General features: G+C 37.4%; 2 long non-coding RNA genes, 1 other non-coding gene and 1 pseudogene across 3 annotated transcripts; 1 reads left to right on the top strand and 3 right to left on the bottom strand.

Annotated features, from left to right (window-relative positions):
* The first annotated feature begins 2,548 nt into the window (after positions 1 to 2,548).
* LOC125964242 (mitochondrial nicotinamide adenine dinucleotide transporter SLC25A51-like) lies at positions 2,549 to 3,919 on the top strand (annotated as a pseudogene).
* Positions 3,920 to 9,416: 5,497 nt separating this feature from the next.
* LOC125964246 (uncharacterized) lies at positions 9,417 to 106,199 on the bottom strand. The gene is made up of 3 exons (XR_007477045.1): positions 105,835 to 106,199; positions 76,513 to 76,639; positions 9,417 to 10,559 (listed from the first exon to the last, which is right to left on the bottom strand). It is a non-coding gene; the product is annotated as an uncharacterized LOC125964246 (long non-coding RNA).
* Positions 25,862 to 25,968, bottom strand: LOC117195566 (U6 spliceosomal RNA). The gene has a single exon (XR_004475297.1). It is a non-coding gene; the product is annotated as a U6 spliceosomal RNA (small nuclear RNA).
* Positions 31,025 to 54,956, bottom strand: LOC125964252 (uncharacterized). Its single transcript, XR_007477055.1, has 2 exons — positions 54,917 to 54,956; positions 31,025 to 31,077 (listed from the first exon to the last, which is right to left on the bottom strand). It is a non-coding gene; the product is annotated as an uncharacterized LOC125964252 (long non-coding RNA).
* Positions 106,200 to 122,812: the final 16,613 nt, after the last annotated feature.

The raw sequence follows: 122,812 nt of genomic DNA, 5'->3' as shown, positions 1-122,812 counted from the left end.
CCCAGCTGTGCCCGGCTCCCTTGGAACGCGGCCTGAGCAAGGTCGCCACGGTGAGAAAATAAAAGTCCGCTGAGTCGGTGCGGCCCCGCAGGGTCCGCCGGCTGGAGTTTCCTCGGTACGCGGAGCCGCCGCCCGCTCCCGACATCCCCCTAACTGCGGGGAAAACCTGAGCCGCGCGCTCCCTTTTGAGGGCGCCCTCCCAACTGGGCATGCGCGCGGGGCGAAGGCTGGTCTTGGGTTCTCTACCCTGGGGGAGGAGGCTGGGGAAAACCTTCCATTTCTCCGCATCCTGGTCGTGGCCTGAACCCTCTCTGGCGGCTGGGGTGAGGGATCAGGTCGCTCTCCCGAGGCAGCAGCAACTGCAGTCCTGCAGGGGAAGGGGCGCCGTCAGCAGCACAACCTGTGAGAGGGAGATGCTGAATAGCTCAACGGAAATTCCTTTCCCTTTTCAACTTTTGCTCTTTCGACTCAAGTGTTGAGAAAAAGGTACCCCCCGCCCTTCATCCGTGGCCCCTTTTAACAGTCATATCACAAGCACACAAGTCAGAATAGGCCTTGTAATGCGTTGAGCAGACAGCCGATTTTCTAAAACAAAAAGGAAACATGATAATAAAAAGGTTTGATAAAATAAGAAAATACAACAGAACTACAGAAGTGAAAACTGTTAGACTTTTGTGATGCCCAAGACAATCAGGCTCTTCACTCCTACTATACTGCTTTCCTTTCTGTGATATAAGAATGCTCTTGCTTTTTGCCTCAAAATAGTCTTACAGAACAGAATTAGTTTCCTAGGGCTGCTAAGTACCACAAACTGGGTGGCTTAGGACAACAGAAATGTATTTTCTTACAGTTCTAGAGGCCAGAAGTCTGAAATCGAAGTGTGGGCAGGCCCATGCTCACCCTGAAGGCGCTAAGGAAAGATTTCTTCCGGGCCTCCCCTAGCTTCTGGTAGGTCCTTGGCCTATGGTAGCATAACGACAGACTTCACATGGCATGTCTGTTGAAATTTTTCTTTTTTATGAGCACACCAGTCATTTTCGATTAGGGGCCCAACTACTCTAGTATGACCTCATCTTTAATTATATCCGCAGTGACCCTATTTCCAAATAAGGTCACATTCTGAGGTACTGGAGGTTAGGACTTCAACGTATATATTTTATAGGGAACGTGAGTCAATCCATAACACATACCGATGCAAGCTACACACATACACCCCCGCACACACCCCACCACGTTCCACTTTCATTTTGGACCTCGCCAGAAGACTAGACCAGCCTTGGGCCTTTGTATTGCTGCTCTTCATTTTTTGTCCCTCTCTCTTTCTTTAACCTTACATTAATCTCTTCCAGATTCTCAAGTTCATTTGCTTCGTCTTTCCTGCTACCTTCCTTTTGTAGTTATATATTACAATAATTTCTAAGAGCATCTTTTATATTTTGTTTGGATGCATAAATTGAAACTAGCAAAAGCAGCTGAAGACGTTTTGTGACCTCCCACCTGACACTAGTTTAGGTGCCTTCTTTGCTCTGCTCGAATCCACAAGCCATCCTCTCAGCACCCCTACCAGTTAAAACCACAGGGCTGTCCAGGCAAACTGCATAGTGAATCCCAATGCACTGCTGTGTAACCATAGTGAGACCCAATACTGACTGCAAGATGCAGATGTGGGCTGGTATAATGCCTACCCCTTTCACACTAGTTCGCCTCCCCTTCCTTGTCTTCTCCTGTCATAGGAATGTCACAGGAATATCTTTTTATTCAAATCTGATCTATGTGAGGCCTTCCCTAGCCATTTTATCTAAAATTTCAACACTAGCCCCACTTCCATACTTCATTTTTTCCTTACTACTTATCACTAAAATAATATATATTTTGCTTATCGGTTATCACCCCATTTAAATTTAAGTTCTGGGCTTCCCTGGTGGTGCAGTGGTTGAGAGTCCGCCTGCCGATGCAGGGGATGCGGGTTGGTGCCCCGGTCCGGGAAGATCCCATATGCCGCGGAGCGGCTGGGCCCATGAGCCATGGCTGCTGGGCCTGTGTGTCCAGAGCCTGTGCTCTGCAACGGGAGAGGCCACAACAGTGAGAGGCCCGCGTACCGCAAAAAAAAAAAAAAAAAAAATTAAGCTCTCCAACGGCAGGAATTTTTGTCTGCCTTATTTGCCATTATGTCCTCAGTGCCAGAACAAATGCTCACAGAGCAAATGCTCAGTAAAAATCTGTTGTATGAATGAAAGTCTTTTCATTCAGAGTTTTTGTCTTTAAAAAGCAAGAATGGTGTTAATATTCTTTTTATAAACTCTAGCACCTTACCAAGTAAAATTAGATATGCAATAAATATTGATGATGATGATGATGACAGCTGCTGTGTTGTTTCTGTCTTAAACTATGAATCTTCTAAAGAATTTTCTAAAGGGACTCGTTTTTGTACTAATCTATTCACTCATTCAGTTAATAGAGATTTATTGAGTGCCTACTACGTATCAGGCACTATAGTAGGCATTAGGGATAAAGAATAAACTATGGAGGTGCCTCCCGGCGCGCATCGAGAGCGGGGCGGGGAGGGGCCGGGCTTTGCCTGCAGCCCGGGAGAGCAGCGTTGGGACCGCGGAAGGGCGCCTGCCCCCTCGGGGTCTGGGATACCGGGACCCCTGGCTCCGTTGAATGTCCGGGACGGAAGGGGCCTGGTCGACCCCGTCCGCCACCCTCCCCTCCCCCTCACTACAGACAGGGGAAATGGACGCCTGGAGAGCGGAAATCCAGTTATTAGAGTTGACTCCAGAAGAGAGAACCTAACAGACCTAACAATGGAAGAAATTGAGGAAGTTATCAAAAAGCTACCATCCCCCAAAACACCAGTCCCAGATGGTGTTTCAGGTTAAAAAAAATCCTTCCCGAAGAAGATCTTAAGCAACACGATGGATTCAGAAGCTCATGAAAAGAGGCCACCAATCCTAACATCTTCAAAGCAAGATATAGCACCTCATATTGCAAATGTTAGTGAAATGAAGCATTACTTGTGTGGCTGCTGTGCGGCTTTCAACAATATAGCCATCACATTTCCCATTCAGAAGGTCCTCTTTCGGCAACAGCTGTATGGAATCAAAACCCGGGATGCAGTACTTCAATTGAGGAGGGATGGGTTTCGAAATTTGTATCGCGGAATCCTTCCCCCTTTAATGCAGAAGACGACTACACTGGCACTTATGTTTGGTCTGTATGAGGATTTATCTTGCCTTCTCCGTAAGCATGTCAGTACCCCAGAGTTTGCAACCTGTAGCCTGGCCGCAGTACTTGCAGGAACGACAGAAGCAATTTTCACTCCATTGGAAAGAGTTCAAACATTGCTTCAAGACCACAAGCATCATGACAAATTTACAAACACTTATCAGGCTTTCAAAGCACTGAAATGCCATGGAATTAGAGAGTATTATCGAGGCTGTTCTTTTCCGTAACGGATTCAGCAATGTCCTTTTTTTTAGCCTTCGAGGTCCCATCAAGGAGTACCTGCCTACAGCAACAACCCACGGTGCTCATTTGGTCAATGATTTTATCTGCGGGGGCCTGTTGGGTGCCATGTTGGGGATCTTGTTTTTTCCAGTTAATGTTGTAAAAACTCGCATGCAATCTCAGATTGGTGGGGAATTTCAGTCTTTCCCTAAGGTTTTCCAAAAAATCTGGCTAGAACGGGACAGGAAACTGACAAATCTTTTCAGAGGTGCCCATCTGAATTACCATCGATCCCTCATCTCTTGGGGCATAATTAATGCGACTTATGAGTTCTTGTTAAAGATTATATGAAAGAAATCAGTTAAGTGCCATTAATCAACTGAATAGACCTAAGAAGAATGCAGTTTGGCCTTGTTTCTAATTGGCCAAATACAAGTTGGTGTCCTAAGTCCAGGGCACAGTGAATTACGGGCAAAGCTGTTTTTCTTAAGCACCAACAAATTCAGAATAAAAGGTTTCAGTAGGAAAAAAAAAAAAAAAAAAAAGAATAAACTATGGTCCCTGCTCTCAAAAAACTTATATATTAGAAAAATTGCTTTGATGAAACTTCCAGTCATTGATCACAAAGATAGCTAGAAAATATACTCCTGATGTCAAAAGAGTTTTCCAGAATAAATCTACTAGTTCTCATGCTCCAGATTAAGCAATGCTCAGGATTTGATTAGGCCTGCTACAAAGTGAAGGAGGAAATTCTATCCAGAAATACCTATATATTCATGAAGTATCACAGATTTATTTGTGTATCAAATTATTGTGGTAGGGGGCAGGTGAAGAGAAGTATCAAGGAAAATGTTTATTAGAAAGGGTCATAAGCACTATATTTTGACAAGGTTTATAACAAAACTTACCTCATTTTTGCATGTAAACTTCAAAAGGTTAGAAGGTGCTTTAAATTCTGTAAAGGAAATGCACTGGGAGGGGCAGAGCAAGAGGAAGTAGAAAGAGAAGAGAAAGAATGTTCTTTAAAAGAAAAATAGGGAACTGATTGCCTCTTCTTCCCCATGATGTTCCGAACAGCATTTAAGGGAATCTCACTGGAGTAGTTAACTAGACTTTGCAGTGATAAAAAATGATTTGTCAGTGAACAGTCTTCTGCCTAAATTCTATAGTTTTAAAAGGCCTCAATGAGGTTAGGCTAGGTTGAACAACTGAAATATCTTAAACCCTAGCTCACTGTAATCCTATCCCACCCCCTCCTCTCATTTACTTCCTATATTAACCATTTTCTACATCTTATGAAATCTAAATTTTCTTTTTTCATAGTTTGTCACCTCAAATTACCAATGTCTACATATTGCAAACAATTATAGGCCTAGATTATATACATTTTTTATTTGTTTGCTTTGTTTTGTCCACAACACAGGGCATGTGGGATCTCAGTTCCCCAACCAGGGGTGGATCCTGCGTCCCCTGCATTGGAAGCGCAGAGTCTTAACCACTGGACCACCAGGGAAGTCCTATATACATTTTTCAGATGGGACGAAGCACTTTGCAATCAGTCAAGTAGTTGCTGAGCATCTCTTCTGAGCTCAGCACTGTGCTAGGTGCTCTAAGAGATAGGTATAGGTATGCATCATGCAAAACGAGAGTAGGAACAGTCTATTTTTAAAGTTTCTTCCTATTAGAAAATCGCCTAAATCTGTGAGTACTAACATATAAAGAACACTAGTCAAAAAAGTCAAAGATGGCTTCATAAGATGTGTATGGATAGAATTTTTCTGAAGATATTATGAGAAGAAAGGAATCTATTCCAAGAAAGAGTATGAGCTAAGGCACAGAGATGTCATATTCATAAGACCATAGAAAGGTACATGTTGAGGCATATTGGGAAATAAGATTGAAAAATGTAGTAAGAGGGACAGATTGTGAGGGCCTAAAATAGCCAAGCAAAGGAATTTGAACTTGATAAGGTAGGAAATAGGTAGGAACCATTGAAAGTTTCTGAGAAATGGAATGTGGTGAAAACAATATAAGGGGCAGGAGAAGGAGTAGTAGATTTAAAAAAGCAATACTTACTGAGAGCATGTGACATTCTGTCTAGGAGTTAGGTACACAAGGGTGAATAAGAGGGTTTTGGCCCTCGAGGAGTACAGTGGCAGAGACACAAGTGAACAGAGTACATGCTGTAAGTAATAGGACAGAGTAGTGCGGAAGAATATAGGTAGGACATTTAACCCTGTCATGGAGAGCCTCCTGGAGAAGATGCCATTCAGCAGAGACCTGAAGGAGGAATAGAAGTCAACCAATCAAAAGGCTTTATGTACATGGGCCTGGAAACAAGAGTTTGAATCTTTAAGGAACCTGCAAGCAGTTGGTGGCTACAGTGAGATGTGCACAGATATGGGGAAAGGGAGAAGGTCATGGAACAAAGTGGACAAGTAAGAGGGATCAAATCTTGTAGGGTCTTGATGGTTCAGGTAAGATATTGGACAGTATCCTGAGGGCAGCAGGAATCTACTGGAGGGTTTAAAGTTTGAAAATGACATAGTTAAATTTATATTTGAGTAGTTGCAAAGTGGAAAGTGCCTAAGAATGAGGTCTAGACTAGAAGCTGGGAGACTGTTGCAATATTCCAAATGTGAGCTGAACTGAAATAGAAGCAGTAGGGATAGAGAGTAATGGACAGTCCTGAGAAATACTAAGGGAGTGGTATTGGCTTGGTGATTGATCAGATGTTGTTTAGGATTGTTTATTTTAAATATATAGCAGCACTAAGGGTGAGGTATTATTATCTCAGCTTTACAAATGATGAAACATGTTAAGAGAGGTTAAGTAATTTAACTTAGGATCTACAACTAATACATAAAGGAAGCAGAGGTCAAATCTAAGCCTCTCTGACTCAGATCCTCACTGCAATAATGTGTTAGATAAATGTGTTGAGGGAAAATACCTTATATTTTGTGTGACCTCAACAGATTAAAAATACTATGTCGTAAAATATTTTTATTTGAAGTGAGTTTCATTGTCTTTAAAATACTCTTTGTGTGCTTCTACTTCTCTGAACTTTACAAGTTTAAAAGACAGAATCTCTGTGTTACTATACTATTTGTGAATATTGAATAAAGCTACTTTTGATTAAGATAGGCTCAGTTATTCTTGAAATAATATTTGGCCTATTTTAATTTCAGTTGGCTTTGCCATTCTGTTGCATTAAAAGGGGGGTTAGAAGTTTGCTATGCATCTAGGATTCTAAATCATGACATGCAGGGATTCGTTACATTTGTATGTTTTTAGACCATTTGATAAGCATGGATAAACCTTGTTTCCTTTTCTTCCTGTAAACTTCAAATTTAACTCAATCCTTAAAAGGTTGTTAGTGAGATATCAGCTCAGAAAGTGTCATCTCAGTCTACAGACTCCTTACTGAGTTTTGTCACCTCATTTTTTCTTTCATGTTTCATAATAATGAGAAAGTCGTGCCAAAGTAAAATGAATAGGTGGCGTGAGAACATTGAGACCTGATGGCTGAGTACATTACCATGGAGGCAAAGGGAGCTCAAGACACAAGAATGCTGAGTCCTATTCTACCTCTAACCACCTCTGTGGCAGTTAATTTTGTCTTTTGGGATAGTTCACTGTGTCTCCGAGTCTCACATTTCGTCTTTGTAAATACTGTAAATTATAATAGGTCAGTCAAGGGGAGAAAACATGAACTGTCTTGCACATTTAAGGGATATTTTCCTCATGGTGCATGGTTCTGATAGAGGCATTCAGTTCTACTACCTAAAATTATCTCCACGCTCCAGCCCACCCACCCACGTGTACATATCCTCACAAACTTGCTAGAGAAATCCTCCAAGTCTTAAAACATTTCATTCCTCCTACCCTGGACTGGCCTGAGGCAAAACTGGGAAGTAATTGAAATGAGTGTGATGCTCTTGGGATTATTTATGTGTCAAAAACTCTCATGTATCAATAACACTAACATCTAATACTAACCACATGAGTTAGATATTTTACAGGTAAGGAAATGGAGAAACAAGATATTTTAATTAATTTGCCTAGTGTCACATGACCAATAAAAGGTAGAGCTGGAATTTGAACCAAGTCTGTTTGATTTCAAAGTCCACGCTCCTTCCATTTCATCGCATTGCCTCATGTAAACTTGTTTCCTCACCTCTAACCTCACCTCCACTGTAACACTTCATGGAAAAGAAACACCTGTATTTTATCTTACCTACTTCTCCACTCTGGCAAGGTTAACTATCTGGCTCATGAATGATTTTCGTTTCAGAGTTAACGGAAGCTAATCTAGTAATCCATGCCAATAGGCTTATAACCATCCATTCCTCTGTGAAACATATGTAAGCATTTTAAGAGTGGTGTTTTAGATAAAAATAAAGCAATTCAAAAGAGGAGTTCTGATTAGATTATCTTGCTTCCTTCATATACTCTCTTTTTTCTTCATATACTTTTGTGTAGCGCAAATCACCAGCAATTGCCCATTTTCCCTACTTAGGATTTTTCCAGATCCTTTTGAAGTCTCCACCATTTCCTTTTCAGGGGTCCTCTTTTATCTACTTTAAAATTCACCTAAAGACTTCCTTAAGGAGACATATTCTAACTTAATCTCATCCAACCCTGATTAAGAAGTTCTTAGTGCTTATAAAGCTCCTATAACAAAAACTGGCTTATTGAGACTTCTGAACAGAAAAGCCTCATTAACCGGCATGTCTCTTTACCTGCAGTTCACTGATAATTGATTCTCATAATGATGATCCTGAAGATTCTAAAGTATTAAAGACTGAATAAAGTTTGCTTAATGTACTTGTATTTGTTTCCCATGGCTGCTGTAACAAATAACCACAAAATTATTGGCTTAAAACATCATAGATTTATTAGCTTACAGTTCTGGAGGTCAGAAGTCCAAAATGGAGTTCACTGGGCTAAAATCAGGGTGTTAGAAGGGCTTTATCCCTTTTTGGAGGCTCTCAAGGAGCATCTGTTTCCTTGCCTTTTCTAGCTTCTCGAGGCTGCCCACATTCCTTAGCTTGTGTGCTCCTTCCAGCCTGCAATCACATTCCTTCCTCTCACTCTCCTGCCCATTTCTTTCCCTTTTAAGGGCCCTCATGATTATATTGGGCCCAGTAAAATAATCCAGGATCATCTTCCCATCTCATGCTCCGTAATTTAATCACATCAGCAAAGTCCCTTCTGCCATGGAAGGTAATATATTTTTTATTTTTTTCTTTTTCTTTTTATTGAAGTACAGTTGATTTACAAGGTTGTTAGTTTCAGGTGTATAGCAGAGTGATTCAATTCTCTCTATATGTATATCTATTCTTTTTCAGGTTCTTTTCCATTGTAAGTTATTACAAGATATTGAATATAGTTCCCTGTGCTATACAGTAGGTCCTTGTTGTTTATCTGTTTTACATATAGTAGTGTATATCTGTTCATCCCAAACCCCTAACTTATCCCTCATCTCCTTTCCCCTTTGGTAACAATAAGTTTATTTTCTGTCTTTGAATCTGTTTCTGTTTTGTAACTAAGTTCACTTGTATCATTTTTTTAATATTCCATATAGAAGTGATATCATGTTATTTGTCTTTCTCTGTCTGACTTATGTCACTTAGTATGATAATCTCTGGGTCCAAAGGTAACATATTGACAGGTTCCAGGGACTTGAACGTGGATATCTTGCGGGTGGAGAGGCATTATTCTACCTACCTTGGTAGTTAATATTAAATTTATTTTGTTTCATTAAATGTATGACAATTAGCAAAAACCTATATGCATAGATGATACATATGTGATATGTATATGTGAGTGTACATGATAAATTTGTTAACTAGTTCTTTAATCATGCTGGAAAATAGACTTGTAATTTTTATCTTATATATGTGTTTTAATCATTTCATGGATATACATATATTTGTCTTTCTAGATCCATTATCCAGATCCACATTTTTATGTCCTTTTTCCCTTCCTAGAATCTAGTAATAGTTCTATTGGCTTGGCCAAAAAATTTCTTCAGTTTTTAACTAAGAATAAAAGACACATTTTTCATTTTCACCAAGAACTTTATTGAACAACGTATTCACTGTTTTGATCCACTACCTTCTGCCATTTTCCAGGCAACTTCATAATTCCATCTTCCCAAAACCTTTTTATCTTTTTGAGCAAAGAACTGTTCCAGGTGCCTTTTACAGTCTTCCAGGGAATTGAAATTTTTTTCCAACAGGAGAATTTTGTAAAGATGGAAATAAATGGAAATATGAAGGTGCGATGTCTGGTGAATATGGCGGATGAATCAGAACTTCCCGGCCACGCTGTAACAGTTTTTGCCTGGTCATCAAAGAAACATGCAGTCTTGCGTTATCCTGATGGAAGATCATGCGTTTTCTGTTGACTAACTCTGGACGCTTTTTGTCAAGTGCTGCTTTCATTTGGTCTAACTGGGAGCAGCACTTGTTGGAATTAATCGTTTGGTTTTCCAGAAGGAGCTCATAATAGAGGACTCCCTTCCAATCCCACCATATACATACATCACCTTCTCTGGATGAAGACCGGCCTTTGGTGTGGTTGGTGGTGGTTCACTTCACTTGCCCCACGATCTCTCCCGTTCCACATTATTGTACAGAATCCACTTTTCATCGCCCGTCACCATTTGTTTTAAAAACAGAATGTTTTCGTTAATGTTTAAGAATCACACGCGGAAGGTTTTTGTCAAGAAGGTTTTTGAATCACACGCGGATTCACACTCTTGACAAGGTTTTTGTCAAGAAGGTTTTTGTCACTTAACTTATGTGGAACCCAAACATCTAAGAGATGTACATAACCAAGCTGGTGCAAATGGTCTTCAACGCTCGATTTGGATATTTTGAGTAGGTCAGCTATCTCCCACGTGGTATAACGTTGATTGTTCTCAATTAATATCTCGATTTGATCGCTATCAACTTCAACTGGTCTACCCGACTGTGGAGCATCGTCCAGCAAGAAATCTCCAGCACGAAACTTCTCAAGCCACTTTTGACATGTTCGATCAGTCACAGCACCTTCTCCATACACTGCACAAATCTTTTTTTGCGTTTCAGTTGCGTTTTCACCTTTTTCAAAATAACAAAGCATAATATGCTGAAAATGTTGCTTTTTTCCTTCAATCTTAAAATGGCTACACAAAATTTCACCAATTTTGATAAGTTTTTTTTTAAATGCGCTCTGATATGACATCTGTCACATACAATCTAACAAAATTGTTTCTAATGAAGTTAAAGACAACTACTAGAGCCATCTTATGGAAAAAAACCGAACGAACTTTTCGGCTAACACAAAATGTACATTTTCAACAAACATCATTGATTAAGTTGACTCATATTCCTGAAGTAATCAGACTTGAACCAGGTTTTTATGGTAAATAAACCAGTTCATGGTTTTCTGGGAGCAAAACAATTAAAGGAATATGAAAAATTCATATGGAAATTAATTAGAATTTACACTTTGTAATTATCAAGTCAGCAAGTCAGGCTGTTAATTCTGCATTGCTATTTCCATGTAATCATTCATTTATTCAATAAATATTTAATACTACCCTACTGTGAGCTAAGACTTGAGGATACAACAGTGAACAATAAAGACTTGTTCCTTTATTGAGCAGATTTGAATGAGAAGGACAAACAAGCAAACAAAACATAAAGATGGGATAAGTACTATAAGGGAAGCAGATAAGGAGCTGGGACAGACAAAAATGACAGTGGGGAAGTAATTTATAACATTACATTGTGTGGGAAGGCCACTCTTAGAACATGATAACTAATCTGAGACCTGAAGATAAGAAGCTGATCACACAAAAAGCCACAGGGAGAACTCTTCAGGCAGAGGGAGCTGCAAGTGCAAAGGTCCAGAGGCAGGAAAATTGTGGCTACGTTTTAGGAAATGAAAGGCGGCCAGAGTATTGAAGCCTAGTAGGTAGAGGAGAGTGGCAAAAAATGAAGTTGCAGAGGTAGTGAAAAGTCCATTAATGCTGAATTTGGGGCTTTAATGGATGCAAAAAAAAAAAAAAGCCCTCTGTGGTATTCCAGAATTTAAAAACAAGTGGGATATAGGTCTCAGGGGTCAGATTGGATAGAGGTCAAAATAGCATCTGTGTTACTGATTCTGCTGATTGGAGAATTTAGCCAAATGGGCTTCCTAATACTCCTCCCACTGCTATCACCTCCCGTTTTCCCCAGCAGAGCTGAACTGCAGGCTTTCCCTCTAGGGGCAAGCTAGTTACTGAAGGGCAGAGGAGAAATAAGCCGTTCTGAAAGAAAGAACCCAAGAAGTCTCTGAGCAACGCATTCTCAATTCCCATTGCCATCTCACCAGTGAGATAATTCCCTCTTCCTACTCCGGGGAAGGAGTACTAACGGATGAGAGTGGAGGGGGCAGTTGCTGAGAGAGAATGGGACTATTTCCATGATTTTCTCCCTGCTGAGAGAAAGTTCTCTCCTTTCTATGGAATGTGTGGAGGGGAGGGGAAAAATAAATATTACCCTTACAGTTCCATCAGATGGGTCTTACAGGCCATGATGCAGAGTTTGAATTTCACTAAGTACAAACAACAAGCAGTGAAGGGTTTTCAATAGTGGAGTTACATAGACTGATATACAATTTGGAAAGATCACCTGGGCTGCTGTGGAGACCAGTCGAAATAAGAAGAGCATCTAGCAGGAAGAGTTACTGCCTCCTAGATGATTTGAGAGATGGTATGGCTCACATCAGGGCAGTGGAGGAGGAAAGTAAGAGGATTAGAGGTCTAGAGGTAGAAAGGCTGTACTCGCTGATGAATTAGATTTAGGGCAGACAGTCAAGGAGGAATTAAGGCTAAGTAATTAAGGCTGAGATTTCTGGTTTAAATGACTGGGTGGATGGTGGAGCCATGTATTCAATTGGGAAAACTGGGAAAGAAATAAGACGGCCACAGAATTACATTCCTTGGATTTGGCAAAGAAAAGATTGTTGGTGATTCTGCAAGAGTAATTTTTGTGAACACCAGGAAGTGAAACCAGATTTAGAATTTGAAAGACTGATAGATAGGTGATTGCCTGTGTACGTTTTTAAAAGAAATTTTACTATGGAGGTGAGCAGAGAAATGGCATAATAAGGGAGATAAGGGATGTTTGAAGATTTTTTGTTTTTACACTGAAGTGAATGGAGTGATGAAGTGATGCAAAGTAGAATAACTAGAGGTACAAAACCTTTAGAAAGGCAAAGGGGAATGGGACCCAGAGCTCTAACTGGGTAATGGGCCCGAGAGACGGACACCTGAAGTGAATCTCTGTAACAGGAGTGAAGATAACAGATACAGGTGGCCTGGTAGGTTTGATGGCAGGAGGATGGAGAGCCCCCACTGAATAACTTCTATTTTATTTATGAAGCGTGAGGGGACATCATTAATGGAGGGTAACGGGAGATAAGTTATTTGAGGAGAGAAGAGACAACATGAAGGAGTTGTGTCCAAAATTATGAATTCAAAGCTAATGCAGAAATTAAGTACTATTACTGGGCAGTGTTTAATGCCCATGTGAGGTTTGTAATTATCAACGAAAAGTATATCAGTTTGGTTATTTTCTTCAAAGTTTCATTGTCTATCAGATTCTGATATGGTCAAAGAATGGTTGTAGTGCAGTTAATAGTGCATGTGAGCTAAAAAGATATTTGAAATTTGTATTTCAGAGGTAGTTCAGTTTATTCTAGGCATGACCATGGGAACAGGTGGCTGAAGAGGGGAAGAGGAAAAGTTAAGAAGTCAAGGAGCTAAGAGGAAAGTTATAGGCTAGGTCATCCACATGCACAGTGAAATCACAGAGCATGCTGACAAAAATAGGAGTGGAGCGTGAGCCAGGGGCTAGGTTATCTATGAGTAAAGAGGAATGGCCAAGAGATCAGCAGATGGCAGCAACATGATTTAGAGAGGGATATAGCCAGATGGCATGAGCTTCAAGAGAGCAGAGGTCTCTGCAGGAGGACAGTGGGGAGAGAGGAGAACACCTACTCTATTGGCTCTGTAGTAGGTGGAGTGTGAGGGGGGAAAGCAGAGGTCATTCGAGAGGCCTGTAGTGTAAAGTGTCCTCAACTGGAAAGTCAAAAGATGGAAGGGAAAATTTCCAGAAGATTGAGAATGTAACAGATGGTTTTGTTTTCAGTTGCTGCTTACTAAACCACACCAAACTCAGTGGCTTAAAAGAGCAATTTTATTCTCTCTCAAGATACTTCAGATTGACAGTGCTCAGCTGGGTGATTCTTCTGATTCACATGATGTCATATGGGGCTGAAGCCACTGGGAGCTTTGACTGGGCTGGAAAATCCAATTAGCTCATTCACATATTTGGTGTGTTAGTGGAGATGACTGGAAAGCTGGGCTCACTTGGGATACCAGTGCATCTCTCTCTCTCTCTCTCTCATCTCAGGGTTTTTCCTTCTCCACACGACTACTAACATGGAAGCTTAGGCTTCCCAAAAGCGCAAAAGTGGAATCTGCCAGACCTTGAGGCTTATACCCAGAGCTGGCACATCATCATCACATTCTATTAATCAAAGTGAGTCATGGGACCAGTCCAGATTCAAGGGAGGGGTCTCACAATAATGTCAATACCAGGAATTGTGATCCATTGGTAGCCATCTGTGGTGATTAGCTTACCATAAGAAATTTGTTGATTCAGACTCAAACTTTTTAGAGGGCAGAGAGGAAAGGCTGAGATGGGATTCAGTCAGATTAGGAGATAGAGCAGTACAGGAATGGAAGAGCAGGTTATAATGGATGATGAAGGGACTTGTACTTCCAAAGATTACTGAAATAAAGAGCAATTTGAGGCATGATGCAACTAGTTCTACTAAAGCAGTGATCTCCAAATTTCTTTTTGATTATGCACCCCTAAGTAAAAATTTTTGAACAACTTAATACATTATAATTACATAATTATTAATTATATATATTTAATAATGTTCTACTGTAATGTGTACTTTGTATAACTTAAAATAGAAATTAAGAATGATTAGATAAAAAAGATTAGATAATACTTTTCATATTATTTTATTCTATTTATCAATGGTTCAACAGCCTCCTTGCCCTTTCTGGTGAGAGCAATTTGGTTGACAATTCCTCATCAATTAAAAAAATTTTGTTTTAATACCTTGTGATATAGTGGCTCAGTAGTCTGGTTCTAAGTTCAGTTTATTCCCATGTTGGTTTTAATGGCTATTTTAGCTGAAAGAGCTTTCTCACAAAAATAAGTACAGCCAGATGGAAGAAGTGCACCATTAGCTGTGCCTGCTAAATCATGATACTTATTTTTCAAACCCATCCCCAATTATGCAAAGGGTTTTGTTGAAATTCAGCTAGCCAACATATATCATACCCAATATCAGTCAGTCATTCTTACAAACTAATCAGAAGTTATTGCATTTTTATATTTTTAAGAAATGGGCTCAAAACCCACTGAAACTACTCATTTTTTAAAGTGAGATTAAAGGAAGATCTTTAAGGAAGATTTGTTAAAAAGTCTTAAAAACTCAATTTCCAAGTTTTTATGTGCAGATATTAAGAGTTTTACATTTAAATTGTTTTCAACAACAAAATTACATAACAATGGAACATTTCCAAGTATCTATTTTAAAAATGCTCTCTCCTTAGCCCAAATGTCTTTTGAGCAGCAGTTACTTTCTCCTTCATTATTAAAAATGTCACCTTTACCTTGAAGAAACTGATTAAGAGTATTATTTTTTCAAAAATATCTGACTGTCACTTGCGTTCATAGAAAAAGTTAGCAAATTGGGCACACTTGTCAAGTTTACTTGACAAGATGTTATTCAGCTTTTAGTTGGACAGTCCTTTCTCGAAGAAAACCAGTATACTGGTTACTGTGTGGTAAAAAGATTTTCATGGTCAGCCCTTGCTTATTACAAGGCTCCACTATTATTTTAAAGATCTTATTTTATTAAAAAGTTAATCGCATTGACAACATTCTGTGTAGCACACGAACCATGGTACAGTATCATACATAGAAAGGAAATCAATTCATAGCATCTTGATGCTATGTATTTGCCTTGTGGAGCAAGTGAGGACAGGAGTGTCAGTCAGTACATTGAGTATTAGAAAAGCATAAGTCCCTTCATATTTTTTAGATACAAAATAAAGGTGTCAAGTCTAATATTTTACTCTTGCTCCCCATTGTTTCGTTTTGCACATTTCATTTTGGAAACCATACTCTTTGAGTAGGATGAAGAGGAGAGACATTTGGTTTGGCAGCATGGTCCTAAGCAAAACAGTAAAACTGTGACTTTGGGGTGACTGCTCCTTCTGACAACACTCAGTATAGTAAAGACTTCATGCTAAAACATCCCACTGCAGTACAATTATTAAGTACCAACTACATGCAGACAATGGTTATAACAATGACTTTTACATTGGAAGACAGGTGATCCAACTTTTGGTCTTCAGGTACGTATTATATACATTTATAAATTCACTCATTCACTTAATATATTTTCCATAACTTTTGGCACATATTTTAGAAGTGAGGTAATATTGATATGAGTTTCAAGGATTTACCAAAGATTACACTTACTGTGGGTGGTGAAGATTAAGCTATATGCTTAAGGTATTTTCTATCTAAAATACTTCCTTTAAGAAGCTCTTCAGTTACTAAGATGGAATTTAATCAGGCATAAAATGCTAAAAACAAAAACAAAATACAAAAGTTCCCCCCAAACAAAAAGCACAACAGGACTTGTACTATCAGGGAAAAGCACGAACATTCAGATGCCAGAGTTGGGTAGCAGAGTATGCTGAGTTCAGAAATGACTTGGGGTCGGGGGGCAGGTGGTTTGCAGCAGCAGAGGAATCAGTCAAAGGAAGGAAGTCATTGGAAACACTTGTCTTCTTAGAACAAATAAGCATACTGGGTGAGTGCCTCACAGGCAAATCCTAGAATTTCTTCCAATAGCAACATAGGAAAAGGATATCTTATTGGTTGTTTGGGAATGATTATAGTGTAGACATTGGATGTAGGAGTCTGGAACACAGTGGAGGAGAGGTCATGCTCTGCTTTTCCTCTTAGCTCAGACCTCCTTCTCCTCTGCCCACCTCTCAGCGTGAGGTGGGCCCTCTTCTCTTCCCTTCTTTCTCTTCCTTTCTCTCCTTTACACACTATCCCCGCTTGACACTGAGTTCCAGATCTGTATATCCAGCTACCTACCATACGTCTTCTTGCTTGTCTTATAAACATTTCAAATTTGATATAGCCAAAAAAGAAATTTCAATCATCCTTTCTTCTCCAATCTGCTTCTTTCCTAATCTTTACCATCTCATTTTGTTTAAACCAAAAACCTAGAACTCATCATTTACTCTTCCCTTGCACTCTGTGTTCCTTACCACCTGCCCCCACCTCCCCACCCCAATCCATCTGATTCTTCTTCTTTCAAAACATAGATTTCACATCTGTCCACTTCTATCTCTGTTACACAACCCTGGTCCAAACCACCATCTTCTCATGCCTAGATTTCTCTAAGCGTCTCTGACTTTTTCTCTTGCCCCCTTACAATCTAATTTCTACACAGCAGCTGGAGTCATCATTATATAAAATGTAAATCAGATCCATCACTCCCCTGCTAAAACCCCCCAAACTTCCTACCCCACTTAGAAGAAAGCCCAAACTCCTTACCCTGGCTTACAAGGCCTCATGTAATCTATCCTGCTTGCATCTTTGTCATCATTTTAAACCCTTTTCCCCCTTACACTGCCTTTCTTTCTGTTTCCTAAAAATGCCAAGTTCATTCCTGCCTCAGAGCCATTGAACCAGATATTCCCACAGCCAGGAATGCTTTCTCTGTAACTGCTTCCTTCTTGTCATTCAGGTCACAGCTCAATTATTATAGAGGAACTCAGTTGCCTCACCTCTATAATGTACGGAAACCGACAAATCTAAAGTAATCAGTTACTCCATCATATCACTGTTTTATTTTCTTTATAGCCTCATTGTTATCTGATATTTTCTTGTTTTATTTGTTTGTTTTCTCCCTGTATTAGAATGTAACAATAGTAACAATAAGGATTTTTATCTTTTTTGTGAACTGTCACTGTTAGAACAATGTCTAGAATGATTTTCTTTTAAACATCAATTGCATGCTCCAATTTAGTGCCCTGGAAGACAGCTTTAAAGATAGAATATCACAAGCCTCATTAAAAGTGTCTCATATCTAATGCTGTTTAATGGGAGATGGGTCATATCCAGCAACAGTTGTTTGGTAGCGGGGAAGGATGTCTAATGGAACAGCTGTTTTCAAAAGAATCTTAAGAGCTTTAGACTTCTAATTCAGGGAGATGAATGAATAGACTCAAGGAGCTCTTCTGAGCATGTGCTATGCTGGTGACAGTGATAGGATTATACAGGAGATAAGACTGTGGAAGAGAGCCAACTCATTTGTCCAGCTGATTGTACTATGAGCGGTTGGGGGAATAGAACACAGAGATAATATTAAAATAGAAATCACAGGAGAAATACAAGTTACAGATGGATAGAATCCAAATCAATTGCACAAACAGAGATCAGTTACTATAAAACATGATTCAGGCCTTCAAGGAAATTTACAATATAAAAGTGGAAGTGAATATATACATAGTTAAATGGAATCCAAAATTCAGCTTGGACTAGCCTCAGGCACACCTTCAAACCAGGCCACTCAGTTTTAGCCTTTAAATAAATCCAACTGTGAGAGAATTGCGTAGAAATATAGCCTTACTAAAGATTTAATGAGAAAACAGAAGGAGTCATATAGCAAAGTAGCCTAAAACTCTGCTCTTTCTCTTTCTTACAACTGCCTTATTCCTTCCTCAGAATCTCCTCAGCAGCCTTTCTAATCACTTAGTCCTCTTTTTCCCCTTCCCCCTTCTCTAGCCAGCTTGCATCGTATCCTCAGCAAACCAAAATCTAATTGTCAGCCAAACTCTGACCACCTATTGTTTCTCAAACGAACTTAGGATGGTCGGCATAGGGGTGTGGGTGGGGAAAATGACTCAACTCTTATGCCACCGATATGTCTGGAAAATGGAAAATAATTCAATATTATTAGAGTTTAAGTTTCACAATGGGGTTTAGTTGGAAATAAATTTGAAAAGGTAACTCAGAGCATGATTAGCCTTGAATGTCACCCCAAACATTTTTATTTTGGAGGTCAATAGGGAATTTTGAAGATTTTTAAACAGAGACGTTTCATGACCAGATTTGTATTATAATAAGATAAGCCTGGGAACAATATGAGGGATGAATTAGAAAAATAGTCCACCAAAGATAGGAATAATTTGCAACGATTTTAAAGTTATTCAATGACGAAGTTATAAAATACAGTAATGGAAATGACATGGAGAAGATGATTTCTAAATACATTTAAAATTCAAGAATCTTCAGAATTTTAAGTTTGATTAGATGTAGAAGGTGGAGAGGGTTCTCTTGTTTCTAGCTTTGGCAACCAGTAGGCGAATGATGCAATTAACTGAGTTAGGGAGTACAGACAATGAATAGCTGCTCTATCTTTGTGTGTATTTTATGATTTGTTTTTGTGGGCAGAGATAATGATTTAGATGTCAAACCAGACAAGTGTGAGCAGGAAAGCAACACACCCACATGAAGATGTACAGCATTTAGAAATGCATGTGTGAGGTTTAAAGGAAAGGTCAAAGTAAGATGAAATTAGCTGTACAGAATGATGATGAAAGCTATGGAAGCAGATAAGTGATGCATGAGCAAGTGTGAAGCTAGGAGAAAATAGTGCTAAGAACATGTACATAAGGAAGTATTACATTTAAGATATTTGTGGGAAAATAGGAACAGATAAACAGATTGACCAAGAGTTGTCAGAAGGAGAAGGACTGTTGATAAAAAGAAGACCATTATTTTTGAAAAAGTGAGAACTTAGGACAAAGAATTAGGATATATGATGTACAAGTAGTTGTGGAATTCTGATATAGCATAGGTTTTAAAACATATTTTTTCATACCTTTATTTTAAAAAAATAAGTGTATTTATTTATTTTTGGCTGTGTTGGGCCTTCGTTGCTGCACGCAGGCTTTCTCTAGTTGTGGCAAGTGGGGGCTACTCTTTGTTGTGGTGCATGGGCTTCTCATTGCGGTGGCTTCTCTTGTTATGGAGCACAGGCTCTAGGCACGCGGGCTTCAGCAGTTGTGGCACGTGGGCTCAGTAGTTGTGGTGCACGGGCTCTAGAGCGCAGGCTCAGTAGTTGTGGTGCACGGGCTTAGTTGCTCCGTGCCATGTGGAATCTTCCCAGACCAGGGCTCGAACCCGTGTTCCCTCCATTGGCAGGCGGATTCTTAACCACTGCGCCACCAGGGAACTCCTACCATAGGTTTTGAATCACAAAGTTTTTAAACTGTTAAAACATGATAAACTGTTCACAGTTATAAGCTTGATTATAAGGAAGTAGGGGCAGGGGTGATAAAGGGGGATGAGGGAGAAGCTTCAGCCATGATGTTGAAATAGAAAGAATTCCCATTTTCAGGGCCTTCTTGTGTAAGTCTAGAAAACTAAAGTAGACCTCTCTGCTTTCTCCATATATTCTTTTTTTTAAAAAAAAATTTGTATTAAAGTATAGTTGATTTACAATATTGTGTAAGTTTCAGGTATACAGCACACGTACATATTCTTTTTCAGATTCCTTTCCCCTATTGGTTATTTATACATATATGTGTGTGTGTGTGTGTGTGTGTGTGTGTGTATATAAAAAACATCTTCTTTATCCATTCATCTGTCAATGGACATTATTTAGGTTGCTTCTATGTTTTGGCTATTGTAAATAGTGCTACAATGAACACTGGGGTGCATGTTTTTTTAATAAATTTATTTATTTATTTATTTATTTATTTATGGCTGTATTGGGTCTTCGTTGCTGCGTGCAGGCTTTCTCTAGTTGTGGCGAGTGGGGGTTACTCTTCGTTGCAGTGCATGGGCTTCTCATTGCGGTGGCTTCTCTTGTTGCGGAGCATGGGCTCTAGGGGCGCCGGCTTCAGTAGTTGTGGTGCGCGGGCTCAGTAGATGTGGCTTTTGGGCTCTAGAGCGCAGTCTCAGTAGTTGTGGAGCATGGGCTTAATTGCTACGCAGCACATGGGATCTTCCAAGACCAGGGCTCGAACCCATGTCCCCTACATTGGCAAGCAGATTCTTAACCACTGTGCCACCAGGGAAGTTCCTGCATGTATATTTTTGAATTATGGTTTTCTTCAGATACATGCCTAGAAGTGAGATTGCAGGATCATATGGTAGCTCTATTTTTAGTTTTTTAAGGAACATCCATACTGTTCTCCCTAGTGGCTGCACCAATTTACATTCCCATCAACAGTGTAGGAGGGTTCCCTTTTCTCTACACCCTCTGCAGCTTTTATTATTTGTAGACTTTTTGATGATGGCCATTCTGACCAGTGTAAGGTGATACCTCATTGTAGTTTTGATTTGCATTTCTCTAATAATGAGTGATGTAGAGCATCTTTTCATGTGCCTGTTGGCCATCTGTATGTCTTCTTTGAAGAAATGTCTATTTAGGTCTTTTGCCCATTTTTTGATTGGGTTGTTTTTGGTTTTTTGATATTTTGAGGTATATGAGCTGTTTGTATATTTTGGAAATTAATCCCTTGCTGGTAGCATCATTTTCAAATATTTTCTCCCATTCTGTAGGTTGTCTTTTCATTTTGTTGATGGTTTCCTTTGCTGTGCAAAAGCTTTTAAGCCTAATTGGGTCCATTTGTTTATTTTTGCATTTACTTCGTTTGCTTTAGGAGACAGACCCAAAGAAATGTTGCTATGATTTATTTCAAAAAGTCTTCTGCCTATGTTTTCCTTTAGGAGTTTTATGGTTTCCAGTCTTACATTTAGGTCTTTAATCCATTTTGAGTTTATTTTTGTATATGGTGTTAGCGAGTGTTCTAATTTCATTGTTTTACATGTAGCTGTCCAGTTTTCTCAGTACCACTTATTAAAGAGACTGTCTTTTCTCCATTGTATATCCTTGCCTCCTTTGTCATAGATTAGTTTACCATAGGTGCCTGGGTTTATCTCTGGGCTTTCTATCCTGTTCCACTGATCTATATTTCTGTTTTTGTGCCAGTACCAGATTGTCTTGATTACTGTAGCTTTGTAGTATAGTCTGAAGTAAGGGTGTCTGATTCCTCCAGCTCCATTTTTCTTTTTCAAGATTGCTTTGGCTATTCACGGTCTTTTGTGTTTCCAGCAAATTAAAATATATTTTTGTTCTAGTTCTGTGAAAAATGCCATTGGTAATTTGATAGGGATTGCACTGAATTTGTAGACTGCCTTGGGTAGTATCATCATCTTGACAATATTGATTCTTCCAATCCAAGGACATGATCTATCTTTCCATCTGTTTGTGTCTTCTTTGATTTCTTTCATTAGCACCTTATAGTTTTTGTAGTACAGAATCTTTTGCCTCTTTAGGTAGGTTTATTCCTAGGTATTTTATTCTCTTTGATGCAGTGGTAAATGGGATTGTTTTCTTAATTTCCCTTTCTGATCTTTCATTGTTAGTGTATAGAAATGCAACAGATTTCTGTGTATTACTTTTGTATCCTGCAACTTTACCAAATTCATTGATGAGTTTGAGTAGTTTTCTAGTAGTTTTTTTCTGATAGCATCTTTAGGATTTTCTATGTATAGCATCATGTCATCTGCAAACCATTACAGGTTTACTTCTTTTCCAATTTGGATCCCTTTTATTTCTTTTTCTTCTCTGATTGCCATGGCTAGGACTTCCAAGACTATGTTGAATAAAACTGGTGAGAGTGGACATCCTTGTCTTGTTCCTGATCTTAGAGGAAATGCTTTCAGTTTTTCACCATTGAGTATGATATTAGCTGTGGGTTTGTCATATACGGCCTTTATTATGATTAGGTATGTTCCCTTTTTTTTTGAAGTGAAAATTAAATTTTATTTATTTAATTATGGAGGGGGAAGTTGACAATAGTAATCTGGTTAAAAAGCTTATATTCTTGATCAGGGGTTAGCAAACTTTTTCTGTAAAGGGCCAGATTGTAAATATTTTAAGCTCTTTGTGGGCCACACTATTTCTGTCCCAACTACTCAACTTCACCATTGTAGAATAAAAGCAGCCATAGACAATACATGAAAAGAATGGGCATGAGTGTGATCCAATAAAATTTTATTTACAAAACTGATGAGGGGCTGGATTTGGTCTATAGGCTATAGTTCTTTTACCCCAGTTTCTGATCAGTCATGCAAGTGAGATTGATACCTGGTTAGGGTGGGCATGTTTGATCTTGGTGAACTATAAATCTCCCACAGAGCTAGTCCAGTTTTGTCCAGGTGAAAATCACTTTTATCTTCATATCTTGATCTAGGTGTGGTAAACATCAACCTGGTGATCTTTGAAGATCCAAAAAATGAGGGGGTATTGTGAAACCAGCAAGGGCACTTTTGGTTTTGTTGAGGTAGAGACCTTCATGATTAACTGAATACCCACAGGACTTTTGATGTTCCTTGGAATCTTGACAACTGCATGCAGTTTTTGCACCTCCTTCATTATCTTTTTACTCTCCAGTTTAATTGATCAATATATGTTAACAAATAGACCAATACCATGATATGTTTTAGTTAGAAGAAAATTACCTGTCTTATTTGTTTGTATTAATCCACAATTTGCTTACATGCCATTATTAATCACTACAATTAAAATGGGCTGAAAACACTCAAGATGAGTTACTATTACTTTCTCGCTATTTAATCAACATTTTCCTGTGTGCTTTATTCAATTAGGCTCTCTCCTTTAGTCATAGTTAAAAATACAATATGTGTTCATTCATTCATTCATTGAAATCTCATTGAGTGCCATGTGTGAAGCACAATGCAATGTGCTGTAAATACAAAGATAATCCTGTTTAATCTTTGCCCTTGAAATGCTCTCTGGCAAGCCATAATAGAGCTTCCAGAGGGAGGGAGTGGTCAACAGTACCAAATATGGCACAAAGGTCAATCATGAGAAGAGAACATAGGCCACTGTATTTAGCGGTAAAGAAACACAGAGAGAGACATTTCTATAGAGTGTCAGTTTAAGTGCACATACTCTTGGATCCTTCAAACTCTTCCTATGCTACAATGCTCAGATTCCTAACAATACAGCCCAAGGGCACAGTCTTTGTTCCTCCCCAGAGGCTATATGATAAACTCTAATTTCCAGATGGATTGTACCTCAGAGCTATATTAGTTAGGATACCAGCTTTGCTAGGCATCAGCAGAAAAGGATTTTAGTAAAGGATATTGGATACCTCTCAAAATTTCTGGAAAGAAAGGAGAATCAATCATGGAAGCTACACAAATAGGAACTAAGTCGGGGAGTCTTGTAAAGACACATTGTCTAGACACTGCATTTTTTAAGACTATTTTTTAGAGGAGTTTTAGGTTTACAACAAAATTGAGAGGAAGATACAGAGGTTTCTTACATACCTTTTTCCCCACACATGCATAGCCCCCTCCATTGTCAACATCACTCACCAGAATGGATCATTCTTATTTTTTTACCAAGGATGAACCTACATTGTCACATCATAATCACCCAAAGTCCACAGTGTAACTTAAGGTTCATTCTTGGTGTTGTACATTCTATGGGTTTGGACAAATGTATAATGTATGTATAATGTATAATGACAAACAGTCATCATTATAAAATCATAGAGTATTTTCATTACTCTAAAAATCCTCTGTGCTTTGCATATTCATCTCTGCCCTCTCTGACTTCTGGCAATCCCTGAACTTTTATTGTCTCCATATTTCTGCCTTTTCAAAAAGGTCATATAATTGGAACTATACAGTATGTATCCTTTTCAGATTGTTTTCTTTCACTTAGTAATACGCATTTAATGGCCCTATGTGTCTTTTCATAGCTTAATAGCTCATTTCTTTTTAGTGCTTAATAATATTCCATTGTCTGGATGTACCATAGTTTGTTCATTTGCCTAATGAAATACATCTTTGTTGCTTCCAAGATTTGGCAACTATGAATAAAGCTGCTATAAACACCTATGTGTAGGTTGTTGTGTGTATATAAGTTTTCAACTCCTTTGGATGAATACCAAGGATCACAATGACTGGATTATTGGTATGAATATGTGTAGCTTTGTAAGAAATTGCCAAAATCCCAAAAGTCTTCCAAAATGGCTGTAACATTTTGCATTCCTAGCAGTGATATATGAGAGTTCCTGTTGCTCCACATCGTTTCCGGCATTTGGTATAATCAGTGTTTTGGGTTTTGGCCATTCTAATAGGTATATAATGGTATCTCATTATAGTTTTAACTTGCAATTCTCTAGTGGCATATGATGTGGAGCATCCTTTCATAGGAATTTGTCATCTATATATCTTTTTTTTTTTTCTTTTTTTTTGGTGGTACATGGGCCTCTCACTGTTGTGGCCTCTCTCGTTGCGGAGCACAGGCTCCGGACGTGCAGGCTCAGCGGCCATGGCTCACGGACCCAGCCGCTCCACGGCATGTGGGATCTTCCCATACTGGGGCACAAACCCATGTCCCCTGCATCGGCAGGCGGACTCTCAACCACTGTGCCACCAGGGAAGCCCTATATATCTTCTTTGATTAGTGTCTGTTCAGATCTTTGGCCCATGTTTTAATCAGGTTATTACTAAGTTTTAAGAGTCCTTTGTGTATTTTGGATAATAGTCTGTTATCACGTGTCTTTTGCAAATATTTTCTCCAAGCCTGCGTTTTTTTCTTCTCATTCTCTTGAATTGTTCTTTTTTTGTGTGTTTTGAAATTTGACTTTTTCCAAATCTTATATCACTAAAATAACTTTCTTTGGCTAGTATTTACATAAGATATCTTTATCTTTTATTTTCAGTTTTTGTGTGTGGTCTTTTAGTTTAGTGCATTGCTAGCAACATAGAGCAAGATTTGTTGCTTTATCCAACCTAATAATCTCACTATTACTATTACAATTTCTGGTATATCTGCAATGACTTTAACAGTCTTATTTTATATTTTATGCCTACCATTCTTTTTCTATTGCTTAATTTTTTTTTCTGCCTTCTCTTGGTCCAAAAGTTTTCTATTCTCCACTTTTTGTCTGCTGAGTCATTTATTACTGATTATATATTTTGTCTATTAGTTATAATCCTTATTTTTTCAGCATTATATTTAACTATAAATATTTCTTACAGATTTTAAGTTATCTGGTGTTTTTATTTTTCAAACGTAAAATGATCTTAGTATGCTTCAGTTATCCATTATTGTACTCTCCAATCTCATGACTGTTTGACTTTTTTAATACAAAAGTAGTTTTTTTTTTATAGTCAGTACTAACTTTAGTTTCACTAATTTAAAAAAAAATATGGAATGCTTCATGAATTTGTGTGTCATCCTTGTGCAGGAGCCATGCTAATCTTCTCTGTATTGTTCCAATTTTAGTATATGTGTTGCTGAAGTGAGCACTTCATTAATATTTTTAATTGTAGTTGATTTACAATATTGTATTAGTTTCAGGTGTACAGCAAAGTGATTCACTTTTATATACATATATCTATTTCAGATTATTTTCCATTATGGGTTATTACAAGATATTGAATATTGTTCCCTGTGTTATATACTAAATCCTTGTTGCTTACCTATTTTATTTATAGTAGTGTGTATCTGTTCATCCCATATTCCTAACTTATCCCTTCCTCTCCCCCTTTCCCCTTTGGCAACCATCAGTTTGTTAATTTCTAATACATCATTTTAAAAAGTTTCATGCATCTTCTGGTTTATTTTACTTATTGCTGAAAGACATCCTTCACTATTTTTTTCACTGACAGTCCATAAGTAGTATTCTCTGTCAGTCTTTGTGTATCTGAAAATGTAATTATTTTGTTTTATTCTTGAATGATAGTTTGACTGTATATAAAATTTTAGATTAACAATTATTCTTTTCCTCAGTGCTTTAAAGCTATCATTTCATTGCCTCCGTTGCCTATTATTATTGATAAGAGGCCTGCTATAGGTTAAAATGTGTTCCTCTTCTCTCTCTGGTAGCTTTTAATATATTTTCTTTTTTCTTTTTTTAAAAATTCAGGTTCATTGAGGTATATTTTACACACAATGAAATCTTTTTATGTGTACAGCTCAGTAATATAGAACATTTTCATTAAACACAAAAGTTCTTTCACGCCCCTTGTTATGCAACCCCTCCCCCATCTCCAATCTCTGACAATGATCTGATTACTGTCTCTATGAATTTGCCTTTCAGAATGTTACATAAATGGAATTCTACAGAATTTTTATTTGATTTCTATCACTTAGTATGATGGATTTTGGAGGTTCATTTATATTATTTCATGTACTAGTACTTTGTGTCTTTTTATTGCTGAGTTGTATTCCACTGTATGGATGTTTTGCAATTTGTTTATTCATTCACCATTCACCAGTTGATGAATATTTGAGTTGTTTCCAGTTTGGGGGCTATTATAAATAGATCTTCTATAAACATTCTCCTATAAAAAATTTGTATCAACATATGCTTTTATTTCTCTTAGGTTAATATTTAGGAATGTGATTGCTGGTTCATACAAGAAGTGTTTGTTTTACTTTATAAAAAATTGCAAAGGTATTTTCCAAAGTGGTTGTCCAATTTTACATTCCTACTAACAATGTAGGAGAGTTCTATTTGCTTCTTTTTTTCAGTTGCTTTTTGTACCTAATTATATTTTCATTTTTATTATTTATTTATCTTTATTTGTTTATTGGCCACACTGCAGCATGTGGGGTCTTAGTTCCCAGACCAGGGATCAAACCCACGCCCCCTGCAGTGGAAGCATGGAGTCTTAAGCACTGGACCACCAGGGAAGTCCCTTTTATTTTTATAAATTTATTTTTATTTATATCTCTTTCTTTTAAATAAATCTTTTTGTCCCAAAGTTCTATTTTGGGGTGAATATCTCAATATTATCTTTAAGTTTGCTAATTCTCTCTTTGTATCTATTAATACTATCTAGAGTTTTATTTCATTTATTGAGTTTTTAAAATCTCAATAGCTTTATTTTTAATTTCTATAAATTCTACAATTCTCATATTTATCTTTTTTCTTCTTTTATTTTTCTGTTTCAAATTTCTTTTTATTTTTTAAAAGCAAATTATGTCTTCATTTATATCAATGAACTTGCTAAATATTTATTTTAATATCTTCGTTAGACTATACTTTAATTTCATCTGGGATGGATTCCTCTGTTGAGTTTATTGCTGTTGTTCTTGGAAATATATATATTTTGAACTTTTACTTTGAATTTCTCTCTTACTTTCTCTACTTCTGTGCTCACCCCTGCTTCTCTTGTGGTTGTATTGTTGCTTCTGCCCAGATCCTCAGGCCAAAATCAGGTTTTATAATATTAGTCCTCGCTACCTGTTGATTTGGCAATATTGCGGATTTGTTCATCAAGCCAGCTAATGACTTGCTTTTCTTCACATTCGAGGAGCTGTGCCTACTGTTTTCTTTGCCTAGGCCTGAAGCTCCGTATATACTATACAAAGCAGCAGATACAACAGTGGTTTTCCATTTGCCTTTTTGGAGGTGAGCTCCACCCCAAGTCTAGCTTGGATCAGTGGATGTGGTTGCAGTCCTCCACCTTGCACTGCATATTTTTTGTCCCTGTTAGCCTTCAGAAAGCAAATTCCAGCCACCAATTCTTATTTTTGGATTTAGAGTCCAGCAGAGCTTGTGACGTTTCTCTTCTGCTTCTTATCCATGGAGATTTATCTTACATTTGAGTCTGACAGGTCTTTTTTGGCTTTCTCTCTTAAATTATACAATTTCTCTCTTAAATTATACAATAATTTATACACTATATGTTACTGATTGTTTTTGTGTGCTGGGTGGGCACATGAAAACCTGAACTTACAGTGTCATCTTGACTGTAAATCTCTCAACACTCTTTTTTTTTTTTTTGCGGTACGCAGGCATCTCACTGTTGTGGCCTCTCCCGTTGCGGAGCACAGGCTCCGGACGCACAGGCTCAGCGGCCATGGCTCACGCGCCCAGCCGCTCCGCGGCATGTGGGATCTTCCAGAACCGGGGCACGAACCCGTGTCCCCTGCATCGGCAGGCGGACTCTCAACCACTGCGCCACCAGGGAAGCCCTCTCAACACTCTTTTAAAGCCTAATACTTCATACCCGCTCTACACCAGAAAAAGATATGATGAGAAAAACAACACATTAGATTCTCTCTGCTTAAACTCTGCTTTTCACTGATATGAGAAGTTGTTCTGTCCAACCTTTGTGTGGAAAGGAAATTATACACTGGGTTGCATAACCTTCTCATAAGTTTCATAGCTTCTCGTAAGTAAAAGCTTTATTTTATGGTATCATTATTGTGATCACTCATTTGTGTGGCTCTAGAAATTCCAAAAATATCAGGTACATCCATAAAAAATTATACTCTGAAGTTAAAAGAACTGATTATCCAGTTCTTAGGGTAATCTGCCGTAACTCTCCACAGTACTGTTGGACTGCATGATAGTTACCTACTATCTTTTATTCATTTTATTTATAGTAGTACAGCCCTTCAATTGTTTGTGCTATATTTTTGTTTTAATTTTTCCTTATTCCTGTATTAATTTTCATTATTTGTAAATATAAGTGGCTTAGTCCTTAGGCCTAAAAATAAGAAGACCTTTATATTAACCAAGATTTTCCATTAATTAGAAAATTAGTGTCACTTTAACTCTTTATTTCCTTGTTTGTAAAATCAGGCATATTAATTTTTTATTGCTGCTATAACAAATTACCACAAACATATTGGTTTACAACAACACAAAGTTATTTTCTTACAGTACTGGAGGTCTGAAGTCCAAAATGGGTCTTACTGGGCTGAAGTCAAGCTGCTAGCAGGACTGCATTCCTTCCGGAGGCTCTAGGGGAGAATCCATTTCCTTGCCTTTTCCTTCTTCTGGAAGCTGCCTGCATTGTTTGTGGCCCCTTCCTCCATCTTCAAAGCCAGCAGCATAGCATCTTCAAATCTCTCTCTGATTCTAACTCTTCTGCTTCCCTCTTCTACTCCTAAGTACCTTGTGATTACACTGGGCCCACCTAGATAATGCAGGATAACCACCACACTACAAATCCATCTGATTAGCAACTTTAATTCTATCTGCAACCTTATTCCTTAATTCCCTTTCGCCATGTAACCTAATTTATTCACAGGTTTTGGGAATTAGGACATGGACAGCTTTGGTGGATCGTTATTTTGTCTACCTTAATATTAGGTAACATATAAGAGTTCTTCCTGTTCTATCGAGGATTCTAAACTTTTTAAGTACTCTGTGAGACATATTAGTGCAAAAAATAGTATATAAGTACTGAATAATGCATAAGAATATATATTTTTTATTCTTTTTTTTTTTTGGCTGCGTTGGGTCTTTGTTGCTGCATGCAGGCTTTTTCTAGTTGCGGCGAGTGGGGGCTACTCTTCGTTGCTGTGTGCAGGCTTCTCATTGCGGTGGCTTCTCTTGTTGCAAAGTGCAGACTCTAGGTGCGCAGGCTTCAGTGGTTGTGACATGTGGGCTCAGCAGTTGTGGCTCACGGGCTCTAGGGCACAGGCTCAGTAGTTGTGGCATAAGGGCTAAGTTGCTCCGCGGCATGTGGGATCTTCCCAGACCAGGGATCAAACCCATGTCCTGCATTGGCAGGTGGATTCTTAACCACTGCACCACCAGGGAAGTCCATGCAGAAGAATTTTACCTATGGAACAAGTTTTTATGTCTTGCTAAATTCACAGAACTATTTTTTCCATTGGATACATTAAAATATAAAAAAAATTAACAGTGATTACTTTCTACAAGTAATTCAGAAGATATCCTAATTATCATATATTATCATTTTAAACTATAAACTGAGATTAGGGTGAGGATCATTTATACTTTCAAAAATCTACTTAAAATTAAAAATTAAAAAGTTTTTTTCCATGTTAACTAGTCAATAAGAATATTATCACAATGGTTTGGTAGGTACTCAAGAATTAAAATTTGGTAAAATGATTTTAATTAAGTTCTCTCTACCTCATTTGCAACTTGCTTTTTTTTTTATGCAGTGGCAAAATGCAAATGTTTCTCATAGAAACTTTCATATTCATATTCATAAAAATATTCTCAATCCCATGGGATTTATCATGAACCTTAAGCTTGCCTTATTATTTTTCAGGTCAGTGTAACCAAAGAGGGAGCTTTTTAAATAATACCATGCTTTTGGTATGGGGGGGGGGTTAGTTTCATTTCTTTTAAGTCCAATGCTATTATAAAAGCAATACTTTTATTAAAAACCAAGACAAGGGGCTTCCCTGGTGGCGCAGTGGTTGGGAGTCCGCCTGCCGATGCGGGGTACACGGGTTCGTGCCCCGGTCTGGGGGGATCCCGCATGCCGCGGAGCGGCTGGGCCCGTGAGCCATGGCCGCTGGGCCTGCGCGTCCGGAGCCTGTGCTCCGCGGCGGGAGAGGCCACAGCAGTGAGAGGCCCGCGTACAGCAAAAAAAAAAAAAAAAAAAAAAAAAAATTAAAAAAAAAACCAAGACAAAATAACTATAACTTTCAATTTTCCTGTAATGAATATATTCTTGAAAGTAATTACTGAAGTCCCCAGAGAGAATGGTTTAAAGTGATAATGTGAAATAATTTTACTTTCATGATCCTATATTGCTCTTTTAGCATTAACATTTTGGTTTAAAGTCTTGAACACAATTCATTTGCTATGCTTGTTGTGTAGATGTCTTTTTCCCTGGAGGATTTTTTAGAATATTGCATCAGCTTGTGTTTTCCAGGTTCTCATTTCTGAATTTGCAAAGAGGCTCCCAAAGAGATTATAGCTAAGTGAGACTTCATTATTTATATATATTTTGTTTGAATATATACCCAAGGATTTGAATCTATCATCAGCTCTTTTCTGACCCCAATTATTAAGATAGTTCAATATTTCCACAGTCATCATTGTAACTGAAATAGAAATAATATTGTTTTAAAAGGCACACCTAACATCAGAAATGCAACTGATTTAGTCTTCATTGGAACTGTAATTAAAACATAATAATAATGTGTGCATATACATTATATTATTTCTATTTGTTTAAAATAGTTGGTGTATTTTGGTACTTAATTTTTTACAGTGTTCTAGTTAGACATCAGCACAAATGAATTACTCTCCTATAGATATTCCGTACACACTATCTTCTTTTCTTTTCTGTCTTAGTTTGCGCCACGCAGCATGTGGGGTCTTAGTTCCCTGACCAGGGGTCAAACCCGTGCCCCCTGCAGTGGAAGCGTGGAGTCTTAACCACTGGACTGCCAGGGAAGCCCCCATAGACACTATCTTCTACATAGAGATGCCTGTGTCTACAGTGTTCAAATTGTCAATGATGACAGTAACATGGTATATTACAGAGGCAAAACTGCCTCTTCATCTCTGGAAGCACCTCTATTTAATTAATTAAGATTTCATATACTTTCTAATTACCTAGGTTTTCTTAACAGAGCTACCATGTGTTTGGAGAATGATAGGGCTTTATGAATTCATGATCTTTTAGAACTGAGAAGATGTCTTTAAAAGATAGATGTTAAAATTTTTATTTGCACTGTATTATAATATTCTAGCTTTGTTCTATTAAAGGAAAGTAGGGGGCTTCCCTCGTGGCGCAGTGGTTGAGAGTCCGCCTGCCGATGCAGGGGACACGGGTTCGTGCCCCGGTCCAGGAAGATCCCACATGGTATGGAGCGGCTGGGCCCGTGAGCCATGGCCGCTGAGCCTGCACGTCCGGAGCCGGTGCTCCGCAGCGGGAGAGGCCACAACAGTGAGAAGCCCGCGTACCGCAAAAAAAAAAAAAAAAAAAAAAGAAAGTAGGATGTGTGTGTGTGTGTCGTTTGGGTCTGGAGCAACTTTCAGAAGTTCACGTAAACACTGATTTTTCAAATTGTGAGTTAGAAAGTGTAGTGACTTACATTAAAATTACATTTAAAACAGTTTTGCAGCGAAAATTGTAAAACATGGAAAATCTTCCACATTTTCCCTGTATTGATGCCATGACTCTGGCCAAGTCAATACTGACTGAAGAGAAATGTTATGAACATCAGATGGCCAGATTTTAAGTAGAAACTTATTTCATCCACAGAGTCTTATAACTCATCAAAGTTTATGTTACACCTCCCCTTTCTATTCTGATTATAACAGAAACTTTGTCTCACTTGAGAGACTGCTGCAACAGCATTTCTTCACAGGTGTGGGGATTCCCTTGGGATTGATTCCCTTTGGGGGTCTAGGGAGTGTCAGGTGATCTTCTCACTGTTCCTGTGTGCTGCCACAAACACTCACAAGGATTCTGGCTGAGGACCGGTTTGATTTTTCTGAACCAGCTTCCATGTGCGCTGCCCATATGAATCGGGAAAGTGAAGGTGGAGTTTTCTGAGGATGGTGGGAGAGGTGATTTTGAGAGGCAGGTAGACATCCCCAAGTGTACCTGACAATTATCTGCCAGAGGGACAAAGGTGTGAGAAGCCAGCTCCACATATGACTATGAGACTTCAAAAAGTTGCTCTCACAGCTCCAACCCAAAGTTAAGAGGTGTTTGGCAAGAAAAAGTCAGATTTGGATCAGGAAAAGTGAGTTATTTTATTTTTCCCCAATGAGTTTAGTTGTGGGTATTCTCACATGAAAGCCATGATGGGTAATAAAGGTTGCAAGGCTGGCTCAGAGACCGCAAGAAGACAATAGCTAAGGAAATAGTACAATAGGTCATCTCAATAATTCTCAACCAGTGTCACACTCTGGCAATGCAGAGTGATGTAAAGCATGGTTAAGAAGCTGGAGGGCATAAAGATTGCTAGAGCCTCTCTGGCAGGAATGGCGAGCATCTCCCTACTGCCCAGACTAATTAGGTCAACTCTTCACTGGATGCCAAACCCTTTGGTATATTTATCACAACTGCACTAACTATAATTATATGATTATGTGTGTAATTATTAGTTGAAAAGTCTTTTTCTCTCATTAGATAGTAAATTTCTTGAGGGCAGAGAGCACGACTGTCTTACTGCTACAAATCCAGTGACGGGCACATAGTTGGTAGTCAATACATATTTGTTGAATGAACTAATGGTAGTAAATTGGGTGAAAGCAAAAAATGTCTTGCAGCTTCTTCAGGCTGTATATTCATGAAATGAAATTTAATTTAGCTTCTACCCTTTGTGCTTCCAATCTGGTTCTCTTCCTGTATTCATTAACATGGCTAATGGCATTATCACTTACCTGATCTCCCAAATTAGAAAGCTCAGAGCCATTCTGTATTTCTCTCTCTTGCCCAATCTATGTATAATTGACCTTCAAATTTTTTCATTTTGCTTTGGACTGTCTCCAGATTATGATTCTTCTTCTATCTTCATAATGCTATGATCTTAATCTAGGCTTTTATCATCTATTATCCAAAATATTGCCAACAGCTACCTAAAGGAACTCTTAACCACTAACTTCTACCTATTTCAATCTGTACTATGCCATCGGGGGCTGTCTTCCAAAACACTGGTGTGTGAACACCTTGCTATTTACAATTTTTCATTGGCTCTCTATTAACTAAAAAGTAGTCTTATATCACTTAAAAAGTGGTCCTCAAGGGGAGTAATACTGCTCCCTAGGGATATTTGCAAATTTGTGAGTATATTTTTGATTGTCACAAGGATTAGGAGTACTACTGGCTCTCACTGGGCAGGGCCAGGGAGGCTAGATGTTCTACAACGCATGGACAGTCTTGCTTAATAAAAGTTTGTTTCATGTTCGGCACATCTTTTTTTTTTTTTTGCGGTACGCGGGCCTCTCACTGTTGTGGCCTCTCCTGTTGCGGAGCACAGGCTCCAGACGCGCAGGCTCAGCAGCCATGGCTCATGGGCCCAGCCGCTCCGCGGCATGTGGGATCCTCCCGGACCGGGGCACGAACCCATGTCCCCTGCATCGGCAGGCGGACTCTCAACCACTGAGCCACCAGGGAAGCCCTCGGCACATCTTTTAAATATTCCCCAAGAAATTCATGTAAGTGGAAAACTTGTATAAGCATTTAAGCAGACATTTTACGGGAGGGGAAGTGTTGTGTAAATTCAGGGAAGTATGTACTTAGTTTTGTTCAGAACTTTACAAAAGTTGTTTGCCATTTTTGAGAATCCTAACACTGATGGTGGATGATGCTTGGGGTATCTGAGTTGCCCAAAACACATCTTCATTTGTGGCTATCACATTTATGGTGAGTCTCTATACAGATGTAAGCATCTGACTACTTCTTGTTTTCTAGTGTAGTTGTGCCCAAGCATTGATATATTGAAATACATGTTATTATAAGTTACTTTCATTTCTCTTATATATGACGTTAAATATTATCTTGATTTTTTGAAACCATGTGTAGGTCAGTTTTATCATCCATGAATTTCATTTTAGAAGAGTAACAAGAACAAGTATTTGTTTATCATAAGAACTGCTGGGCTTAAAATTATATATGAAGATTATATATCTCAGGTTTATTCACACTATACTCAGGTGATCAAAGAAAATGAAATTTATTTTTCTCTAGGGCTGATCTGTTAAGCCCTCACTTACTGTGTCGTAAGTAAAAGAAAATCGAAATTTTTTTTTTTTTTTTTTTTTTTGCGGTACGTGGGCCTCTCACTGTTGTGGCCTCTCCAGTTGCGGAGCACAAGCTCCGGACGCGCACGCTCAGCGGCCATGGCTCACGGGCCCAGCCACTCCATGGCATGTGGGATCCTCCCAGACCGGGACATGAACCCGTGTCCCCTGCATCGGCAGGAGGACTCTCAACCACTGCGCCACCAGGAAAGCCCCAGAATTGTCTTTCTAATGGGTAAATCAGATCATGTCACTCCCCTTCATGACTGCCTTCAGAATAAAATCCAAACTCTCTACCAAGGCCTACAAGGCCCTACCTATGTCTTCCCTTTCTGCCTCCCTCTCTGACTTCATCTCTTGCCACTGTCCTTCTCATTCACAGTGCTCTAGCCCACTTCAGACCTTCCCCAAGATCTGCATGTACTGCCTGCTTCTCACCATTCAAGGCTCAAGTCAAAATCACTTCATCAGAAAGTTCTGCCTGTCTCGTTCATCTCTGTATCCTCACATTAAAGCATCTAGCTACTCAAAAAATACATGTTAGTTGGATAATTGGTGAATTTCTGCCGTGAAAGTCTGGATGAGTATTCTCCTTGGACTAGTGAGCGTTGAGGTGCAACTTTGGGGGGTGATGTAGTGGCAGGAACTACTGAAGCCTGGTCGTTTGCCCTGGGCCGTTAAGTTTTCTCACAGTGTTCTTTCTATGATTCCAGGCTATGCTGGTGTACTGGCTCTCTCAGCACTTTCAGGTTCCCTCTCTAAAGCATTCAGGAATTTCTGGGGTCACTGGAGGACACGTATAGGCCATGAGCAGCCAGGAGATGTGCCTCTGATTATGTGGCCATGATATATCCCCACCTCCACACCACGGTTCCCATGCCATGTTGGACACTGTGTAGGGTGGGGTTCTCCCAGGCCAGTAGCCTCCCAATGCTGCTCCTAGAAGTCCCTAGGTCCAATGTCCTTGGTCTTTGTAATTGCTGTCAATGTTTCTAAATGCCCTTCCCTCACATACAGAAGGCCGTGAAAAGATGCTCAACATCGCTAATTATTAGAGAAATGCAAATCAAAACCACAGTGAGGTATCGCCTCGCACCAGTCAGAATGGCTATCAACAAAATGTCTATAAATAATAAATGCGGGAGAGGATATGGAGAAAAGAGAACCCTCCTACACTGTTGGTGGGAATGTAAATTGGAGAACAGTATGGAGATTCCTTAAAAAACTAAAAATAGAGCTATCATATGATCCAGCAATCCTACTCCTGGGCATGTATCTGGAGAAAAACATGGTTTGAAAGGATACATGCATCCCAACGTGCATGGCAGCACTATTTACAATAGCCAAGACATGGAAGCAACCTAAATGTCCATCCAAAGATGAATGAATAAAGAAGATGTGGTACAGATATACAATGGAATATTACTCAGCCATTAAAAAGCATGAAATAATGCCATCTGCAGAAACATGGATGGATCTGGAGATTATCGTACTAAGTGAAGTAAGACAGAGAAAGACAAATATCATATGCTATTACTTATACGTGGAATCTAAAAAAACAATACATATAAACTTATTTACAAAACAGAAACAGACTCACAGACTTCGACAAATTTATGGTTACCAAAGGGGAAAGGTGGTGTAAATTAGGAGTTTGGGATTAACATTTATACACTACTATATATAAAATAGATAATCAACAAGGACCTACTATATAGCACAGGGAACTCTACTCAGTATTCTGTAATAATCTATATGGGAAAAGAATCTGAAAAAGGATGGATATATGTATATGTATAACTGAATCACTTTGCTGTACACCTGAAACTAATACAACATTGTCAATCAACTATACTTCACTATAAAATAAAAATTAAAAAAAGAAAATAATTATAAACAAACAAACAAATAAATGCCCTTCTCTCTCATGCCACACCTTTTACCTGCAGTCCCTCTGCTCTCTCAAAGCAGAAACCAGGAGGAAAGAGGAGAGAGACATCCTTCAGGTGTCACTCTTTCTATTTCTTGTCTTTCTGTATAATGTACAAGACTGAAAGGGGCAGATGCTTCCAATTTAACCTTCCTGCCTGTATTGGCTCTCCTTACACAAACTGTATAGGCTGGCTTTTGAAATATTAAGGGAGAGATTAAGGAATTTAGTAAGTCCTTTTCTCTCTCTTATAAAACCTGGCTCTCAATTACTATCTTCCTAAAAAAGTCAAGAAAGTCTGCTTTGATACCTAAAGCAAATGAAAGACTCTTTTATTTTACAGTATTTCCCCTACCATGGCATGATAAACTTCATGGCTTGACACTGGAAGTGCAAGAGTGCAAAGGAACATGCTTTAATGGGGATATTACAATGCACTGATTTAGTATTTCTAAAATATTATTCCTACTACACATAACATGATCCCAATCTGCTTTATCATCTTATCCTCATTTCCTGCTATTTTCCATCTGCTACACAAACCCAATTCTTTAGACACCATAAATTTCTTAAAATTTTCTGAACACAATATACTCCATGAATTAGCACAGCTGTTTATTTTGCCTAGAACATTCTTCTCCAATGTACTCTGCCTGGCAAAGTCTTTTTTATCCTTCCAGATTTAGCTCAAATCTTCAACCACCTTGTCCTTCATAATGTCGTAGCAATATGTAAACATCACTACTGTAGCATGCATCACATTACATTATAATTTTTTTTTTACCACTAGTTTTTTCAGCACTTCAATGGTAGGGGCAGAGTTTTACACATCTCTTTACCAACAGACCCTATTATTCTGGATAAACATATTTCTTCCATTCTTATTTAAGTTAGACAGGAGAACAAACTTAGTATTACATAGGAAAAGGATATGGAATTCCTACACTAATGTAGTTTTTCCTTTAATTTGCTACATGAAAATGTGAAAGCAACAAAGAGTAAGAACAAAGATAGTTTTATAAATCTAAAATTCTTTCTTACTTAAACCCTTTTCTACATTTTTATGCACAGCATAAATAATTCATATTAGGAAAAAAACTGTGGTGGATTTTTTAAAGTCCAAAACTTTATACAAACTTCAAAAAGAATTATAAACTAATATTTTAAAAATCCCACACATTCTATTCTACATTAATAAAGAATCAGAGTGTTTTAGATAAAATATTCCAATCAGGCTTCAGTGAATGAATATGCTGAACGAGAGAAAGAAAGATCAAGATAGCAACTAACTGTACAATTTAAACATCAATTAACAACAAAATAAAAGGTTTTTGTTTTATGAAAAGAAAGTCAGATAACAAGCTTGTGGAATTATGTCCTATCTTCTTTCCTTTATTTCCTTCTTTCATGGTGAATTAAAAGCAGGACTTGTCTATCACAGGTAGGGAAAGGTATGCAAGTAAAAGTCACCACGCAGGGGAAGGCTTTGTTCTCAAGAGGCTAAAGCAGGAGCCTGGAGACCTTGCCTTTTCTTTAGTGCCCTGTGTGGTTTTGTTCGATCAAAACATGTTTGCTTTAACCCACTCCCAATGTAGCCTTGCAGCTATTATTTTCCTATTTGAGCTTCAGAATAGGAACATATTGCTTCTTTACCTTTGCAAAACACAGCAACTGTAAAAATGTAACATTTTCTTTAAAAGACTTGAGAGCATGCCTGTGAAATATTTAGGTTTTTAGTTATAGACGTGTGATGGGTTCAATCGTGTACTCCTCAAATTCAAGTCCACCCAGAGCCTCAGAATGTAACTTTATTTGGAAATAGGGTCTTTGCAGATGTAATTAGTTAAGGATCTTGAGATAAGGTCATATTGGGTCAGGGTGGGCCCTAAATCCAATGTTAGGTGTCCTTAGAAGAAGTGAACAGGCATAGAGATACACAGAGAAGGCTGTATGAAGACAGAGGCAGAGATTAGAACTATGTGGATAAAAGCCAAGGAATGTCAAGGATTGCTGGGAATTACCAGAAGCTGGAAGAGGCAAGAAAGGATTTTCCCCTAGAGCCTTCAGAGGGAGCAGGACCCTACAGACACCTTGATTTTTGGGCTTCTGGCCTCTAAAACTGTGGGAGAAAAAATGTCTGTTTTAAGACACCAAGTTTGTTATAATTATTTCACAGCAGCCCTAGGAAACTAATATATAGGAGGTAATTCTTAGCTCAAACTTTATCTTAGAAAGCAGAGAGTCTAGGGATTTGGTGGGGAGAAGAGTCCTTCCTTCTATGAACTTTCCCATCACTGTTTGCATCAATATAATCCTCCTGTTTCTCTTCCTTTTATTGGTAGCCAATCTATGGATGACTGTCCCCTGGGGAATTAAGGAGTCCTTGCAAAGCATCCCTGAAGCCATTTTGAATTAGATAGTAACTGAGAACTGAATAAATGGGTTTCCTCCAGTTTTGCTCAACTGTTTCCAAAGATGTGTAGATGCTGTCATCACGGACACTGTGTACAGTAGGGTAGACTGTGCACTGCACAACTCCGAGGGTAGCATTCATATCAATGTCAATATGCAGAAGGGTCAAATTGTGTACAATGTAAACAGACATAAAGGCTGTTGTGATTCATAAAACACAATTTCATCTAAAAGCATTATTGAGTTAATGGCAGTTGTCTGTTACTATGTATTTCTCCCCATGATTGGATTTTTAAGTTACAACTACTGTCCTGTAGGTGGCTATGACTTTCTTAAAAAGATGTCCTTACATAAAAATATACATATATATTTGTTAGCTTTGCTGCCCTAATAAGTGAGCCCATTGCCTGAGAGTCTCTTTTACCTTTCCTTCTTATTTGTCACCCATAACAATCATTCCTAAAGCTCTGCCCATTTCTTCTTTATAATATTTGTTAAATGCTATCTGCCTTTACATAATAACTACTTTACTTTGGGCAGTCAGGTCCCCTGGCTAGGACAACTGTAACCAGATTCCTATATCCTTTTGTTTTCCATCTCTTTTCACTCCTATTAATTTGTGACAGAATTGCACATTAATCTTTGAAAAGATAATTTTTTACTATGTCAATTCCCTCATCAGGAAATTTCACTGACTTCCTTTTACTTGTAGAATTAAATCCAAGTTTCTTAGCCTTTCATTCAAACCGCTGTTAACTTATTATATCTGATCTCTTTTCTCACTACGTCCTATCACTGTTTTTTTAAAGTTGGTGAATTGACTTTACAATAATATTAAACAGCTGCAGTGAAATTTTGATTTCTTTCTATTGCTTTCCTCTTCCATCTTTTGGACTGTCACAGCTTCAAAGGAAGTTCCAGAAGGAGAACATACATGAGGCATATAAAGGAAAAAGATGTGCTCACAATTGTTTTTGCTTTTATTTTTAGCTTTAGAGACCCTGTATTATAAAGGTATTTGGAAGGAAAAAACTAAATGTAATGTAATAATTATAAACAATTATTCTTTGATGGAGCTAATAATAAAACTAATAAATAAGCAAAAAAATTGATGAGTCACCTATTAGTAATCATCAATAATTATATTTCATCACAAAATATACAGGTTACAAGGCAGGTAGTTAAAATTAGATCTCAAGAAACTTTCCATCCATATTGCAAATGCATGTATCTTAAATTTAAGAACCTATTTTTTTAAATGTTAAAAACATTTAAATTTCTTATGTAATAATATTTTTGCAAAACTTACATAGCATTATTATCACTTCCCAAGAATTATTATGCTAGCAAGTAAAATTTCAGTCTTTTCCCTTTACATCATAGATAATGTAGATTTTCACATAAAAATAGGAGCAGTCTTTCTAAGGCTGGTTGAATATTAATTAAAGTTCTGTTGCTAATATCTCATACTTTATACATTAATAGTGAGGTTTATTATGTGTGAAATATTATTATTTATAGTAGATAGTAGACATTATTATTCAATATATGAAACTTCAAACTTAAAAAATTGGTAAAACAGGGAACTAACACATTATTTGAAGGAACACAAATAAAAATCTTGAGGAATACGCCATGTGTTAGTCACATATCTGGGCAGGTCCATAAACACATTTTAGAAGCATAGGACGTAGGAGAGTTATACGTAGAACCTGGACATACTCTGGCAAAAGAGAAATTCTTAAGATTGTGTAATGGAAGGAAATAATGAAAGGGTAGATCATAAAGTAGAGAAGGCACTGCTAAAATCCATCCAAATCGTCAAAACCTGAAGGCAAAGAGTCGATCACTAGGTGCAATGATAATCTGGAATGTCATTATCTGACAGGGCCCAGCAAACCACAGTAATGATCACCATAGCAATCTCTTCTTTCCAGAAAGCTTTTGACTCAGGTCACTGAAGAATTTGCTTTCCATGGTAATATCTCCAGTTCTGTAATTAAAATATCAAGTAGGATTTCAAGTAGCTTTCCAGACAGTTTTATAGAATCTCATTTGTCCTTAAGGAGTAGGGTACCTGAATAATCATTTTAATACTGTCTTAATATAATTACTGAAAAAAATAATAAGTGTGTTTTGGCTGCACCAAACCACATTTATTAATTGGAACTGCAATACCACTACTGACTTTGGCAGAGCAGGAAAAAATTGCTATTTAAGCTAGTTCTGAATATCGGGTTTTTTTCCCCTTTAGTGTTCATGTACACCTACATACACTGTTTTATTCCTTGTGAAAATGTCAGGAATGCCATCATTTATTATTGGCTGTGTGTTAACAACTCAGGGTAAATGATCACAGTAACAGAGATGAAAAGTATTCATCCCAGACCTGACAGGTGGGAGTAAATGGCGAAGAAAGTGCTATTTAAAAATGGTGAGAGGAGGGCTTCCCTGGTGACGCAGTGGTTGAGGGTCCGCCTGCCGGTGCAGGGGACACGGGTTTGTGCCCCGGTCCGGGAGGATCCCACGTGCCGCGGAGCGGCTGGGCCCGTGAGCCATGGCCGCTGAGCGTGCGCGTCCGGAGCCTGTGCTCCGCAACGGGAGAGGCCGCGGCAGTGAGAAGCCCGTGTACCGCAAGAAAAAAAAAAATGGTGAGAGGAAACCAATCATGGGGTTGAGGGGTCGGGAATAGACGGATAAAAAATTCTCCCTTGCCAACTATCAATACCCATGGCCCGAGTCAATCTGAAACAATATTCCCATATATTCTCTAGACTGTGTGGCAACGAAAGTGGGCCCATTGAAGGCCAGAATGGAAACAATTACCAATTTCCTCTGCTATTTTGTAACTGGTATGGTCGTTCCGCGGTGTGAGTGAATCTGAGCAAGGTATGCATCTGTTCACGCAGCCCTAAACCACATAAGATCCATAGTCATCTTACAATTTCATCATAAAAGCATGAAAACAACAGCAACCAGTTTTTATCTTCAACCCTAAATTAGATATTGAGCATCTTAATGAAGTCAATTTTATCAAATGTTCATTTTTGTTGTTACAATAGCTTTTCCTAAGTGATAATGTTACTTGTTATTGAACTTTATGAAACTTCGGTCTGACCTTCTTTCAGGTTTGGGTGCCAGTTAAGCAAGCAGATGAACCACATGTTAAACCACATGAGGTGGTTACCTGGAGAGCTAGGGAAACAGGAGCCAGACCAAATGTGAACAGAGTCAGAGAACTGAGAATAAAAACCAGGAAAACCAAATTTGTTATTTCCTACACTAGGAATGTAGGGAGACAGGCTTGGAAGATAGGAGTTCAAAGCTGGTATTCTAGAAGATTGTATTCTTTTGTTTCAATTTAAATTATTATGAACATTATAGAAAATAGGCACATGATAAAAAAACTTAAATGAATACACAGAAGTATGAAATGAAATATAAAATCTCCTACCCCACTCACTTCCACTTCCACTGTCCAGAGATAACCGTTGTTAACAGTTTCTTATGTATCCCTCCAGAATTTTCTATCCATATACTAGTACATTATTATGAAATTATATTAAAATATGAATTCAAGGAATGTAATACCTGAAAAGAGCAGAGCTCCCCCAATGTATATCTAAAAATCACGCATGCAAGTAAAAGGAATCATTCATTAGTAATCATCTTGTATTACGTTCAGTGAAAAGTATAGGGAACAAATCAGTTAATTGGAACCAGATACATAGAAAATGAATATCCTTAAAAGCAAACACACATAAACCTTTTTAATGCTTTTAAATAACAAGGAATTATACTATTAGGTGCTTTTGTTTTTAACTTTAACTGGGAAGGGAATGAGTTCTCACCAATCAGATTGGGCACAAGTTGTAAGCAACTAGCACAGCCCTACAAGGGTTTACCAGCTGAGAATCAGGCATACCTACTAGAATTAAGACTCATTAAGGAGACTTTGTTTTGTGCTTGTATCATTTCTTCGTTAAATAAAATATTTTAAATAGATTTGTAAGTCTATATGTCAATTTTTGTCTTTGTGGTTGCTTTTCTTCTCATTGAATAGCAAGTGCTTTTGTATATTAAAGAAATTAGAATTTTACTGATATGTATTACAAGTAATTTTTTCTCGAGTTAGTTGGTTGTATTTTATCTTTATTTGTAGTATTTGTTTTGTCTTGCATGACCCCTTAGTTTTTATGTAGGCAAACATATTAATCTATTCCTTAATGACGTCTAGATTTTCAATCTTCCCATAAAAAGCCTCCTACTCTAAAATTATTATTTTTTAGCATCTTTATTGGAGTATAATTGCTTTACAATGTTGTGCTAGTTTCTGCTGTACAACAAAGTGAATCAGCTATATGTAAAAATATATCCCCATATCCCCTCCCTCTTGCATCTCCCTCCCACCCTCCCTAACCCACCTCTCTATGTGGTCACAAAGCACCAAGCTGATCTCCCTGTGCTATGTGGCTGCTTCCCACTAGCTATCTGTTTTACATTTGGTAGTGCATACACGTCCATGCCACTCCCTCATTTCGTCCCAGCTTACCCATCCCCCTCCCCGTGTCCTCAAGTTCATTCTGTACGTCTGCGTCTTTATTCCTGTTCTGCCCCTAGGTTCTTCAGAACCATTTTTTTTTAACATTCCATATATATGTGTTAGCATACAGTATTTGCTTTTCTCTTTCTGACTTACTTCACTCTGTTTGACAAACTCTAGGTCCATCCACCTCACTAAAAAGAACTCAATTTCGTTTCTTTTCATGGTGGAGTAATATTCCATTGTACACAGGTGTCACATGTTCTTTATCCATTCATCTGTGGATGGACACTTAGATTGCTTCCATGTCCTGGCTAGGGTATATAGTGCTGCAATGAACACTGTGGTACACGATTCTTTTTGAATTATGATTTTCTAAGGGTTTATGCCCAGTAGTGGGATTACTGGGTCATATGGTAGTTCTATTTTTAGTTTATTAAAGAACCTCTATACTGTTCTCCATAGTGGCTGTATCAATTTACATTCCCACCAACAGTGCAAGAGGGTTCCCTTTTCTCCACACCCTCTCCAGCATTTATTGTTTGTAGATTTTTTGATGATGGCCATTGTGACTGGTGTGAGGTGATACTTCATTGTAGTTTTGATTTGCATTTCTCTAATGATTAGTGATGTTGAGCATCCTTTCATGTGTTTGTTGGCAATCTGTGTATCTTCTTGGGAGAAATGTCTGTTCAGGTCTTCTGCCCATTTTTGGATTGCGTTGCTTGTTTTTTGATATTGAGCTGCATGAGCTGCTTGTATATTTTGGAGGTAATCCTTTGTCAGTTGCTTCATTTGCAAATATTTCCCCCCATTTTAAGGGTTGGTTTTTGTCTTGTTTACGGTTTCCTTTGCTGTGCAAAAGCTTTTAAGTTTCATTAGGTAACATTTGTTTATTTTTCTTTTTCTTTCCATTTCTCTAGGAGGTGGGTCAAAAAGGATCTTGCTGTGATTTATGTCATAAATGTGTTCTGCCTATGTTTTCCTCTAAGAGTTTTATAGTGTCTAACCTTACGTTTAGGTCTTTAATCCAGTTTGAGTTTATGTTTGTGTATGGTGTTAGGGAGTGTTCTAATTTCATTCTTTTATATGTAGCTATCCAGTTTTCCCAGCACTTACTGAAGGGGCTGTCTTTTATCCATTGTATATTCTTGCCTCCTTTATCAAAGATAAGTTGACCATATGCGTGTGGGTTTATCTCTGGGCTTTCTATCCTGTTCCATTGATCTATATTTCTGTTTCTGTGCCAGTACCATACTGTCTTAATTACTGTTGCTTTGTAGTATCGTCTGAAGTCAGGGAGCCTGATTCCTCCAGCTCCATTTTTCTTTCTCAAGATTGCTTTGGCTATTCAGGATCTTTTGTGTTTCCATACAAACTGTGAAATCTTTTGTTCTAGTTCTGTGAAAAATGTTGTTGGTAGTTTGATAAGGATTGCATTGAATCTGTAGACGGCTTTGGGTAGTATAGTCATTTTCACAATGTTGATTCTTCCATTCCAAGACATGGTATATCTCTCCATCTGTTGGTATCATCTTTAATTTCTTTCATCAGTGTCTTATAGTTTTCTGCATACAGGACTTTTGTGTCCTTAGGTAGGTTTATTCCTAGGTTTTTTTTTTTTTTTTGCAGTACACGGGCCTCTCATCGTTGTGGCCTCTCCCGTTGCGGAGCAACAGGCTCCGGACGCGCAGGCTCAGCGGCCATGGCTCACGGGCACAGCCGCTCCGTGGCATGTGGGATCTTCCCGGACTGGGGCACAAACCCGTGTCCCCTGCATCAGCAGGCAGACTCTCAACCACTGCGCCACCAGGGAAGCCCTATTCCTAGGTATTTTACTCTTTTCGTTGCAACGGTAAATGTGAGTGTTTCCTTAATTTCTTTTAGATATTTTGTTGTTAATGTATAGGAATGCAAGAGTTTTCTGTGCATTAATTTTGTATCTTGCTACTTTACCAAATTCATTGATTAGCTCTAGTAGTTTTCTGGTAACATCTTTAGGATTCTCTATGTATAGTATCATGTCATCTGCTAACAGTGACAGTTTTACTTCTTCTTTTCCGAGTTGGATTCCTTTTCTTTCTTTTTCTTCTCTGATTGCTGTAGCTAAAACTTCCAAACCAATGTTGAATGACAGTGGTGAGAGTGGGCAACCTTGTCTTTTTCTGGATCTTAGAGGAAATGGTTTTAGTTTTTCACCATTGAGAACGATGTTGGCTGTGGGTTTGTCATATATGGCCTTTATTATGTTGAGGTAGGTTCCCTCTATGCCTACTTTCTGGAGAGTTTGTATCATAAATCGGTGTTGAATTTTGTCAAAAGCTTTTTCTGCATCTACTGAGATGATCATAAAGTTTTTCTCCTTCAATTTGTTATTATGGTGTATCACACCAATTAATTTGCATATATTGAAGAATCCTTGCATTCCTGGGATAAACCCCACTTGATCACGGTGTATGACCCTTTTAATATGCTGTTGGATTCTGTTTGCTAGTATTTTGTTGAGGAATTTTGCATCTACGTTAAACAGTGATATTGGCCTGTAGTTTTCTTTCTTTGTGACATCTTGTCTGCTTTTGGTATCAGGGTGATGGTGGCCTCGTAGAATGAGTTTGGGAGTGTTCCTCCCTCTGTTATATTTTGGAAGAGTTTGAGAAGGATAGGTGTTAGCTCTTCTCTAAATGTTTGATAGAATTTACCTGTGAAGCCATCTGGTCCTGGGCTTTTGTTTGTTGGAGGATTTTTAACCACAGTTTCAATTTCAGTGCTTGTGATTGGTCTGTTTATATTTTCTATCTCTTCTTGGTTCAGTCTTGGAAGGTTGTGTTTTGCAAAGAATTTGTCCAGTTCTTCCAGGTTGTCCATTTTATTGGCATAGAGTTGCTTGTAGTAATCTCTCATGATCCTTTGTATTTTTGCAGTGTCAGTTGTTACTTCTCTTCTTTCATTTCTAATTCTGTTGATTTGAGTCTTCTCCCTTTTTTTCTTGATGAGTCTTGTTAATGGCTTATCAATTTTGTTTATCTTCTCAAAGAACCAGATTTTAGTTTTATTGATCTTTGCTATTGTTTCCTTCATTTCTTTTTCATTTATTTCTGATCTGATCTTTATGATTTCTTTCCTTCTGCTAACATTGGGTTTCTTTTGTTCTTCCTTCTCTAATTGATTTAGGTGTAAGGTTATGTTGTTTATTTGAGATTTTTCTTGTTTCTTGAAGTAGGATTGTATTGTTATAAACTTCTCTGTTAGAACTGCTTTTGCTGCATCCCATAGGTTTTGGGTCGTCATGTTTTCATTGTCATTTGTTTCTAGGTATTTTTTGATTCCCTCTTTGATTATTTCAGTGATCTCTTGGTTATTTAGTAGTGTATTGTTTAGTCTCCATGTGTTCGCATTTTTTAGTTTTTTTCCTGTAAGTGATATCTACTTTCATAGTGTTGTGGTCGGAAAAGATACCTGACATGATTTCAATTTTCTTAAATTTAACAAGGCTTGATTTGTGATCCATGATATGATCTATACTGGAGAATGTTCCATGGGCACTTGAGAAGAAAGTGTAATCTGCTGTTTTTGGATGGAATGTCCTATAAATATCAATTAAGTCCATCTTGTTTAATGTGTCATTTAAAGCCTGTGTTTCCTTATTTATTTTCATTTAGGATGATCTGTCCATTGGTGAAACTGGGGTGTTAAAGTCCCCTACTATGATTGTGTTACTGTCAATTTCCCCTTTTATGGCTGTTAGCATTTGCCTTATGTATTGAGGTGCTTCTGTATTGGGTGCATAAATATTTACAATTGTTATATCTTCTTCTTGGATTGATCCCTTGATCATTATGTAGGGTCCTTCTTTGTCTCTTGTAATAGTCTTTAAAGTCTCTTTTGTCTGATATGAGTATTGCTGCTCCAGCTTTCTTTTGATTTCCATTTGCATGGAATATCTTTTTCCATCCTCTCACTTTCAGTCTGTATGTGTCCCTAGGCCTGAAGTGGGTCTCTTCTAGACAGCAAATATACAGGTCTTGTTTTTGTACCCATTCAGCCAATCTATGTCTTTTGGTTGGAGCATTTAAGTCATTTACATTTAAGGTAATTATCGATATGTATGTTCCTATTACCATTTTCTTAATTGTTTTGGGTTTGTTTTTGTAGGTCTTTTCCTTCTGTTGTGTTTCCTGCCTACAGAAGTTCCTTTAACATTTGTTGTAAAGGTGGTTTTGTGGTGCTGAATTCTCTTAGCTTTTGCTTGTCTGTAAAGGTTTTAATTTCTCCATGGAATCTGAATGAGATCCTTGCTGGGTAATCTTGGTTGTAGGTTTTTTCCTTTCATTACTTTATTTATTTATTTATTTATTTTTAAAATTTATTTTATTTATTTATTTTTGGGTTTTTTTGGCTGCGTTGGGTCTTTGTTGCTGTGCGCGGGCTTTCTCTAGTTGCGGCGAGCGGGGGCTACTCTTCACTGTGGTGCGCAGGCTTCTCATTGCGGTGGCTTCTCCTGTTGCGGAGCACGGGCTCTAGGTGCGCAGGCTCCAGTAGTTGTGGCTCGCGGGCTCAGTAGTTGTGGCTCGCAGGCTCTAGAGCACAGGCTCAGTAGTTGTGGCGCATAGGCTCAGCTGCTCTGTGGCATGTGGGATCTTCCTGGACCAGGGCTTGAACCCACATCCTCTGCACTGGCAGGTGGATTCTTAACCACTGTGCCACTAGGGAAGCCCCCTCCTTTCATTACTTTAAATATGTCCTGCCACTCTCTTCTGGCTTGCAGAGTTTCTGATGAAAGCTCAGCTGTTAACCTTATCGGGATTCCCTTGTATGTTATTTGTTGCTTTTCCCTTGCTGCTTTTAATATTTTTTCTATGTTTTTAATTTTTGATAGTCTGATTAGTATGTGTCTTGGTGTGTTTCTCCTAGGGTTTATCCTGTGTGGGACTCTCTGTCCTTCCTGGACTTGATTGACTATTTCTTTTCCTATGTTAGGGAAGTTTTCAACTATAATCTCTTCAAACATTTTCCCAGACCCTTTCTTTTTCTCTTCTTCTTCTGGGACCCCTATAATTTGAATGTTGGTGCATTTAATGTTGTCTCAGAGATCTCTGAGACTGTCCTCAATTCTTTTCATTCTTTTTTCTTTAATCTGCTGTGCAGTAGTTACTTCCACTATTTTATCTTCCTCGTCACTTATCCGTTCTTCTGCCTCAGTTATTCTATTGATTCCTCCTAGAGAATTTTAAATTCCATTTTTTGTGTTGTTCATCATGTTTTTTTGCTGTTTAGTTCTTCTAGGTCCTTGTTAAACGTTTCTTGTAATTTTCCATTCTATTTCCAAAATTTGGATAATCTTTACTAACGTTACTCTGAATTCTTTCAGGTAGCCTGCCTATTTCCTCTTCATTTGTTTGGTCTGGTGGGTTTTTACCTTGCTCCTTCATCTGTTGCATATTTCTCTGTCTTCTCATTTTGTTTAACTTACTGAGTTTGGGGTCTCCTTTTCGCAGGTTGCAGGTTTGTAGTTCTCGTTGTATTTGGTGTCTTCCCCCAGTGGGTGAGGTTGGTTCAGTGGGTTGTGTAGACTTCCTGGTGGAGAGGACTGGTGTCCGTATTCTGGTGGTGCTGGATCTTGTCTTTCTGGTGGGCATGTCTGCATGTAGTAGTGTGTTTTGGGGTGTTTGTGACCTTATTATGATTTTAGGCAGCCTCTCTGCTAATGGGTGCGGTTTTGTTCCTGTCTTGCTCATTGTTTGGCATGGGGTGTCTAGCACTGTAGCTTGCTGGCCATTGGGTGGAGCTGGGTCTTAGCGTTAAAGTGGAGATCTCTGGGAGAGCTCTCACTGATTGATATTATGCGGGACTGGGAGGTCTCTGGTAGTCCAACGTCCTGAACTTGGCTTTCCCACCTCAAACGTTCAGGTCTGACACCTGCCCCGAGCAACAAGACCCTATCAGCCACACAGCCAGGTACGTGGGGATTTTCTTGCCTTTTGGGAAGTCTGAGGTCTTCTGCCAGTGTTCAGTCGGTGTTCTGTAGGAGTTGTTCCACTTGTAGAAGTATTTTTTTTGTTGTTGTTTTTTTTTTTTGTTTGTTTGTTTTGTTTGTGGTACGCGGGCCTCTCACTGTTGTGGCCTCTCCCATTGCGGAGCAACAGGCTCCGGACGCGCAGGCTCAGCGGCCATGGCCCACGGGCCCAGCCGCTCCGCAGCATGTGGGATCTTCCTGGACCGGGGCACGAACCCATGTCCCCTGCATCGGCAGGCGGACTCTCAACCACTGCGCCACCAGGGAAGCCCTAGAAGTATTTTTGATGCATTTGTGGGGAGGAAGGTGAGCTCCACCTCTTACTCCTCTGCCATCCTGAAGGTCCCCCTAAAATTATTATTTTTAAAGTATTTTTTAAATTAATTAATTATTTTTGGCTGCACTGGATCTTCATTGCTGCATGTGGGCTTTCTCTAGTTGCAGCAAGCAGGGGCTACTCTTCGTTGCAGTGCACAGGCTTCTCATTTTGGTGGCTTCTCTTGTTGCAGAGCACGGGCTCTAGAACTGCAGGCTTCAGCAGTTGTGGCACGTGCACTCAGTAATTTGTGGCTCATGGGCTATAGAGTGTAGGCTCAGTAGTTGTGGCACATAGGCTTAGTTGCTCTGCGGCCTGTGCTATCTTCCTGGACCAGGGCTTGAACCCCTGTCCCTTGCATTGGCAGAAGATTCTTAACTACTGTGCCACCAGGGAAGTCCCTAAAATTATTTTTTTTAATTCAACTTTTTTGCTTTTTATGATTTCACTTTTACAGTGCAATATTTACATGTTTGGAATTCATTTTGAGATCCTTCTAAATTAGTAGCCCAGCTGTTCCAACATCATTTATTGAATAATCCATTTTTCCCTCAATAATTTGAAAAGATTTATAAATTACGTACTAAATTCCTATTTGTTTGGAGGTTTATTTCTGAATTCTCTTTTGTTTCACAGAGCTGTCTATTCTTTGGCTAATAATAACATTCCTTAATATTGAAGTTTTACTGGTAGGTATATTACCTCTGTATTAATTTTCTTTTTCAGAGATTTTCTGCCTCTACTCAGACATTTATTTTTATAGGTGAACTCTACTATTATTTTTGCAAGTTGAAAAGAAGAAACCTCTGGAATTCTGTTTGGGATGATAATGAATTAACCTATTAAACTTTGGGAGATTTTCATGTTTGTATAATTATTTTTTTAAATTTAATTTTTATGTTATATTGGGGTATAGTTGATTTACAACGTTGTGTTAGTTTCAGGTGTACAGCAAAGTGGTGCAGTTAACATACACATATATCAATTCTTTTTCAGATTCTCTTCCCATATAGGTTATTATAGAATACTGAGTAGAGTTCCCTGTGCTATATAGTATGACTTTGATGTTTGTATTATTTAGTCTTTCTACACTGGATGAAAGTACAGTTGACCTTTGAACAATGTAGGGGTTGGGGTGCTGACTCTGTGAGCACTGGAAAATCCAACTATAACTTATAGTCCATTCTCTGCATCTGTGGTTCCACATACTCAGATTCAAACAACTGCAGAGAATGTAGTACTGTAGGATTTATTATTGAAAAAAAATCATCATATAAGTGGACTTGTGCAGTTTGTACCCCTGTTGTTCGAGTCAACTATATATCTATATATATTTAATTTTTTATATTCCATAATTTTTTTCCCAAGTAGATCTTATATTTTTCTTTTTAATTTTACCACTAAGTATTTTGTTTTAAAAATCTGATTTTGTAAAATGGGATGCTTTCTTTCATTTTGTTTTCTAACCTATTTTTGTCCAAAGGTTTGTTTTCTCATTGGGTGCCAGCCACATCAAGAGTGGAAGTGTGGGCTTCCCTGGTGGCACAGTGGTTGAGAGTCCGCCTGTAGATGCAGGGGACACGGGTTCGTGCCCTGGTCCGGGAAGATCCCACGTGCCACGGAGCAGCTGGGCCCGTGAGCCATGGCCGCTGAGCCTGCGCGTCCGGAGCCTGTGTTCCGCAACGGGAGAGGCCACAACAGTGAGAGGCCCGTGTACCGCAAAAAAAAAAAAAAAAAGAGTATAAGTGTGAATCCGGTTTGAGCAGAGTTAAGACAAACAACTTCAAGTTCTGGGCTATATTTGGTCTTGTTTTTATCTAGGTCTTCTCCTACTTGCCCCCTATCCATTCTAAAACTGAGAATGGCCCTTTTATTATTCAATGCCTTGTATCTCAGCATCTTTCTCAGTTAGCCAACTCCCTACTGTTCATCCAAGCACACTGAGAGTTGTAAAAAATGCTATTATACATATATATATTATTTTCTTTGTTTTAAAATTATTCCTAACATTTTGAGTTATGTGGATATTTAAAAAATAAATTTATCAATTATATATTTTTTTGCTTAATTGTTATTTTCCATAGGGGGAAAAAATGTAAGTTTCACAATAAAAGTAGCTTATACTCAGGGACACAGGAGTAGAGGGAGGCTGCCAAAACTCTAGGAGTCAACAGAGCTGGAAACCACAACTTAATTCATCAGTTTGGCATACCTCATTCTTATATTTGCAGAAACACTGATGTCTACCTCCTGTGGCCTCCCCACAAACAACTGCCCACAATGGTCAGTTCAGCTTCCAAAAAGATGTGAGGAGAGAGAACCAAAAAGTCTGTTGATGCCTTTAGCACCAGAAGTGTTTTGCTATCGCACAAGCTGTCTCTACTGAGTATCTGTTCTGCACAATCTGAGGAGTACGTATCTATTGCCACAGTGATATCTTTTCTTGCCCAGACCTCTTCATCCCTGTACAGTTATACCATAGTTAGACTTCAGGTTTATACTTACACGTATCCAGCCATGGATCCCCAAAGGTGATAACATGCTAGGGCATCACTGGAAGCTCCTGAAGTAATTACCTATTTCTCATGTGTGCCTTGACCAAAACTGCTTACTTTGGATATTGAGGTTCCTGGGTTGGCTGGGTCTTAAGCACAAATCACTGAAGGAGAGTTCTACTTCAAAGCCCTTGGTGCTTTTTTCCAGTGAAAAATCTTGCACTGAACCCCCTCAATCTGTCAGAAAACTTCTAACAATGTTAAACCTCAAAAAGGAAGTTGTTCAAATTCTAGTTCATATTTTTTTCCCCAAGTGGCTCCTTCACCAGTACGCAAAATTTCCCATGCCTTACCCTGGAGGCAGGCTCTGTACACCATGAAGTCTTGAGGAAAAACATCAGGTTATGAGACTTACCCCCAAGATAACAGGTGCCTGAACATCTTACATAACTAAAAGCAAAACAAAGATCTCCAAAGGGACTGGCTACAGGTACCTAAACCAAGAAATGCTGCCAGCTTGTCATTCAAGGTTCTAAATTCAGCTCACCTGAAACTCTGTTACACATGCAGGCTATCAAAAAAACCAAAGCAGGTTTGGAGGAGGTATGAGTTTTGGGAAAGAGAAATGGGGGAGGCAATTGCCTAAAACTTTCCTTGGTGCTTTCAGTTTGTCTTTAGGGTGTGTGGGTGAATTCGCCAGGTGTAAAAGACTGGAGACAGAAGGGACACTATATAAATATAATGAGTCTAGTATGGAAGTTGTTAAAACAGTCCACATAAGCTCTGTTATGATTAGCATACAAATGCCACCTCTTTTCAACATTAACAGAATTATATTCTATCCCTACATGTTGCTTTAGGCACCTCATTTACCAACACATTTGGACATCAGATAGGCATAAAGTATATAATTTATAGTGCATAAAAATCACAGAAATGCTTATGGATCCCTAAATTAGGATAATATATTTTAGCTGGTGCAGTCTTTTATCAATAAATCTTAATTGAATTTTCAAGTTAGAGCCTGCAGGGAAAATGTGCTCTAGTTTTGTTTTATTTTCTTAGGTTTCCAGAAACATTGAACCCAAACACTGTGAATGTTCCCTGCCTAAATGTAACTGGATTGCTTTGCAGCAAATATGAATCAATTCCCTTAATTTGTTCAAATGAAGATCATTCACATATTCTAGGTCTAAGGTTTTCAACTACTCTGTAAAAGTAATTAGTTTTTCTTGTAAACTACATTTCAACCAGTAGAATATTATAAACTATTAATCTTCTTTTAAATGAATTCTCAAATTTCAGCACCATTTTCAGTGCAAACACATGTTAAACTTTTACCTCTGGGATAAACAAAATGATGATGCATTAAAAAGACTATTCCTTTTAGGGAATTTTGCCAACATTTTTTGCAAAATAAATAATGTATGCCAGAATCATTAACAGCATAGAAAGCCATGGGAATGATCCCAAATTTTAAAAAATGATATTCAGTATTTTCGCAGCTTGATTTGAAGAAAATGAAAGTGGAGGCATCACTGTGGAATTTTAGTTTTGAATGCCTCTTTTTATCTGATATGTTCAAAGTCAAACATAATATTTTCCTTCCATTGGTATGAATCTGTCTTCATTGTGTTCCCTCAAAAGCCAACCCTGAAACAAGAGCTTGGGTGCAGAGGGTGTGTTTGGGGGATTATCTGCAAGCAAACTGAGGAAGGCAACTCGTGTGACAATCTATCGATTTTATTTTGTTTAATTACAACACCAACTCTCTGAGGTAGATAAATCAATCATCACCCTTAATTTCAAGCACCTGAAGTTAACTCTCTTTAGCTGATTAAGCATTAAAAGGAGTTTATTAAAAGGATACTGGCTGGGGGCTTCGCTGGTGGCGCAGTGGTTGGGAGTCCGCCTGCCGATGCAGGGGATACGGGTTCGTGCCCTGGTCTGGGAGGATACCACGTGCCGCGGAGTGGCTGGGCCCATGGGCCCGCTGAGCCTGCGCGTCCGGGGCCTGTGCTCCGCAACGGGAGAGGCCACAACAGTGAGAGGCCCGCGTACCGCAAAAAAAAAAAAAAAAAAAAAAAAAAAAAAAAAAAAGGATACTGGCTGGCTCAGGGAACTGCTGGGAGGCCCAGAGAATTGAACTTGAAGTTAACTGCCTGGGAACGATTCTGAACATCACACAGCTCAGTTGGCCCAAAGAAGAAACTGCTGCTTCTGTTGTCCTACAGAGCATTAGGGAAGGTGCTGCCACCTCCCAACTCCCCTCTAGGCCACTTTTGTGCTGGGAACTGGACCCTGAAACCACAGAGAAACTGCATACACTGGTGCTGCTACCATCGAAAGAAGCAGCATAGTGCACACACCTTGATTTTAGCCTTGCAAGACTTATTTTGGACTTCTGACTTCCAGAGTTTTATGAGAATAAATTTGTGTTGTTTTAAGCTATTAAGGTTGTGGTAATTTATTAAAGCAGCGACAGAAAACCCAAGACACCCTTTTTACCAGAGAGATAAGAGAGAGGAGAGAAATAGGGAGAGACACAGAGAGATCAGTCAAGACGATGATGATGACTGCAGTGATGCAGTTTGAAACCCTTGATTTATTTGTGTCTAAGCCAGTACCACCCCTGCAAACTGCAGTTACTCGGCAGACACATTTGTTTTGAACACCAAATAATTTGTATGTATTTCTACCACCTACAACGGAAAGTCTTAAAAATACAGGGTAGCAATCTCATTTTCAAAATTTCCAACTTGTAAAGTGTAAGGAAAATGAAAGTATAGAACAAGCAAGTTTCTTCTTTGCCATGCACACAGGTAAAGTGTATTTCTTAAAGAAAGAAGAATGCTTTCTGAATTCTGTGCACATTAACCAAGCACACTCCGATGGAGACAGTATTACAGGTAAAAAATGTTCAAAAAATCTCTGAAGACATAAGAAAGTCAATGCCTCCATTACTCACTGTTGAATATAAACTTATTTATTGGGTGGTGGTGTGACGAATTGGGAGATTGGGATTGACATGTATACACTGATGTGTATCAAATGGATGACTAATAAGAACCTGCTGTATAAAAAAATAAAATTAAATTTAAAAAAACACCTTACTTATTATCTTGGGATAAAATAGCAAGCATTTAGCTTCTGAATTATTAAAGTTCACTGGTTTCAAGAGTGAAGTTGTCATTTTGGCCAAATACAAATTTTGTTCTTGTTTTAGGAGAGTTAATTCCCCTGAAATAGTCTGGTCATGCAGAATTTAAAAAGAAGCAGTACCTAGATCTTTTGGGAGTATGATTAACTGTAGCTCAACACCTGATAAATCTAGTGTACACTTTTACATTAGTCATTTTAGATAATATAACTTTCCTCTAGTTTGGAAGGCACACATCGGTTACAAATGCAAAGGCAGTTCAAACAAGGATCATAGTCACTCATATACTTTGACAAAAAGATGGTCAATCTATGTGGAAAATGCATCTTTATTTTTATTTTGGGAGAGACATATAGAAAAAGGAAACATTCAAAGTTGAATCAATTTTGGTAATTAAAGGGGTGAAAAATATTACAACTGGATTTCTGCTGGCATTTAGACATAGGTAAAAGGTGTTCTAAGCTTGAATCCAACAGTGGTTTGAATGACCTACTAATTTTACCTTCATGTAATTGGTCTGAAGTTATATACCTTTTCACATTTATGTATAGTTTATTATATGCCTGACACTGTGCTAAACACTTTACCCACATCATTTCATTTCATTGTCATAGCAACCCAATGGACTAGGTACTGCTTTTATTTTCATTTTACCAGTAAGAAAACTGAGGGCTGGAGAGATTAAGCATCTTTCCCGATATTATAAAACTAATAAGTGGAAAAGACAGGATACACATTTGACAGTTAGATTCAGATACTTCAGAGCCTACTTTCTTTTTTTTTTTTTTTTGCGGTACGCGGGCCTCTCACTATTGTGGCCTCTCCTGTTGCGGAGCACAGGCTCCGGACGTGCAGGCTCAGCGGCCATGGCTCACGGGCCCAGCCGCTCCATGGTATGTGGGATCTTCCCGGACCGGGACACGAACCCATGTCCCCTGCATCGGCAGGCGGACTCTCAACCACTGCGCCACCAGGGAAGCCCAGAGCCTACTTTCTAAACCAATAACAACAGATCAATTCCAGCTTGAACTTACATATGCTACCTTTGTTTCATTATATTCTTCTGGTGTTTATGCTATGTTCTAGAAACATAAAACTTTATGGAAATACATGACTAACAGCTTCCCTATGGATCTACTAACATGCTAGTTTTGTTAATTTAGAACTATACGAGGAAAGAGTATAAACTAACATTTGGAAGAAATAATTTTTCACGGAATAATTAAAAAGACAGGATTGACAGTTCTTTTCTTGGACTACTGAACTATTTTGGTAGTTAATTAATTGAGACTGATTCTAAACAGATATTTATTATCTCATCTTAAATATCTGAGTTTTCCAGAGTTATATCTTAAGCCTGGTTCACTTACTCTACATATAGAACTCTACCTTCATGATTGCATCTGATCTCATAATTTTAAGCATCACTTATATTCAGATAACTTACACATTTGTATCAATAGCCCAAACCTCTTTCCCTAAATCCAGTTGCTTAGTGGTTATCTTTGTTTAGAAGAGCCACAAACACTTTAAACATTATCAAAGCAGAATTTATTGTCTCTTCCTCTTGACCACATCCCTTTCCGTTATGACCCCCTCAATCATTTTTTATCTTGTATGCCCTGTTCAGTTAGTGGCACCACTATCCATCATCTGAGCATCATTGATTTCTTTCTTGGTCTTGAAGCATCAAAGAGCTAGGTATCTAGGAACTAGTAACCCATGGACCAAGATCTTGGAGAGAAGGTACATAAATTGGTACCTGATGATCCCAACACGCTGTGCTGCTTATCCTCTCCAGGCATGTGCTTACTGTGCATGGTGTAGAACGAGGGGATTAGAAATCAAACAGAAATCATTGGCCAAGAGGTTGAGCAGGAATTTCATCAGTCTTACAATGGTGGGGAGACAAAATTTGGAGTTTAAGGACCTAAAGAAAAGAGGCTATGGTAAACCCTCCAGACTTTCAGTTGAGACCCATGAAGGGAAACATCCTAGAAAGAGTACAAAGTGAAAATATGGAGCTATCACAAAACTGAAATTCAGGGCCTCCCTGGTGGCGCAGTGGTTGAGAGTCCGCCTGCTGATGCAGGGGACACGGGTTCATGCCCCAGTCCGGGAAGATCCCACATGCCGCGGAGCAGCTGGGCCCGTGAGCCATGGCCGCTGAGCCTGCGCGTCCGGAGCCTGTGCTCCGCAACGGGAGAGGCCACCACAGTGAGAGGCCTGCGTACCGCAAAAAAAACCACAAAAACCCAAAAAACTGAAATTCAACTGTGAATTGGTACAACCCAAGAGTATATTCAAGGTGATATATCCCTATTCTAACTACCTACAGGGGAAAAAAAAACCCCAAAACTGAAATCCTTTATTGGAGAAAGAAAGCATGATCCAGAGTTTCAAGTTATCACTACAAATTTTCACACACAACACCCAGTATTTTGTGGAAAATTATAGGTATGCCAGGACATGACCACAACCTAAGAGAGAGAGAAAAAAAACAACAGATAAAAGAAACACAAAGAGATCCATATATTGTATTTATTACATATGAACTTTAAAATAACCATTAATTAATACATTTAAGTAAAAGATGAAAAGATAAGGAATTTCAACAGAAAACTGGAATTATCAAATTATCTTTGAAAATTCTAGAACTAAAAATTATAGTAACTCAAGAACTTAGCTAATGAGCACAATAGATATTAGACATGGCTGAAGAGAGGGTTGATGAAATATAAGAAAGATCAGAAAACATTATCCAGATTGAGTTATGGTGAGAAAAAGAGATAGGAAATGCAAAAAAGAGCTTAAGAATTCTGGGGCATGATGACATTTTCTGATGTACACGTAATCTGAATCCTAGAAAGGAGAGGACAGAGAATGAGCAGAAGCAATATCTGAAAACATGATGACATAAATTTTTAAAAATTTATGAAAGACAAAATAATAGAATCTAGAAGGGTTATGAACTTCAAGCAGGATAATTAAAACACCATCTAGACTAATAATAAACAAATTATTAGTCAAACTGCTGAAAGTGAAATATAAAGAGAAAATCTTGGAAGCAGCCAGAAGAAAAACAGTAAGACGCCTCAACAGAAATGATGAAAATAACAACAACAACAAAAAAAACTAGAAGTTTCTGTAATCAAGTGAAAACAAATACCTTAGAATTCCAAACAGGCAAAATTATCCTTATTAAAATAATTTAAGATGGATCATAGAACTAAGTGTAAAAGGTAAATGATAAAACTTCTGGACTAAATAATAAGAAACTATCTTCCTGGCCTTGGGGTAAGCAATTATTTCCTAAACAAAACATACTAACCACAATAAAGAACACTGGAAATTTGGACTTCACTGAAATTAAGAACTTACGTACATGAAAAGACAACGTTAACAAGTGATAAGGGAAGCCAAAGATCAGAAGACTACAATCACAAGGCATATCTACCCAAAGACTGTTACCCAACAGGAAGGCTGACTATACCACAGGGTTAGTGAGGATGTGGAGAAAGGAACTCTCATAGTTTGCTAATGGGAGTGTTAATTGGTACAGCCACTTTGGAAATCTGTTTGGTGGTATCTATTAAATGGTCTACTCTTAAATGATCAGCAATTTCATTCCTAGTATAATGAGTGCTTATGTTCACCATGTAAATGTACAAGAATGATCATAGAGCTTTATTCATAATCTGAGTCATCTGAAAACAACCTGAATATGTATCAATATGATATGGGATAAACCAACTGTGGTAATTCATACAATGGAATATTATTCAGAAAACTGCTACATGCCACAGAATGAATGGATCTCATAGATACAATGTTGTGCAAAAGAAAGCAGGCACAAAAAAGCATATACTGTATAAGTCCATTTATATGAAGGTTAAAAGCAGGCAAAACTAATTTGTGGTTATAAAGGTCGGGATAGTGTTAGCTCTGGGGAAATCTTGATTAGGAGGATACAACAGAGCCTTCTAGCCTGCTGGAAATTCTTCTAGAGTGCTTGAGCTAGGTCATGGTAACATAAGTGTTTACATATGTAAAAATTCATTTACCTGTAATGAAAGACATTTTCAGAAAAAGAAAAAAAATGAGAGACTTAATCAATAGTAGGTGTGCATTAAAAGAAATAAAAAAGGCAGTGCTTCAATTAGAAAGAAATGATCCTTGATGAAAGCATGGAAATGCAGGCAGCAGTAAATAGCAACAGAAAGGGTCAAATGTGGGTTAACATTAACTGTATAAAACAATAATAGTAATGCCAAATGACATTTGTAATATCTAGAACTAAAATACCTGACAGCAATAGCACAAAGGGAGGCAAGGAGCAGTTAACAGAGTGGAAGTGTTCCAAAATCCTTGCATTGTCTGGTACTTGTAAAAGTACTAGTTTATAATAGACCTGAGTAAGTGAAGGATGTATGTCATAATCTCTAGAGAAGTAATACAAGCCACAAATGAGAATCACATAAGCAGATCTTCAATTTCTAGCAGTTATATTTAAAACTAGTAGGAAAAAAACAGGTGAAATTAATTTTAATAATATTTTTCTAACCTAATATATCTAAGATATAAATCAATATAAAATTATTAATGAGGGTCTTTAAAATAATAAGTCTTCAAAATCTGTTGTCTTACTTTTATAGCACATCTCAAAGTGGACTACCCACATTTCAAGTCCTCACATGTGGCTACTAGCTAACATACTGGACAGCCCAGCTCTAGAGCAGTGATTCTCAAGAAGAGGGATTGTGACCCACAGGGGATATGTGACAATGTCCGAAGACATTTTTGATTGTCATGATTGTAGCAGCATGGGTGGTACTATTGGTATCTAGTGGGTGGAAACCATGGATGCTGCTAAACATCCTATAATATACACAGAACAGCCTCCTCCCAGCCCATGAAGAATTCTTCAGTCCAAGATATCAATCATAACATGGTTGAGAAACCCTGCCCTAGAGTAACCTGTAAAATAAAAGTTAAAAGTTATATAACTAATAAGCTAATTGTGGGAAGGAGGAGAATGAACGGTAAAAACTACTTGACTAATTCAAGAGAGTAAAAGAATGGAGAGAAAAAAGGACTATAGAACAGATGGGACAAATAGAAAACAAGTAGTTATATTAGTTAATTTATGCTAAATAAATACATGGATTAATATTCTAATTAAAGATTAAGATTGTCGGATGGGGAGAAAAGTCCCTACCTATATGTTGCAAAATTTTTTTTACATATTAGGGTGCATAAAAGTTGAAGGTAAAATGGTTACAAAGGCTATACCTTGTAAACTCCAACCAAAATAAAACTGGTAGAGCAATGCTAAGATCAAAATAGGCTTTAATGCAAGATGTATTACTAGAAGCAAAGAAAGATATTTCATAATGATACAAAGGTCTTCCATCAAAGTGATGGAAGTGACTGATTTAAAATTCCAGATGACCACATTACTTCACTGATATAAATGTTTCAATGTCTCCCCATTGACCTTGAATAAAGCTCAAACTACAATTATAGTAGATAAGTTCCTCCAATAATCACCTGCTTTACCATTAACATCTCATGACATTTCTTCTCACAAAATTCACGTTCAGCAGTGTTGAAGAGCATGCAGTTACTCAAAATTATCCTATCATTTTATTTTTTTTATTTTTTAACATCTTTATTGGGGTATAATTGCTTTACAATGGTGTGTTAGTTTCTGCTTTATAACAAAATGAATCAGTCATACATAAACATATGTTCCCATGCTCTCTGTGTTTTTGCTCGTTATTAGTCCCACTCCCTGTAATGCTTTTCTTCATGGAAATCATCTGAAAAAGTTCTATTTATCTTTCAAAGCTGTATTCTGTTATATCCTAGCTAAATCTTTTCTGACTGACCACCATATATAATTCTTCCCTCTTCTGTGTACCTCTGTACCTCATGGATACTTAAAAAATAATTTCTTGTACAATTCTGCTGTTTCTGGCAGCCAGCAGGAAGATATTAGGCACTCAGTAATATACTTTTTTTAGAAGTTACAGAATTTTATTTACTAAAGCAAAAATTTAGCTACAGACCTCTGCGACAACATTAAGTGCAACAACATTCGAATTATAGGGGTCCCAGAAGAAGAAGAGAAAAAGAAAGGGACTGAGAAAAAATTGAAGAGATTATAGTTGAAAACTTCCCTAATATGGGAAAGGAAATAGTTCATCAAGTCCAGGAAGCACGGAGAGTCCATTACAGGATGAATCCAAGGAGAAACATGCCAAGACACATACTAATCAAACTATCAAAAATTAAATAAAAATAAAAAATATTAAAAGCAGCAAGGGAAAAACAACAAATAACATAAAAGGGAACCCTCATAAGGTTAACAACTGATCTTTCAGCAGAAACTCTGCAAGCCAGAAGGGAGTGGCAGGACATATTTAAAGTGATGAAAGGGAAAAACGTACAACCAAGATTACTCTACCCAGCAAGGACCTCATTCAGATTTGACAGAGAAATTAAAACGTTTACAGAAAAGCAAAAGCTAAGAGAATTCAGCACCACCAAACCAGCTTTACAGCAAACGCTAAAGGAACTTCTCTAGGCAGGAAACACAACAGAAGGAAAGACCTACAAAAACAAACCCAAAACAATTAAAAAAATGATAATAGGAACATACATATAGAAAATTACCTTAAATGTAAATGGATTAAATGCTCACACCAAGCGACATGGACTGGTTGAATGGCTACGAAAATAAGACCGGTATATATGCTGTCTAGAAGAGACCACTTCAGACCTAGGGACACATACAGACTGAAAGTGAGAGGATGGAAAAAGATATTCCATGCAAATGGAAATCAAAAGAAAGCTGGAGTAGCAATACTCATATCAGACAAAATAGACTTTAAAATAAAGACTATTACAAGAGACAAAGAAGGACACTACATAATGATCAAGGGATCAATCCAAGAAGAAGTTATAACAACTGTAAATATTTATGCACCCAACATAGGAGCACCTCAATACGTAAGGCAAATGCTAACAGCCATAAAAGGGGAAATCGACAGTAACACAATCATAGTAGGGGACTTTAACACCCCACTTTCACCAATGGACAGATATCCTAAATGAAAATAAATAAGGAAATACAGTTTTAAATGATATATTAAACAAGATGGACTTAATTGATACTTATTGGACATTACATCCAAAAACAACAGAATACACTTACTTCTCAAGTGCTCATGGAACATTCTCCAGCATAGATCATATCTTGGGTCACAAATTAAGTCTTGGTAAATTTAAGAAAATTGAAATCATATCATGTATCTTTTCTGACCACTACGCTATGAGACTAGATATCAATTACAAGAAAAAAATCTGCATGAAATACAAACACATGAAGGCTAAACAGTACACTACTTAATAACAAAGAGATCACTGAAGAAATCAAAGAGGAAATCAAAAAATACCTAGAAACAAATGCCAATGAAAACACGATGACCCGAAACCTACGGGATGCAGCAAAAGCAGTTCTAAGAGGGAAGTTTATAAGTACAATCCTACCTCAAGAAACAAGAAACATATCAAATAAACAACCTAACCTTACACCTAAAGCAATTAGAGAAAGAAGAACAAAAATACCCCAAAATTAGCAGAAGGAAAGAGATCATAAAGATGAGACCAGAAATAAATGAAAATGAAATGAAGGAAATGATAGCAAAGATCAATAAAATTACAAGCCAGTTCTTTGAGAAGATAAACAAAATTGATAAACCATTAGCCAGACTCATCCAGAAAAAAAGGGGAGAAGACTCAGATTAGTAGAATTAGAAATGAATAAGGAGAAGTAACAACTGACACTGCAGAAATACAAAGGATCATGAGAGAGTACTACAAGCATCTCTATGCCAATAAAATGGATAACCTAGAAGAAATGGACAAACTCTTAGAAAAGCACAACATTCCAAGACTGAACCAGGAAGAAATAGAAAATATAAACAGACCAAGGACAAGCACTGAAATTGAGACTGTGATTAAAAATCTTCCAAGAAAACAAAAGTCCAGGACCAGATGGCTTCACAGACGAATTCTATCAAACATTTAGAGAAGAGGTAACACCTATCCTTCTCAAACTCTTCCAAAATATAGCAGAGGGAGGAACGCTCCCAAACTTATTCTACAAGGCCAGCATCACCCTGATACCAAAACCAGACAAAGATGATGCAATGAAAGAAAACTACAGGTCAATATCACTGATGAACATAGATGCAAAAATCCTCAACAAAATACTAGCAAACAGAACCCAACAGCATATTAAAAGGATCATACACCATGATCAAGTGGGGATAAACATCCCAGGAATGCAAGGATTCTTCAATATATGCAAATCAATTGGTGTGATATACCATATTAACAAATTGAAGGAGAAAAACCATATGATCATCTCAATAGATGCAGAAAAAGCTTTCAACAAAATCCGACACCCATTTATGATAAAAAGCCTCCAGAAAGTGGGCATAGAGGGAACTTACCTCAACATGATAAAGGCCATATGTGACAAACCCACAGCCAATATCATTCTCAGTGGTGAAAACCTGAAACCATTTCCACTAAGATCAGGAACAAGACAAGGTTGCCAACTCTCACCACTATTTTAATCAACATAGTTTTGGAAGTTTTAGCAACAGCAATGAGAGAAGAAAAAGAAATAAAAGGAATCCAAATCAGAAAAGAAGTAAAGCTGTCACTGTTTGCCGATGACATGATATTATACATAGAGAATCCTAAAGACGCTACCAGAAAACTACTAGAGCTAATCAGTGAATTTGGTAAAGCAGCAGGATACAAAATTAATACACAGAAATCTCTTGCATTCCTATATGCTAATGATGAAAACCTGAAAGAGAAATCAAGTAAACACTCCCATTTACGACTGCAATGAAAAGAATAAAATACCTAGGAATAAACCTACCTAAGGAGACAAAAGACCTGTATGCAGAAACTTATAAGACACTGATGAAAGAAATTAAAGATGATACAAACAGATGGAGAGATATACCATGTTCTTGGATTGGAAGAATCAACATTGTGAAAATGACTATACTACTCAAAGCAATCTACAGATTCAATGCAATCCCTATCAAACTACCAATGGCATTTTTCACAGAACTAGAACAAAAAATTTCACAATTTGTATGGAAACACAAAAGACCCTGAATAGCCTAAGCAATCTTGAGAAAGAAAAACGGAGCTGGAGGAATCAGGCTCCCTGACTTCAGACTATACTACAAAGCTACAGTAATCAAGACAGTATGGTACTGGCACGAAAACAGAAATATAGATCAATGGAACAGGATAGAAAGCCCAGAGATAAACCCACGCATATATGGTCAACTTATTGTTGATAAAGGAGGCAAGAATATCCAATGGAGAAAAGACATTTTCTTCAATGAGTGGTGTTGGGATAACTGGATAGCTACATGTAAAAGAATGAAATTAGAACACTCCCTAACACCATACACAAAAATAAACTCAAAATGGATTAAAGACCTAAATGTAAGGCCAGACACTATAAAGCTCTTAGAGGAAAAAACTTAGGCAGAACACTCTATGACATAAATCACAGTAAGATCCTTTTTGACCCACCTCCTAGAGAAATGGAAATAAAAACAAAAATAAACAAATGGGACCTAATGAAACTTAAAATGTTTTGCACAACAAAAGAAACCATAAGCAAGATTAGAAGACAACCCTCAGAATGGGAGAAAATATTTGCAAATGAAGCAACTCACAAAGGATTAATCTCCAAAATTTACAAGCAGCTCATGCAGCTCAATATCAAAAAAACAAACAACCCAATCCAAAAATGCACAGAAGACCTAAACAGACATTTCTCCAAAGAAGATATACAGATTGCCAACAAACACATGAAAGAAAACTCAATATCACTAATCATTAGAGAAATGCAAATCAAAACTACAATGAGGTATCACCTCACACCAGTCAGAATGGCCATCATCAAAAAATCTACAAACAATAAATGCTGGAGAGGGTGTGGAGAAAAGGGAACCCTCATACACTGTTGGTGGGAATGTAAACTGATACATCCACTATGGAGAACAGTATGGAGGTTCCTTAAAAAACTAAAAATAGAATTACCATATGACACAGCAATCCCACTACTGAGCATATACCCTGAGAAAACCATAATAGAAAAAGAGTCATGCACCACAATGTTCAATGCAGCTCTATTTACAATAGCCAGGACATGGAAGCAACCTAAGTGTCCAATGACAGATGAATGCATAAAGAAGATGTGGCACATATACACAATGGAATATTACTCAGCCATAAAAAGAAACGAAATTGAGTTATTTGTAGTGAGGTGGATTGACCTAGAGTCTGTCATACAGAGTGAAGTAAGTCAGAGAGAGAAAAACAAATACCGTGTATATGGAACATATATGGAACACATATATATGGAATCTAAAAAAAAGAAGAAAAGGTTTTGAAGAAACTAGGGGCAGGACAGGAATAAAGACGCAGATGTAGAGAAGGGAATTGAGGACATGGGGAGGGGGAAGGGTAAGCTGGGATGAAGTGAGAGGGTGGCATGGACTTATATATGCTACAAAATGTAAAACAGATAGTGGGAACCAGCCACATAGCACAGGGAGATCAGCTTGGTGCTTTGTGACCACCTAGAGGGGTGGGATAGGGAGGGTGGGAGGGAGACGCAAGAGGGAGAGGCTATAGGGATATATGTACACTATAGCTGATTCACTTCGTTAGAGAGCAGAAACTAACATACCATTGTAAAGCAATTATACTCCAATAAAGATGTTAAAAAAAGAAAGAAAAAAAGACTGAATAATGAAGAAACAGAAAATCAGAATGGACCAATTACTGGTAAGGAGATTGACTCAGTAATCAAACATTTCCAAGCAAAGAAGAGTCCAGGACCATATGGCTGCACTGGTGAATTCTACCAAACATTTAAAGAATTAGTATCAATCCTTGTCAAACTCCTTCAACAAATAAAAGAGGAGAGAACAATTCCAAACTTATTTTCCAAGGCCAACATTACCCTGATACCAAAACCAGATGAGGACACCCATGATGGTTGGGGGAAGTGGGTGAAGGTGGCCAAAACGTACAGACTTCCAGTTTTAAGATAAATAAACTCCAGGGAAGTAATGTACAGCATGGTGACTACAGTTAACACTACTGTGTTGCTTATTTGAAAGTTGCTAAGAGAGTGGATCTTAAAAGTTCTTATCACAAGAAAAAAAAATTGTAACTATGTGAGGTGATGGATGTTGACTAAACTATTGTGGTAATCATTTCACTATATATACATATATCAAATCGTTATGTTGTACACCTTAAATTAATACAATGTTATATGGCAGTTAGACCTCACTAAAAATGGAAAAAAGAAGAATTTGCAAAGTAAATTTGACACTTACTTAACAATAATGCATACTTGTTATTGTCCTGTATGATAACTGGGAATCTGTGGTGAACAATTATTTTAATGGTTGCAATTATATTACTGTTACAGTAGAGTCAAACTCTTTCTCCCTCTTTTAAGAAATTAATTTTCTTGATTTTTTTCAATAAAAATGGTAAATATTAAAAGTCTATTCTGATTCTATAGGCAGTTTAACTTGATCACACTCATGCTGATTGATTTACACATTGAAAAATCCTAGATCTTGAATTCCTACTTCACAGACTTATGGGGATTAAATGTTGTTCAAGTTTATGTCGTTGAAGATGAATTGTATTCCTCAAACCTCTTCCCCTATTATCCAGTCAAGACTCAGGGCAGACAAGACCATTCCTCTTACCTGTACTCCCTGCCATAGACAACCTCATTACATGATGAAAAGGAGCAGGTTGAATAAAGTGAATGATGGGCAAGGCCCAGGAAGTAATGGATTCAGGTTTTTCATTCATTCCTTCTTTCACAAATATCTGGATGCCCTTCTTAAAGCATCTGAACAACATGTCTGTTCTCTCTTTCCTTAAGGGCTTGCCTGAGAGTATAAGGCAGCACAGATGGGGCTCTGAAGCAATGGATAGATGCTCAAAGTTGGGAAATAAATCTTATCTTTCCACATAATGCAAGTGCTACCTATTGTTTTTAGCTGCCAAGTACACTAGTCAGATTACAGGCCAACTCCAATCATACCTTCTAGTGGCAAAGCTCATTTTCCTGGGCATGTGGCTCAGACCAGGTCAGTCAGAATACTTCTTCCTCTGGTGAGGTAAGTCATCTGATCCAAGCCACAGTATTTCACCAGGATTGTTCTAGATGGAGATAGCAAGGAAGGGCTTACTTTTGAATACTAGAGTTAGAAGTCTGTGAAAATAGACGCCAGTGGTCTTATTGCTCATCCTGTGGAGATAATGAAACCACAGAGAGACAGGAGAGTTACAGATACAGTGAGATATGAGAGAGAGGCAGACAGAGAGAGACTAGGAGACACTGAGTGGTGTTTCCAGGTCTGAGGCTCTGAAAGCTGACATTCCTCAGGGTGTTTGTTAGTCAAGGAAAATTTCTGGGCAGAGGAGGCTGTGTCCTCAGCTCTGTATCACACTTCACCATCTGGAGCTGAAAGCAGCACTGTTCATGCCCACGGCTTAGAATATGTCTTATATAAACAGTTTCTTCAACCTCCGACCTCCAGGTCCTTATCTTCTACCAGCAATGTCCTCAACTCACATGTCACAAGAGAAGCAACTTTTTTCACGTATAAAGGAGTCAATCTCAAGGGAGACATTCACTCAAGGGAACCAAATCTGTTGAAATTCAACTCCTGTCAACCCAGTGAACAATCTTGTATATAATTAAACAAACCCTTCTTTTAAAAATTGTCATCTTTGCTGTATATTTACATAACAAAAAATTCAAGAGGTTTAATCAGAACAAAGGGGCTGTTTGTCCCAAATGTGGTTCCATGTTTTTGTGAAACAAACAAACAGAAAAAACTATTGGCAGCTTTGAAATGGAAATTTTTTTCCGCTCCCTTACTCTTCTAAACCAAGGTGTCAAGATTCAGTCCTAGTTCTAGCTCAAGGTACCCTGCCACTTTCTTCCTCCTAGTAGTCTGTGCAAGAAGCTTTTCGCAGCTTATGCCCTACAAATTGGAACTTAATCCTTTGGATGGTAGGGCAGGTGACTTTTCCATTTTGTTCCAGATGTCACTCTAAAATTCCAGTGCAGATCATAAGCATCTGAGTGGGGTTGTTCTGTGAGTAGTTAGAAATGTGGGACTAAAACAAAGTGAAATGCCAAGGAAAGAAAAAGAAACTTAGGAGAAACTACTGTGGAGGTAATTAGTTGGAGTAATCTGTCATGTGATGGGTTCAGAGCACTGTGACTTAAGGACACCTGTGGCACATTCTTTGGGGGCAGGACTAGAAGCCTCCAAAAGAGACCAGGTTATGGACTTCCCTGGCAGCCCAGTGTTTAAGACTCTGAGCTTCTATTTCAGGGGGCACGGGTTCAATCCCTGGTCGGGGAACTAAAACCCCACACGCCCGTTCCCACACGCTGAGAGGTGCCAAAAAAAAAAAAAAAAAAAAAAAAGAAGCAGGTTAGAACACAATGCAGTCCTCATAGCTCTATCTGGGTGTAGTGCAAGCCCTCCGAACTTCTTGCCCTGCCTCTTCGGAAGACACTGTTGCCAATGTGATAACAGCTGAAATCCTGATCAGTCTCTTTCATCCTAAGTATTCACAATAGCTCTCTCTTCAGTCTTGATGCTTTTGCTGCTTGACTGGGTTCCTGACCTGGTCCCACTCCCCTTTCTGCTTTTGTTATTCGTATTAACAACATAAAGGGGATTTTGACCTTCTATGTGACGTGAGATAGGACACAAGACAGTTTGGGTATTATTTTTGTCCCTATGAAGAAAAGGGGTGGGTATTTTAAAGAAAGACCCATAATTACCACAAGTAGGACTATGTTAGAAAAGCGGAGCTACAACAAGGATGGGATTTCAACTGCAGAATGCGAACTAATAACTGGATTGCCCTCATTTTCCTCCATCTCCATCCTGCTGTTTAGTAAGAGACTAGAAGCAGACACTGAGGAAGATTCAGGGTTTGGTGAGATAACATAGGTCCACTGCAGGTTAGGAAAGTCTAGGGTATTGAACTTCTGCTAGAAATGGTTGTATTAAATATTATCATCTTGGAATCCTGGTGTTTCAGATATGATAGATTGGCTTATATAATACGCATGCCACTCACTTCCCTGACTTTTTCTTATCTGACTCTATTACAGCAGCTGTAACCTAAAAACCCAGTTTCCCAGCCTTTCTTGAAACTGAAGTGCTATGTGACATGGTTCTGGCCTATGAGGTATAAGCAGATGTGATTTAGCACCACTATTTTCCCTCTCTTCTTTTTGCTTGGTTTTTGGTTTTGTAGGACTGGAGGCACTGATGCCATTTGGTACCATGAGGCAACAAGTAAGAGGACAAATGAGAGCATGATAAGGATGATAGACTAAAAAGGTAGAAAGAGTCTGGGTGTCCCATGGCATTGCTGAGCCATAACATTAGCCTGGAACTCCCTATCCCAGGACTTGTGTCAGTGAGACAGTAAACTTCTATTCCTTCAAGCTAGTGCTTCGCATCCTTTTCCATATCTTAGCACACAGGGAAATGATAATATTCATGTTCCACATGTAGGTAGATAGACAAAGCTGCTTAGGACTGTAGACAATCTCTCATACCTTAAATGCCCACTCTAAAGACTAAATGATCACTATCTCAGCTTACTTTTAACCATTTGCAGCTCTCAGAGAATTCTGATTTAAGCCACTTTTAGGCAGGGTTTCTTTTCTCTGAAGCTGAACACACCTTTGATGCACTAGATTCTGAAGAGAATCTTGGGAGGTAAGAAAGTAACTTTTAACCTGAGAAAAAGTGAATGACTTAGCTAACTGAAATTCATAATGAAGGTAAAAAGCAAGTTAGCCTCTGTAAGGTAAAAGGGAAAATGTGGCATGTAAAAAAGAAATTCTGTTGAAAAGGAGGGATTTCTGATTTAAAGAATCAGAGGGTTGGGTTTCCCTGGTGGCACAGTTGTTGAGAGTCCGCCTGCCGATGTAGGGGATACGGGTTCATGCCCCGGTCCGGGAAGATCCCACGTGCCGCGGAGCGGCTAGGCCCGTGAGCCATGGCCGCTGAGCCTGCGCGTCCGGAGCCTGTGCTCCGCAACGGGAGAGGCCACAACAGTGAGAGGCCCGCGTACCGCAAAAAAAAAAAAAAAAAGAATCAGAGGGTTGCTCATTGTGATGAGATCAAAGTAAAGGCTCTGCCTGGCAGATGGAATGGAGATGGAGGTCTACAGAATCAAGGGAGGAAAGAAAAGACTAAGGGAAGTGGAGCTGTTACATTACCTTAGGGTATAGAGGATACTGGAAGAAGGTACTGTTGTAGCCTGAAGGTATCCAAGGAGAAGGAAGAGGTCTCTGCTAGAGGAGAACTGTGATGCTGTGAACAGGGGAAGGGGAGTTTGACTGAGGATTTACATTTCACATGATGAGACTGGAAGGGAAGGTGCTCACTCTATTGTCTAGAAGTAGCATTGGGAATCTAGGAGAATATCAATTCTGAGGAATGGACCATATATTTCTCCTTCTCTCAACCTTGCCATTCCCACACCTCCCCTTTGACCTTTTCCTGCTCCTCCTCTTCTGGTCAACTTAGGTTAGATTGCAGCACTGAAAATAAAATATATAGATGAGTATATTTTTCCAAACTTCCTTGCCTGATGACAAAGATTCTCTCCTTGACTGAACCCTACTCAGTTTCCGTAGAACTCTTTTTCAGCTAGGCCTGACTAGGTGTTCCTTTCAGCATTTTCCAATTTTATCAAGAATCCTGATAAGCCACTTTAACCCTCAATATGTAATTTGCTTCCTTATTTGCCACCATCCCCCAGGTGGTGTCTGATCACCCTGGCCTGCCTTCAGCAAGAATCCTGTTAGGTCAGTTTCGCCAGACTCCCCCCTTACCCCTGATATTTCCTCTTAGTAATGACCATCCCCCACTCCCAGCTCTGCTCCATGGCTAAAACCTCCCACTTGCCTCTGCTGTATTGGGAGTTGAGTCCAATCTCTCTCTCCCACTGCAAGATCTCACTGCAGTTTGTCCCTACATCCATTGCGATGGTCCCCCTTGAATAACATCTGCCTTACTTACCACCTTCAACAAGGGTCATGGATAATATTTTCTTTAACAATTTGAATAATATTTTTTCTCTAATGTTGATTAGGAGTTAACAACAATGAAATGATAATGGTTATTACTGTAGATAATATAGGTATTACAGACAATATACTGTTGAACGCATACTAGATGTCTGATACCATTCAAAGTGCTATACAAATATTAACTCATTTAATTATCAAAAAAACCCAACCAACTTTGTGTTAAGGCAGCATTGAGCATTATGATTTGGTGTGTGAAAGACAAAATGCACTAGACAACTAAGGAAATTATTTTATTTGTCTGACTGCAGTAAAGAGACTATTTAATGAGGAATGTCTCAAAGAAAAGGGAGAGGCCTGGGGTTTTATAGGGGCAGACAAACAAGGGTGTCATCTGCCATGTGGGGTAATGCGGAATGACAGAGACATCTCGGAACATGTGAGGCCAGAGTTGTGCTTTGTAGTTAGCCATTTCCCAGAACATGAAAGGGTACACGGATTTCTCAACCACTGCTGCTCGAAACACAGAGTTCAAATAAAAGTTCAACACTGTCAGGTGAATGAAGAATGAGAGAAGTATCTGAATGTATCAAACAATTTAATGATAATTTTCATTAAATTTCATTCAACTCTACACCCCTAATTCAAACCCTTTAACGTTAATTAAATGCAAGGCCTGTTATTCTACATGTTATCTAAAATTATCTACTGTTAAATTTAAGGAGAATGGAAAACAGGATCATCCTCAGTGCTACATCTTAAGAAAAGCCAACATGTGATAGACAACTGGAAGGTGGTTACTTATGATACAAAATGATGGCTTAAAGTTTTTAACAAACTTCCCAATGATTTAATTTTGGAAATAGTATCAACAGTGAAAGGCCACCCAAGAACATAATAATAAGAAAAATAAGATTGCTCTCTGGGAAAGCTACTCTTATGGCTTTTACAAAAAATAGGAACAGGTCTGTCTAGGTCATAGGTTATCCCCAGAACATCAAATAGTGCTTTGCATAGAGTAGGTCTCAAATATTTGCTTAAATTAGTGACTTTGTAGGAGTAAACTTGGAGACTGTGTAGAACTACAGGATTAAAGATTTTGGGAATGCCTCAAACTCTAATCAAAACAACCTAGGTGCAATCTTGACAGGCAAGTCTGGAATGTGATTAAAGTTAAATAAGTAAAACCCTAAGTAGTGGTATATCTCATTTAGAAAAATGATGTAAACATAGGGGTTCAAAATACACCACCCCCCAAAATACTAATTTGGCATATTAACTGTTTTGAGCTACAGACACTAGAAAAACAACAAATGCAAGAAAGGCAAGCTGACCTCCCCTTTTCTTCCTGAACACAGGAGAGAAAACTCCCTTGCAAAAGATGTCCTCCTGCACCTGGAGGAAGAGAACATTCTTATCACCAGAGACAGGGAGTCAAGGTTGTGAAGAAACTGCACAAACAAACCTTGTTAAAATAACCCTTATCTTCCTTTACTCTCCCCATGTATTTTAGGTACTTTTCCATAATTACTACAGTTTGTTCAATCTAGTATACAAGCACACAGGTCTAACCACTTTTTGGGTCTTCATTTTCCTGTGAAGACATCCATGTACATGTGGAAATAAAATTTATATGCTTTTCTCCTGTTAATCTGTCTATATCAATTTAATTCTCAGGTTCAGTCAGAGGCCCTAAGAGGACAGAGGAAAAGTTTTGTCTCCCTTACATAAACAAAAAGGTAAATTCTGTTTGGGGTAGAGAATATGAAACCCCCAGATACAAAGTTGCTAACGTCCATCCAAGCACTGTCCAGGCAGAGAATGTTCAGACAGATGAAAATGGCTGAGGAGGTGACAGCTCCAAGCTTCTTTAATCTGATTCCCTTAACCAATATAATTGATGTCCCTATTCTAATCCCATGCTTCCTAAACAACATTGTAATTCAATTTGGCTTCCTGTGGCTGTCAGAGGAACAACTCTTGGATTTAGTACTAACCGTGGCAGAATCGAACTGTAACCATACATTTAGCTATTTCTTTACAGATACATCATTAATGGACTATTCTTCCTTGGAAACTAAGAGGCTGAGAAACACAAGCAGTATTATGGTTCGAATTATATTTTAGATAGACTTTTCAGGCTACAGTGTGAAGACTAGATTTAAGAACTATAAGACTGGGATCAGGCTGACTAGTTAGAAGGGAGTTTTTGAGATTGTCCAGGTAGGAGATAATGAGGACCTGAATATGGAACCAATACAGGAAACAGTTCTCTGCACCCTTAATGGTGTTGGTTATTATCTTCTAAATCTGCTTATTTTATAGGTGAGTAATGTTACCTCATTGATGCTTGGATTTCAATGTCTTTTATTAATAATGGAGATAAATATTTATCACTTGATTAATTCTTTTGACTACTGTTTAATTTTTAAAATTTCATTTTTCTTTTATAAAATGCTTCAGACCTTAAATGTACAAGAGATTCAAATTACCTAGAATTAACCAACAATGGTAATAGGGACATTTAATCACACAAAATCGAATAACACCAATTGAAATGCAAAGCAATCCTATTTTACTTTAATGCAATGTATTAACTTTGGTCTGATCTTCAGCTTTGATTTACACAAAGTTGCCTGGGAGACAGAATTTACTGTCTTAGCATAGACCAAAGGATTTGTGCTGGAAAAGGAGTCCAAAAAATTAATTCTAAGAAACTGACTAAGTTTATCCAGAATTCAAGCAGTCCCAAGGCTCAGGAAAATAATTTTTTAAGTAACATTAGAAGAGCAATTCATAAGCAAACTCCTTTATAATATTTTTCTTCCTGATGTTTATTTCAAAATAAGCAAAGATGATAGCAACAAAGGACTTTCTGTTGTTGTTGTTAAAAGAAAGTGAAATCATCCACAATCCCATCACGAAAACACGTCTTATTTTAATTTTTTTTTTGCGGTACGCGGGCCTCTCACTGTTGTGGCCTCTCCCATTGCAGAGCAGAGGCTCCGGACGCGCAGGCTCAGCGGCCATGGCTCACGGGCCCAGCCGCTCCGCAGCATGTGGGATCTTCCCGGACCAGGGCACGAACCCGTGTCCCCTGCATCGGCAGGCGGACTCTCAACCACTGCGCCACCAGGGAAGCCCTAACTTTTTTATTCTTTAGTTTTTGTATCCATGTAGTAGTGTGACTTTGATACTGCTATCTTGTTTGGGAATTCACTCAAAAGAATATCTCCCCTTTTAAATGGCAAAGCTACTGGGTTTTCTACAGCAATAATAGCTAGACATAACTATTAGCAGTATCTAATAGTATTAGATACTATTGCAGTGATTGCTGAACAATTTCTTTCCATGGGCCAACAATTCTTACAACTCAAACTCAAATTTGTAAGATGTGCAAATAGCATTTTAAAATCACTTTACAAATCATTTTGACTTTAGTCATTTCTTTTTATTTCTGTTGTTCTCAAACAAACACTTGCTAGTATGAAAGTAATATGAAAGCACTGTAGTATTGTGAAAAGGATCCTGGAATCAGAACTGGGCTTTTATCTTAGCCCTGTAACTTATAAGTCACACATTTATCACAAATCTTTTTGAACTTTAGTTTTCTCTTCTGTAAATAAAAACTGTACATGACGGGCTTCCCTGGTGGCGCAGTGGTTGACAGTCCGTCTGCCGATGCAGGGGACACGGGTTCGTGCCCCGGTCCGGGAAGATCCCACATGCCGCGCAGCGGCTGGGCCCATGCGCCATGGCCGCTGAGCCTGCGCGTCCGAAGCCTGTGCTCCGCAACGGGAGAGGCCACAACAGTGAGAGGTCCGAGTACCGCAAAAACAAAACAAAACAAAACAACTGTACATGATTCTTCGAAGGATTGGATAGTGCCAAATCATAGACTGTGCACTCAGTGAACAAGGTTATGGTTATCAAAGGCGGAAGGTGGGGGGGGCAATAAATTGGGAGTTTTGGATTGACATATACACACTACTATATTTAAAATAGATAACCAACAAAGACCTACTGCGTAGCACAGGGAACTCTGCTCAATATTCTGCAATAACCTAAATGGGAAAAGAATTTGAAAAAGTATAGATACATGTATATGTATAACTGAATCACTTTGCTGTACACCTGAAACTAACACAACATTGCTCATCAACTATACTCCAATATAAAATAAAAATTAAAAAAAAAGGATGCTCCTTTTTACTGAATTATGAAGTGACCTAATGGGTGTGGTCAAAATATCAACGCAGAAAAATCTATGCTTACTTGAGCTTTCCTGAGAACATGTGAGGGTTTTTTGATGGATGGCTATAATCAATACCTGAAATACATTTGCCTTTTTTTCATCTAGCACTGCCTCCAACTCTTAAGACTGCTTGATTAACTTCAAAGACTGAAAAACAAAAGTGTAAGCAATAACAATGTAAAATAAAATTCGTATTTTATGACAAGAAAAATTTAAACGTAAAAAATTTTCTCTGCTCTTTGGCGTCCTCTCCCCATTATTGTGCATTGTGTATCTATATTATGCATCAACCAAACCTCCCCCATCGGCAGAAATGGCTGCTCAATCGAAAAGAGCAACATTCTCCTAGCATCAACAAGACAACTCCTTAAAAGATAATATTCCTTTTTGATCCTGTAAGGGGCCAAGATGACGCTTACACCTGGGTTGCATAAACTGTCAATAATACGTCATATAATGCACAGCCCTCTGTCTAAAAAAACTTATATAACTGTGCCTTGACTTCTAATGGGTAGAACAGTTCTCAGAGATTTCTGAGATGCTCTTCCAGGGTTATAATCCTCAAATTTGGCTCGAATAAAAATTTCCATTTCTTTCTTAGATCTACTGATTAATTTCATTGACAACAAGCAATGGAGAATTTATTAAATTACAAAATTTCTTTAAAGCTATGAATAACTGTACTTAAAATTCTTAGGTAAGAAAAAGAAACAAAAGGCATCCAAATTGGAAAGGAAGAAGTAAAACTATTTCTGTTCTCAGATGATATAATCTTATATACAGAAACTCTAAAGATTCCGCACAATAAAACCCTGTTACAACTAATAAATGAATTCAGCAAAGTAGCAGGGTACAATGTTAACACACAAAAATAAGTTGCACTTCTATACATTAACAGTGAGCAATCTGAAAACTATGAAAACAATTCCATTTACAATAGCATTAAAAAGAATAAAATACTTAGGAATTAACCAAAAGGGTGAAAGATCTGTATAATGAAAACTATAAAATATTGAAAGAAATTAAAGAAAATGAAAATAAATGGAAACATATTCCATGTTCATAGATTGGAAGACTTATACCGTTAAGATGTCAATACTACCAAAAGCAATCTACAGATTCAATGCATCCCTATCAAAATCCCAGCAATGTTTTTTTGCAGAAATAGAAAAATCTATGCTAAAATTCATATAGAATCTCAAAGCATCCTAAATAACCAAAAGAATTTTGAAAAAGGAGAGCAAAGCTGGAGGACCTACATTTCCTAATTTCAAAACTTACTATAAAGAAACAGTAATCAAAACAGTGTGGTGCTGGCATAAAGACAGACCTATGATCAGCAGAACATAATAGAGAGCCCAGAAATAAATTCTCTCATATATGGCCAGCTGATTTTTGACCAGGGTGCCGAGACCATTCAGTGGGGAAGGACAGTCTTTCCAAAAAACATGCTGGTAAAACTGTATATCCACATACAAAAGAATGAAGTTGAACCCCTACCTAACATCATACACAAAAGTTAACCGAAAATGGATCAAAGATCTAAATGTAAGGCCTAAAACTAAAAAACTCTTGGAAGAAAACATAGGGCAAAAGCTTCATAACATTGGATTCAGCAATGATTTCTTGGCTATGACACCAAAGGCACAGAAAACAAAACAAAACAAATATAGACAAACTGAACTTCATGAAAATTAAAAAACTGTGTGTATGAAAAGACAATATAAACATAGTAAAAAAGGCAACCCAGAGAATGAGAGAAAATATTTGGAAATCATATATCTGATAAGGGGCTAATATCTAGAACATACAGAGGACTCCTAAAACTCAATAATAGAAAAATAAGAAATGCAATTAAAATATGAGCAAAGGATTTGAATAGACATTTCTCCAAGGAAGATATACAAATGGCCAACAAGCATATGAAAAGATGCTCAGTATCCCCAATCATTAGGGAAATGCAAATAAAAAGTACAATGAGAGGCCAGCTCATATTATGATAGCTATTAAGATGTGGAGATCCTAGAATCCTTCTGCACTATTGGTGGGAAGGTAAAATCCTGTAGCCACTATGGAAACAGTATGATGGTTCCTCAAATAATTAAAAATACAATTACCATGTGATCTAGCAATTCCACTTCTGGGTATATACCCAAAAGAATTGAAAGCAGAATTTTGAAGAGATATTTGTACTCCCATGTTCAGAGCAGCAGTACTCACAATAGCTAAAACGTGGCAGCAGCCCAAGTGTTCACAAACTGATAAAGGGATAAGCAAAATGTGGTATACACATACAATAAAGTATTATTCAGACTTAAAAATTCTGATATATGTTACAACATGGATGAACCTTCAAGACATTATTCTAAGTAAAATAAGCCAGTCACAAAAAGACAATACCTATGATTCCATTTATATGAGGTACTTAGAGTAGTCAAAATCACAGAGACAGAAAGTAGCATGGTGGTTACCGGGGGTTGGGGGGAAGAGGTGAATGAGGCGTTGTTGGATACAGTTCCATTTTACAAGATGATAAGAGTATGGAGATGGTGGTGATAGTTGTGCAACGTTATCAATATACTTCATACTACTTAACTATACACTTAAAAATGGTTACAATGGTAAATATTTTATGTATTTTACCATAAGAATGAAAAAAAATATGAGTAATAATTATCCCTAAATTTTCTTGAAGTCTTCTTGTTTGTGTCAATTCTTTGTTGTTTTCTAGCACCATGCCTTGCCTAACATGCTGGGTATGACCTGAAGAAGCCCTGTAGGCATATGCTCTTTGTTGCTCATCTCATGGAGGGAAAGAGTAAAGACCATCCAACACTATTTGCAAAACTAGATTCTGGCAACTTGAGATGGATTCTGATTCCCACTACTGCAAAAAACAGTAGACTTTCTAGCCCCTTGTAGATATTGAGGGGTATCAGAATATACCACCCCAAAATATGCCTCTTTGGCATATGGATTATTTTGAGCTAAAGGCCACTGAGAACCAAAAGATGCAGGAAAAGCCCTACAAACAAGACACAAGTTTTCCTTTTGTAAAGGAAATTACATTTATAAAGGAAATTTTCATTTGTAGAAATGTCTCCCTCTCTCCTACCAGGACTCTTAACACTCTTAGCAATGAAGAAAGCACCAACTCAAATTTGCATAACAAACCTTATCAAACAACCCTGTTTACCATACTTTTCCCTGGTCACTTTTTTTTTTAAACATCTTTATTGGAGTATAATTGCTTTACAATGGTGTGTTAGTTTCTGCTTTATAACAAAGTGAATCAGTTATACATATACATATGTTCCCATATCTCTTCCATCTTGCGTCTCCCTCCCTCCCACCCTCCCTACCTCACCCTTCTAGGTGGACACAAAGTACCAAGCTGGTGTCCCTGTGCTATGAGGCTGCTTCCCACTAGCTATCTATTTTACATTTGGTAGTGTATATATGTCAATGACACTCTCTCACTTCGTTCCAGCTTACCCTTCCCCCTCCCTGTGTTCTTAAGTCCATTCCCTACGTCTGCATCTTTATTCCTGTCCAGCCCCTAGGTTCATCAGAATCATTTTTTTTTTTTAGATTCCATATATATGTGTTAGCATATGGTATTTGTTTTTCTGTTTCTGACTTCACTCTGTATGACAGACTCTAGGTCCATCCACCTCACTACAAAGAACTCAGTTTCATTTCTTTTTATGGCTGAGTAATATTCCATTGTATATATGTGCCACATGTTCTTTATCCATTCCTCTGTCGATGGCAATCCTGGTCACTTTTATATAGCTTGCCTCCCCTGTCCAAAAGCCCCCAAACCCCTTTTCCTTTGTTGGTCTTTAAACTCACGTTCTAACCATCCATTTGTGTTACTTATCACTGAGTGCTCCCATGTGTATATGTGCAATGCACATGTTAATAACCTGCTTGTTTTTCTCTTGTTAATCTGTCTTCGGCCAGTCTAATTTGTAGGACCCCTACTGGTAACAGTAACATGGTCAGAGGAGGAGATTTTCCTTCACCTACAACATCTTCCTTTTCTCTCTGAGCACAAACCATGGATGTGCCCCTTCTCTACTTTGGTCCTGGTTCTTTGCTTCTCATAGGTAGTATAACCTTGACCAAATCACTTGCTACTTCTTTCCATTGCCTTCAGATCTTACACTTCAATAGTAACAATGACATCAGTTATTCCTACTTGTAAGCCTGCTTTGAAAATCATAAGAGATTTGATATTATTCCATGTGGAGGACCAAGTTGACAGAAATTCCTATGAGGTCATGGGAAAGAGCATATTCTGCTTATAAGCTGGTGAATTTGTTGGAGTTTAGTTGTAATCCTGCCCTAGAGCAAGTGATGTTGAGAGTTTCTTTTTCATCACAATCTTACTATGAGTCTCTGACAAGAGTTTGGTAACCTGGTTGGGAAAACAAAACATAGACAGAAATGAAATGTTTATAGAACAGCAGCAAATTCTTCCATAAACCTGACTTTTTTTTTTCTCCCTGCATCAAGGCTCATATGTCACTGATCAATTAGAAGTCATCTCCTTTTCCTCTTAATTCCCATGGTACTATCTACAAGTTGAATTATAATAGTTTCTGTGCATATATTTTCTGTTGGTTTTCCCATCAGGAATAGCCCTGCCAGCAGGACAAACACACTCATCCCTGTATTTGAGTGGGTTTGCCTGGGTTTGTCCAGTTACTCTACTTCCATAGCCAATCAACACCCCCTTCCCTTTTTTGTTAATACATTCTTTCACTAGCTATGTTAATATATTCAATAAAGTACTTCAAATCTTGCAGACTTGACTTGGCAGGAATTCTGTCTCTCAGGTGACTCTGCCTATAAATTGATTATATGTTAAGTATATAGTTTAACTCTTTGAGGGCAATCTTTTTTATTCAATATCCACATTCTTGTGTGACCACCCAACTGTAGCACTCTGTACTGACAACTGTAGAAAGTAAATTAATGTTTTACTTATAGCCACATTTGAGGTTGGTGCTATATCCTGGACATCAATAGCTATTCTGATGGTGTGAGATGGTATTTTAAGAAATCTCTTAAGTATTGTTCCTCCTTGCAATTATTTCACTTGAGCTTAGGTACCCTGCTGTATTATTTCCATGTGCCCACATTTGCATATTTCCATTGTGGTAAACATCTGCATTCATGCTTATTTCCTTCCTTCCTGTCTCAGAAGATGAAGTGCCCCTCCTACTGCTCAACCCACAACAATCTGGCTTCTGCTTATCCCCCACTTCCTTCCCCCGACAACGGAAATTATCTTTACTGAAAGAAAATAATGCATTAAAATTGCCAAATTCAGTGGATTCTTTTCAATATTTATCTTATTGAATTTCTTTTCTACTTCTGATTGCTGGGCAAGCACTTCTCAAAACTATCTTCTATGCTCTTGGCTTCCCTGACATCATTTATTCTGACTCTAATCAAATATGCCTAACCAATTTTATTATTTTCCTTCAACAGGCTCCTCCTCTTCTGCCCACAGATTTTAACCTAGGTTGTTTCTGAGGGTTCTTTCTGTCTTCAGGCAGTGCTCTTCTCTCTTTGCCTTCTCATGTTGGGTGACAATTAACATGGCTTTAATTACCTCTTACATGCTGACTTTTGAACCTCTCAACCCTGATCTCTCGTTATTTAAACTTATATAACTAACAAGTTACAAATTCCTGAGTATTGGTCATGCTTTGGTATTTCGTACTATGAAAATAAAGCAACACTTTTGCTGACCAAACTTTAAATTCCTCAATCATAGATACTGGTATTAGGTAGAAATCTTTCATGTCATCACAGAGGTATATTCCATATAATTTTCTGAAATTTTTATATTTCACTAGATTTGTGGATGAAAAAGGGGAGAAAATTCTTAAATGTGAAAGAAAAAATTATATAACTGCAGCTGGATATATGATATCTCTCATTGCAGTGTCTAGTGTTCTTTATCCAACGCTATGTTTCTAGCTGTAACTCTACTAGTTTTATATCAATAAATCAAAGCATTTTGTTTGTAAAAGAATCCTTTCAAACTGGTTTAAACAATAAATACATTTGTTATCTCACATATCAGTCATTCTGGAGGCAGAGTGGGCTCCAGGGCTAGTTCCTTCAGTAGCAAGAGGACCTAGTTTTGCTCCATTTTTCAATACCCTTATGTCCTATACATTATTATCAAGTAAACTTATTCTGTAATTGTAAGGGTGACTTAGTTTTAAGAAGTCCATCAACATAATCCTTTACACCCACATGCCAGCTCTAGGCACTAGGTCCAGACATAGCAACATTAAAAGAAAGAGGAGACACCATATTGTCCAGTGGCTCTTTCGAAGAAGTAAAATTTCCTCAGAGACATTAGTAGACTATATTTTACAACTCTTTGTCCACTGTATTAGTTTTCTATTGCTGTCAGAACAAACCATTACAAACTTAGTAGCTTACTACAACACTCATGTATTATCTCACAGTTCTGTAGGACACAAGTCCGGGCAGGCTCTACTGGGTTCTCTGATTAGGGCTTCACAGGCTAACGTCAAGGTGTAGGCTGGACTGGGCTTCTAGCTGAAGGGTCTGAGGAAGAATCCACTTCCAAGTTCACTCAGATTATTCACAAACTCCAATTCTCTGTGGCTGTACGTCTGAGGCCCCTCTTTCCTTGTTGGCTATCAGCTGGGGGTTGATCTCAGCTCCTGAGGGGCTGCCCGCATTCCTCATCAAGTGGTTCCCTTGAATCCTTCTGCTTTGAATCTCTTTCCAGCTGAAATCTCTTTTCAGCTGAAGAAACCTCTCTGCTTTTTTTTAGGGCTGGTGTGATTAGATTTGGCCACACAGATAATTTCCCTTTCTTGAGACCAACTGTGCCAAATCACAGAACATAATCAGGAGACTGATATCTCGTCATATTCATAGGTTTTAGGGATTAGGGTGGGACATCTTTGAGGGGCCATTTTAGAATCATGCCTACAACAGTCACAGGTGGGTCGCATGCCCTTTCCTGAACTAACCATTGTCCAGGCAATGAATTACCATAATTTGCTCAGATAGTTTTCTGGATGGAGCGGGTGGGTTGGGGGATAAACCACAACGTACATTATGTACTCACATAATAATGCTTCCCTTGAGAGGTGCCAAATGGGTTCATATATTCTGTCTATAATATATATATATATTTTTTTTCTTAAAAAGAATACTATTATCTTGTTAATACTCTATTTTCTTCCTTATTGATCATAATGGTATGATACATGTTGGTTAGCATATCAGTTAAACATTTTAGGGGAGGGGAAAAAAGAGACTTTTTGAAGTGAAGCCTAGCATTTGAGAGCAACAGAAGAGAGTCTGTTTTTCCTATTCTATCACGGTAAACTATCTGTAAAAAGAGAGCTGATTACTTGTTAAACTCATGGATGGCAGCAGCATTATGGTTACAGCTTTGGAGTTTCTTACAGGTCTTTATGTAAAATACATAGAATTTGGCAGATGTACACTGATATTGGTTCAGCTGTTATAGGTAAGTCACTTTAGGTGGCTGGGAACAACTTTCTATAAGAAGCCACTGTCCACTCACATCAACTTTCCAGGACCTCCAGTATTACTTTGAGTACCTTTCTAGGAATTGTCTAATTTCTTGTTCCCTCACTCACTTAGCCCATCTGCCACCCTGCTCTGCCTAGTTTGTTGGAATGTTAGGGCAATCTGGCTGTACAGCATGTCACTCTGTTAATATCTAGTGTACCTTGGGACAGTCCAGCTAACAAGGTAGATGTCATTTTTTCTACTCCCCTCTTCACATGTGACCCTCCAGAAGCTGTTCCCTTTGCCCAAGACTATGACTTTCCTCTAAAGAGGAGAACTTTTGATTAGGCAAGAGTATCTAAGTAGGGTTATTTCCATATTAGAATCTCTTAAGTGAAGATTTACCACAGTTAACTCCACCATCTGGCAGGAGTATTCACTATACAATTAGGCAAGACTTCTCCAAGAGCCTGAGCCAGGGTTCAGAGATGTTCCAGGTGAGCTGTACATTCTGCTTGCTTGGCTGATGTGCTGTCTTGTATGTCAGGATGTAGCTCAAGAGCTGATAAAGTTTCTGAATGATAAATAGTTCCAGGAAATAAAGTGATTGGGAAAACACTGGATAGATTTGGGGGTTTTGCTATAAATATGGTACTTTTAGCAAATAAAAGGTCAACTGGATACTAAATCTGGTAGACCTTAATCATTTTCTATTGTTTCTAGATCAATTTTTTCATTTTTAAGCATGAAGAAATGAAGGTCTTAATTGGGTATAATTAGCTTAAGGCAAACATTGAAGTAAGAAAAATTCAGACTTTTAAATTCAGTCTGTATAGTACCTGATTTTAAGCATTCATGGTCAATGGAATCACCAGTCCACTTTATTGTATTGCATAGCTTTGTTATATGTTAGTAATATTATAAAAATGTACATTTGCCAGAAATAAATGTTTAACATCTATAAGGTCTTGATGGATTTCACTATAGACAGACTGCTATTTTCTTTGGGTAACTTAAATTATTCATCCAGCGCTGGAATTCTGGTTACCGTGTTTATAAACAAGGACATAAAACACGGTATATTGGAAACATTATATTCTCAAGAACTTTCCTCTTTATAATTATATAGACTTCCTGTTATTTAGGTATAACTCTTCATAAAGCTAAATTATTTTGTGAATTAATAAGACAAATGAATTTATTAGCATAAATTGGTGAAACTGTGCCATCTAGTGCCCTTTACTGAAAAAAGTATTTTTTAAAATTTATTTTTCAGTCCCCAGAATCTTACACATTACAGATTAAAAATGAGTCTAGAAATCTAGTTTTTCAACCTTAAATATTACAGATAAGAAATATGAGTACAAATAAAAATACAGTTAGGACATATGTGTCTGGAAGAAGAGTGTTCCACATACAGGAAAATATTCTAGCCAATCCTTAGGAATTGGTGTGGTCATTCCAAGCATTTCCTAAGGCTTGTTTACTACATCTAGTATAACATTCTCTGTGCAGTATGTGTATTAGTGGGGAGACTGCAGACCGCTACATAATAAGATTCTTGGCGGTTGGTGGTGAAAGATCTGGAAGCCTGGGGCTTGAAGATTCTTCTCTCCTTCCTTGCCTTTCCCCTGCTACATTGCTACACTGCCCTGTACTCAGAACTGGAGGAAGCAGAGTTGTGCGTGTGTACGTGTTTTGACAAGAGGGGAAAAGAGGAGTCATGAGTCGTATTAGAATAAATGGGGAAATGTGATGGAAAAGGAAGAGAAAAGTTTTAAAATTCTATTTTACGGTACTGGGAGCTGAAATTAATTGACAGAAATCTCCGGAGTCACAGTTATCCAGGTTTGGGTTTGTGTGAATTTGGAATTATCTGATTACTTTCGGAGACTTAATTTTCATATGGCTGAAAAAAAAGGTGGGGGTAGATGGAAAGAAAAGTAAATTCAGGTACCTTATATAACGGGTGTGCAGAAATAATCACGTAATGAATATCAATCCCTTTCAACCACAAATGTGTTAGCAAAAACTTCTTTACTTACCTATATATGTGAGACACATGCACATCGCTTGTGTTAGTTATTATGTCTGTTCAATGAAGCTAAGGATTCGTTTTTTTATCTAGTGACCTTCTCTTATCTATCAATCATGTACCATCTCGTGACTTCGGTTATTTTCTTGACATTTTTTCTATCTTGAATTGCTATCATGTTTTTCAGACTTGTGTCAACAACTATACCTCTATCTATGGATATCTATATATCTACAAAAATGTTTACATACCTCTCAATGTTTTGTTCATAGTGGGCAATCAATAAATCCTTGTTACATTATACACTGGGCTTCAGTAGAATTTTCCTTTACCCAGGTAGAGACACGTTGTCAGCAAAGCCTTTATTTGGCAACCATGAAAAGAAAGTATATTTCTTTAAACACATTTGAGATTTCATAAGCACTTATGTAACTTAAGGTAGCTATTTTATGTTTAATTTTAATTGTGGTAAAAAACATATAACACAAAATATATCATCTTAATCGCTTTTAAGTGTGCAGTTCAGTAGTGTTGAGTATATTCATGCTGTTGTGCAATGGATTTCCAGAACTTTTTATCTTGCTGAGCTGAAACTCTATAGCCATTAAACAACTCCCCATTCCCCCCTCCCCCAGCCCCTGGCAGCCACCATTCTTCTTTCTGTTTCTATGAATCTGACTACTTTGGATACCTCACTTCAGTAGTTATCATACAGTATTTGCCTTTTTGTGACTGACTTATTTCACTTAGCATAATGCCCTCAAGGTTCATCCATGTTGTAGCATGTGACAGTATTTCCTTCCTTTTTAAGGCTGAATATTATTATTGAATTATTAATTCAAGGTAATTGTTTTTAAAGTACTTAGACTGTAGTCAGAAAACTTAATGAGAATTGCTAATCAATTTAACATGGTCTGCATATATAACAGAATATAGCTACATATATTTAGCAAAACACTGTACAATGCTGAGACAGAATTCTAATGAGTGAGAATCTTCTAAAACTTTAATAAGCTCCTTTGAGACCACTGTGCAAGACAATAGGTTTTTTAAAATGCCATGTAAATATGTTCTTAAATTTTTTATCAACAATTTATAAGTTGAGCCACATGATATTTGTATCTCAGTGCTATACTTTCCATTTTTAGAATACTGAATTTAAATGATAAGTGTCAAATTTACTGATTTCCAATCTTTTAAAAGCACACACCGTATTAAAAAAGACTTATTTGGTCTTCATTTTACCCTCTAAAAAGAAAAAGTAAAATGCCTTAGCATTTCATTCATACTTTTTAAAACAAAAGTACTGCATTTAGTATTGTTTTCCTTATTTTCGCACCATTAACAGCATATTAACAGTAAACTGTTACCTGGAACTATCCACTCTAGGAGGACCGTCCCCAGAGTAGCCCAGGATAGGGAGAGCAATCTAAGGATCAGGTTGCTGTGTGTGCCTTGATCTCAAACCCCATTTCCACAGGGCATCAGAAGAATGAGCAGTTGCTGCTGCTTCTAGGCAGATGATTTATTATGTGCACTGATTTTGGTCAAAGTTAAGAATAGAAACATTTTATCTGTCCCTTCCTGAAAAACTCTTAAGTGCAAACTTCATTTAATCCATTTTTATGTAACTTATTCCCTTCATGACTCTACATTTTGTGGGAAAACCTCTCTCAACAACATCTCCCTATCTTCCCCCATAATTGACCTCACTAGACCACATGTGTCTCTGCCTCTGATTACTATTTACCTCGTTTGGCACTGGATTTCTCGCATCACGGTATTCTTTGAAGCAGGTGGGGTGAGGCATATTTTCCAAAGGAGCCCAAGTGGTGTATGGATGCATGTTGCAACCTTTACTGCAAACTCTGATTTACATCTCACCATGTTTTCGTTTTACCTTATTCATGGCATTAGAACAATACAAACATTTCACAGCTCTGCTTGCTTCCTATCCTTGTTTCGTCTCTTTTAACCAACGTTTTACATATTAAATAATCCTGAAACATCTTCCCCTTTTATAAACAATTAATAAATGTGATCATTATTTATTTCTTCCTCACTCTTCCCCTCTCCCATCATATTTTCTCCCCATTTTAGGTAATCTAGCATACCTAGACTTAGGTGATCTAGCACACCTTCTATATATTCTCCATGTTTATGTAATCATATACATAGTATATACTCACATGTACATTTAACATTAATAAAATTTGGGGGGTAATTCCTTGGTTTTAGAAAATGTATGATATATATTTTCTGAATCTTGCTCTTCTCAGTAATACCTCGTGGAAATCATGCCAAGTAAATGAAATGACTTTACTTCAGTCTTCCATGGTGACATGATTTACTGTCATTCCCCTTATTATTAGGTACTTCATTTTTTTCTATTTTTTGACATTTTGCACAATGAAGAAACAAATTTGTGTTTAAATATATGGATGTAAGTAAATATCCATGTATTGCCGGTCCTCCATATCTGTGGGTTTCACAAACTTGAACTCAACTAACTTCAGACCAAAAATAGTTGGAAAAAATTCCAGAAAGTTCCAAAAAAGCTTGAATTTGCTGCTCCCTGGCAACTATTTATATTTAGACAGCTTTTACACTGCACTTACAACTATTTACATAGCACTTACATTGTATTAGGTATTATAAGTAATCTAGAGATGATTTAAAGTATACAGGAGGATGTGCATAGGTTATATGTAAATACTATGTCATTTTACATAAGGGGCTTGAACATCTTGGATTTTGATATCAGTGGGAGTCCTGGAACCAATCTCCTGTGATACCAAGGGATGATGACTGTATATCATTTTATAATGGGGTATTTATTTTTACAAGATATCTATGGGGTATTCACAGGTAACTGATAATTTACATTTCCACCATCCATTATGAAATTACATTTTCTCATATCCTCCCAGAAAATGGTCTTTTGAATCTTTGCCATCCTGGTGGGTAAAAAAGTGATATTTCAGTGTGACCGTGATATGCATTTCCTCCCTACTAGTGGGCTTGAATATTTATTTTGGTTATTTGAATCGGTTCCTCTGTGAATTTGCTTTTTACGTTTTTTTTCCATTTTTCTACTGGGTTTTCTTTCCCTTCCTGATCATTTTTTAAGACTTTATGATATATTGAATAGCAGAGATGTTAAGACTCTTTCTGTGTTCTTTATTGCAAACAACTTTCCAAGAGTTGTTGCTTATATACTGAATTTATTTATGACATCTTACGTTACATAAAAGTTTAAAATTTTGATATTGTCATGTAGTGACTATCTTTTCTGTTAAAGATTCTGTCTCCAGAGTTAAGAAAGAAGTTAAAACTCTCTTTGCCCATAAACATAATTGTCTACATTTTTACACATGAACTTTATTGTTTCATTTTTTTAAGTTTATATCTTGAAACATCTGGAAATTATATTTCTAAATGTGCGATATAGGAGGAAATTCTATTTTCTTATAAATTGGGTAGTCAGTTGTGTCAGCAGAATTTATTAAACAGTTAAAACTTTTCTCACTTAAAGTATTATATTTGTCTTAGATTAAATGTTTACACACACTGGAAACACTTCTGGATTCTTTATTTAGTTCTCCTGATCTGTCTGCTTCTAGGCCAACACCACATTGATTTGATTGTAGTTGCTTATAGCCCCTATATCTTCAGATATTTGATAATGGGAGTTATTCCTCACCATTCTTCTTTTTCCTAATTGTCTATTCACCCACATTTATTATATAAAAATATCAACTGAAATTCTAACTGGAATTGTATAAGATATATTAATTTTAAGAGAATTTATATTTTATGATATTGGCTTCCCATGTAACTTTGGTGTCTTTTCATTTACTCATATCTTCTTTATTTAGGTTTTAAGTCTTTCCTATTGCATAATTCTATGTATATATTCCATGATTTTTGTCATATTCTATGACAAATAGAATTTTTACATATTCTTATGTATATATTCCATTATTGTTAATGGAATTTTTCACCAATTTACTTTTTAGGGTAGATAGAAACTTGTTAGGATAGATAAAAACTATGAGTTTTTATGTATTTAACTTGAACCTGGTCACTTCACTTATTCCTCTTATTAATTATAGGGTAATTTAACACCTTTTCCTGTGATATTTTGATATCCAATTACATTATAGGCAAAAAGATATTTTTATGACTTGTTTTTCAATTTGATACTATTTGTTTTACTGTACCCAATATATACAATATATACTGTATCCAATATAATTAATATAGTTAATTATTATTAAATGATAATTATTAATAATTATTATAGAAGCATCCATTTTTTATTTCAATTGAAGTAGTTCTAGTCTTTTGCTGTTTAGGGTAGTATTTTTTCTGTCTCTAAATTTTGTAAATATTTTTGATTATATTCAAATAGTATCCTTCAATTTCCATTAAATATAGAATTTTTGTTAGAAATTGCTCTTTAATTTTATCAAATGTTTGTTCTGCAACTGTTGATATGAATATATATTACTTTCTGTGATAATTTGTCAATGTAGAGCATTATGTTTTTGAAATGAAATCACCCTTGCAGTCATAGAATTTACATTTTTTTATCTTAATATATTATCCTTTAAAAGCATTGTTAGGGACTTCCTTGGTGGTCCAGTGGTTAAGACTCCTCTCCCAATGCAGCGGGCACGGGTTCAATCCCTGGTTGGGGAACTAAGATCCTGCATGCTGCCTGGCGTGGCCAAAAAAAAAAAATTTGCTATTACTTCATTAGAATTTTAGAATTTTTACATATATATTTATTATAGAGATCAACTGTATTATTCTTTTTTGGGAGAATCTGTGATCATCTTTTGGTATTAAAGTCATACTGGTTTCATGAAGTAAAATGAGAGGATTGTATCTTTATGATTTAGAATATTTTAAATAATATTGGAATTAACTTTTTTTAGGTTACATAAGACATCTGTGATTTTTATCCAGTATTCATTCCTGTTTTTTAAATAACCTCTTTATCTTAGAACAGTTTTAGATTTCCAGAAAAATTGCAAAGTACAGAAACACCCCATCTATACCCTGCAACCCTGTTTCCCTTATTAACATCTTACATTAGCATGACATATTTGATATAATTAATAAGTCAATATTGATACATTACCATGTGTTAATCCGTACGTTACCTGATTTTCTTTAGTTTTTACTTAGTATTGCTTTTCTATTCCAGGATCCTATCTAGGATACTATTGAATATATTGCATTTAGTTGTTAAGTCTCCTTAGGCTCCTTTTGGCTGTGACAGTTTCTCAGACTCCTTGTTCTTGATAACAATGACAGTTTTGAGGAGTAATCATTAGGTATCTTGTAGAATTCCCTTCAACTGGCATTTATCTAATGTTTTTCTCATGATTAGACTGTGGTTATGAGTTTTCCAGAGGAAGACAATAGGGATAAAGCACTATAAAGCACTATTTTCATCACATCACATCAAAGGTACACACTATCAACACAGCTTATGACTTTTGGTGTTAATTTTGATCACCTGGCTATGGTAGTACTTGTCAGGTTTTTCTATGGGACCATTACTCTTTTTTCCTTGTTTCAACACTTCTTCCTCTTTGAGAGGAAGCCACTTTGTGCAGCTCAGTATTTAAGGAATTATGCTCCTCCTTTAGGGAGGGAGTGTCTACATCAAATACTTGGTATTTTGTGATAATTTTATATTTTAAAATTTGTTAAGGTTTCTTCGTAGTCAAATGGAAGATTCTGTATATCAAGTCTAATGACTTTATAATTTATGGCTTATTTTTCATCTGTATGATCTATCCAATTCTGAAAGAGCTGCATTAAATTATCCACTATAATTGCATTTTGATCAAGTTCTCCTTGCATTTCTAATAACTTTTGCTTTGTGTAACAGCTGTTATGTCTAATACATACATTTTTATTATTGTATAATCTTCATAAACTTGGTTTTTTTTCCAGTTTGAGAAATAGTTGACATACAGCACTATATAAGTTTAAGGTGTACAGCATAAATAAACTTGGTTTTTATCACTAACTGATATCTCTTAGTCTTTTGTGGGATTTTAACCCTAAATTCTCCATACTCTGTTACCTTTCTTCAATACTGTTTGAATTTGACTTACTTCACTCTGTATGACAGACTCTAGGTCTATCCACCTCATTACAAATAGCTCAATTTCGTCTCTTTTTATGGCTGAGTAATATTCCATTGTATATATGTGCTTGCCTGGTAACATTTGTCCTATTCCTTTATTCTCAACATGTTTTAGTGATTTTGGTAAATACCATCTATTTGAGATTTAAAAAGAACTCATCTGACAATCTCCACCTTTAATGGAAGAATTTAATGCTTTACACTTAGTGCAGTGATTCATATCCTTGATTTTATCTTTTAAATTTAACTTAATTTTTATTATTTATATTACACTGTTCTTTATTTTTATTTTCCTCATTTATGTTTGATCTAGTGATTAATGATTCCATTTTGTTTGCTTGTGTTAATGTGGAAGACTTACTATAAGAGTTTCATTTTACTATTGGCTATCTTTCCTTTCCTGTGCTCCAAATCAGACACATATTTCTTTACTATTTCTTGAACATAAGATAATTTTTTCTTATTAAGACATCCTATTTCCCTCTTAGTCACTCTCCAAGGTAAGATGAAGTTTTTAGAATATTTTCATTTTTTCTATTCTCATCTTTTCTTCTCTTCCCCATCAGCCATGATTTTTGAGACTTTACCTTCCCCAATTTCTAGTTTTTTCTATATAATTTGTCAGATTATTATTAGTTTCTTATCTACTATGTCTTCTTAGTTGTTAGAGTCCTTCCTTAGAACATATTTTATATATATGTGCTCAGTCTGTTACTGTATATTAACATTCAAACACAATCAGTGGTATATTTACAAAAAACATTCATTGACCAACCCTATTTCCTCACTTTTTTATTGTGTTCTACCTTGAGGCTATGCACATATATCATTTCTTTTTTGGTTAGAGCTATTTCATGAGTCTCTTCAGTTGGTATATGTGAATAATAAAATAGTACTTTCTAAATTCTCATATAGCCACACATGTCTTCCTTATGTCCTATGACAGATGAGAAAATTATTACTGGGTATAGGCTTCTTTGGTGTCCTTGAACTTTTTCTAAAAAGGTAATCTGCATGTGTTTTTCCTTTGCCTGCTACCTTAGAGTGTTAAAGATGAACACTCTGATTTAATTTTGATCCTTTCTCTGTATATGTAACTTTTCTGTCTCAACTTGGACACTGGTGTTTGCCAGTGCCATTGTGGAATCCTCCCTCTAGCTCACTAGTGCCAAGACCTGGCCCCAACAAACAGCCTGTAGGCAACAGCATTGGGACACCTCAGGCCAAGCAACTAAGTGGGCAAGGATAAAGCCCCACCCATCAGAAGACAGGGTGCCTTAACAAAAACAGAAGTATAGATCAATGGAACAGGATAGAAAGCCCAGAGATAAACCCACTCACATACGGTCACCTCATCTTTGATAAAGGAGGCAAGAATATACAATGGCGAAAAGACAGCCTCTTCAATAAGTGGTGTGGGGAAAACTGGACAGCTCCATGTAAAAGAATGAAATTAGAACACTTCCTAACACCATACACAAAAATAAACTCAAAATGTATTAAAGACCTAAATGTAAGTCCAGATACTATAAAACTCTTACAGAAAACATAGGAAGAACACTCTATGACATAAATCGTAGCAAGATCCTTTTTTGACCCATCTTCTAGAGAAATGGAAATAAAAACAAAAATAAACAAATGGGACCTAATGAAACGTAAAAGCTTTTGCACAGCAAAGGAAACCATAAACAACACGGAAAGACAACCCTCAGAATGGGAGAAAATATTTGCAAATGAAGCAACTGACAAAGGATTAATCTCCAAAATATACAAGCAGCTCATGCAGCTGAATATCAAAAAAAAAACAACCCAATCCAAAAATGGGTGGAAGACCTAAACAGACATTTCTCCAAAGAAGACATACAGATGGCCAACAAACACATGAAAGGATGCTCAACATCACTAATCATTAGAGAAATGCAAATGAAAACCACAATGAGGTATCACCTCACACCAGTCAGAAAGGCCATCATCAAAAAATCTACAAACAATAAATGCTGGAGAGTGTATGGAGAAAAGGGAACCCTCTTGCACTGTTGGTGGGAATGTAAATTGATACAGCCACTATGGAGAACAGTATGGAGGTTCCTTAAAAAACTAAAAATAGAATTACCATATGATCCAGCAATCCCACTACTGGGCATATACCCTGAGAAAACCATCATTCAAAAAGAGTCATGTACCACAATGCTCATTGCAGCACTATTTACAATAGCCAGGACATGGAAGCAACCTAAGTGTCCATTGACAGATGAATGGATAAAGAAGATGTGGCATGTATACAATTGAATATTACTCAGCCATAAAAAGAACCGATATTGAGTTATTTGTAGTGAGGTGGATGGACCTAGAGTCTGTCATACAGAGTGAAGTAAGTCAGACAGAGAAAAACAAATATCGTATGCAAACACATATATATGGAATCTAAAAAAAAAAAAAAGAAAAAATGGTTCTGATGAACCTAGGGGCAGGACAGGAATAAAGATGCAGATGTAGAGAATGGACTTGAGGACATGGGGAGGGGGAAGGGTGAGCTGGGAAGAAGTAAGAGAGTGGCATGGACATATATACACTACTAAATGTAAAACAGACAGCTAGTGGGAAGCAGCCACATTGCATGGGGAGATCAGCTCAGTGCTTTGTGACCACCTAGAGGGGTGGGATAGCGAGGGTGGGAGGGAGATACAAGAGGGAGGGGATATGGGGATACATGTATGCATAGAGCTGATTCACTTTGTTATACAGCAGAAACTAACACAACATTGTAAAGCAATTATACTCCAATAAAGATGTTTGGAAAAAAAAAAAAAAGGAGACAGGGTGCCTTAAGACCCCTGAGCCCACAGCTACCTCTGGCCATGGCCCTGCCCACCAGAGAGGCTAGGACCCAGGGCCACCCACCAGTGGGCAGGCACCAGTCCCTGAATCCTTGAACTCCAGGAAGCCACCACTAGTCTCTGGACCAGCCTCACCAGATAGCAGGCAGACACCAAATGCAAGAAAATCACAATACCACAGCCTGTGAATCCAGTCTGCCCAAAGCAGCCCAGATCCTGTCCTGGGACCAGCTGGGCCTTGGTCCTGCCTTTTAGCAGGCCAACAAAAGCCTCAGGATACCCAGGCCCGCCACCTCACCAGCAATCCAACACCAGCTCCGCGACCCCTGGCTCCTGCAACTAGACTCTAGTACCCAGCTCTGCCTGCCAGTAGGCTGGCACTAACCACAGGAACTGGCTCTATCCACCAGTGGGCAGGAAATGGCCCTGGAGTCTTCTGGACTCTAACTCCACCCATGAGTGAACCAGCATAAATCCCAGGACTCCTGGGGTGGCAGAGTCAGCTGCCTCATGACCTGGTTCTACCAACCAGCAGCTGGCAGCCTCCACAGAAGGCATGGCCTGACCAACCAGACCTGGGGGCCAACCAAGCCTACTAGATCATCTACATAGTCAACTTGCCATAAAATAAGGACCCATGCAGCCCTCATAAGTGGAACCCCTAGAACATATAATTTGGGTGATGGGAAGGCAGTGTGCTGCTGGATACATAGCTCATCTCCTACAAAAGGCCATTTCTCCAAGGTTGGGAAATATAAGCAGCCTACAAGATATATAAAAATAAAAATAGTAACTTAGGCAAAATGAGGTAACAGAGGAATATGTTCCAGACAAAGGAACAAGATAAAACTAGGAGAAGAAGAACTAAGTGAAGTACAGATAGGCAATCTACCCAAGTAGGAGTTCAGGGTACTGATCATAAAGATGACTAAAGAACTTGGGAGAAGAATGGATACACAGAGCGAGAAGTTATAGGTTTTAAACAAACAGTTAGAAAATATAAAGAACAGCCAAACAGAGATGAAGAATACAATAACTGAAATGAAAACTACACTAGAAGGAATCACAGTAGGCTAAATGATACAGAGGAACAAATTAGCGAGCTGGAAGAGAGAGTAGTGGAAATCACTTCCACTGAACAGAAAAAAACAAAAAAAATGAATGAAAAGAAATGAGGACAGTTTAAGAGACATCTGGGATAATATCAAGTGTACTAATGTTCACAACATAGGGGTCTCAGAAGGAGAAGTGAGAGAGAAAGGGCCTGAGAACATATTTGAAGACACAACAGCTGAAAACTTCCCTAACCTGGGAAAGGAAACAGACATCCAAGTCCAGGAAGCATAGAGAGTCCCATATGGTATTAACCCAAAGAGGAACACAGCAATACACACTGTAATTAAAATGGAAAAATTAAAGATAAAGAGAAAATATTAAAAGCAGCAAGGGAAAAGCAACAAATAACATAAAAGGGAACTCCCATAAGGTTATCAGCTGACTTTTCTGCCGAAACTCTGCAGACTAGAAGGGAGTGGCATGACATATTTCAAGTGATGAAAGGGAAAAACCTACAACCAAGAATACTCTACCCAGTAAGGTTCTCATTCAGACTTGATGGAGAGACCAAAAGCTTTACAGACAAGCAAAAGCTAAAAGAGTTCAGCACCATCAAATCAGCTTTACAAGAAATGTTAAAGGAAATTCTCTAGGTGAAAAAGAAAAGGCCACAACTAGAAACATGAAAATTATGAAATGAAAAAAGCTCCTCAATAAAGACAAACATACAGTGAAGGTAGGAAATTATCAATACACAAGCTAGTAGGAAGGTTAACAGACAAAAGCAGTAAAATCATGTATATTCAGAGTTATCAGTTAAGGGATACAAAAAACAATTAGATGTAAAATATGATATCAAAAACAGTAATCATGAGGGGAGGAAAGTACAAATGCAGTGTTGTTAAAATGCATTTGAAAGTAAGAGATCAGCAACTTAAAACAATCATGTATACATACAGATTGCTATATAAAAATCTGATGGTAACTACAAACCAAAAATCTAAAATAGATATACACACAAAAAAGAAAAAGGAATCCAAACATAATACTAATGAGAGTCATCAAATCACAAGAGGACAAAAGAAGAAAGGAACGACAACAAGGAAAAACTAACAAAACAACCCCAAAACAACAAAATACCAATAAGAACATACATACCAATAATAATCATAAATGTAAATTGACTAAATGGTTCAGTCAAGAGACAGAGAGTGGGTGAATGGATGCAAAAACAAGACCCTTATATATGCTGCCTTCAAGAGACTCATTTCAGGGCTTCCCTGGTGGCGCAGTGATTGAGAGTCTGTCTGCCGATGCAGGAGACGCGGGTTCGTGCCCCGGTCTGGGAAGATCCCACATGCGGCGGAGCGGCTGGGCCCGTGAGCAATGGCCACTGAGCCTGCACGTCTGGAGCCTGTGCTCTGCAACGGAAGAGGCCACAACAGTGAGAGGCCCGCATACCACAAAAAAAAAAAAAAAAAAAAGACTCATTTCAGGTCTAAAGACACACACAGACTGAAAGGCAGGGAATAGAAAAAGGTACTCCACACAAATGGAAATGAAAAGAAAGCCAGGGTAGCAATACTTTTATCAGACAAAATAGACTTTGAAACAAAGACTGTTACAAGAGATAAAGAAGAACATTACATAAGGATCAAGGGATCAATCCAGGAAGAAAATATCACAATTGTAAATATATATGTACCCAATATAGGAGCACCTAATACATAAAGCAAATATTAACAGACATAAAGGGAGAAATAGACAGTAACACAATAATATCAGGGGCCTTTAACACCCCACTTACATCAACAGACAGATCATCCAGACCGAAAACCAATAAGGAAACACTGGTCTTAAATGACATATTAGACCAAATGGACTTAACTGATATTTACAGAGTATTCCATCCAAAAGCAGCAGAATACACCTTTCTTCAAGCGCACATGTAACATTTTCCAGGATAGATCACGTTAGGTCATAAAATAAGTCTCTGAATTTAAGAAAACTGAAATCATATCAAGCATCTTTTCTGACCACAACACTATGAGACTAGAAATCAACTACAAGAAAAAACTGCAAAAAACCACAAACCCATGGAGGCTAAACAATATGCTGCTAAAAAAACAACCAATGGATCACTGAAGAAATTAAAGAGGAAATAAAGAAAACCTAGAGACAAATGAAAATGAAAACACAACAACCCAAATCTATGGGATGCAGCAAAAGCATTTATAAGAGGGAAGTTTATAGTGACACAAGCTTCCCTAGGAAACAAGAAAAATCACAAATAAATAACCTAACCTTAATCTTAAAGCAACTAGAGAAAGAAGAACAAACAAAACCCAAAGTTAGTACAAGGAAAGAAAAAATAAAGATCAGAGCAGAAACAAATAAAATAGAAACAGAAAAGCAATAGAAAAGATCAATGAAACTAAGAGTTGGTTCTTTGAAAAGATAAACGAAATTGATAAATCTTTAGCCAGACTTATCAAGAACAAAAGAGATAGGGCCCAAATCAATAAAATCAGAAATGAAAAAGAAATTACAGAAATACAAAGGATCATAAGAGACTACCATGAACAACTATATGTCAATAAAATGGACAAACTAGAAGAAATGGAAAAATTCTTAGAAATGTGCCATCTCCAATGGCTGAACTAGGAAGAAATAGAAAATATGAACAGACCAATTACAAGTACTGAAATTGAATCTGTGATGTAAAAACTCACAACAAACAAAACTCCAGAACCAGATGACCTCACAAGCGAATTTTATCAAACATTTAGAGAAGAGTTAACACGTATCCTTCTGAAACTATTCCAAAAAATTGCAGAGGAAGGAACACTTCCAAACTCATTCTATGAGGCCAGCAACACCTAGGTACCAAAAACAGACAATCACAAAAAAAGAAAATTACAGGCCAATATCACTGATGAACATAGATACAAAAATCCTCAACAAAATATTAGCCAACTGAATCCAACAATACATTATAAGGATCACACACCATGATCAAGTGGGATTTATCCCAGGGATGCTCGGATTTTTCAAAATTCACAAGTCAATCAATCAATGTGATATACCACATTAAGAAATTGAAGAATAAAATATATGATCACCTCAATAGTTGCAGAAAAGCTTTCAACAAAATCCAACATCCGTTTATAATAAAAACTTTCCAGAAAGTGGGCATAGGGGGAACATACCCCAACATGGTAAAGGTATCATATGACAAACCCACAGCTAACAACATACTCAATGGTGAAAAGCTGAAAGTATTTCCTCTAAGATCAGTAAGAAGACAAGGATGCCCATGATGGAAATCCATGAAAAAGTTCATGTTGCAGCTAGAGTTGTAAGGCAGTGTGGAGGTAGAGCTTCTCTTCCTTGGGAAGTCCTCTGTCTGTTTTTTGTTAAGGTTTCAACTGGCTGGATGAAACCCACTTACATTATGGATAGTAATCTGTACTTTGATTAGTTAAATGCTAATCTAAAATATACCTTCACTTCACATTTAGATTAGTGTTTGCCCAAATGTCTAGGTGCTATGGCTTAGCCATGCTGACATATAAAATTAACTGACACAGCATCCTTTGTCATTCTTTGTGACCTGCATTATCCTATACCAAGGCCAGGTAAAAATACCACACGGAAACTGCAAATCAATATATTATCTGAGGGACTTTCCTGGTGGTCCAGTGGATAAGACTCCATGCTCCCAATGCAGGGGGCCCAGGTGTGATCCCTGGTCAGGGAACTAGATCCCACATGCATGCTGAAAATAAGAGTTCGCATGCTGCAACTAAGAGTCTGCATGCCGGAACTAAGAAGTCCACATGCCGCAACTAAGAATCCTACATGCTGCAACTATGAGACTGCATGCCACAACTAAAGATCCTGCATGTTGCAATGAGGATCCTGGGTGCCGCAACTAAGACCCGGGGCAGACAAAATAAATTAAAAAAAAAATCTTATTTGACTATACCCATAAAACTACTCAGTAAAATACTGGGAAACCTAACCTGACAGCATATTAGCAGGAACAAGTCAGATTAATTCCAGGAATGCAATGGTGGGTCAACATAAGGAAATTAATCAATATAATATACACATAAACAGAGTGAAGGTGAACAACCACATGATCATCTCAACTAATGCAGAATAACCTCTTGACAAAATCCAGTACGTTTTGATGATGACTCAATAAAATAGGAATTGAAAAGGAACTATTTTAACATTAATGGAAAAAACATTTTTTCATATTCACGTATGGGGAAGCCATTCTGGCTTATACATGCTTTGTCCTGAACTTTATGGGCTGTCAAACAGACAATATTTTTCAGCTTTAACCATTAAGGAATGTCCACTTTGAAGAGGAGTAATGCCTCCTTTTCTATCATGCTAAGGCTAGTATTTTTTCGAAGATAAAGTTCCCTTCCCAGATGACAGGGTCATGCTGGCTCACTGTGTACCTGCTAAACTGTAACTACATCTCTGTTGAAACCTTAAAGGAATGTACCCCTGTCATATTTGATGTATGTTCTTTGTTCTGACAAGATATAAAATTGTGCTGAAAACCAAAAGAAAAAAAAAAAAAGAGACAAGGATGCCCAATCTTGCCACTTTTCTTCAACACAGTACTGGAAGTCTTAGCCACAGCAATCAGAGAAGAAAGAGAAATGAAAGGAATCCAAATTGCAAAAGAAGAAGTAAAACTGTCACTGTTTGCAGATGACATGATACTATACATAGAGATACATACATAGTGTTTGGCTGGTGTTTCATTTTATATCTTACTATCCTTTTAAACATTAATTCAGCAAACATTTAAAATGTACTCTTTAAAGTGTGCTATGCTAAATGCTGTGAAGAATTAAGCTCTCAAGAGCTTAGCATTCATAGATAACAACTGAAGAGAGGGCATTTCCAGACAGAGATAAATTCTTGAGCAAAATCACAGAGATGGAAAGGGCAAGGTGACCAATATGTAACTTGTGTGAATGGGTAGTAGTGGAAGACATAAGAATTGAAAGGTATATTGGGTTGTTTGAAACACCCAATGCCAAACTTATTCAGTAAACAATAGGAGACTCCTGAGCAGGAGAGTGGCATTCTCAAAATCATACTTAGAAGATTAACCCAACTGCACTATGTGAGATAAATTGTAATAGAGAGACTGGAAAAGGAATTCCAGTTGAGACATTACAATAGACCAAATCAACAAAATTACAGGGGTGAGATGGGGTGAGAGGGTGGATTGCAGAAAGATCCCAGAGGTGGAAACAACAGAACTTGGATGTGGGAGCACAAGAAGTAGAAGTAGTCTAAGATGTTTCAAGCCTAATGTATGAGAGGATGTTGCTCTTCTGAACAGAAACAGGAGATTAGGAGGATGATCAGGCTTTCCAGAGAAAATGAATTAAGGTTTGGGAATATTTAATTTGAAATGTTGGTGGTTCACTTATATTTAAGTGTGAAGCAGACACTTGGAAATGCATGAAGCTCAAAGAGGATATAGGATTTATGAGAATGAATAAAATTACCAAGGGAGAAAGAGAGAAGAGGATGGGAGAAAAAAGAAAAATGTGAGACAACAATCGAGAAGACAGTAGGTGCTGTCAAAAGAAAGTATAATGAGAATCTGGAGGGTAGGGTACCTTGGACACCAAAGGAGGGGAAAGCTTTTCAACAGGATGACTGTGGATGAAACTGAGAGGTGTTCTTCTTTACAATGATTCCCTTCTCTTCAGTAACAGAAACTGGTACCTAGAAAGGGGCTATATTGCCTAGTCTCCTTTACAGCTAGAAGTGCCTATTTACATAGTTTGGGCCAATGAAATGCAATCATACATTTTCTGTGTTACATCCAGGAAGTCTCCTTGAAAAGGAGGGGGGGCATACTTCTATTTTCCCTTCCTGCTCCTAATAATGGCTGGAGCTCCAGCAGATAATTTTTGGATCAGAAGAGATCTCAAGAATGGGAACTGGGGGCTTCCCTGGTGGCGCAGTGGTTGAGAGTCTGCCTGCAGATGCAGGGGACATGGGTTCGTGCCCTGGTCCGGGAAGATCCCACGTGCCGCAGAGCGGCTGGGCCTGTGAGCCATGGCCACTGAGCCTGCGCATCTGGAGCCTGTGCTCCGCAACGGGAGAGGCCACAACAGTGAGAGACCCGCGTACCGCAAAAAAAAAAAAAAAAAAACACAAAAAGAATGGGAACTGCACATCAAGATATGGAGCAGCACAATACAGCATCCTAGTTTCCTGCCATCAAGGAGCCACCACGTCACCTCTGAAAGATACTTCTAGATTTTCTTTTTTAGAAATAAATAAACATGCAGCCACACTCAAATAAGAGTTGATTAAAAAAACTATTGATTATTTGGTGTGGGAGTAGAGCCCAGTTGGGGGCATTTTCCAAATAATGGCTATGAAAACAGGTTCTAGAGTCAAACTGACTAGCATTAAATTCAGCTCCATCATTCATTAACTATGTGACATTGAATAAGAAATTTAATGGCTCTAAGCCTCATCATATTAATAGAGTAGACATATTAATAGAGCAGACATATTAATAGAGCCTACCTCACGGGTTATGTGAGAAATGATTTAGATTATTGATGTAAAGTGCTTCACACAGTGCTAGCACATAGTAGGTGCTCAACGAATGTCAGTGATAAAACCTCAGGTGGTCATTGGGTAATATGGTATAATTTAAAAAATACACTTCATGAAATGAAAATCAAAATTACAATGAGGTACCACCTCACACCAGTCAGAATGGCTATCATTAAAATGTCTACAAATAACAAATGCTGGAGAAGGTATGGAGAAAAGGGAACCTTCCTACACTGTTGGTGGAAATGTAAGTTGGTGCAGCCACTATGGAAAACAGTATGGAGGTTCCTCAGAAAACTAAAAATAGAAGTATCATATGATCCAGCAATCTCACTCCTGGGCATATATATGGACAAAACTATAATTCAAAAAGATACATGCACCCCAGTGTTCACAGCAGCACTATTCACAGTAGCCAAGACATGGAAACAACCTAAATGTCCATTGAGATGAATGGATAAAGAAGATGTGGTACATATATACAATGGACTACTACTCAGCCATAAAAAATAACAAAATAATGCCATTTGCAGCAACATGGATGCAACTAGAGCTTACCATACTAAGTGAAGTAAGTCAGAAAGAGAAAGACATATGATGTCATTTATATGTGGAATCTAAAATACGGAACAAAGAAACCTATCTATGAAACAGGAGCAGACTCACAGATATAGAGAACAGACCTGTGGTTGCCAAGAGGAGGGGATTAGGGGAGGGATGGACTGGGAGTTTGGGGCTAGTAGATGCAAACTATTACATACAGAATGGATAAACAACAAGGTCCTATCGTATATCCTGAGATGAACCATAATGGAAAAAATATAAAAAAGAATGTATATATGTGTAACTGAGTCACTTTGCTGTAGAGCAGAAATTAACACAACATTGTAAATCAAGTATACTTCAATAAAAAATAAATTAAAAAAACACATTTCATGATTTCAGAATATCAAATCTGCAGTTTAAAGAAACATAAATTTATATTAAACAAAGTAATGAACATAAAATATATTTTGTAAGCTTCAAATCATATAAATGAAAAATTTTACCATTTTAACTTGAGTGCATATCAATTTACAACGTGACCTCTAATAACACTGACAAAGTATATTCATTTGATTTTGATACATGCCAAATGATTTATTACCATTGCTTGATTTTTTTTTTTTTTTTTACAAAAAGCAAAACAATGGAAAACCAGTAAGTCATAATGGGTTGTAGAAATTAGTTTCAAAAACAATTCAGTTTTATAATATTTATAAGGTATTTAACTCTACTTAAAGCAAATTCGCACCCCTCAAGCTTTATTTTTAAAGTTTATTCTTGTGGGAGCCAGCACAGAGGAATGGAAAGAACCCAAATTTTGCAGTCAAATAAACCTGAGTTCAAACACAGTTTCCATCTCTTACTAATACTATGGAAATGGTTGTATAGTGTGGTTGATTAGCATTAAAACTATTTTGCAGGAACTGAGAAATGCTGAACCAAATTCTTTATTTTGTATTCATAAATAATTATAATACTGTGTTAACATTTTAATTTTTTTTAGCAGTACACTCATTCTAAACTATTTAAGAAATATTTACCACACTGAGAGATAATTAAAAAGGTTGCTGTTCTCATTTAAAAATATTTTCCAATTCTTAAATACTGTGTACCATTCTGGTTACTGAACCATAAGAGGGAAATAATAGCTGGGAAGGGTAAACAGAAGAACAGCCACAGTAATTCAAGGAAATAGAGGAAGGATTTTCACACTAAAAACTTTTCAAAGAAAAGCCTTTTGCAAGGAACACAGAATCCTTAGAGACGAAGTGTTACAAAATCAAAGAATGTAGAGGTTGTATCAGTGGTGTGATATTTAGATGGGATCTGGCCAGTGTATCAGTGGTGTGATATTTAGATGGGATCTGGCCACAAGGCCCAGAAACGCTAGAGTCCTGCCATTGATCAGCTACCCCTCTCTGTGAGGTCGCTGAGGAAAGAACATGGACTGAGGAGTCAGGCAACATAAAGAAATTCTACATTTCTAGGTGGTACCTAGGTCTTAAGGCTACAAACTCCCCTTTAGAGATCTGTAAATAAACTAGGATACACCTATGAAGAGCTCCTTTTGTCTAAGTTAGGTTAGGTCCAGTGGACAAAAATCAGATCAGACAGAAAGCATATAAAGCCTGCTTTACCACTTCCATTTCCAGTCTCAAAGCCAACTCTACCGCAGGAAAGAGTAATCTAGACTGTTGCAGATGTGAAAAGCCAGAAGGAGGATGTGAGAGCCTTCACCAGTGCCTACAGCAAAATGGCTGGCATCTGAATTTGCTTTTTGGGGTCCCCATATAGTTGAGTATCTAGTTTCTTAGTAGGAAGAGGAGGTATCCAAAGTACTGTAATATTTTTCTTATCATTTTATTCATCTCTCTTGTCATCTCTTGTTATGAAGTACACATGTCTCTTTTTCCATTAGATATAGAACCCTTGAGGATGAAGACTTTCTTATATCTTTGTATCCCCATAACTTAGAAGGATACTGAACCTACGGCATATGCCAGTAAGCGTTTTTTAAGTGACTAAATGATTATTCAGGAAGCTACTGGGTAGGAAAAAACGTACGACAGATACATTCTTGAGAGGCAGCTAAGGCTTGTATGGAGAGCATTCTAACATATATGGAACAATTAAGCCACAATAAATGACCCACAGAATTGAGTACTGAATCGTATCCTCCAGAGTATAAATAAGTACGAATTTGTAGTAGGAACACATTAAAGTACTGTAGCTCATTGGGGGTAAGGCATGGTCAAGATAGGATAGGATTTGTTTAAGCCTTTAGAATGGTTAGAATCTGGATGGAATCCTTGCTGGGAAAAAACAAAAAAATCCCGAGACAACTTTCAGGTGGATTCTGACATAGACTCCTTAAGGCCTTTGAAGAAGCCTGGTTTCTTTCGCCTAAGGTTAAGAGACTCCTTGGTTTAGTGGGGTGGACTGGGCTTTTTCAAGGTCTTTGCTCTACTTATACACAATGTAATAAATCAATGCTGCCGTTGCCTGGTATCTGACAACAGGAGCAGCTTTCAGTTACCTGAATTTGCATTGCTTCGGTTGGTGAGTTTTTCGTCTCCTTCCCCCGGTTCTCTGTTTCTTGTCACCACCACCTTCTGGGTTTCTCTTAGCACCCTTTGGACTATCTATGGGATAAAGTCAGAGTGCTTTCCCCCTGGGGTGCGAGTATAGTCGTGGTAGGAGTTGGGGATGAGGCTGCGGAAGCATTTCCGTTTGCACTAAGGCTTTTCTTTCGCAGTAGCTGCTAGTCTCTTCCCAGCTGCCCTGACTTAAAGGGGAAATGGACCACGGTCAAATTACCCCTAACGCCTTCCAAAGCGTTTTCTAGAGCTTTTCTGAATCGCGATGCAACGCGATAAAAGGAGCAGCTGGCCTCGGCCCCGCCCCCTGCTGGAGGACGCCAAGAGCGCGGGGCGGAGCGAGTGGGGAAGGCGTGCAGCTCGGTGCGCATGCTCCCAGGGCTCGGCCAGGGAAAAGCGCTTGAACCTCTCTCACAGAGACTTCCGGGTGGAAAGAAATGGGCGGAGCCAGCTCCGGAAGCGGAGGGGTGGGCGCCTACTATTTAACCTCCTTCCTTGGAGGAGCGCTTCCGCTCTCGGTTGGTGAACGGATGAACGTGCGGGAAGTCTTCTCTGTGCTCATGCTCCTTTTCAGTTTTCCACGCGGCTAGGAATCGACCTGGGAGTACTCTGACACCAATGAGCAGGTGGGGCGATAGCCCCTGCGCTAGCACCTTCATTTACAGAAGTTTTTCCCACGCCTCCTGAAGTTGTTGACGGCTTCTTTTTGCTCCACGTCTCTTCTAGCCTCCCTGTTTTTAATCCCTTTGCAGCCGCCCACCCTTCCCCCCACTCCATTGTGTATGCTCGGGCTCCCCGTGTGCTTAGATTGGCTGAAGCTGGCAGCACTGAGGATCATGTGGGTCCTGGATCCTACCAGGTACCTTTCCTGAAGCAGCAGGCAACAGGTAAGGTGTAGAGAAAGGCAAGCCTTCCGTAACAGGCGCCTCACTTTCAGCCTGCTCCGCTTCTGTGCGCCTGAGTTAAAACACTGTAGTACCATTTCATAAGTATAACACATGAAGTAGGCAGGGAAAATACTATCCTTATTTTACAGATGATAACTGGTAAAATAATTTGTCGCATTTCATAAGGCCAGTAAGCGTGTGGCGAAGACTTGATTTTACAGTGGCTGTCCACATCATACTTTAAATGATACAGATTAGATCTAGGATTTTTATTTCCCGGCCCCGTGGACTATGTGAGTCTCCAAATCTCCTGTGTACTTCTTACCGCTTTCTGTCTCTTTGTAATCCTGCCTGCCTCACACACCTTTCCTAACTAACCAGAGAAACGTTAATTTACTGAGATATAACTTTTATATTTCTGTTTTGGAATACCTTTTAAAGATAGTCCCATGTATTTTTTCAGGTAGATGCTTCCTATCTTACCATACCCATCTTTTTCAATATACTTAACGAGAGCCTGTTTATCCCACATTGTGTAAAGAAAAGCTGTACTCTGAGAGGTGGGGTGGGAATGGATAATTTAAGTAATTATTTGCTCTCATTTGTTAGCAATTTTAGTGGCTGGGGGTGACTTTTAATAAATACTTCTAATTTGCTTTCTGCTTTTTCTAATCTGATGATTTTTGTGGGGCTTAATACCATCCAAATTACACTTTTTCCCTTGTTAGCCTGCATTTTCCCTATTGTCACACTGTTCCTGTATTTTTAAACAAATGCCAAGATCCACTATTCTGTTAACATGTTTGAGGAGATTAGGGTATTCGGTTGATTTAAGTTGCTTTGGAGTACAAATTTGTCATTTGTCATTGTTTTAATCTTGAATTTTACTGCTTTTCAGCTTCTGCTATTGATATCAGTGTTCTTGGAGCTTATTATGTGTCTTTATTTAATGCAGCTGAGTCCTTATAAGCATTAACTCCCTACCAATTTATTAGCCACCGACGACCACCGAAAATGCTAACACTTATGATACTTTTCAATCATTATTTTATTTTGACACAACTGACCATTGTCTTTTTAGAGATATTTCTTCTCTTGGTGTCTGTAACATCATTTTTTCCTGGTTCTTTTTCCAACTATTGTCTTGGAACAGTGCCTGATACATGGTTGGGACCTAGTAAACATTTGTTAAATGCTGAATCTGGTATCATTTTTCCGCTCTTCAACCAACCCTCCATAGTGTTCTTTAAAGGTTTTTATTTTTCTAAATACCTTTTAAATGTTTATATACTGTACTTCCCATCCTTTGCTTGTTGCTTTTCTCATGTTTACTTTTTCATTCAAATCCATAGCTTCAACTGCTATCTATATTCTGATTCTGATGACTCCCTAACAGTCTTTAGAGATACAGGTGATTCATATCTCTAAGATGAGCTTTCTCCTGATCATCAGGCCTTTGCATTGCCAATTACTTCTTTTGGATATCTCTACCTGGGTGGTCTCTGGCATCTGAAATTCCAGGTGTCTGAACTTATCATTTTCCCTACCATCACAGACCCCTTTGAAAAAAAATGCCCTGTCAGTTGCTTATAAACTTTTAGCTTTGGAATTATTTTAGACTCCTTTTATTTCCTCTGACTGGTCACTCCCATTGATCATTAGAACTTATTGATTTTCTCTTCTCATTCTCTCTCAAACTGGTTCCCTTTCTTCATTTAACTGCCCTTGACTTAGTTTGGGATTTCTTATTTTTATTCTGAAATTAACCAATAAAATATTACTGGTTTCTCTGTTTCAGCCTCTAACACCTTCTGTCTTATGGCTAATGTAATCTTCCTAAGATATAATTATGTTATTTGTTTAAAAAATTCCTTTTAACACTAAGGTTAAAATCTGAAATCCTTAACATGCTGCATGAGATTCTTCATGATCCCTAACCTGGTCTCTCACTTAACCTGATCTTTCCAGGCACCACACCTCCACCAGCACTTAACCTACGTATCAGCAATTCCAACTTTGCATTGTCTATAAATTCATGTTCATTCACCTCCATGCCTTTGTACCTGCTGCTACGTTTGCTGAGTAATCTCTCTTTTCTTTCCTTACTTGGCTAATTCCTACTTATTCTTTGAGCCTTGGGTAAAGTGAAGTTGTTCTTTGACTCAACTCTGTCTCAGGTCTTTCTTCTTTGACTCCTAATGACTCAAAGCACCTTGGTACTATATTGTAATTATCTGTTAACTTATCTGGCTGCCACATTAAAATGTGAGATTATTGAGGGCAATAACCAAGATCTCGACTGTGTTAGTCTCAGTTTTTAGCTCAGTACCTTAACACGTATGTAAAAGAAATAAACAATAATTCTTGAAAGAAAGTTTAAAAAAATATAATGAGTTACATATAGCAGAATTAAAAACTCATAATTTGACTTGTGTGAACTTTGCTTAGAGATCAGTAACGGGTTTGCAAGGCCCTTCTTTTACTGTTTTATAGAATTGTGCCTTGTTGACCTATGAAGGAAACTAGGAAATTCCATATTTGGGAACTTTGAGCAGCTGCATCCTATAGAACCCTGTGTTAGTAATACTCAGCACTGACATGGTAATAATGATAATCAATAGAGGTTATAGGTGTTTCTTTAGTCATTTCTCTACAGGATTCCCTGGCAAGATAATTTAAAAGTAGCTGTTACCTCTTTCCTAGGTACATTCTGCTTTACACCTCTTTGAGGTCAGTAACACTGGACTATACAGAAGTATACACACTTATTTAAGGGTCAGGGAAATTTTGTAGAGTATGATGTAGGAAAAGCGATGTTGGGACTTTATGTAATTTACTTGTTACCTTGAATTACACAAGAGGAGAAGATCTTAGTCTTAGAACTTCAAAAGAAAGGTGCAGATACTCTTTATTCTCAACCTTTCTCTTCTAATTACCGTTTTCCTCTTACTGTAGGCTGCTTGGTCAGTCCTCCAGTGTGTTGTCTTCATATTTTCCTCAGAAAATTCTTTCCACATTAATTTTCAAACTTCATTGCCTTGACTTTTGTCCAGTTGATCAGGGATTTCTACCCAGGATCTGCAGCCGGAAAGGAATAGGACTCAGCTGCTCTGATTTCATGAGTGGGAGAGATAATGGATAGTCTAATTCCAGATTAGTGACAGCTGCTCCTGATTTTCTTGCAAATTATCTGAGAAGCAAGCAAGTCTTATCTCATTAAAGCAAAGCTTTCCCATAAACGACCAGCCTAGTAAGATATGATAAAAACATAGTCCTTTTAATAATGTGACTGCTCCTGGCATTATTGTGCTAAGGAGTATTTCATTGCTTTTTGAGCTTGATTTAAATAACAAATGGTACCCCATGTTAGCATATATTAGTTATCTGTCCTGGTTCTATGTTAGTTATCTAGGCTGGGTGACAGTGGTTCTTAATATATTCTTTGCTAAATTTCTTCTTTGATGGGAAAGCAGTTAGTTTTATCTGCCACAGAAGCATGAGCTGTCCATGGTCTTGTACTCCTGCCTATGTGCTTATGCCGGCAATAATGGTTTTATCTTATTAGCCATTCAGAATTTAGGGAGACCATTTCAGGGAATTCTATATTTAAGTTTAAATAAAATATATATGTGATTGCTATATAAATGTTGATGTCCCTGAAGATGAGTATGTTTCAAAGATCTAGCTATTGCTTTTATGTGAAGAATGCCCTGCTTGCTTTGTACAGGAGTTGTGGCTGCAGAACTTGTCCTTTATCCCACGCCTCCCACCTTCTTTCTCAAAAAATAGACTGACTTTTATTGCTTCCTGCCAGTCTGATTTCTGCTGTTGGTGCCACAAACTTAATATATCTCAAATTGAACTTACTTCGTTCTTCTCGAATCTTATCTTCTCCTATATTCATTTCTTCTTTCTACCTGACAGTTTGATTTATCATTTATTGTTGGAACTTAACATGTCAGTATAGTCATATGTCCCAAATCAAACTTTAAATTTTTCACTCCACCAACCCTAATGTGCCAGAATCGTCTTCTCCTATATTTTGTGTCTTAATTATTAGCAGCACTGTTAGTAATGTAATTGTTTGTTTATTTGTTTGGCTTCCCCCCTATTTGAGGCAAGGGTTTTAGCTTATTCATTATTGTACCCTAACTGCCTCTTTCTGACATGTAATAAAGCATTCAGTATTGCTGAATGAATGACTAAAGGTGTAGTTTAGAATATCACCTATTAATTCTATATTTATTGTTTAATATGCATGACAGTATGACAGGGAGACCAACCATCCTGGTTTATCTGGGGATGTCCTGACTTTAGCACTACAAGTCCTGTGTCCTGGGCAAACTAAGACAGTTTGTCACCCTAACTGTACGCAGTAGGCATATAGTTATGAATAAAACAGAAAAGTCCCTTCTCTTATGGAGCTTATTAGTATAAACATTTAAATTTTCTTGTGGTTTTACTTGAGCTCAATATTTCATACAAACTTTTAACCTATTGATGAAAGATTCTTTTGTGATTAATATTGGGAAACTTCAATGAAGATTTTATGAGTACTGGCTTTCTTGAACACATGGGGCTATTGTGTAGGGGTTTTTTTCCCCCATTTTTATATGAATTTCAGTATTTTGCAATTCATTTTATGTTTCTTTAAATAGATTCAGTTAGAATCTCTGCCATGTTCTGATGACAGCTGCCTCAGAACTAGCCTGAGCTTAGCTTTCTTAGTTTTCATATCCATCTCACATTACCTAAATGAACATAAATTTAAAAAAATATACCTTTAATTGTGAGATGAAATACTGATGCAGAAAATTGCATAAAATTTAAATAACTTAAAAAGTGAATACTCAAGTAAAGAAATACAACATTGCAAAATTGTCTTTTCCAACCATAACCCTTTCCCTCTCCCCTACAGGTAAGGACTATTCTAATTTTTATGGCAATTAATTCCTTGCTTTTCTTTATGGATTATTAAACCATATTGATGAAATGACCCCTTTAACATAATGAAATGTCTCTCTTATTCCTGGTATTCTTTGTTCTAAAATCTGCTTTGTCTGATTTTAATTTAGTCACTCTGGCTTTCTTTGATACGTGGATGCGTGGTATATCTTCTTTCATCCTTTTATTTTTAACCTCTGTGTCTTTATGTTTTAAGAGTGTTTCCTATAGACACCATAAAGTTGGGTCTTGCTTTTTTATCTACTCTGACAATCTCTTTTAGTTGGGGCATTTAGAACTTTTCCATTTAATTTCACTATCAATATTGTTGTGTTTAAATTTAATCTCTTGCTATTTGTTATGTATTTATCTCATCTGTTCTTTGTTTTTCTCTTCTTTCGCTGACATAGTTGAATGATTTGAGTTTTTACAAAAATGGTTCTGTTTTTATCTCCACTATTGGTTTACTAACTGTACCTCTTTCTTTTATTACTTAGTGGTTGCTCTAGGGTTTACAATATACATCTCTAACTTATCACAATCTACCTTCAAATAATATTGTACCACTTCATGTGTAGTATATGAGCCATACAACAGTGTGCTTCTGTTTTCCCCATCTCATTCTTTGTGCTATTGTGGCCATATATTTTATTTCTACATATGCTGTAATGCCACAATGAATTGAAATTATTTTTGATTAAAACAGTCAATTTTTTTTAAAGTGATTAAGAATTGAGAAAAATGTCTTTTATTAACCCATATAAAATTAGTTGTTAATCCCATTCAGTATACTTTTCATTTCAGAAGTTTGATTTGGGTCTTTTTTATATCTTTATCTCCTCATCATGTTCATCTTTCTTCTACCTTATTGAACATATGAAGAATATTTATAATAGATATTTAATGTTTTTTGTGCTAATTCCATCTTCTCATTAATAAATGTGTTTGTTTTCATTGACTTTTCTCCAGTTTATAGGACATATTTTCCTGCTGCTTGGTAGAACATTCTCTGGTTGTTTTCACTATTCACTGTATATAATCTGTGGCTTGGTTTCTGTGTGCTTATATGTGTGTTTTGATTGAAATCTGCATCTTGTTCTTTGGTTGCTTACCCTGATTTGGAACATTTCAACTGCTGTCCTGGGTTTCTCAAAACTTGGCTTCCTTTTAAGGATTTCTATTATGGTCCTTGTGTTGTTTTCTTTGTTTGTTTTTGCTTTGGGGTAGCAAATTCAAACCATCAGTCACTCAATTAACACCCAGAGTTTTAACATCATTCATGAAGCTTTTTCTAATCACCTCAGTGTGGTTGAGAACTTCTCTTTTTGACCCTCTGGGCATTTTTTAGCACTTCAGATATTTTTCCATGTTTAAAATTATTTTAGTACTTTTCTTAATGCTTCAGTAGGTTGTTGCTTTTTAAGGGTAAGGTCTGCATTTGACTCACCTCTTTTGTGCTTTAATACCCAACACAAATAAATGACTTTTGATTTCAGTTGCATTTTATTACATGAAGGCCTCAAAAGAAACATTATTTCTGGTTTTAAAAATATATTATTAGTCCAGGTTAGCAAGCTTTTAAACTGTACTAATTATCAACATAAATCTGCATAGTGTACACTGTCCTTAGTTGTACAAGATTCTCACAAGTTTTGAGTCCTCACTTTCATTCTTTTATTACCTGTTGAATATAGCTGCTCTATTTTCTGTCATTTTTTTCTTTAGTATCTATGCTGATTAAACTATGCTCATTTTCTTGCTATATTTCTTGAAAATTTTTATCAATCTTTCAGCAGACTAAATCTGTCTACTAAATTTTCTTACTGAGTATGTCTCTGCTTGTATCTTGGATTTGTAAACCTTTGTTTGGGGTCAGGCAATCAAGAAATATTTACCGAGTGCCAACTATGTACCAAAGCGAGGAAACATAATAATTACTTGCTGTAAGCTCACTCTAAATTATTTCTATCTAGGCTCTGCCTATAAATTCATATATGCTATTCTCTATAATTAATATGTTTTTCCAATATATAAAACTATGATCTTCTGAGGATGAAAATATTTTATCAGTTAAATAGAACTTCAGTTTTCATCTCAACCAAATATGCTTAGAAGAAAAAAGACTTGTTTTATTTTCTTTAGATATTTTTTCTGGTGTTTAGTAAGTCCAGTTCTGTAGGTTCTTATATTTAATGTATATTAATACAAATTATGCTCTTACATAAAATTTTTGAAATGCAAAAACTTCTGTGGCTAGACATTAGTTCTAATAATACAGTCTCAGCAGTTGAGGTTACCAAATGATTTTATACATTTTGAGTGCTTTTTCTCTGAAATTATCAGAATCCTATCTTATCTGCCAGTGATATGATTTTACTTTCATAGGTGGCTATGCACCATTCCTTTCTTTGGCTGCCAGAGAAAGTACTTTTACTGTTGCCTCTAACACTGAGAAAGCTGTTCAGGTCACTATAATGTTTCAGAGGTGCAGGTAAATTTATAATAGTTATTGTAATTGTCTGAGTTAATAAAAATCATGCTTTCTTCCTCTAATAGACTAACATGTCCTCTAATAGACTAACATGTCATTTGTCATATTTTATTTTCCCTTCATATGATCTTCTTTTACCTTTCAATCTATATTTTGCAATTAGAATAAGAGAAAAACAAATGTGTTCACTGTCGGTTGTCTGGTTGGGTGTTTGTCATTAATCCACATATTCTATAAGACATAAAACATTGTTACATGCCTCATAGACCTTGAGATTCCTGAATGGGAGAATAGGACTACTGAATTGATTAAGGCCCATGAAAGTTGTGCAGATGGTCAAAATATGTAGAATAAGGATGGCAACAGAGTGAAGGAATTGGTTTGTGTGCCATATTCTAAAGCTATAGCTATTGCCATTGTCTTCTATTTCTCAAGAGTCTGTGACCAGAATATCTTCACTCTTCAGAAACAGTGGTTGTAACTCCAGTCTTTATAACCGTTAATATCGAGTTTTCCCTTTTCACGTAAATTTTGTACTCATTCATAATGACTCCTACTTGACCCTAGCAGACCTTTATCTCCCCTGTTGGAGACCCAGATCAAGTCATTGATGCCTTAATTTTTACATTAGATTTTCTCAGTTATTAATGGCAATGATTCTACCAGTTAGGGGTTTTTGGTTGCAAGCAATAAAATGGATTTTTAAAACAGATACTAGGTTTATCATAGATTTATAGGTAAGGTACTTGGGTGGCTCATAGACTTGAAGGAAGAATTGAGCAGTCAGGACTTAAAGAAGGGACTAAGATAGTCCCAGGTATTTCGGTAGTAAGAACTTCTGCATCATTCAATGGGAAACTGCCATTAGATAACTTAATTCTATAACTTCTTCCACTTTTTATGTGTGACAACACTCACGATTAAAATCCCCAGTAGGGAAAATCTGATTGGTCCAGTTTTATTATGGACCCACACCTATGATTCCTGGGCCAGGGGTTCCTGTGTTTAGAAGCTCCTTTAAAAATCACAAAATATAGGGGAGGTTTGATTGTCCCAAGGGTGGCAAATATGCTGTTATGAGCAGATAATAGAAGGGATGCTGGACAGATAAAAACAATAGATTTCCGTTATTTTTCACCCCTTGACTGCCTAGTTCTCTCTCATGCACACAACATACACAAACTTCTTCCCATATATATAATTTTAAAAGTGCAATTATTTTATGTATAATTTTCCTTCCCAGAAGGAGCCAAATTAGTATCTAGCTACTGCATTCAAAGCTGGTATTACAGTGTCACTGCTAAATGAATCCTGGATCTCTAGATTTAGGCTATTTCTTGTTCTTGAATATTCCTGTTTCATTATTCTGCAACTTATAGATTCGATGGTAAATATAACATGAGCTATTATAAAGAACTGGTTAGGATTGTGGAGCTAGACTGGAGCTAGCACTAGACTACCTAGATTCAAAATCCATCTCTGCTGCTTACTAGCTGTGAGTTTTAATCTTAACCACTTAATCTCTTTGGGTCTTAGTTTCCTCATCTATTAAGTAGGGGTAATAACTTGGTAGGCTTTTTCTAAGGATTAAATATATTAATAAGCATTTAGAATAGTGCCTTATTATGGTTGGCACTCAATAAATTTTAACCATTATTAGTGTTGCCATTTTATAATAGAAAGGGGAAAAAAATAGAGGGAAAATGAAGGTGTTGTATGAAGCAAGGAAATACAGGTGGGGACCTGTTCTGTTTCTGTAACTGATCACGAGGCTACAGGTAGCTTAAGATTTTTCCGTTACTCATTCCATGTTCCCCATGTCTTCAACAAGAACTTTATCCAGTAGAGTTCTAAGCTTAGTGGGATCACCAGACTCTTCAGATCTAAGGCGTCTCAGCTCTTGGTTCTTAGGCTTGCTTTTTAACCTTTAAATAAACTTGCTCTTAGCATTTTCACTGGCTTACTTAGTAGGCTCTGCAGGGTGTTCCCTATGTTCCATCCCACCACACTCCTCTTGGCTCTCATTAGTCCTGTTTTTCTGTCCGGGTCAGGGTTAATCACCCCAGCCAGTACACAAACCTTATTTCGTTTTCTGCTTGGTAGCATAAAGAACGTGGAATGGCCAGTTGGTGGTTCAACTTCCAATTCAGGGAAACATGTCTTTCTTCTCCGTGGCATCTTAAAACTTTCAGAAAACTAGAGCCTAAAGCACAAAAAGCAAAACAGTAAATAGTGGGACATTAGACTTAATCGTTAGAAGTGTCACTCCTGCCTACACTCCATGGCTCACAGACCAGACCAGCATATTATGGGTATATGGGCTCGCTAGTTCTACCAGTTTTTCCCTCATTAAGCCTGATCTGTAACTCCGGTATTCCAAGAGGGAAATGTAATAAAAAAACATAATAGGTAGATTTCAAATTTGTTAAATGTGACAGGTATCAAGATGTTGGAGTGTTATTTTATTTTAAAATTTATTTATTTATTTATTTTTGGCTGTGTTGCATCTTCGTTTCTGTGCGAGGGCTTTCTCTAGTTGCGGCAAGCGGGGGCCACTCCTCATCGCGGTGCACGGGCCTCTCACCGTCGCGACCTCTCTTGTTGCGGAGCGCAGGCTCCAGACGCGCAGGCTCAGTAATTGTGGCTCACGGGCCTAGTTGCTCCGCGGCATGTGGGATCTTCCCAGACCGGGGCTCGAACCCGTGTCCCCTGCATTGGCAGGCAGATTCTCAACCACTGCGCCACCAGGGAAGCCGTGGAGTGTTATTTTATATTAATACTGATTTTGGTCAGTTCCTGTAAAATAATACAAAGTGCAATTTAGATCAAATTTTATTTTATTCCAAATTGGGTACATTTCTTAGATTTCAAGAATAAGAAATTAGGAAGTGTGCTTTTTTGTATAATAGATGATCTAAGAAAAAGAGTTCTGGTATTCTCTACTTTTCTTCTTAAAATTATAAACAAGTGCCTGGAGATGATTGATTTCCTTTGTTTAAAAAAATGACTTATTACTTATTTACATAGTTGCTGTTGATTTTTTTGTAGTTTTAGGCTAAATTCTTGCAGAACTTTTAGAAGTTCAAGAAGTGTGAATTTATCATACTATTTGAAAAATAAAGGGCATTTCATTTTATTTTATTTATTTATGCGGTACGCGGGCCTCTCACTGTTGGGGCCTCTCCCGTTGCGGAGCACAGGCTCAGGACGCGCAGGCTCAGTGGCCATGGTTCACGGGCCCAGTCACTCTGCGGCATGTGGGATCTTCCCGGACAGGGGCACGAACCCATGTCCCTTTCATTGGCAGGCGGACTCTCAACCACTGCGCCACCAGGGAAGCCCAGGGCATTTCATTTTAAATAGCTGAATTAGGAAACATATTTGTAATGTGACATAGGTTACATATTCTGTAAATAATTAATATATTAGATAATAATTAAAGGGATAATCTTACTGGAAATTAATGCATGTATTTAACAACTTATCTTTATACTTTTCTTTTGGAAGCATAGGTTGACATGTTGCTTTCTATCAGAAGTTAGTTAGTAAATATTATTTGGAGACTTCACATGAAAGTTTAAAAAACCAAAAATGTGGGTTGTATTTGTGAGGGCCCACCTCCACTGCTAAATACAGAATACTTGAAGCTTTTATAAAAGCAGAATATTTGGGAGTTGAAATTCTTTTCCCCTATTTGGTCTCCTCTATTTCTCTCTTCCTCTTATGGTTATTTCACTTTGGCTATGGTTGTGGCCATTATTCACAAGTTGGGGTTGGGGATATAAGTTTTGCCTTTATAGCTCTTGCCCAGTTATAGGCAAAACAATTTCCTTTGTTCCTTTAGCATATCTGAAGCATGTTAATTTTTTCAAAAGGAAAAGAAAAATAGGAGCATAAAGGAAATTTGCTTAGTAGAAAAGAACATAAAGGAAATTAAGAAAATAAAAGAAGCAGAAGAATCAAATTTACAAAGTACAAGCTTCTGATCCTTTGATTATTAACTTATTAAGTCACGTAATTTGTTTTGTTCATATCCTGTTTCCTAGGATGATTCCCACTCCAGAAGTTCAGTATAAATGTCACTTAGGTTTTCTGGTTGTCTTCTGGTTTCAGACCTGTTTCTGCATGGCAGATACCGTTTTGTTCCTTGTTACGTGAGAATGGTTCTAGATGTGGGGATGTCTTCCCTGGGTCCAGATAAATAGTTTATTTCTTATTTCTCACTAGCTAGGCCTAGGAATAGATGTCCAGATTAGGTTTGATTTTTGATTGGAGAGAGACATCTCATTAGAGCTGAATGGTAGTCTATCATAGGTGATACAGTGCATGGCCTCACACTTCATATGAGACTCTGCTTCCTGTAGAGCTGAGAGATTGCTGACAATATAAAAATTCATCAAATAGCCATTGCATATAGACAAAGCACAGTTCTCAAGAAGTACTAAGACCATTGTCTCACAGGTTTTTATATAAAATGTATAATTACTTAGTAATATAATTTTGGGTCATTTATCTGACATATGAAAGTTCCTTTTGTAACCATTTGTAAAATAGTAGAATTGGTAATTATGAATAATCTGAAAAAAATCCTGGTTAATTTGTACACAGTTAAAAAAATCAAATTGATTTTACTATCCTCTGTTGAAGTATTCAATATAAATTCAAATTGCAGTTTGAAATGTCAGACTGTAGAGACTACAGTAATGGCTTGCAAAGAATGAAAATTTGAGATCTTTTCTTTTCACATGATTTTATTATTTAATCTAACTTGTTAATTTTTTTTACAAAATCATTAAAGTCTACTATTATAGATCCAAACTCTTTAAACATAAGAATTGTGATCTTATTAAAACAGTAATCAAGTAGCTAATTGACTATCTAATTTGCCTCATGTTTTAAAAAAGAAGACCTCTTTTGTGTATTTCTTAAAAGCTGAATAAAGCTGAATAAGATGCAAACTAAAGATAGGCTCAGTTAATAGTGAATGTGAACAACTGACATGTACATGTCATGTGAAAAGGCCTGTTGGTAAATCAATAACAAAAAAACCTTATCTGATCAATCAAATGCCAACAACTGTTGGGTTGGCCAAAAAGTTTGGGTTTTTCCATAACAGCGTACAAAATCCCGAATGAACTTTTTGGCCAACCCAATGTTAATATGAATCATCTTTGCAATGATTGAACTGTGACTGTTTAGTGAAACTAGTATGATGGAATTTTATTTGAATTAACTGGCTATTAACCAGTTGATAAATTTCAGATTCTAGAGAATCCAGATATGTGACATGGAGAGCCATGGACAATTCCTCCCAGGACTCTTCTCTGCAATAAACAATGTTTAAAACTAATCTGAGCATAAAACTAGCTGTTGCCAATAAAACTGTGTAAACATCTCTGGAAATGACCAAAATGTTATTCATGAAAATAATTAATCCTAAACAAGCTTGGAAGGTTTGCTTTTCCCCTCCAATATGAGCATTTTTAGCTCATTTCTGAGGTATAAATTCTCCAGGGGCCTGTAAACATAAGCATACACTCTTTATTCTTGCTTCGCAGCTTTGGAGATTCCTTTGTGTTTGATTCCTGTTTTAAAACTGAGTGTTGCATTCTCTTAGAGTGTTCAAAGTACAGTAAATTTTAGTTTGAGTTCAGCATTAAAACTGACAGCTCTAATTGTCATCCTTTCTTATTACCCTCTCTCATTAGACAGTTGTCTTCAGTCAAGAGCCTTAACTTTCTCAGGCTGAGTTTTAAAACTATTAATATTCATATTAATATGTAATATTTATCAAATAGGTATTAATTTTAAAGTGTTTCTTTTAATTATTTCATTTTTTCTCTACAATTTAGTATAATATAAAAGGAGGCCAAAGTCTACAAAACCGGGAGAAACGTTTTAAGAAGTTTATTTCAGTTGGTCCAGGGCCAGCAAGCTATGATCAGTCTTATCCTGGAACGTTAGCTGTGAACAGAAAAATACTAGAGGCTAAAGAGCGTCTTCAGTCAGTACATGCTATTTTGAATTATGCTTCTAAGGCCTTTTTTTTTTAAATTAAAATAAAGTAGAAATGGTTTACTGTTTTATGTGATTAGTACATTTAAAAAACTTACCATAAAAATTAGTAGGTTTATTAGTATCCATATTGTAATTTATAATTAAATGAATATTTGATGTTTATAAACTTTAGTTTTTAACCATGTTAATATTTGACTTCACTTCTGCTTTTGATAAATCTATAATATAATCTCTTCTAATGTCTGTGGTGAACAGAAAGTAAGGGAGTTTTAAAAAACTGGCTGAGGGGTTTACCTCTCTATATAGAGGAAACTCCTGTGTAAGTACTGTTAATAATACTGTGAAATTTGAAACATGACTCCTGAAATAAATAAGCTCAAAATTTAGATGAGAGAGATAATATAGATCATTACTAATGCAAGATGAAATGTGACAGGTGCTAAGTGAATGATCATGTGATTAAATGCCATAGGAATTTAAAGGAAGAAGATGTATTTCATAACAGCTTATGGAAAAACCTGAACGAACTTTTCGGCCAACTCAATGTTATGAGAGAGTCTAATTTGTAGGGGATTTATAGAGGAGGTTGGCTTTGAAGAATAGGGTTGGAATATGCATTCTAGGCATGGAGGACTACATGAGTGCAGATAGAGAAGTGGGATCTTATGGAGGACAATGAGATTATTTTGACTGGAGTGAAGAATTTGTGTAGGAGATTAGCAGGTGATATGTTTGGAAAGGTACATTGGTGTTATATAAAGAATAATCTTTACACCAAAAGCCTACCCCTTTGAAATAATTAATAAAATCTAGCAGATTTTGGTCATAGTTTATTTAGCATAGTTCCCTCTCCTCTTTCCATAACAACTTCACATAGCTCATATTAATTAAATTTGAATCAGTTCTTTGTTTAGGAGGATATATTTTAGGGCTAAGTACTCAGTTGAATAATTTCAGTGTAATGACAATAAGGTAAAGGTTTATAAGTATACTTAAATATCAGCTCTTTCATGTGTGTGGACAAAGTAAATGTTCATTTACTCATGAAAGTGTTTATCAGACATAATGCTAGGCACTGATAATACTTAGAAGATAAATCACTGCTCCCTGGGATCTATAACTGTAACAGGGAAGTAATGAATGGAATTCAGCACAAAACAGTTGATGAAATGCTATTTTAATAAAAATTTTTACTAGTAGCCCGAAGTAGATAGTTGTTGGAGGGAATTAGGGATATCACAAACTGGATGTTGAAGAACCATTCACTGAGGTTGGGGCTACATTTTGGAAAGTCTTGACATCATGCAAATAATTTTTGAAAGTAGTGAATGGAGGGGAGGCCATTCAATACTTTCCTGTTTTAATTTGGTAACCAGTCTCATAAGTATCACTGAAACTACTTAATAGTTTTCTCTAATGATAAAAAAACTGAAATTCTGCCAGTGATAGTATGTTTATGACACAGTTGTATATTGGGCATGTGTGCAGTCAACTCTAGCATTTATTTATTTATTTAAAACCTACAGAGGATCAGTATATTCTTTTTTTTGATAGAAGTTGCAGACTCTATTTATTTTTATTTTTTAATGAATATATGAGCTTCCCTTCATTTTTTCCTTGTTGGTTATCTATTTTAAATATATCTATTATAAATATATTCTTAATAAGTAATTTTTCGTATTACTAAATTATTTAAATGCCAGTATTTTATTTGATGTATTCTATACTGGTATTTCTAATATATGTTACTCCTTTCTGTTTTTACTTAAATTATAAAATGTTTTCCAGTAAAGGAAATTTTGAAAAAAGGATAAGCACCTTAAAACTTCTGACTCTAACATTGATAATTCTGTTGATTTTTGCATAGTTCTTTTCAGTATCAAATCGTATATGTATATGATTTTATACACTTACATATAATTTTACATAACTTACATAGCTATAGTAATAAATTCAATTTTATATTTTAAATTTCCATTTAGCATCATATCAGACATTTTCCTTGCTACATGGTCTGCAAAATTAGGATATTTATGCAGGACACCGGTAAGATGAAGGTAAGTCAGGAGCTGGAAAGGAATGAAGCCAAAAAATGTTACAGAAAATATAAAGTTTGTTTTTACCTGGCAGATACTATGATAGCATAGCACAAGTAAGCACTTTGAACTGCTGATTGCTGATGTGACTGTAGGAATGAATGCCTGTTTTTGGAATCACTCATGCTTGCTATACTAAGCAAGATAAATAACTGAGCCAGGTGAGAGATTCCTTATCTCTAAAAGTGGCTTTAACAGTAGTTTATATTATGGTTGATGTTACTATTTAATAGTAGTTTGGTTAAATCTTGGTTTATATTATGAGGTAAGACTTGAATTCACTCTTTTAAATTACTTTTACAGGCAAACATTTTTGGTTTATATTATAAAACTCATAAAGTCAATATTGAATAGTTGTCTTTTAGTAAATTTTAATATTTGTTTATTCATTCGTTTTCTTGCCTTTGAGTAAATAATATAATTTTTTTTTTTTTTTTTTTTTTTTTTTACAGAAAATGTCAAGGGCACTTACAGTTTCCAG

Source organism: Orcinus orca, chromosome 4, assembly GCF_937001465.1.
Source record: "Orcinus orca chromosome 4, mOrcOrc1.1, whole genome shotgun sequence".
Classification (NCBI taxonomy): domain Eukaryota; kingdom Metazoa; phylum Chordata; class Mammalia; order Artiodactyla; family Delphinidae; genus Orcinus; species Orcinus orca.
This window is presented reverse-complemented; position numbering and strand designations above follow the sequence as displayed.